This window comes from Mirounga angustirostris, unplaced genomic scaffold (assembly GCF_029215605.1).
Source record: "Mirounga angustirostris isolate CCGP_5_RB_7025 unplaced genomic scaffold, mMirAng1.0.hap1 SCAF_2, whole genome shotgun sequence".
NCBI lineage: Eukaryota > Metazoa > Chordata > Mammalia > Carnivora > Phocidae > Mirounga > Mirounga angustirostris.
In genome coordinates this window covers 76,429,459-76,573,637 of record NW_026991710.1, presented here as the reverse complement: position 1 = coordinate 76,573,637, position 144,179 = coordinate 76,429,459, and the positions used below count along the sequence as shown (strand labels likewise).

The 144,179-nt window shown below is 36.5% G+C and overlaps 2 protein-coding genes and 1 non-coding gene across 6 annotated transcripts; 1 reads left to right on the top strand and 2 right to left on the bottom strand.

Moving 5' to 3' along the window:
• The first annotated feature begins 30,493 nt into the window (after positions 1-30,493).
• On the top strand, positions 30,494-59,336 carry HPGDS (hematopoietic prostaglandin D synthase). The gene is made up of 6 exons (XM_045880747.3): positions 30,494-30,828; positions 38,330-38,471; positions 46,047-46,139; positions 46,684-46,793; positions 52,531-52,629; positions 56,145-59,336. Exons 2-6 carry the CDS (start codon positions 38,339-38,341, stop codon positions 56,307-56,309), a joined length of 600 nt encoding a protein of 199 aa, XP_045736703.2. The 5' UTR covers positions 30,494-30,828; positions 38,330-38,338; the 3' UTR covers positions 56,310-59,336.
• Positions 59,337-60,725: 1,389 nt separating this feature from the next.
• Positions 60,726-138,239, bottom strand: SMARCAD1 (SWI/SNF-related, matrix-associated actin-dependent regulator of chromatin, subfamily a, containing DEAD/H box 1). Of its 4 annotated transcripts, none has more exons than XM_045880743.3 (24): positions 138,104-138,239; positions 137,251-137,489; positions 123,146-123,323; positions 115,685-115,856; positions 112,843-112,909; positions 107,111-107,211; positions 98,542-98,643; positions 97,397-97,478; positions 95,554-95,945; positions 85,836-86,035; positions 79,806-79,896; positions 76,892-76,991; positions 76,149-76,208; positions 75,975-76,050; positions 74,535-74,670; positions 73,908-74,045; positions 71,905-72,000; positions 71,695-71,812; positions 71,354-71,475; positions 69,704-69,892; positions 69,093-69,211; positions 68,018-68,200; positions 66,898-67,007; positions 60,726-62,090 (listed from the first exon to the last, which is right to left on the bottom strand). In XM_045880743.3, exons 2-24 carry the CDS (start codon positions 137,438-137,440, stop codon positions 62,029-62,031), a joined length of 3,084 nt encoding a protein of 1,027 aa, XP_045736699.1. In that variant the 5' UTR covers positions 137,441-137,489; positions 138,104-138,239; the 3' UTR covers positions 60,726-62,028. The 4 variants fall into 4 exon arrangements, with proteins under 4 accessions (XP_045736699.1, XP_045736701.1, XP_045736698.1 ...); XM_045880745.3 differs by having other exon boundaries at positions 137,251-137,459; positions 138,104-138,237; XM_045880742.3 differs by lacking the exon at positions 138,104-138,239 and adding an exon at positions 137,769-137,927.
• On the bottom strand, positions 108,280-108,416 carry LOC123849175 (small nucleolar RNA SNORA36 family). The gene has a single exon (XR_006792001.1). It is a non-coding gene; the product is annotated as a small nucleolar RNA SNORA36 family (small nucleolar RNA).
• Positions 138,240-144,179: the final 5,940 nt, after the last annotated feature.

Below are 144,179 nucleotides of genomic sequence, written 5' to 3'. Positions count from 1 at the left end.
CTACAATAGCCAAATTATAGAAACAGCCCAAATGTCCATTGATGAATGGATAAAGATGTGATCTCTATCTGTATATCTATATATGTCTATATATCTGTATCTTTATTTATAATGAAATATTACTCAGCCATCAAAAAGAATGAAATCTTGCCATTTTCAATGACATGGATGGAGTCAGAGAGTATCATGCTAAGTGATAAGTCAGAGAAAAACAAATACCATATGATTTCACTCATATGTAGAATTTAAGAAATAAAACACATGAGCAAAGGGGAAAAAAAAAAGAGAGGCAAACCAAGAAACAGACTCTTAACTATAGAGAATAAACTAAATGGTCACCAGCAGGGAGGCAGGCGGTGGGGGGAAGGGGGGCGGGATGGGTTAAATAGGTGATGGGATGAAGGAATGTGCTTGTGATGAGCACCAGATGATGTATGGAAGTGTTGAATCACTATATTGTACACCTGTAACTAATGTTACACTGTATGTGAACTAACTGGAATTTAAACGAAAACTTTAAAAAAAGGGGGAAAGGAAACAAAAATACAAACTGTAAGAGCACAAGCTAAGATTTGGGCCCAGGTTCCTGTTATTACTACTTATTCTGGTTACACCTTAATAGTTACCACCTGAAAGCTGTTTACTATCCAGAGAAGAGGATACACTTGAAGGAACAAATAAGTAAAACCCTAAAATATATCAACAGTTTTTCAAGATTTCACAAGAGTTCCGACTTATAACAAGAAGTGGTTTTTTTTTTATTTTGTATTTTAGTTTATTTATTTATTAATCTAGCCAAACAGATAAGAGGGTAGGACATTAAAATGAACTATTGTTTTACATTAATTTTCTGGGGGTAGGGCAGAAAGACTTTGACTATCACTCATATGCCCAACAAATATATACATTATAAAATATTAATAAAGCAAACATCTGTGCACACCACGTATCCAAATAAATAGAACATTATCTAGCACTTGATAGCTGTGTAAATAAATTTCCCTTTTTCCCCACAGGTAACACTGTTCTGATTTTCATGTTTATAATTTTTGTCATTTCCTTTCTTGTCACTATAGTTTTGCTACATATATATTACCCCTAAATATTAGTTTTAGTGTAAATTATACCATACTATGTCATTCTTTTGTCACTTTATCATCAACATTTATAATTGTGAGGTTCATCCATTTTGAGATATGTATTCCATTGTAGAATATACCACAATGTATTATTGAGTTGTCACATTTGATTAATAAAGAACTTAGACCAACTGAGTGCAATCGAGGGAAAGAAGAATATAAAATGGATATTGGAAAAAGAAGTTACAAGTTTGGGCCTTTGATCAGTTGCAGAGATGGGGAGTGTAGGATTCATATTTCATCTCACCTTACCGCCTATGTGTTATGTGTATATATAACCAAGTACATTTTTTCTTCCTTTCTTCCTTCCCTCTGTTGTTTTATATGGCACGATTGGTAGTGGTTAATTTTACAAATTTGGCACAGGCTATCAATATGTGATTGTGAATGAAACTAGTGGAGGAGAAATGTCCCAAACTGCAAAGGGTACGAGATTTACCCTACTTGCAAGTTAACCTCACGGAGATTCATGGATGCTCTCAACACTCCTGGGTCAGAGTGGACAGTTTACTGTCACATCAATAGCAGTAGCTAGGAAATCAGCATTTGGTGTATGTGCTTGCTCTCTGAGCCTCAATTTCTACAGGGAAATCCAAAGAGGACCAGATGACATCTGTACATGCAATGCATTGTATTACAGGAAAGGAATCTGAATCTTTTATAATGGGCAGAAAGCATGGCTTCCCTTTGCTCCAGAAGAGACATTATATCTATCTTCAAAGGCTGTTCACTGTTATAAACATTCTTGGAAAGAATGGACATTAGAGATTAGAGACATTGTGCTAAATTCTGACCCCCACTGGTGGCATGTGACATAGGCATTTAGATACCACTGAGGAAGTATTATTAAGGTCTATGTGGATATCTATATTCACCGAGAGACTCTTGCCCCCTTAAGACATCAAAACACTTTAATTTAATAATGTCATTGTTAATTAAAAATGTAGCCCAGATCACACGTTGCTTTGGTTGTTGTGTCTCTTTAGTCTCTTTTAATCAGGAACTACTCTCAACATTTCCTTGACGTTCATGACTTTGACACTTTTGAATATTATGTCCAGTTATTTTTTAGGATATTCCCTATACAAAATGTTTCCTCGTGATTAAAGTCAGTTATCTCTGGCAGGATTATGACAGAAGTGATGCAGCGGTCTGACTGGAAGAGAAGGGAAGGACAAGGGAAGGGAAAGAGGCAAGCATTCATTTTGTAAAATTTAATGGGTAGAGCATGTATTCCCTGAGACAAAGAATTCTAGGTAAACTTCCACCCTCAGAGTTTCTGAGATCTAGTTCTGACTTCTCTAGATACTAACTACGTGATCTTGGGCAAAGTATTAGATTTACATGGGATATGCTTTGTAAAATAGCAACTTCTGAAGTTCTCAAAGCCGTTACAAAGGTAACAGGTATGGAAAGTTCTTACAGCCAGTATTGAATATAACATTTTACAGGCAAAAAAGTCCCCCATTAATGTCATAAATTACATAAGAACTCATTTCTAAAACCAGTAACAACTATAGCCAATATATATTGCCTCCTTAGAAAATTTAGAATTGGACATTCAGTGTTTATTAATTTTTCCTGCATATACATGCATGAACTATAAGCTTCATACTTACCTTGTTGGTTTACTCAGAGAAGAAGAGCAGACATACATAGCTAAATTCCTATGCCCAGGAACATAAAATAGGTGTTACCTTCTCTTCTTTCAAAAGAAAAATAAGGGACTAAATACATGCAAAGTACAAGTAAAACACAATGGTTCTTACAATGCTGTAAGTCAGTCTCAAGCCATTGTTTTATTGGCAATTGGAATATTTTAACCATATGCGAACAGACCAAGCTAGGGTCTCTCCCAGAAATAGGGCTTTCTCTATTACAGTGATAAAAATACTAACGTAAAAATGGTCAGCTCTCATAACATCTACTCTTGAGTAACGAATAAGGCAGTATTTAATTGTCTAGAAGTTCTACAAGGCTGAACTACTTTTAGAAACCAGTAGAAATGAGCAACATGTATTTTTTAATGAGGTAAAGAAGAATGTTTTTACCTTCCATAGAAAAATATACTGATGTGAGTAAAATTTTCAATCACTAAGACATCAGTTCTCAGAAACAAACAACCCAAAACAACCCCACGCTCACCCCCAAAATACATGGAAATCTACTTGGGTGGAAATATCAAATCTGATGATATTGACTCATAAAGACAGAAATTTGAGTTATCACCTATTCTCTGCAACTCTCCATGCACTCATTGCTGGCAGATGGTAAAGTACTTTATGTTCTTAGGAGATATCCAGGAAAGGAGACTCTATAATGCCTCTCAGGAATTTGTTCAGTTCTTTACAACCTTAGCTGTCAGGAAACTATTCTTCATATTTAACCTAAATCCCACAAGCCAAAGTTTAGACCCATTTCCTTCGGTTCAGTCCTCAGTAGAGACGGAGAACAGCTGGTCACCATCTGCATATTTCTTTATAAATGAGAAGGCTGAGGTCATCCCACAGGCTCCTCTTCTACTGGATAATGATCCCATTCATTTAACCTGTCCTCATATCACCTATTTGCAAACTCTTAATCATTTAAATTCATGCCTTTGAATTCTAAGTTTTCACGTCATTCATAAATTGTGTACAAAACACTGTAATATTTGTACCAGAGTTGAGAATAATTTCTTTTTTCCCTCTACATCTATGTCCATAAAATCTTGGTGTCATATCCACTTTTAAACAATATTATGTGTTTCAAAATATGTCATTATCTGTGTTCTCTGCGATTACCATCTTTTTAGCTAAACCATACATTCTTGAATTCAATTATTGTACTTTTTATTCTGTATTTGGATCTCTTTAGCAACATAAATCTTTAAGACAAACTCCATCTTTTCTGACTTAGAGAAATTATCTTACTGTAGTGGCAAATTTCTTATTATTCTAATTTGAAATTACCTGATTTTAATTTATATGCTCTACATTCCATTAATGTGATCATCAAATAAAACATGAAAAAAAAAACCTACACTCAACATAAATTCTATAAAACATTTGACTTCCAGGTCAATGTTGCCTTTGAGGACTTTTTTTTTTTTTTCCTAGAAAAATATTTCCAGTGACAATAACATTAAGACAGTTTTTGGGTAAAACACACATACATACTTTGTTTGAGGTGTTGATCAGCATTGCTGCTGCACTGAGTTTGTTCCTCAAGCATTATTTTTTCTGCCTTCTGCAGACGGACCAGAAACTGCTCACTGTAAATTTGTGCCATTTGGCTTTAGTGTATGCTGGCTTCTTCTGCAGCCTTGTTTCGTTGAAGTGTATCTCACTACTATTGTATGCCATCCAACTGCGGCCACAACCTCTATCCAATAAGACTTTTACCATAATCACAAAATGTAGTATGTGCAGAAAGCTCACATAGAGTCCAACTAGAAATTCTCTTAGTTTTGGCGTCATGAGTTCAAACCTCACCTTGGATGTAGAGATTACTTAAAAAAAAAAAAAAAAATGAAATTTTAAAAAATCAAGAAGAAATTGACTGAAAGAAGGGGCTGACTCTCATGCCAGACTGTTTTCCTGGGGTCATGATTTCCATTTCTACAGTGATCCTATTCAAGTCAAGATAAATTATACTGATTCTAACCAGTTCTGTCACTCTGGTCTGCAAAAAAGTTAGATTGGTCCCACGGGATATTTTTCACAAAGCCATGCTCTTTATTATTTTGTTGCTCCTTAAGTGTTTGCCAGTAGATTTTCTAATGATTAAATATAGCTATTTGGAGGGAGGGGTTGTTGAACTTTTTAAGTCAACAATTTCTAAGGTGCATTTGGAAGGTGGAGGCATTAAACTCTTACCTTTTTAATTTCTAAAGAGTCCCTTTTGTTTTTAAAAAGATAGGTGCTTCATTGGTTCTTACTGACAGAATTTACAGTTAACAAACAAATACTAAAGGTTGAAATTAAAAAAACTAAGGTAGGGACACCTGGGTGCCTCAGTTGGTTAGGCATCCAACTCTTGATTTTGGCTCAGGTCATGATCTCAGGGTCGTGGGATCGAGCCCCATGTCAGGCTCCACGCTCAGCAGGGAGTCTGCTCAAGATTCTCTCTCTCCCTCTCCTTTGGCCCACCCCCCCCTACACACACACACTCTCTCTCTCTCAAATAAATAAATCTTAAAAGAAAATAAGGCATTAAGTCAATCCTTAATTTTTATCTTTAAAAAATATATATAACCACACAGTATGAAACTTTCCAGGGTAGTTCTCCATTCTTTTCCCAAGGCAGACTTATAAATAATGTACTATTTTAAGTTGGCCATGAATTAGGTAATAGTTCCTCATTGCTCTGAGTTGCAAAATAGTCAGTATCTTTTAGTGTTCATTCAGAATTACACTTCACAAAATAACTTAAAAGTTTCCAAATTTAGGGGCATCTGGGTGGCTCAGTTGGTAAGGCGTCTGACTCTTGATCAGGGCTTTGGTCTTGATCTCAGGGTTGTGAATTCAAACCCCACATTGGGCTCCATACTAGGTATGGAGGCTACTTAAAAAAAAAAAAAAAGTTTCCAAATTTAATACTGTTGAATTTTTAAGAATTGAAACCATAATTTTTTTTTAAGATTTTATTTATTTATTTGACAGAAAGAGAGCACAAGCAGGGAGAATGGCAGGGAGAGGGAGAGGGAGAAGCAGGCTCCCTGCAGAACAAAGGAAGCCCGATGTGAGACTCGATCCCAGGACTCCAGGATCATGACCTGAGCCAAAGGCAGTCGCTTAACCAACTGAGCCCTCCAGGTGCCCTGAAACCATAATTTGAAGTTAAAATGTTTTCACTTAGATATGTCTCATTTGAATTATAGTTCCCTTATGAAACCGGAAATCATTCATATCAATGGTTTTTAAAACTATTTGCTTGTATGTATAATCTCTAGAGGATTTTTCATTCATTTATTCAGCAAAGATTTTTGAACATTTTCTATAGACAGGTGCTATTCCATGTTCTTGGGATATATCAGTAAACAAAATAAACCAAGTTCTTGCCTTTGGGAGCTTACAGTCTTAAAACAGATAATAGGCATAATAACTACACTAAATGGTATGCTAGAAGGTGATATGTGCCATGGAAAAATGAAAAAGTAGAAGAGGAAAAGGGAGGGGCACCTGGGTGGCTTTGTCGACTAAGCAACTGACTCTTGATTTGGGCTCAGGTCATGATCTCAGGGGTGTGGGATCAAGCCCCAGGTTGGGCTCCATGCTTAGTGGGGAGTCTTCTTGGGATCCTCTCTCTCTCCCTCTCCCTCTGCCCTTCCCCCTGCTCTCACTCTCTCTCTCTCAAAATAAATAAATAAATCTTTAAAAAAAAGGAAAGAAAAAGTAGAAGAGGAAAAGGGAGGTCAGGAACGAAAAGGTAGGAGGAAAATAGTGGGAAGTTTGTAGCATTAATAAGATTTGAGCCATGCCTTAACAGAGGGGAGAAGTTGCCCAAGTTGGGGAAGAGCATTCCAAAGGGAACAGCCCATGCAAGGCCCTATTAGGGAGGCTTGCCAGGCATGTTCAAGGGTGCCAATGTTTCTGGAGGATGGTAAGGGATGGGTGTGTTGCATAGTAGAAGAGGAATTCAGAGAGGCAATGGGAGGTCAGCCCCTGAGGGGACCTGGCAGCCATTGTAAAGACTTTGGTTTTAACTCTGAGTTAAAGGAGAGAGGCACTGGATGGTTTTAAGCTGAGGAATAAGATGATCTGAAATACATTTTTTTTAGGATCATTCTGGGTTGCTTTGTTGAGAATAGACCATCCATAAGGTAGAAGTAGGGAGACTTCTAAGGAGACTATTGAATACTTCAAGTAAGAAATGATGGTGTCTTGGAACAGGCTAGTGAGAAATGGTCTATTATGGATTTTTTTGAAGGTGAGTCAAAACCTAAAGATTTCTAGATGCTCTAGATGTGCAACATGAGAGAAAGAAAGGAGTAAAAGATAACTCAGGGTTTTTGATGTAAATAAATATTTATATACATATATGTATATATATATATACATATAAAATGTAATATCTATAGATAAGCCTGAAGTTCAGGACAATGGACTGTGATGAAAATATACTTTTGAGAGGCAATATGGACAATGTTATTTAAGAGGTGGAATGAGATCACAAAGAGAATGAATGTTGAGAACGGTGGAGGATCAAGGACTGAGTCATGTGGTAGACCAACATTTTGAGGTTGGGTAAAGAGGAAGAAAGAGAGACCTGTGAGAGAAGAGGAGCACCAAGAATGGAAATTTTTAGGTTACTAGAGGGGAAGGGTGTGGGGGATGGGCAAAGTGGGTGAAAGGGAGTGGGAGACACAGGCTTCCAGTTATGGAATGAATAAGTCACAGGAATAAAAATCACAGCATAGGAAATACAGCCAATGATACTGTAATAGCGTTGTATGGTTGTGAATGGTAGCTACACTCGTGGTGAGCGCAGCCCAAGGTATGGAGAAGTTGAATCACTGTGTGGTAGAGCTGAAACTAATGTAACAGTGTGTGTCAACTATACTCAAATAAAATTTGTTTTTTTAAAAAAAGACTACAGCAGAAAAGAAAAAAAATTAAAGTTTGGAAGAAAAGTTACATTTTTGGAAAAAAAAGGAATGAAAAATTTTACATAAAAATTTTCATCAAGGAATAAAGATTAATCAATTATATTAAATCCTGCTGATAGATCAAGTAAGATGAAGTGGGATTGATCATTGGATTTGGTAACTGTGAAAGTCATTAATGAATCTTATAAAAAACTTGGTGTAATGATAGGTGAAAGCCTAATTTTGTAGCAATTAATGGACTAAGAAGAGAATGGGAGAAGAGGAATCAGGGAAAGCACATATAGACAATTATTTTGAGAAGTTTCTTTAGGAATGAGAGGAAAAAAAGAATGGTAGTTTTCAGAGTAAGTGTGGTTAAAAGAGGGTATTTTATTTTATTATTTATATCTTGTAAGTAGGCTCCAAGCTGGGCTTAAACTCACGACCTTGAGATCAAGACCTGAGTTGAAATCAAGAGTTGGACACTTCAACGACTGAGTCACCCAGGTGTCCCAAGAGGATATTTTAAGATAGGAAAAATAATAGCATATTTGGATACTGATAGGAAATATTTGGTAGAGAGTGAGAAATTGAAGACATAGGAAGGGGTAGAACTGTTCTTGAGTCGGGAAAGTTAGGATGGAATCTATGTCCAAGTGGAGAGGAATTGGCTTTCTACCTAAGCATGATAGTTACTGATGCTGACAGGTGGGAAAGCAAAGTATATGGTTACATTTTTGGTGGGTGGACACCTGTGGGGATGGGAGACTCTTGGAGTCACCACAGTTATTAGAAATGACAAGGTGTATCCCATGACCCTAGAAGTTAATGGTGGAGCGGGGGTGAAGTACAAGGTCACTGGAGAAGAGTTAAACAACTGAATTTGCTGACTGGATGAAATAAGGTGCTGTCACCATTTAGTATGCATTATTGATGTAGTCTGCTTTGCTCTCATTGCACTCTTCCTCAGATGAAAAGTATTTTTGTTGCCTATAATTAGGGAGAGAAAAGAAATGACTATTAAACTTAAATAGTCATCACTGTTGCTCTGCCAACGCTACAGGTATCCAGCATGGGCCAAAGCTCTTCATTCTTAACACCATGCACAGAAGTGTGTATAATACAGGGAAAGATAGAAAGTTCTACTGTGGATTTATGATGCCTTGTTTAAATGAGGCTTCAGTGACAGCAAATATTTTGAGTTTTTCCTAGATTTGGCACTCTCAGAGATTTTCACACCCTGGCACAATGTACATAGGTAAAACTTGGTTGGCTGGACCATTCACTTCACTTTTATACAGTGAAAGGGAAGGTGGGAGAGGAAAATTGGCATGATTCTTGAGGCAGATCAGTTTTAAGGAAAAATGCTTATGAAAGTTGAGATTAAGGAATTGATTCCTTTAAAACTTTCCATGTTGACATCCCTCATGGAAAGTCTTTGTGTGTCCTAGTTTGCAGACTCCTGATAGAAACAGTTGGAAATTAAAACAATCTGGTTCATTAACAGTCTGAAAAAGAATTCATCACAGCTCAACATATTTAAGATGAATACTTAGTTCAATTAAAGCAGAAGGAAAAGAAAACAAAAACAATCCAGAGCTCTCCAGAAAGGAAGGGGCATTCTTTTTCTAAAGGAAAAACTGTATTGTCCTTTAGAGAACATTTCCGTCTGGTGCCCATTCTTGAACTTTTATAACATTGCATAGCACTTGACTGGCTGGGACAGTTGATCCAGGGATGGCAATAGACCCATCCACCAGAGCAGGACAGACCCAAGGAAGCCCATCCTAACGACAGTGGTTGACAACACAGATTTAGTCTTGCAGGAAAGGGTATATCCAGGGATTTCAACAGTCTTCAAATCCAGTTCAAACAAACACCAACAATGGCATTGGTACAGAACACCTGGATACCCTAATAGGTGGATGGAGCCTATGACAGAGATTGAAGCAAGGTTAGTTAGAATCTGAGTCATATACATAACTGCCATTAGGGAAGAAGCTTATCCAGGGGTACCTGAGCCTCTAGTCAACAAAACCAACAATTTGTAACTTGACTGAGCACTTACTTCTGTAGCTATTATCAAGATATGTTGTTCTATAAAAGAAAAGAATGACAGCTCTCACTGATAAATGGGGATCCTCTAGTGGAGACTGTTGGCTTCAATTAAAACAGAAATTTCTGGACATCCCAGGACCTCTCTGCTCTCAGCCAGACCTACTCCTCTGGTTACGTTCTGGTAATGGGCCTAATGTACATTGCACTTGAAAGTAACTGATGGGGAACAGAGAGTGCAAGAGTCACCATGAGTTTAACAACTCTTTGACATTTTGCTACTTTTAAGAGCATCTGCATAAATCTGGAAATTATTAATATGCATATTTACAAGACATTTTATTTATTCTGAATAAAGTTAGTGTTTAATGTGCATAGAGACTCCTCACCTTGTTTCAAAACTAACTCCTATGGTCACGTGCTAGAAATCAAAAGTCATTGTTCTAATCCAGTTCCTTCCCATCTTCTTATATTGTCTTGCTTCAAGGAAGCCACATTCCCCAAAGGTCTATCTTGAAACATATCATCTGCAGTCAGGATTCTAAAACTGGGGTTCTTGGGAGAATTACAAGGAAACTATCTCTACGTGTCCTGAAATGTGGTCGTGAGGCAAGACCTCCTTATAGACTTGATCTGAACTTTCCATTTCAGAAGAAAAGACAATATGAAATTTATGAAAACATAATTCAGTGAAATGTTTAAGGATCTGTGCATTAAAAAGTTTTGTCAAGGGTTCCAAAGAAAATTATGAAGATTACTCTGACACTGAGAGCGTGCTCAAAAATCAGAAGATAAATTCTTTTGAATCGCATGATATATAAAAATAGATATTTCTTCAATTAAAGCTATAGTCTCATAAAGATGTTTTCCTTTATGGAAAAGAGTAAAGGTTATAAATAAAACACGTTGGAGAAAAATGATTACCAGCATTTTCTCGTCTTAAATCAAAGCCCCACCAGAGAGCTGTAAGGTTTTTGTGTGTGATTTCCCAATCATTGGTAAGAATGTTTGTGATTAAAAAATTCATTTCCAAATACTATAATGTATTTGTTTTGCCATATGTTTGAAACTAGGTTTCTAACGATCTCCCTGGATACACCAGTGTGCTTACAACAGTGCTTATTTCCAAAGAAATACTGGAGAAATATTAGGAAAATAATAGTAAATGAAACAAATACATGTGTGGTTTTCAAATGTAGGCAGATTTCATACAAATTGAAGTGTTTGGTTTATTCTCCCTTTCCTAAAACCTTCAGAATAATTTTAATTGTAAAATTAAATGAAGGACATCGGTTCATGTGTATTAGCATTAAGATATGGGCGGCAGTCCACAAAGTACTTAAGCTTAATTTACAAATAGTGCGTACACAGGAAAATCTGCCTAAAGTGCTGAAGCCAGAGAGTTTCATTTCCTTCCAGCTGCAGATCCTGAAACCTCTCTTACTCCTCCCCCTACATCCCTGCTCCTGTGCTTCTACTAGCCCAGATTCCTTTTTTTTTAAAGCTTTATTTATTTATTTGAGAGAGTGTGTGTCGGGGGTGGTCTCAAGCAGACTACCCACCGAGCACAGAGCCCCACGTCTAACCAACTGAGCCACCCAGGGACCCCTAGCCCAGATTCTTTTTTTTTTTTTTCAGCTTTAAAATGTGTTTAATAGCTTTTTTTTTTTATTCTTATGTTAATCCCCATACATTACATCATTAGTTTTAGATGTAGTGTTCCATGATTCATTGTTCATGCACAACACCCAGTGCTCCATGCAGAACGTGCCCTCCTCAATACCCACCACCAGGCTAACCCATCCTCCCACTCCCCTCCCCTCTAGAACCCTGTTTATTTTTCAGAGTCCATCGTCTCTCATGGTTCTAGCCCAGATTCTTGATCGCTATCCTCCCAGTACCACTCTAGTGCAGTCTATGGCAAGAGATAGGTGAGGGCCCAGCAAGAAAAGGAACTCTTCCTGTCTCCCTCCTTATTCCTCTAGTGGGCTTGTCTCAGGTGCAGGCTGTCCAGGACTAATCTAAGATTTCCTGCCTCGTCCAAAGTCTCGGTCCTATCCTTCCACGTAACTTCCACACTAACTTTAAGGGTGAAATGCTTACACAGCGTTCCTTTCTGGAAAAAAAAAATGTTTGAGGAACATTTTGAATTTGAATTTGCCTTTGAAATAGCGATGCTCATACTTAGATTCATTATGAACAGCACTTAAAAGGTCCACATTATCACTAAAGTGGTCTTGTCTTTCCTCACAGAGTGAAAGTAAATAAAAGAAAAGAAATAAGAGGCAGAGAAGGAAGTCTTCTTTATGGAACAAAACAAAACAAAACAAAAACGGGGGGTGCTGTAATTATTAAGATTAAGGAGTTGTAGATGGGTTAGAATAATCACTTCCGATAAAATAAGGAATGGTTAAGTTCATTTAGAGATTATTTCTTCCCTCTCTCCCTTCCTTTCCTTAACAAATATTTATACAGATATACTATATACCAGGCACCGTGCTCTGTTTTAGGTTTACAATGTTAAAAGAGAAACAATTGTCCTATACTGGTCAAGACAAAAATTTCAATAGCTCAACACAATAATGATTTATTTTTTGCTTGTATCAAAATCTGACTAGGTGCTTTAAATGTGCTGATTCAGAGCTTCTGGTCTCCCTGGAATCCACCCCTGGATACTCCGTGTTTAACAGGCTCATAGGCAAGGAGAGCAAGGGAGAAAAGGATGGCCCAGGATGCTTTATGCCTAGGTCCGGAAGAGGTCACTTTCCACTAGTCAGAATCCAGTTGTGTACCCCTATAGCAATTGCAAGGGAGGCTGAGAAACATGATCTTCCCACATGAGGGGTGTCTGGGTGGCTCAGATGGTTAAGTGTCTGCCTTCGGCTCAGGTCATGATCCCAGGGTCCTGGGATTGAGCCCCGCATCAGGCTCCCTACTTGGTGGGGAGCCTGCCTCTCCCTCTCCCTTTACTGTTCCCCCTGCTTGTGCTCTCTCGCTCTCTCTGTCAAATAAATAAATAAAATACTAAAAAAAAAAAAAAAAAAAAAAAAGACAATGCAAAGAATAGTTTCTGGCACCTAGTACTGCTTACTGTAACTATTTGTTCAATGAAAAAGTGAATGCAGAGAGGAACCAGAGGATAGGGTGTGAGGATAGGTGAGATGAAAATAGTGGGAATAGTGTAAAAAGCTGGATAGGTTTTCAGTGTTTTTCAAGGGGACTTTCTTAGAAACTTGTGTCCAACAATTCTTCATTGTCTTAACTCCTTTGCATCATAGCATTAGCTCCAGGGTGCTATAATAGTTACACTTACATTGCACTTACTATGTGCCAAGCATTGTTAATGAAGGCTTTCTATGCATGTAACTCATGTAATCTTCACAACCATCTTATGAGATAAACAGTACATTTGCTGTAATAATGAGAAAACTGAGGCAGAGAAGTTAAGTAACTTGGCAGTCACCCTTCAGTCATTATGGCAATGAAAACACTCCCCTACATTTCCAAATGCTGAATATGGCTAGAGTACTAACTTGGTTGACAACTAAATATAATTCCACTACCATCTGGCTTCCATTACTGCAGCCGAGTACTCAGTTGATCTGTATTTTAAGCTGATCTGGCTACTATTTAAGATCTTGCCTGTGGTATTTTGAAATTTTCCCTACAGTGTGATGAAAGAGTGTATTTCTTTTTATATATTCTTCATTGGACTCATTAGTCTTCTGAATCCTGAGGATTAATATCTTGTATCATTTCTTACAATTTTCAGCCAATCTCTCTTTAAATTCCCTCCCCTATTCTCTGTATTTTCTCTATGTGGACCTTCCATTAAAGGTGTATAGAGATTTCTCCCTCTATCTTCTGTGTTCCTCATTTTTTTCTTTCATATCCTTGTGTCTCTGGTTTACATTTCTTTAAAAGATCTTATTTTTAAGTAATCTCTATACCCAACAGGGGGCTCGAACTTACAACCCTGAGATTAAGAGTCCCATGCTCTTCCGACTGAGCCCACCAGGCACCCCTCAGGTTTACATTTTTGTAATTTCTTTATTGCTGCTATCTTCCAGTTTACTAATGATCTTTTCAGTCATTTCCAGTCTGCTATGGAGCCAATGTATTGAGTTTCTAATGTCAATATTATATTTTTCATTTTTCGAAATTCATCTTGGTACTTTTTATAAATTTGCTTATTCAACTTTGATAATCATTTTTTCTTTCATCATACTTTCAATTAATTCTTTTATATCTTTAAACGTAATTATTTCAAATTCTCCTTTGTTATCAATTCTAATAACTGTTCTTTTTTTTTTAAGGTTTTATTTATTTATTTGACAGAGAGAGACAGCCAAAGAAGGAACACAAGCAGGGGGAGAGGGAGAGGGAGAAGCAGGCTTCCCACTGAGCAGGGAGCCCGATGTGGGACTCGATCCCAGGACCCTGGGATCATGACCTGAGCTGAAGGCAGTCGCTTAACGACTGAGCCACCCAGGCGCCCAATAACTGCCATTCTTAAAGTGTGACTACAGTAGTTTGATTTCTGTTGACTCTCACAATACCTTGTCTTCATGCATATTTACTAATTTTTTATTGTGAGCTGATTTTCCTTGGAATTTTATCTGTGAGATTTCTTTGACAACTGATTTTATAGCTAGAGAGCACACAACCTGGAATTGCTTCAAAGTGAATTTTTGATCTGTGTTTTGGAAGAGGGCGTACAAAGTTAGTGTGAATCCAGACTTAAGATTAAGAATTATTAAACTTTCTTTCTTTCTTTCTTTCTTTCTTTCTTTCTTTCTTTCTTTCTTTCTTTCTCTCTCTCTCTCTCTCTCTCTCTCCCTTTCTTTCTTTCTTTCTTTCTTTCTTTCTTTCTTTCTTTCTCTTTCTTTCTTTCTTTCTTTCTTTCTTTCTTTCTTTCTTTCTTTCTTTCTTTCTTTCTTTCTTTCTTTCTTTCTTTCTTTTCTTTCTTTTTTCAATCTTCCCAGAATGCAGCAGGTATCTCTCTATGTGAGGATGGTTAATTTTTTCCTATTTCACTTAATAAGGATACTGTTCTTTAAGTGTCCAGACTTTACGGCCAAGGTCTCAGGTCTACACATCTGCACTAGTCAGGGCCCCAGCTTTGTGGGTGGTCCATTAAAACCCAGTGCCTTCTTGGGGCACCTGAGTGGCTCAGTCGTTAAGTCTTTAAAAAACAAAAACAAAAACCAATGCCTTCTTGTTGTTTGTGGCTTCTGAAGATTCCTTAATTCCTCCACCAGCATCAATCAACAATCCTTTTTGAAAAATGTTTTGTACAGTACTGTCCTATGAGGAAGGATTTCTCTGAATGATAGACTGCGATATTTCCAGAAACAAAAGTTGAGACTGGATATCTTATCAGGGACCAGATCTTAAAGTCTTTACATACTGTACATTGTCTGACTGTTTATGTGTACATTATTTGCTTACATGAACTGATGGATTATATATGTAAGACAGTCATAAATGGAAAATCCATGAAAGGATCCAAGCAAAAGAAGAGTAAATAGAAAATATTAAAATGCAGGCATGGGCAGACAAAAGGAAATTACAAAACTGACTTTTCTCTTGCCCTTCTTTGGCAACTATGTTTGGAGGTAAAAAGTAAATGATAATCTAACTGGATACAAGATGAGGAGGTAGTCTAATAAAATTAGTCAATCAATAAGGCCTTTTGAGACATTAATTTATTTTTTTTAAGATTTTATTTATTTATTTGACAGAGAGAGACACAGCGAGAGAGGGAACACAAGCAGGGGCAGAGGGAGAGGGAGAAGCAGGCTTCCCGCAGAGCAGGGAGCCCGATGCGGGGCTCCATCCCAGAACCCTGGGATCGTGACCTGAGCCAAAGGCAGTTGTTTAACTAGCTGAGCCACCCAGTCATCCTGAGACATGAATTTAAACCATGATAATTAGCAATAAGCTCCATGCTGAGATATAATTATATTTTAAGATATTAGATAATTATAATAATACACTTATATAATTTCATGTGGACGAAATACATATTTGCATGCTTAATTTTTTTTTAATTTATTTACTGTTTAGGCATAGGTAGTTGTAAAAAAAAAAACCTTGTAATCAACTGCCTTTTTGTAGACAATAAAGAGCTGCTGAAGTTTTTGAGCCAAAGAGTAAGAAGATTATACTACTATTTAGAAAAATGAATCTAACCAGGATGAATCTGCCGGAGCAAGACTGGAGGCAGAAGGACTGGTTTCTAATGATCTAACTCAGTGTTCATGATAGCTTCCTCTTTCTGAGTCCCCAAATAGAGCTTGGCGACAATTTCTATCAAATCTGAAAGGTCTGATTGACAGTTAAGTTGGAATTAGCTTCTGTTATGGTATGCCAGGGAGGTGGCTTCCTTAACTGTGCTTTTAAAAGCAAGACCCCACATAATTTATATAAAAATACATTTCTTGTGCTTCATGATCATGACCAAAACCAGTTGATCAACTCTTCAAAGAGATCAGCCTGACGAACTGAATATTAATTGTACTTGCAGATTACAATTGCTGTAGCCAGTGTCCTGTGGTCCAGACTAAGAAAATGAAAGCAGAAAATGTAGTAAATTTTTGTTTGTTTCTGTATGTATGTTTCATATTCATTTGTAACACTTCCTATTCCTATTCCTTTCTTTTGAGAAGATTCAAGCAGAGATGAGGACAAGTTTACCATGTTTGTCCTTACAGCACTGCAGTGAGGTAAATGAATACCTGGGTAACACCTCAGTGTTAGACCTTCTTGCACATGATGCCCTGTGCCCAGAGCAGCCCGCGAGAGATGTAGGTTGCCCTGTTTTTATAGCCACAGTGTTCAGAGACTGAGTGTGTTGCTAAAGATCCCTGTCTTTTCTCTGGAACAAAAACTATAATTGACAGAAGTGTTAGAGTTGTAGCAATAAGAGAAAAGAAAGATACTAAAAGGAAATGTCTCTAGAATTGATTTTTTTTTTTTTAAAGATAAAAGAATCAGTGAAAGAGGGCTTGTCTTGACTAAGCTGTTCAAAGGGGTCACAACTGGGGTGGTCACATTCTTGGTTAGTCATTAAGTATGTTGGAAGCCTAAAAATGAGCGAAAGCAAACACAACCAAGGAAATCAAAAGGATAATCTACTTTCCTGCATGGGAGCCCACACATACACACACACACACACGTCAATGATTCTCAATCAGTTAAATACACCCAAACATGTAGATCCAAGGCATAAAGGTTACATGTCTGTTTTATAAAAGAGTAAAGTTATAAAGTAAAACTTTTTGGATTACCCAGAAAATTAATGGTACAAACAAAAGGAAACTTCCAAGAGTCTAATAATGGCCCTTACTTTAGAAACCAAACTGAGTACTGTATCTTAATGTATTAGCTAAGCATAGTAATGCAAGTATATGATTTTTCTCCTAATTTCGCCCATTAATCGTTATGCCCTCTGAATGTTCCGTGGGTGGGTTTTCTCTATAGGGAACCAGAATTGAATGTTTTAATCCTTATTTCCTTCTAACATGTGGGCAGAAACCATATCTTATTTATATTTTTATCTCTAGAGTCTAGCACAGTGCCTGACACACAATGATTTTTCCTTTAATGAATTGTAACTTACTCCATACAAATATTTCTCTCAACCAAAATAATTATTCAATAGATATATTTTACTAACCAGTTCTTTATAAAATTTAAATATCTTTTTCAAGGGTCTTTCTTGTTAAAGAGATCCTTTAAGTTCTGTGTGTACACCTGTGGAGAATAGAACCTAGCTAAATTCTGGCAGTTCATATGGAGGTCTGGGGTGCTTATTCAGCCAAAACAATAACAATCTTCTGAAAAAAAAAAAACCCATAGGAATATTTGAAAAAAGGAAAATAACAAAAGTCAACATTAATATACACTGGTGATGGGAAAGCATTTTATTATCTTTCCTATTGCCACTAATTCTTACTTTTCCTATAAGGAAACATAGTATCTGGAGTTAATCTGCATGCCTGAATTCTAGATGAACCATTTTCTAATTGGTGATGTTGGGTAAGTTACTTATTCTTTCTGTGCTTTCATTCTCTCATATGTAAAATGAAGACTATAATAATAATACCAACTTCCTGGGGTCATTAGGAGGATTAAATGAGAAAATACATTTGAAATATTACGAAGATTGGCTGAAGAAGATTGTCAATAAATGTTAGCTGCTTTACTATTCCTGAGACATGGGGTTTAGATAAACTTCCCAATGAGTATGTTGTTCATTAGGATCAAATGTCAAGGAAAATCCTGAGCAAGTTAGCACTTTATCATTAATGCAAATTATTTTTTCAAGGATGCTGAGAATATAACTTCAGAGCAATGCATAAAATTACCTTTTCCCTGCAAGAGAACTGCCTGCCCTACCATACTCTGAAAACAACTGCATAGTAGAACCTATGTTTCTTTCCTTCCTTTAGCTCTTCCATGTTCCTTGCCTCCTCTTTATTTTTTTTTAAATTTTTTTATTGTCATGTTAATCCCCATACATTACATCATTAGTTTTAGATGTAGTGTTCCATGATTCATTGTTTGTGCGTAACACCCAGTGCTCCATGCAGAACGTGCCCTCCTCAATACCCATCACCAGGCTAACCCAACCTCCCACCCCCCTCCCCTCTAGAACCCTCAGTTTTTTTTTCAGAGTCCATCGTCTCTCATGGTTCATCTCCCCCTCCGATTTCCCCCCCTTCATTCTTCCCCTCCTGCTACCTGCTTTTTTTTTTTTTTCTTAACATATATTGCATTATTTGTTTCAGAGGTACAGATCTGGGATTCAACAGTCTTGCACAATTCACAGCGCTTACCAGAGCACATACCCTCCCCAATGTCTATCGCCCAGCCACCCCATCCCTCCCACCCCCCCACCACTCCAGCAACCCTCAGTTTGTTTCCTGAGATTAAGAATTCCTCATATCAGTGAGGTCATATGATACATGTCTTTCTCTGTTTGACTTATTTCGCTCAGCATAATACCCTCCAGTTCCATCCACGTCGTTGCCTCCTCTTTAAACTCTGCACACCTGGGAGACAAGAATGGGCTCTGATTTGATTCATCTCTGAATTCCAGAGCCTGTCTCTATTCCTGGCACTTTGGAAATGCTCACTGGATGTTTACTGAATGGATGATTGACCATCATCACTTCTCTCTCTGGACTGTTCTCCTGAGCACCAGAGGCACAGAACCATATTATCAACAGGATGTTTGCACTTAGATGTCCGCTGATCACCTCAAGGGGAACCTCCTAGGATGCTCCTCCTCCCACATTTCTGATGTGGTGTCATGCAACAGACCAATACAGCATGTGTTTCCATCATATCACTGTTTCATTACTGTCTCTGGAATTTGCTTTTTTTCTCTCCATTGCACGTGTCCTCTAGTGCATTTGCACCCTGCTGGTAATCTTCACAGCCCTCCCTCCCCACTCCCGACCCTATACATTCTCCTGCCACAGCACTCTTTCTAAAATGCAAATCTAATCACAACACTTCCTTGTATAAAATCCCCCAATGTCATCCCAAAAAGTTTGCCTAAAATTTTAATTCTTTAGTATGACGTAGCAGGAGCTTACTCTTTTCTCCCATCTCTCCAGCCTCCTCTGTCACCAACTCCAGCTCACGCAGACATCTGGGTGAGCTGCAATCTCTGCACAGGTTCTACTCTCCCAGATCTGTGATTTTTAAATATGCTGCTCTCCCTGCTTGCGGCATTCGTCCCTTCCCTTTACCTCATCAACTCTTAAGTCATGTGTCATTTCCTTTGAGAAACATTTCTCCCCTCTCCATTTGGATTCCATTCTCCATTTTGTGTCCACTTCCACATGTTCCCAGTTTTCAGCTGTCTTTTTTCTTCCCTGCATCCACTGTTAGACTATGAATTCTTTTTTTTTTTTTAAGATTTTATTTATTCATTTGACAGAGAGAGAGAACACTAGCAGGGGGAGCAGGAGGCACAGAGGGAAAGGAAGAAGCAGGCTCCCTGCTGCATAGGGAGCCTGATGCCAGGCTCGATCCCAGGACCCCGGAGATCATGACCTGGGCTGAAGGCGGATGCTTAACTGACTGAGCCACCCAGTCTATGAATTCGTGAGGGCAGAGTGAGTAGCAGAGCACTAAACGGGGAGTCGGAGGAGAGGGCCTCTATTCTCAGCCTTGCTTTCAGGTCTCAGTCTCACCATACACACATTATGAATGATGCTGGACCTGTTTTTCTTTTCTTTCTTTTCTTTATTACAGTGCTCACCTAGATTACCTTTACATGGAAGCTTAACAATTCCATAGGGAATACTTTAAAAATATACTTGTCATATCTTTTATTCTGTTGTTTTTCTGCAAAAGCTGATTTCCATGTGAGTCACTTTAGCAATCCTATTGACTGCTAGTCACAACTGACAAGGAGACCAAGACCCAGCCACTTGGAGCAAAGCAACAGAATCAGGAACATTGTTCTGCCCTCTGGCATATACTTTTTACTGACTAAAACAAGTATTGTAAAGGCCAAAAACAAAACAAAACAAAAACAGTCGAAAGTCTTATACAAGCATAAGGTTCAAAAACACTGTGCAAAGCCAAGAGAGGAAATCTCTCAGGATGTGCCTGTATTATAGTTTAGAGATAAAGAACACCACTTTTAAAGACAGGCTGCCTGGGTTCAAATCCTAACCCTTTCAATTCTTAGCTGTGTGAATGTGAGCAACTTCTGAGCCTCATTTTCCTTACTTATCAAATAGGGGTAATAATAATAATACCCCATAATGGTGGCATGAGGATTAAATAAGTTAATTTATATGATGTGCTTATAAAATGTCTGATGCCAGTAAGTTATGTAAACTATGAGTATTATTAAGAGGAAATACAAAACAATGACTTAATCAGATCATAACTGTATCCACCGTATTTCAAAACAAAAAGCCAAACATGATGTTCTGAAGAATTAAACTGTTCTGAAGAATTAATCTATCTAATCAGAGATCCTTATTTGGTAACTGACTGAAAGATTAACATCATCATCAATGGTGGTATTCTGCAGAGGGTGCCACTAATTATCTCTGTGTCATAAGCTACACTGGAGAAGATTATGAGATTTTTTAAAAAGAAAAGCAAAAACCCTTAAGATAAGCATCACTGACCAAGAATTGAAACATTACTTTTGCAACGAGCCCTTTGCACTTAAACCGATTAGGCCACCCAGGTGCCCCAAGCCTTTGAACTTAGTAGGATAAGAATCGCTTCATATATGATCAGAACTAAACACACATTTAAGTTAATAAAAAATACCTACAACAAACTGGAATTACAATGAATATTTTAAAACAGAAAATTGTTCAAATAAAAACAAAATTAACCAAAATTCTTAGTAATATATGCCTAGACTTACTGCAGAATAGCTCCTCTACCATGAAAAGATCTTGGAAAACAATGTCCTGAGTCTATGACAAATATAAACCTGGGCCAGTTTTACATTAAAAACACACAGCCAACATCAAAAACTAATGATGTAATGTATGGTGATTAACATAACATAATAAAATAAAAAACAAACAAACAAAAACACACAGCCAAAAAAAAAAAAAAAATCACACAGCCATTTGGCTTAAGGATCCTACTTGAGATACCTGACAATAATCTCCCAGGTCATAGGACCATCAACTCTGTATGGTGCATTGATCCCAATGGACTCGAACTAAACATTCCTTGAGCTATGTACATACCTTGGCCTGAAGACGGACATTGAACCATTAACCAGTTTTCCATAGAAATAAGTTTTGCAAGATTTGGACATCAGATAAAACAGTCCAACATATTTCAGTTAAAAGCAGTCATATGGTATCTCTGGAGGAATGACTGTTTGGCAAACAGAAATACAAGTATTGAACACATATGCTAGAAAAGCAATAGGCATTTTCTTGGAGCTAAGGATATGACTTTTGATTCAAAACTGAGCTCAATTTGGACAGTGTGTTTGTCTGTCTGTTTGTTTCCTTGTTTAAATGAATCAGTAAGGACATGAGCTATATTTTGTGTATCCAATATAAATGTTATCCTTCAAAACCAAGCCAAATACACCCAGAAAGATTTTGGCAGGAACTTAAGAACCACTGGTATGGTAGTCACTCAAGGCTTTAAACCAAATAACATATGATGAAAGTTCAAGCTCAATCTGAAAAATATTTTCAAGTTTGGTTTTATTCAGGCCAAACTGTTTTTTAAAAAATATTTTTGAGGGGTGGTTCAGTCAGTTAAGCCGCTGGCTCTTGATTTTGGCTCAGGTCATGATCTCAGGGTCCTGGGATCCAGCCCCACCTTGGGCTCCATGCTGGGGGACAGGGAGTCTGCTGGAGGATCCTTTCTCTTTCTCCCTCTGCCCCTCCTCCCACTCACATGCTTGCTCTCTCTCTCTCAAATAAATAAATAAATAAATCTTTAAAAAAATATTTTTTGGGACACCTGGGTGGCTCAGTTGGTTAAGCATCTGCCTTCTGCTTGGGTCATGATCCCAGGGTCCTGGGATCGAGCCCCGCATTGGGCTCCTTGCTCAGCAGGGAGCCTGCTTCTCCCTCTCCCACTCCCCCTGCTTGTGCTCTCTCTCTTTCTCTCTCTCTGTCAAACAAATAAATAAAATCTTAAAAAAAAATTTTTTTTGTTGTTGTGGTAAAATATATGTAACTTAAAATGCACCATTTTAGCCATTTTTTAAAAGATTTTTTTTTTAATTTATTTGAGAGAGAGAGAGAGGGAAGGAGAACAGGAGCAGGGAGGAGGGTCATTGGGAGAGGCAGAAGCAGACTCCCCACTGAGCAGGGATCCTGCCTTGGGGCTGGATCCCAGGTCCCCTGAGATCATGACCTGAAGCTGAAGGCAGCCACCTAACCAAGTGAGCCACCCAGGCACCTCCCATTTTCACTTTTAAGTATATAGCTCAGTGGTGTAAGTCCATTCCCATTGTTGTACAGCCATCATCACCATTTCCAGAAATTTTTCATCCTCCCAACAGATGCATAGTTTGAGAATATATGCAGGTTTGGCTTTTTAAAATGTTGATTCCCTAAAAATGTCTTTTGAAGAAACTTGATTACTTCTTAGTTCCTTAAAAGAATGTGAATTTGAGTTTATCACACGAGTTCAATTTGTTCAAATGCATGCTTTGCTCTTTCTGTGTTTTAATTCTCCACTTGGGAGCACTAGAAAATAACCCTACTGGGCAAAAAATTACCCTGGATTATATTTTCATCCCAGGTAAGGTAGTGTGAAAATTCAATCATAGTGATGGCATTTACACACATGAATGATCAGTATTCCACTTTAGGAAATAATTTTTGGATCTGCTATCATGGTGGTTCTATTTTTTAAAGGTACATCTGAAGTAATTGAAAAAAAGAAAACACCAAGAGTTTGATGCCAAAAATTCAGTCTCCATTTCTCTAACCAAGTTGGAAAACCATATCTTTCATTTCAAGATGACTGCTGGTCTCCAACTATTATGGATAGGATAGAATTAATAGAGCTAATAATTTATAATTTCTTGTACTTGAGGAATGCTTTGTGCCTTGAGTTTAGCTGGGGCAGGCATTATAATCTCACTAATTGGGCTGTAGGGTTAATTCTGAATCTAATTTAGGTGCAGATTCACAGAGATTGAGAATCCTTAGATGATATGAATTGTAACAGCTACAGAGCTCAAGAACATCAAGAAAATGACATTCCAGGTCATTGCTACTTCCCAGAAACTCAGCTGTGTAACTCTTGAGGGGAAGGATCTTGTCAATCATGTTCACCCTTATACCACCAATTTCTGAAATAGTGCCAGGCATAGAGAAGACACTCAAAAAATATTTCTAGAATTGAAGAATAACCCCTATCCCTCTATACAACACATACACACGTATCCTTTTTTCTACCAACGTGAAGGTACAAATGAGATCACGTTAACTTTAGTTGCTCAAATTTAACAGGCTCAAGGCCTTAGCTGCCTGACTAATGGTTATCAGCCTTCCTCTCTCCAAATCTCCTGCAGTTTTTTTTGTAGACATCCCCCAAGTGTGTCTCGGTGGTGTGTCTGCTCCTGTTCTGCTGACCTAGCCTCCTTGTGCTGCTGCCTGTGGCCCGCAGCAACTTGAGGGAGCGCGCCTCCTCATTCTCACTGCTGTGGCTAAGCAGTGGGAGGAGGTGAGCATGATGCTGCCCTAAACAGGAGTGCTGGTCCGGATGCTCCTGTGGCTGGAAAATCCTCAGTATAGCAAATGACATAGTGTATATGTGTATATGTATGTATGTATATTTCAGTGTTCTGGGCATTGGAGCCATGCTGCATCCCACAAAGAAATAGGGAGAGGGGTCCCTGGGTGGCTCAGTTGGTTAAGCTTCTGCCTTCGGCTCAGGTCATGATCTCGAGACCATATCAGGCTCTCCCTCTCCCTCCGCCTACCGCTCCCCCTGCTTGTGCTCAATCTCTCTGTCAAATAAATAAATAAAATCTTAAAAAAAAAAAAAGAAATAGGGAGAATGCTTCCTTCATCCCAACTCAGTATTAAGCTTTGGACATAGGAAGTCACATGGCCAAGTCCAAAGTCAAATGGTAGAAAAGAACACCATGTCTACTGTGAATCCACAGTAAGTATGGGAAAAAATAATTCTATAGCATGTCTATAACACATATAAAGAGAACCCTGGAAATCAACAAGAAGAAAAGATGAAAAACCCAATAGAAAAAAAAAATGCAGGAAATTTACGAAGAATAAATATAAATGACAAAGAAACAAAGGATGCTCACCTTATGTTCAACCTTATCTGTAATCAAAGACATGCTAATTTAAAGCCCCGTGACATACTTTTTACCCATGAGATTGGAAAAGAATAAAATAATAACATTAACTCATATTAGCTAAAGAATAGATTTGTGCAAACTTTCTGGATGTCAGTCTGGTAATGGGTATTATCATTTAAAAGGCACAAAACCAATTATTCAGCAATTCTCCTTCCAGGAATTTATCCTAAACAAAACAAAACAAAGATTGTGCCAAGATCCATGTACAAAATATTTACTATGGGTAAAAAAGAAAAAATGGCAAATGAATTGAAGAAAGCTCTTTGTTCTCTTGCTTTGCCTGAACATTATCATTAGGTACATGGCAGGGCTAAATTAATCAATTCCTCAGAAAAATATAATCACAATTTTTGCACAGTGACATAGTAGACTAAATTTACTGGAAAAGTAACACATTTGTCACCACCAATACGATGAATTTCTTTTTTGCACTAAAAAATGTGCTTTTACTGTGAAACATTAAAAAATATCTCTACAGGAAGCAAAAATGCGATAGGAAAAGAAAGATAAAGCAGAAAAAAATTGAAAAGAGAACGGTTATCAGGCAATTCCTTATAACATGTTTTCTGGGTTTCAGTGGTGGGTCTACAAAAAGATGGACTTTTCAGCATCTTACATATAGATTGTGAACCTTAGCAGCCAATACACTTCGTCAGGAATCTGTTTAGCAGATATAAAATGAATGGAAGGGAAAGATGTGCAGCATAATTGATAGAGAGGATTTTGAAGCAGTTTCTAGTAAAGTGGCCTGGGGTGGTCAGCCCAGGCTCATTATTCTGAAGGTCTTCCCAGTGGGGGGGTGGGGGGAAGCATGGGCGGGCATGGTGGAGGAACGGCTTCTCAGTTGCTGCTAACAGTCTGTCAAGGCTAGAACCCATTCAGGGACTTCACCTCCCTCCTTAACATCACCTGAGTTACACAGAGTGGCACTGCCCCTATTCTATTTGCATATTATCTTCACAAAGCCTTTTGATGTGAAGATTTTTTCCCCCTCTTTACTGTTACTTTTGCTATACTTTTCATTTTATTTAACCAGCTAAAAATTGCTGCACATGGCAAGTAGACAAAAGACAAAATGTAAGATCTTCCCTCCAGATCTTTCCACAAACCCATGTTCCCACCCTTCCTACCCAATTCTCCACCCCACATCTCAGCTCAACTCTCCTGAGGGATGGCTCTGCCCACCTGTTCACATAGAGGAAACAGGAATCTCAAATCACTAGGTGAACATGCAAACTGCTATTTGGACGATCCGACAAAGAACAAAAAGTTGGTAAAAAAATTAAAAAATATATTAAGCTAATATGTAAATGGATAGACATCATATTAAGTACTTTGGTCCCAACCATTAGCCAGAACACAGCTTTGATTAGGGGACAACGAGTCCAGGACACATTAGGCACAGAGATAGTCTCAGAGGAAATGCCTAACGGAAAAAAAGATTAAGAAGCACTTGGTAAGATTGACTCATATTGTTCAGTTTAACGTGTATTTCTAAATTTAATTTTGTGTATTTTCAGCTTTAGGAACAAAATAATATTTGAAAGGATTTATACTGGCCTTTGGATTTCAAGCTGATTAGTCTGGTTAAACAATGAAGTAATTAGAGAAGTTCTAAGATTGTAGGGAACATTCCATGACACTTCTTTCCTTATTCTGAAGGCTCTTCCCTCTGTGCCAAGTGGTTATAAACCAAAACTTTGTGAAGCATTTTGGAGTAGTTGTAAAAGTATAGGCTTGTAATCAACAGAACTGAGTTTGAGCACTAGCATTGAAACCTAATAGCTGTATGACCTTGGGTAAACTTGCTGAATCAGTCTACACCATAATTTTCTCATCTGTACAGCAGGTCTAACTATATCTGCATTATAGACATGCCGTGTGCATTAAACAGCTCCACAACTATCATTATCATGAAATAAGCATACCAAATATTTGAACTGAATGCAATTTTCTCACTTCACTTAAATTTTTATGGAAATTATTTTCCAAAACTACATATCTGTAAGAAAATTATTCAATAAATAAAATACTCGATTTTATATCCCACACCCTACATGGTCTCTGTTTCCCCAAGATTCTCCCTGCTCCTTTTCTTTTTAAGACTGAGGGGTAAGGGATGCCTGGGTGGCTCAGTCAGTTAAGCGTCTGCTTTCGGCTCAGGTCATGATCCCAGGGTCCTGGGATCAAGTCCCACATCGGGCTCCCTGCTCAGCTGGGAGCATGCTTCTCCCTCTGCCTGCCGCTCCCCCTGCTTGTGCGTGCTCTCTCAAATAAATAAATAAAATCTTTAAAAAAAAAAATAAGACTGAGGGCCGGGGGTTGAGAAGAGGTAGGGCCACCAGGAGTCTAACGCTTTCTCTGCTAACTTTTAGATAATCCCCTGGTTTTCAGTCCTGAATCTCAAGTCCACTTTTATAGGTCTTGGAGCTCTGGTCTTCTGGGTTCCTCAGGGTTATCGAGATAGCGTCTCCTTAGTGTATGTCCTCCTCTCCACCATTAGAGAAACTTGGGTCATAATTTTGACTCCATGGGTTTGATCAAGTGTCACTCCTCCATTTGCTTCCTGTCTGCCAAAATGTTCTTTGCAATGCGTCTTACACTCTTTACTTCTCTCCTTTCTCTTTGTCCTTTCTGATTATACCTTTTATGTACTTTTCCTCTCCTTTCCGTGTGTTGACACACGCTTAACCAGCTGCTTTGGAAACAACAAGTTGGGAAATTTAAACAATAGGATTTAAAACTAAGATGTGAATAATAAAAAAGAGAAAGTAATTTTTAAAACTCAGGTAAAGGACGTATAAGAATTGCAACTTTTCAGTTTCTGGAGATCAAGCCATACATTTAATTTGAGGCACTTCCATCATCTAACTCTGAAGATAATACAGGAAGAAGATTGAATACTTTTTTTTTAAAACACATTTTTTTCAGGAATTTTGCTATCCTTACTCTTTGAATTTGTAAACAAGGTTTAATAAACAGGATCCAAAGAATGAGAACTAAAACTAAACACTCAACTGGCTTAAGTTCAAACTTCACTTTTGGAAATTCAAAGTGTGTTAGAAGATGTCTTTGACATTGATAAAAGATGCCTTTGATTTTTTTGAAAAGAATATTTTGCATTTGCTAAAACTGAAAATGTGAGCCACGAACAGCAACTTAATCTGGGTGGTTAATATTTGTCAGAACAGCTTTTTGCTTGAGCTATGTAGCTGAAGAGACTTTGCTGTATTCCAGAACATACTTATCTCTCCTCAGCTGTCTTAAAACAGGAAACAAGTAGAAATTCACAGTTGATATATAACTACCACTACATCCAAAGAAATAAAATAAAAGGCAAAGATTCGATTTTTTTTTAAGAACTTATTTATTTATTTGGGAGAGAGAGAGAGGGAGCATGGGAGGGGGCAGAGTGAGAGGGAGAAGCAGACTCCCCGCTGAACACGGAGCCCAATATAGGGCTGGATCCCAGGACCCTGAGATCAGACCTGAGCCAAAGGCAAACACTTAACTGACTGAGCCAGCCAGGCGCCCCCCAAGATTTGTTTTTCAATATTTACAAAAACATAGTAGCATTTTAACATGAAGTTTAAGTCAATATAACATACAATTTCATATGAATTTCTATTTACTTGCAGAAAAGAAAGCCTGTCTTTCCAAACTGGGCCTAACAAAATGTCTGCCGTGAGTAAGTCTCTGTTAACATCTGCTCCTTAGTCTGGCTTATTTTGGAAATTTAATTAGGTTACTCAATATTTCATGAATCAAAAAAATACAAAATATAAATTTATTAGAATATGCATTTGGCAAACAAGAAATACATTTGCCAAACATTAGCAAATCTTCTTTCGGGTGTTGAATCAAATTATACAGAACTGGATCATTTTAACAAAAAGCATAATCAATAAAGGGATAGATCTGCTTGGAAAAGGGAATACCTGTGCCTGTCTATCGAAGCATCTTTAATCTTCGATAGTGGTGGAAACCTGAAAAATGTCTTACTTGGTTTTTTCTTTTCAAGTATTCTCACTAGACACCAAAAAGCACACATTGTAAGAACACATCTCTATAGGAGACGTCTTAGAGTGCTGGGACCAGTGTTCATTCCATGTCGGGTAAATGAGTGTGAATTGAGTGATAATGTCATGTTAATTACTCCTTTACGTGTATATTTTTCACTTCTTGATTTAACAGAAGTATTTAATTGAGGCAGGTTGCTCTCTTTGAAAGAACATAGCACTTTGAGAGGAAATCACAAGGATTTTGAGGAAGGAAGGGAACAGCCAAATGGCCAAAACACCCTAGCCAGCAATTATACAAAGATGCTGTGATCACAGCACCAAAGCATCTTACATTTGTTACATAAGCCACAGGGACTGTGTTAATATTTAGGAGGCAATTCCTTTCAGAATCACATTTACACATCTTCTTTCAGTTGGTGTCCACAGACGACAAGTTAACAATTTATATAAATTCCTCCAAACCCCAGACTGACACTGATAATTCTGGATCTTTTCCCCAGCCTAAGGTGGTTCATTCGGAATTGAGGCCCGGAGCTTCCCATGAGCTATTGAAACTGCTACCTCAACAAAATGTCCACAGTGCCAGAAAACGTACCATTCCCAGCCTTCATGGATTAGGTTCCAGCATTTTGGAAACGGCTGCTATTTTCTCTCCATATAGCTCAGGTTCATGAAGAACCAAAGTTCTCCTATAGCAAAATTGTATCTTGGAGGCCAGAAAAACACTCATCACCTCCGTGTAAGCGTGGAGGTGATGCACACGTCTTTTTCAGCACACATTTACGTACCCATTTAATGCTCTCAAAACCTCCTAAGGTTGTTGTTACTAATATTGTTAAGAACGCTCCATGAGGCGGGGCGCCTGGGTGGCTCAGTGGTTGGGCTTCTGCCTTGGGCTAGGATCATGATCTCGGGGTGCTGGCATGGGGCCAGCGTGGGGCTCCCTGTTCAGTGCGGAGCCTGCTTCCTCCCTCTCCTCCCCACCTGTGCTCTCTCTCGCTATTTCTGTCTCTGTCTCTATCTCAAATAAATAAATAAAATCTTAAAAAAAAAAAAAAAGAATGCTCCATGAGGGCAAGGATTTTTTTTTTCTTGTTTTTGTTTACTGCTTTACCTCTATTATCCAGAATAGTACCCGGCAAAGATTAGGTACTCACTAAATATTTAAACAATATGGCTCTTCGGAGAAAAGGAGTGTAAAGGAAATATGCTAGCAGCAATGAGAACTTAAGGAGTCCTCATAAAAATGTGATTTGTGGGACAATATAATATTTGGAATCATTCATTCAGCAAAGATATACTAGTGGCTGTGATGTGCCAGGCATTCCTTCCCATAACAAGGGCATCACAGTTTCTCTTTCTTTCTTTCTTTCTTTCTTTCTTTCTTTCTTTCTTTCTTTCTTTCTTTCTTTCTTTCTTTCTTTCTTTCTTTCTTTCTTTCTTTCTTTCCCTCCCTCCCTCCCTCCCTCCCTCCCTCCTTTCTTTCTTTCTTTCTTTCTTTCTTTCTTTCTTTCTTTCCTGTTTCTTTCTTTCTTTTCTTTTCTTTTCTTTTCTTTTCTTTTCTTTTCTTTTCTTTTCTTTTCTTTTCTTTTCTGAAAGGCCTGCTCTTACGAAGCTCACATTCTGCTGGGGGAGGGTGAAAACAAACCAAGAAAATACACTATGTTGTTAGACATGGTAACGAAGAAACACACAGCAGGTGAGGGATGAGACTGTTGGAGGAGGGTCCCGGTGAAGACGTGGTCAGCCAAGCGTTCCCTAAGGAGACCTAGTGAATTGCAGAAGCCAGCCCCGTGCATATCTGAAAAGAAGGCTTACTTGTGCTCACTTTCTCTCATTCTCCGGGAGCCTATGGTGTAAGGTTTTTAAACATAGATGAGCATGTAGCAATAGGCACACATCAGCATCTATAACTTTGATTTTATCAACGGAATGCAAATATGTTAGGTTATTATTTACACACAGAGATCCTATAAAATGCCAAGAAGAACCAGAAGTCTTTGCAGGATTGGACTGTTTGGCAGGCATATCTCATCTAAGAAATGAAGGAAGAGACTTAGGGGGAAGTAAGTTGCTCCGTCTCTCATTGGCTTGTGATTGTCCCTTACTCATCATATAAACCCAAGATGCAGTCACTGATGAGAGCATAGAAGATACTAGAGACTCCACAGAGACATAGCACAAGTAAGTGATACGACTGAACTCTACAAAGATAAGAAATGAGATAGTGTTCTTTCTTCATCTTAGTGTTTTTTATTACTGTGATATTCTGTGTGACTGAGCAACTGATACCTATTTTCACCATGCCACTCATTCAGCTCTCATTCAGAGCCTCTCTGTTAGTGGCCAGGTAGAAATCAAACAGTAGTTTTCTTTCTCTTTCTTTCTTTCTTTCTTTCTTTCTTTCTTTCTTTCTTTCTTTCTTTCTTTCTTTCCTTTCTTTCTTTCTTTCTTTTCTCTTTCTTTCTTCTTTCTTTCTTTCTTTCTTTCTTTCTTTCTTTCTTTCTTTCTTTCTTTCTTTCTTTCTTTCTTTCTTTCTTTCTTTCTTTCTTTCTTTCTTTCTTTCTTTCTTTCTTTCTTTCTTTCTTTCTTCTTTTCTTGAGGGTAGGTGAAGGGGCAGAGGGAGAGGGAGACAGAGAATCTTAAGCAGGCTCCATCCTGGGCCCGGTGTAGGGCTCAATCCCATGACCTTGAGATCATGACCTGAGCCTAAATCAAGAGTTGGATGCTTAACTGAGCCACCCAGGCTCCCCAAAATCAAACACTAGTTTCTAAGAGAAATATAGGTACTGGAGATTTTGAAGGATTTTAAGATTTTAAAAGATCCTTTAAGTAGATATTAGTAGATATAAAAGTAGATTAAGTAGATATTAGTAGATATAAAAAATGCAGTCAGTACTGGAGGAAAAATTCTTCCAGAATTTTCCCCACTAATATTTTCAATGTGTGAAGCAGTGGAGAAGTTCTTCTCTTTTTCTTTCTTTCTTTCTTTCTTTCTTTCTTTCTTTCTTTCTTTCTTTCTTTCTTTCTTTCTTTCTTTCTGTTTAGGGATTTTCTTTGTAATATTTTCTATCATTTTAAGGCTATTTTGTTGAAGCATCTCCATGTTTTGCCAAGAATTGCATTCTGTCATCATTTGGTTTCAGAGGTAATTTAAGGCATTTACCCCAGACTAAGAATTTGAGCCTCTCAGCTCCCAAAGGATATTTCAATTATTCCTCTTGCTTTGGCTTTAACGTGAGGCAACAATTTAAAATATTTAGTTGGTCTTTGGTGGGAAAAGAGAGATCCTGGCTTGCCAATGCAAAATTAAACATTCAGGATTCGACTGAAATCAGTATTTTACTCAGTTAACAAAAATGCTTATATTTCTCTATTGTCCTACAATTTAACTTCAACCTGGCAACTTTTCCAGAACCGAACTAGACACGCTCAGGGACCCTGTGAAGGAGGGAAATCAACATTCTTTACCACCAACTGTTAGCGGGTAATGCAGTGCTGTTATTTAATGCCATAGTGTGCAAGAAGTTCTTATGTAGACAATAACAACTCCTGTGATTGCTCTCTAAATCCACTTTTTACAATTCAAAACACTACAGTCTATATGATGGGATCACAAACATTATACTCTATGCCGGTACATTTTGTGTAGGTTAAATACTGGCCAAGTTGGGATCTAGCAAAGAACTGTCGGCAAATTCACAAATAATCTTTGTTCTTATACTTCAGACTTGTAGGTTATTGCATTACGACTAGGCACATATAACACTCTATCTGGAATTCTTGAGTATGTTTGACATTCCTTTTATTTAAGAGTAAGAGCTCATGTAGATCAACACTTTTATGAGCAAAATAAATAGCGTTTAGGTTTTGAAGTGAATTGTAAATAGTTAATACTTAATTCCTTATTTGTAAGTTTTTCTATCCATCAAAATTACTCCAAAAATTCAATTCCTTTTTTCAGTTACCTGCTGAAATCCTCAAGGTATGTAACATAGTAAATGAATATTAGCCTCCTTGGCCAGAGTTGAATTTGGATGGTTATCTCCTTTCTGGCAGACATTAGCATTTCTGATACTATGTTTTACTGTGTGCTTATAGCAACATACAGATTAGAACATCAGCTCAGTTAAAATGAAATGGTTTTATTATAGCTTGTACTTGATCAATGACCGCATTAAAATTGTCTCTGGGATTGAATAGTCCTGTGCTTTGTGGTTGTTAATCAGTTGAAATGTGCCAGTGTTACCATAAGGAAAAAGAGCTACAAACGAGGAGAAAGAAAGAAGCTCCCCAAGACAGAACTTTTCAAAAACACTATTATTTTCCATGTAAATATTAATTGATTAATTATTGATTAAATAATTTAATTATTTATCTCTTATAATTAAATATTTAAGTAATTAAAATAATCAAATATTTAATTAACATTAAATATTATATATTAAAAGCTAAATCTTCTTTTGCATTTAATGGCTCCATCTGTCTGAGTTCACAGGTGAAAGTGTCTATGCAGGGGTTTTATGAATCATCATTCATATGTTCTTTGAGGAACTGTGTATCTTATTTTTCAAACACATTCTAAGTGGGTTTTTTATTTATCTGATGAATCAGGAACTTAATTTTTTTTAAAGGCTTTTATTTTATTTATTTGAGAGAGAGAGAGCATGAGCAGGGGGAATGGCAGAGGGAGAGGAAGAAGCAGACTCCCTGCTGAGCAGGGAGACCGATCCATCCCAGGGCCCCGAGATCAAGATCTGAGCCGAAGGCAGACGCTTAACCGAGTAAGCCACCCAGGTGCCCCTTGAATCAGGAACTTTAAATGACTTCTTCAGAGTGGAAGGAAGCCAGTGGTTAGTTTTAGTTGTAAAGGAAAGCATTAAGCACAATCAGCTTACCTTTTTACTTCTTGTCCTGTATCATTTCAGGAAACATTTTGCAGCGTGCCCTACATGGGATTCTTAACACGGAGTGACAGTGTTCAGGGCTCAGAAATGAAGCTCTCAGGGAACAGCATGATACTGGGATTTGCCTAGGCCAGGCAAAGCATACTTAGTCTATCATGCAGCTGGGTGTTATTTCTATATATTATGGGAAGCTGGGATCTAATTTTTTATAGTTTTCTTCTTTGTCTCAGTCTGGTCCCATTAGATCCCCACTGAAATGGCATGTCTGTCATATATCTGAGGTTCTGTTTCCAGACTCTACACACCTCTAGACGTCTGGTCCTGAACAAAGATCACATTATCCTCATTACAAGGTTTTTTTAAAGTCTTGCAATCTGGTAGGTCAAGTCCTCTCCTTCTGTTCTCTTAATTTTTCTTGGTTACTTTGGTCCTTAGCATTTCCATTTGAAATTTAGGCTCAGGTTTATTCACAGACACTCTTGAATTTTAAATACAAACAGTAACTCTGATTGCAAATAAGGACAGTTTTGTCTCTTCTTTTCCATTCCTTACATATGTTGTTTATTGTTGTCTTATCTTACTGAGTTAGCTGGGCCATCCATGACTATGTTGAACAGTAAGGGTAATACTGGGGTTCTCATTATTCCTGACATTAAAGAAAATGCTTCTATTGGCTCCCCATTATGTATGATGTCTGCTCTAAGTTTTTTTTGTAGAGACTCTATTTTCTTTTGGGCCTGGTGTCTTTCATGAATGTAACTAACTACCAATTCAGTTTCTTTACTGGTTAGTGTTAAATGCAAGCTTTCAGGTGTTTTTTGTTTTTTGTTTTAATTTGTGTCAGTTCACATATTTCTAAAAATTTTTCCATTTAAGCGTTCAGATTCAGGGACATAAAGTTATTTGCCATGTTAGCTTATGATTTTGAATGATCTATTTCATCTGCTCTTATGACCCCTTCTTGTGTATAATATTAGTTTTTATGACTTTTCATACATTTTCTTTATCAGTTTTACTGGAGGTTTACAATTTGACCTTTTAAAAGTTGTATATAAAAGCTTGCCAGGCCCTAGTTTCCAGCAGTGCGTCTCTATACAGTCTCCCATTTGAGGGGGAACTTGATTCTCCTTTTTTCTGAAGGAGCTACCCTCGTGGATGACACTGCCTCTCTCCGAACTCAGGGACCTGCTTTACCATTTTACAGGTGAGGAAACTAAAGCTGGGGACAGGTGACTTGCCCAAGGCCATTCATATAGTAAGTGGCAGGGGTGACCCCAAAATCACACATTCCCTTTGCCACTGATCTGTTCCGCCCTTGAGCCTGTTCCTCACTGCATCTCTCGGTGGGAGCGCGATATGTCTTACTTTCATCATTTTAACCCGTCATCCTCATGAAGTAAAGGCTTTAACAAAGTGAGATTATTGTAACAAATATACTGCTAATTGCAGTGAGGGGAAAAAATTTTTTTAGGCACTGTCCTCTTTGGTGATCATTAGCTTATATTATAAATTTCCTTATAAATTTTCACCATACAAATATTTACCTGGAATTTCTTCTGTTAGGTTTTGTTTTTTTTTTTTTAAGATTTTATTCACTTATTTGAGGGAGACAGTGCTAGTGAGAGAGCACAAGCTGGGGAAGAGGTACTCCCCACTGAGCAGGGGAGCCCAATATGGGGCTTGATCCCAGGACCCCAGGATCATGACCTGCGCCAAAGCAGATGTTTAACTGACTGAGCCACCCATGCGCCCCTCTTCTGTTAGTTTTTATGCAAAAGCTTTATAAAATATAGAAAGGATTTGAAGAATCCATAAATGTTTCCAATTGCATTTACATTTACTTATTTTTCATGTTCTAAAAGTGTGCACATTTACCCTAAAAAACAAAAGTCTTCAGGTTTGGAAGTTTGTAGCTGTAAAAATCAAGAAACCAGACTTGTGCTCAGTAGAAAATATAATTATGCAAGTAACTACAGGAATGTGTTGTGCAAGTACAGCTTCATTAATGAGTCATGACTGTTGAAAGGATGTTCTAGAAGGAAAGATAAGCATTTGTCAGATGGTCACGGACCTGTGCCAAATCTTAGATTTAAAGATATATTTGCAGAGAACTATAGATAGCTGCCAACTTATGCTAATGATTTCTTAATGTCTTCTTTACTTGAGTGAAACACAATATAAAATAGCACGTTTTTGCAAATGAACCACAACAACAAACAATCCCTGTGTTTTCATGCAGAATTAGGAGGTAGACACTGACATTTACATGGCATTTGACCAAATGAGAAAAAGTTGTATGTTTAATTTTTAATATTGATCATAATGGATGTATATAAATCTACTCATATAATGTTTGTAAGGAAAATGCATATCATGTCTCTGTTGCTGAGGAAAAATTGACCTATGACAGCAAAAATCAATAAAGGAAAGTTGTGTAAAATGTTCACCAAATAACTGCAACCAAGAATGACACTTTTTCCACTCTGAAGGCTTTTTTTGTTCTTTTGAGATTTAAAACAGATAGATCAAGGAATTGTAACCACTACGCTTTTTATTTCCTAGATAAGAATGTTCCCTTTATTGTGATTACATAAGTATTTCCTTTTTTCAGAAGGAAGCTTACTACTTTACATTTTTTATTGGCTATTTTTGTACTCTCCTATTTTTCCCACTATTTATTTCTAAGCTCCACATTAAGCTTCATTTAGTCCTAACCCCAAATTTGAACTCCTTCTATGCATATTTCTCCCCCAAAGTACTGGGGCTGTAAATCTTAGAATTTCATTAGTTCACTCCAGTGAATTCTTCCCTCTAGAGAGAGCACTCCCTCACATAGCGATGTGTGTGGCAGGTGCCACATGTCGCTTGGGTGCAAACTGGACTGGGTAACAGGAGTGGGCTGGGCATGGGATGTTCAGAGTGACTCTGTTTCCAGCAAGGAGCACCAGCCCCACCCACAACACCTGGACAGGGAAAACCAAGGCCCAGAGAAGTGGATTCACCAGAAATCACCATCATCATCATTTCTTGGATCTTGAGGGGGTCTAGATAGGCAACCAGACAGTTCTTTGCAGTCATCCTCACCATAGATAGACACCATGAATGCACGAACTTGGCAATCTGGATTTTTATGGTTTGTGTTTGACCTTTTATGTGATGTGCTTTCAAATATATATTTTTTAAGATTTTATTTATTTGAGAGAGAGAGAGAGAGCGCGCACGCGCACAAGAGAGAGCGCATGAGCCAAGGAAGCGGCAAAGAAGCAGACTCCCCGCTGAGCAGGGAGCACGATGCGGGACTCAATCCAATCGGATCCGAGGACACTGGGATCATGACCTGAGCAGAAGGCAGACGCTTAACTGACAGAGCCACCCAGGACCCTGTGATGTGCTTTCAGATAGAATTTTGTTTTGAGAGTTCAGCCCAACTTTTCTATCTCACATTCCATTAATATCCTTGAAAGACTTCCTTAGCAGAAAATGAACTATTTATACTTAAACCACTTAAAATTAATGATATTTATGACTTCTATTCATGGAATTACTATGATTATTATTTATTTTTAGTGTACTGTATTCACAGTGTTTATTCTTGACCATAGAATGAATTCAAAGTTATTATTGTTGATAGCTAATAATTAAGTGTTTAGCATTGTGTTAAATGCTTTACATGTATTACCTCATTAAATCTCCAAATCCGTATTAGTACCTCTATTTACAGAAGTGGACTTTGAAATTCAGAGAGATTTTATTGATTAGCCCAAAGATACATAGCAACTAAGATGAAGAGCTGAATTTCAAATGAAAATGTTTCTTTCTCAGTTGCCGGATCATCATAAAATTACCATACGTGCTACTACTATTGCTTAAAATCATTGTTTATAAACAATGACAATGGGAGGATACAAATCACAGAAAATCAAAAAATTGTAACGACCTACAGCTTACCCAATGCCGCCAGTATTAGCCAACTCTCCGAAATTTAAGAGAAGTTGCAACCCAGCGGCATGGATGCAGTAAAAAAAAAAGAGAGCAATGTTTCCCTAAGTCATTGATTCCTAGAGGGGAATTCCACGGGGGTGGGAAGAGAGTGGATGGACGGCCAGCTCAGGTTGGCAATGCTTGGCTCCCATCCTCTTGCATGTACCCTGTTCTTGAAATCCTCATCCAGCTGTCCTCACAAACTCAGCTGAGTCACCAAAGCAAACAATAAACCAAATGTCAAATTACAAGTGAGTAAAGGCAGGACAAAAACAGCTTAAAATGGAAAGTTTTGGACTCTGTCCTCTGACAGTTGGTGATAGATAGCCTCTCACTCTGAATTTTTTTGTAAGTAAAATTTGAGTCTGGTTATTTCACTGGAATGTTCTAGCTAGTTCTTTTTTTTTTTTTTTAAGATTTTAATCATTTATTTGAGAAAGAGAAAGCAGGAGCTGTGGGGGGGAGGGCCAGAGAGAAAGGGAGAAGCAGACTCCCTGCTGAGCAGGGAACCTCACATGGGACTTGATCCCAGGACTCTAAGATCATGACCTGAGCTGAAGGCAGACACCAATTGAGCCACTCAGGTGCCCCATCCAGTTAGTTCTTAAAGAGAGGGTCATGATCTTAATTCTGTCAAATTTTCCCCATGTTATTAGGATTCGGGCTTTGAAATATTCTCTTAATATCTCCAGTTATCTCAAAATATGCCATAAAGTTTTGGAAAAAGTCCCCAAAGGAAAATGTTGAAACATCTCTAGAGGGCTGTTAAAATAATCTTTCAATTTTTCTTTCTCCAGAATCTTACCATGCCAAACTACAAACTCATTTATTTTAATATGAGGGGGAGAGCGGAAATTATTCGTTACATATTTGCTTATTTGGACATAAAATATGAAGACCACAGGATAGAACAAGCTGATTGGCCTGAAGTCAAATCAAGTAAGTGGCACAAGTAACAGTTTATGAAAATGTAGGGAAAATATGTCTCCAAAACCTTCTGTCTTTCCTCAGGGAAATGAAAAAATAGAGGTTTTTAAATCTCATGTAGCTTTACATTGAGAAGCAGCAGTTCAGGAAAGTTAAATCAATGCTATGTGGCCCAAATTTTCCTATTCAAGATGAAAACACAAACCTCACAGAAAGAATATATCAAGATAAACAATAAGAAGTTTTGTCATAAGAGCTGAAAGAGGGAATCCTGAAGCGAGTATTCTTGACAACTCGAATTGGATGGGCTTACTACAGATATCTACAATCTTCTGACAAGGGATCAGATATGCCGCTCTAACAGAAAACCAAACTCAAGGTGGCTTAAATAAGAAGGAAATTGTATCACATAACTGAAAATCCAGAAATAGGACAGGTTTCAGGAGATGACTTTATTCATTTTTCCTCCTCTGTGTGTTGCCGGCATCATGAGGCTAGTAGCAATAAGTTTGCAGCAATTTCAGCCCCACAGCCTTGAACAGTAACATCAAGAGGTATATGAGAGAGAAAGAGCACTGCTTCCTTAAGTGTTCCCAGAAGAATGAACAAAAACTCCCAGAAGACCTCAGCAAATTTGTCATGTCTCAACTGGCTCAGATTGGGTCACATGTCCATTTCTGAACCAGTCACTGACCAAGCAGATGGGAAGAACCTTGAACCATCTAGTCTACCTCAGAAGTTGGGGTTAGAATCAATGTTCAAGAGGTATGTGACTATTCAAAAGAAGGGTGAATATGTGAACAAAACTGGAATGTTTGATCAGAGGGAAGAGCAAATTGACAAACTGGGCAGGTAATCCAATGAAAACATGCTAGTTAGCACTCAGGACAAAGGGGAAGAATTAGAAATATTATTACATTAAAAAGTGTGTGGCTCTCAGTAAGCTGTAAGTCATCCTCTAGGTGCTATTTTCTTTTCTTTTTTAGAATGAAGAAAGGATAGATGAGCTAATTCTTTGCCCATCATGTCTGCCTAGAAATACTAACTAAATATTAATTATTTGTCCAAAATTCACATTTTTGTGTTGGTATTATTACAAATTTGCTTAAAGATGAAGTTGAAAACAACTATTGAGTATTTGAAGACTTTTGGGCACCTGGTGGATTTCATTTAATTTCTCCAGCATGCCTTCATGGGATGTATTATTGTATCTATTTTATAGCTGGGATAACTTCAGCACACAGAATTTATGTAATTTTTCCAGGTTCACAGTCCTAGCAAGGTAAAACTGTTTTTCAAACACAGGTCAATTTCATTGAGTGGCCCAAGTTATTTACACTAGATAATGCCAATAACACCATGATAACTGGCATATTAACAATACATATCGCCACATGCCTTCTGGAAACATGATTTCCTTTAAAATCATTAGCCCTGTAGCCACTCTTTTCCTTGTTAGAGAACTCTTCCCTGGTGGGCTAGAATATCTTATTTCCTGTTCTCATGAAACTTTCTCATTAATATCCAAACTTTCCTCCTGCTATCAGAATTTGTACATGGGATTTTTAATTCTGTTGTTATAAAATGGGTGAAATTTAATTTTATCCATTAATTAAGATGGATAACAAGCTGAAAAGATGTTACATATAACAAATTCTGCCTTTTAGTTTTTAGATATAAATTCTTTGAGTGCCTCATACCCTATTCTATCTTGACTTTTCACCATGTTATTGAAAATGGAATTGCCAAATTTTCTTAATATTTTCATAGATTCTTTTTTTTTAAAGATTCTATCCATTTATTCATGAGAGGCAGAGAGAGAGAGAGGCAGAGAGAGAGAGAGGCAGAGGGAGAAGCAGGCTCCCCAAGGAGCAGGGAGCACGATGCGGAACTCTATCCCAGGACTCCAGGATCATGACCTGAGCCGAAGGCAGATGCTTAACCATCTGAGCCACCCAGGCACCTAATATTTTCATAGATTCTCAGAGTGGGAAGGTATCTTAAAGTTCATGATGGTTAGGAGATTATATATATATATATATAGTTTCCAATGCTTTAACAGACACCCAGCACAAGTGGAATTTAAGAAACAAAATGGACATTTGGGAGGGGAAAAAAAGAGAGAGAAAGAGAGGGAAACAAATCATGAGAGACTCTTAACAACAGAGAAGAAACTGAGGGTTAATGGAGGGATGTGGGTGGGGGATGGGCTAAATGGGAGATGGGGATTAACATAACGCTTGTTATGATGAGCACTGGGTGCTGCATGTGAATGATGAACCATTGAACACTACTCCTGAACCAATATTGAACTGTATGTCAACTAACTAGAATTTAAATTAAAACAAAACAAAACAAAACAAAACAAAAAACAAAAACAGACACCCAACACAAAAATGGACTAAAGAGGATAGCAATTTATTTCTTTTGCATAAAAGCCCAAGCTGATATGGCAGTTCTCCTCCACAGAGCTGTCAAAGATTACGTTCCTTTTTTCTGTTGATCTGCCACCCCTAGTTGGTTGTCTTATTTACATAGTGTAAGAGAGTCCTGTCTCCTTCCGCATTCCAGCTCACAGGAAGTATGAGAGGGAAGGAGGCACATCTCTTTCTTTCAACCGCATGACCAGAGAGTTTTACACCTCACTTCTGCTTATAGCCCCTTGGCAAGAACTTCTTCTTTTTTTTTTTTTTTTTAATTTTTTTATTTATTTTTGAGAGAGAGAGAATGACAGAGAGAGAGAGAAGGACAAGGGTGAAGGTCAGAGGGAGAAGCAGACTCCCCGCCGAGCAGGTAGCCTGATGCAGGACTCGATCCTGGGACTCCAGGATCATGACCTGAGCCCAAGGCAGTCGCTTAACCAACTGAGCCACCCAGGCGCCCAAGAACTTCTTCACATGGTTACACATTACTGCAAGGGAAGCCGGGAAATCCTGACTTTATTGCTTTGAGAAAAAAGGAAAAAATAAATGTTAAAAACAGTTTATTAAAATTTTAGCTGGCCTCATCTCCCATCTGATTCAGGAGTGCTCTCTGGTGTTGGAAACCCTCTATGATCTCCCCTCTGTGATAACCTAGAGTATCATTGGATATTTCTATTAAAAAGTTCTAGGTTGGGGCACCTGGGTGGCTCAGTCTGTTAAATATCTGCCTACGGCTCAGGTCTCACAGTCCTGGGATCAAGCCTCTCAGCCCCTCATGGGGCTCCCTGATCAGCGGGGTGCCTGCTCCTCCCTGTCCCTCGGCCCCTCCCCCTGCTTGTGCACACACATGCTCCCGCGCTCTCTCTCTTTCTCTCTCAAATAAATAAATAAATAAAATCTTAAAAAAAAAAAAAGTTCTTCCAGGTCAAACCTGGTGGACTGTGCACAGGTATTGACATTTTTTTCTTTTCAAATAACATTAAAATACTTCTTTAAAAAAAAAAAAGGCAAAGCCCTACAAGAACAAAGACATCAAGCTTGAATAAGAGAGCACAAAATTCTTAAAGCTGGAAAACAGGTCCAAGAATGGTAAGGTGACTAAGTAGGCCAGTGATGCCCAAATATAAGCCTGGTAGAGGCGAAGGCAAGCCGAATCACTGCAGGGAGCCCCCAAGAGGCTCAGGAATTGGTAGCAACAGAGAACTCTAAAAGCTGAACCGACAGAGGGTGGACTGGAAGCACGTGAAGCAACAGCATGACCGCCCTGGAAGCAGTATGGACGACGGACCAGAGCTTTGTGGGACAACAGGCATTTCTGAGGACACAATACTACAAGCGGGACTCAGTGGAAGTCTAAAACTAAATCGTGAGACTCAGAGCCCTTATCCCCTGCTCCCCAATCAGAATGCTACACCCAGACGAGTATCCCTTTGACAGAAAGAGTTCTCTCGGGAGGAAGCCGATCAGCCCCAGAGAAATGTCTAACAGACACTGGACAGGTGGGAGTCTCAAGGCCATGGCCCAGCCCGATCCCATATACACTGAGATTCCAATTAGCTTCTATTCCTCTCGCTTATTTAAAACAGGAATGGCAAACCATAAATTAAGAGATATTTGTGAGAAGACCTCTAATGTGAAATAGACATAAACAAAGAAGCAGAGGGAGAAAAAATCAGCTGAGGGCATCAGGGTGATGTAGCAAGAAAAAAACTTCAAAAAATATAAGACCCTCAGAGATGGGGCGCCTGGGTGGCTCAGTCATTAAGCGTCTGCCTTCGGCTCAGGTCATGATCCCAAGGTCCTGGGATCGAGCCCAGCATCGGGCTCCCTGCTCTGCCGGAAGCCTGCTTCTCCCTCCCTCACTCCCCATGCTTGTGTTCCCTCTCTCGCTGTGTCTCTATCAAATAAATAAATAAAATCTTTAAAAAAAAAAGACCCTCAGAGAGAAAAATTCTATATATTCTGAACAAGCATGCTATAAAAAGGAATGTTCAGAGACAAAAAGGTTTTGAAAATTAAAAATTTGATACAGACAAAACAAATGAAATCAATGAAATGATGAAAAATAAGGAACTCCTCCAGAAAGTACAATAGGAAAAAGAAATAAAAAATAAGAGAAAAAAGATTAGAAAAATTGAGACTCAGTAGGTTTAGGATGTCCAATGTCTCCATGAAATTCTGGGAAGAAAGAAGGAAAAAAATTTTTTTTTCTTTTTTAAGATTTTATTTATTTGACCGAGAGACACAGCGAGAGAGGGAACACAAGCAGGGGGAGCGGGAGAGGGAGAAGCAGGCTTCCTGCGGAGCAGGGAGCCCCACGCGGGACTCGATCCCAGGACCCCGGGATCATGACCTGAGCTGAAGGCAGACACTTAATGACTGAGCCACCCAGGCGCCCCAAAGAAGGAAAATTTTAAAAGACTCTTCCTTATATAAAATTAAAATCTATCTCCTCAGTGGCTTTCATACATCGGTCTTGGACATATCATCTTAAATCGTGGAAAGCTGATTATTCCTTCTTTCACATCCAATTATTTGAAGCAATCTAGTATCTTTAAGACAGCATAGAGAAAAAGCCACTGCTGTGTAGACAGTTCAATGATAATACTCTGAGTGAAGATAAAGGTCACTGGCTGAATACAGAACTGAGTCCCAGTTAACTCATGCATCCATCCCTCTAGTCACCAACTTTTAGAACTTGCTTGATTGTTTCTCTGATCATCATTGTGACTGTCAGCCCAAACTTCCCAGCCCAGGCTCTACTTCTTGATTTAGATACTGTTTCCCATGGACTATATCAGATCCGCAAGGTAGGTCCAAGGGACAACTCTCTTCTGTTCCTTGAGTGATCCATTTATATCCCTCGATTTGGATTTCCTCACCACCCAAGAAGGACAAGCTCCTGTTAGACTTAATGTGTGGTGCCTGGGAAATCACAGTATTCCAGGCATAGGACCAGCGCAGAGCACAGCATGACCACCACGCTTAGCACGGGTCCAGATACTATCCAAAGACATTTTACCAAGATTAGAGTGGTTATTTTGACAGCCATATCTCACAGCCTTATATTCAGCATCACTAAATTCCTTAAAGTTGTTCGACAGGTGCTCCTGTTGGATTACATCTCCAATAACCCCAAAGTTATTAATTTTTTTCTGGAACCAAATGAAGGACTTGGCATTTGTATTCTTAAATTTCTTCTTGTTAGATGCAGCCCGATATTCCAAGTGTTGGCAATCATCCCAATCTTGGCTCAAATGCTGCTAGTAGCTGAAAGCTTACCATCCCACAGGTCATCCATGGTGCCAATGCTAAAAAATTATTCTTCATCTTGAGTTAATATCTGTGCCTTTTAAAGTACCTTTTAATTGTAGCTCTGCATTTTAGAGGTAGTCGGAAAATGTCCCATTTTTCATCCGTTTGACAGCTGTACCATATTTGAAGATGGCTATTAGGTTTCTTTTGTCTTCGTTTGTTTTATCTCCCCCAGTAAAGAGTGCCAAGTTCTCCAGCCAAGCCTTATAAAATGTGGTTTTCAGACCCTTCTCTAACTTGGATACTATCCTCTGGGTTTGCTCTGATTTTTAATGTATTCTCAAAACATGGCTCTTAGAACTATCAACACAGCTGAGCAAAAGTTCCAGCTGAACTCAGTCTGAATCTCACCTCTACCAGGTATGTGACCTGGACTAATTATATAACCTCTCTTCACCTCACTTCCTCATTTGTAAAACGGGATAATAGTTAATGCCTACATCATAGGGTTGTTGTGAGAACTAGAAAACCTAATGGGTACGTTAAATATGTAGTACACTGCCTAGCATAAAGGGGGCCTCCCTAAAAATGTTAGGCATGTCAATTCCTAATCACATACTTCACTGCAGATGAGGCATCACGAAGACTAGTACTCGGCACACTCATTAGGTATGTACTCAAAGACGGTTTGATTCCTGACATGAAGCACAGTTCATCTTTTACTTATGTGTACGAAAGACACTTGACGGTTGATTCTAGTAGTTGCTCTAGGGTCAAGGGATTGTGAGCGGCACTTTGTTCTTTTCTCTCTTCCCAAAATAATTATATTTCCCAAAGTAAGGCACTGGTTGGAAAAATTGTGATCAATACATATGATAAAATATAATGTAGCCATTAAAAAGGTGATGTTTCACTGATTTGGAAAGATTTCAAAAAGATGTTGTCAAATAAAAAAAGTGGTTTACAAATACATACTTTAGGATGCTGTTTTTAAATATAAATGAGAAAGCAATTAAAATATTCAAATGGTTATAATTATGTGGTAGAATTTATTTATCTTCAAGTTAGAATTTTTCTATAAAAACATATATTACCCTCTGACAAAAATATAATAAGTTTAGATAAGAAAACAAAGTAGGATCTACAGATAAAATGTTAATGCATCTGCTCTGAGGCTGCCCTGTATTTGTACAAATTGCTTGCTGCCTTACTATATACTTCACATAGTCCCTCATCAAAATAAGAATGTGGCTAAATTCCTTACCATAACTCAATATATAAATCAAACTCTCCATTTCCTCATCTTTTAAAAATTTCTTTTATTTCTTTTTAAAATTTTTTTATTATTAAGATTATTTATTTGAGAGAGAGAGCACACGAGCAGGGGGGAGGAGCAGAGGGAGAGGGAGAAGTAGGCTTCCCGCTGAGCAGGGAGCCTGATGTGGGGCTCGATCCCAGGACCCTAGGATCATGACCTGAGCCGAAAGCAGATGCTTAGTCGACTGAGCCACCCAGGTGCCCCAGACTATGGTTTTAAAGAATAATTAATGGTATCGCTGATCGAGGCCACAAAAATTAATGAAGCTTTAAAAGAAAGGTTTATTTAAAAGGTTAGTAGTAGGTATATGTAAGCCTATGAGGTAATACACAGTTTAATATGTGGTATCACTATAAACCTGGGTTTTAGACCTGGTGCTGCCATGAGCTCTGCAGCAGGTCTTCTAACAACTCTTCTTCTAAAAGACTTATAAAGATTCCACTAGAGGGGGCCTATTGTCCCTTTTAGAACAAATATCCAGGAATTCCAGAACTTTAAAATCATGATTTGTTTCCATAATTATCAGTAAAAATGGAAGTAGTATTACTTGATTTTGTTATGGAAGTTGATTTTTTGCTTATTTTTTTTAAGCTCTTCCATTTGGTAAAATCCCCATTTTGGAAGTTGATGGACTTAACCTTCACCAGAGCCTGGCAATAGCAAGATACTTGGCCAAAAACACAGGTAATATGTTTATTGTGTTGAAGAGTTTTGATAACTGAAAAAAATACATGACATATATTCACTATTTATTTATTAAATAACTTTATTATTGAACAGTATAGTGTAAAGAATGAAACAGAAGATATGAAAGAAACAAACCTAATCAGCTGAGCGTAATTAAATGGATTGTGGCACTTCTACTTACAGGAATCCCATGTAGCTGAAAAAAGAGCAGGGATGCCCTTAACAAACTCGTAAAGGAAAGATCTGTAGGATATACGGGGATGTGTATATTGAGTGGGATATATAGTTTTATTTTCATAAAGAAATAATGGAAGAATACCAAAAAACCCCCTAATAGAAGGGTTACCAATATGGTAGGTAGGTAAAGGAGCACAATGAGATGGATGGGGCACGGATAGAAGTTAGTCTTCATTGGATACAGTTTTATATTGTTTTGAATTTTTGAACCATAAGAATATATTGTCTATTAAAAAGCTAACGTTTGAATATAGTAAATTAAATCCAGCGTATGTCTGGGCCTTAAATGGTCTCTATTTTATAGATTTGGCTGGAAAAACAGAATTGGAACAATGTCAAGTTGATGCGATTGTGGACACATTGGACGATTTCATGTCACGTTTTCCTTGGGCAGAGAAAAAACAAGATATAAAAGTAATGTGATCAGTTTGTTATTACTACTATTAATCATATCTACTTGTAGGGTGCTTTAAAAAGTTTCTTTTTATCAGGCGCCTGGGTGGCTCAGTTGGTTAAGCGTCAGCCTTCAGCTCAGGGATCGAGCCCCGCAATGGGCTCCCTGCTCACGGGGGAGTCTACTTCGCCCTCTCCCTCTGCCCCTCCTCCCACTCGTGCTTGCTCTCTCTCTCAAATAAAAAAATCTTAAAAAAAAAAAAGTTTCTTTTTATCAAAGTAAGACATACCTATAGTTTTAAAATATCAAATTATATTAAAATATTTAGAACAAAATACAGTGATTCCCTGCTCTACCGTCTCTTCACATTAACACCTCCTCAGACATAACCCACTTTTTAACACTTTTAACTATTTCTTTAGGACACGTAAATCCGGCTTTCTTTGATTCACTAATTTTAGTTTCTCTGGATTTCTTATTATAGTAATAAGAATTTATCTCTTATGTAATCATTGTCTCTGCTCCCCTTCTCCTGAACTCCCAATATAATGATATTAAAATGTTTTGGCCAAATCAATAGTCACTTGTTATGTTAGTATGCCTACGCAAATATCGTACAGAACTGTCAGTTGTAGTATACTTTGATTTTATTTCATTGCTCGCTTTACCTCCTCAAAATTAGTAATTGCCTGTCCTTCGTTTGCCTAATTATTTTTACGTTTATTGCTGAACCTTCCCACACCATCCAGTAGGCCGCCAATACAATTTTCCACAAGGTCAGTGATATCAGATTATCCACTATATTCTTGGGGAGATTTGGCCGAGATCCCCCTCTTTTTTTGCAGAGCTGTCTGGGTTTTCTGTGCATCTGCACATCTGTCCCCACTGGACTTGCCTCCACTGCCATCCCAGGGATGTCCTTCTCTTGAGTTGGAGTCCTATTTCCCGGACGCCATCCTCTGTCTTTGCTTACTTCTTTGTCCTCCAGGATTCCCAAAATTAAAATGAAGGCTCGATGACAAGAGGTGTAATGATGACGGACAGCATGGATATGTCTGTCTTGTGTGTCACACTGCTTCAGTCTGGTTTGGTCACCCTAAAACACCTGGTGCACCGTTGTCATTCTGTAATCTTTATTATCATATTTTTCCTCTGTTTTGGTCTGTCTTTCCCCAGGAGTCAGACCATCCTTTAGAATCCATGATAAAGAATAGGAAAATTAAAAAGTTTACCCAAAGCTCTCGGCATGTGGACAGGGTGTGTTGATTTTGAGCATCACTAGGCCATTTGTGGAGTATTTCCCAATATTACTATCTTTAGGGTCTAGAAAGAGTCCCTAGAGAAGACTTCCGATTTTTGCCCGGAAAGAAAGGTGTGACTGCCAGTGTTCTGGGAAACAATCAGCGAAGAGAGGGCTACGAGTCTCAGAACTTAGTGTTCAGTATGCATATATTCACTCAATCCCCTGTTTTGAAGACATTATGAATGTCAGCTCCCAACACACAGACCATCGATTTCCCCTCTCCAGCCTTCTGATAAACACGGGGAAGTGGCATGTGTCAAGCAGTGTAAAATGAAAAAGGAAATCTTATGCTAAAACTACCTCTTTCACAGCTTTCAGCCACTCCTCCCATTACCCTCTCCCTTACCTCCTTACTCACAATCCTGGATGTAGCCTGCCTTTTTCCGAACCATTTGAGGGTTTTATGGGGTAGACAGTATTGGTTTTCAGCTTTCCCTTTGCAGATACCAGTCATCCATGAGTCTTATAGCTTTGAATTTTGTTTTCTCTTGTCTCCTCTCCTGTTTTCCACCTCTTTGTGGGTGCTGTCTTTTCAAAAATATGTATTTACTGTGCTTTGGGGGTGAAAAAAATCATACATGTGTGTCAAATCCATCATCTTTGTCCAGAATTCTAAATAGACCTTGTAGGTTATGCTCCATTACCGCCCCCTAGTGGCTTCCTGGGGGGCACGCATCACAGACTCTATTTTAAACTCTTACTGACTCGTCTCTTCCGGTAGAACGTGTGGTGAGGGTAGTAATTATGTCTGTACTACCACTCATGTCCCCACGCCGACCGTGTGCCTTTCACGCAGCAGGGACTACATCCTTGCCGAACGACAGAGAGCAAGAGCTGATTTCTCCAACAGCATATGCAGATGCTGCTCCGGCCCCTGCATGCGTGTGGCCTCAGCCAGCCCTCCCAATCCTTCCATGGGATACGTGCTTTCTATCATCATGCTCACTTTGCAGATGAAGAAACTGAGACTCAGAGTGGTTATGGAGTTGCCCAGAGCCATGGCCTCATCACCTATGCATACTTCCTTTTAAATGAGTGACTAATACCCAGAGCATCCCTTAGGGAGAAACTGTTATCTTCATTTTCCCGGATGGAGAAATTGAGGTTCATGTAGTAGAAGTAACTTGTATAAGGTTATTTAGCTAGAAAGTGGTACACAAGGAATTCAAATCCCAGCCGCTCGGACTCAGACCTCTTAACCACGGGTTGTTAAGGCCGCAGCGCCGGCAGCTGGTCGGTGCGTACCTATGCGGTGGGGCTTAAGGTCTATATCCAAAAGGTACCGCACAGAGCGAATGACAGTTTAACAATTTACTTAAACATATTTATGCTAAATACCACTTAATTAGGAACTTCTGATTTCAGTAGAGATATTTGGAACATAAAAGTATTCACATTTACTGATTCCTTGATATAAATGTAAGGTGTGTCACACACACACACACACATGACTAACCAGAGCAAAGTCTAAAATAAAAGCTCAGCTTTGATATAGCAATATATTCAGGCTCTGGAGTCACACTGCCAGGCTTGAATTCTGATGCCCTTCTAGTTGTCACATACCTACCTATCAATAGTTCAAATTCTTTGTCTGTAAAGTAGGGGTACTATAGAATCTACTTTGAAGTATGTTGGGAGGATTAAATGTTAGCATGAGTACCTATGACTAGGTCGAAAGTGTTCAACAAATTTTAGATATTATAACTGTATTATCTAGTATATTAATAACTATTAATATATATAATTAATAGTGTTATATAGTTCACTGCTCATTGCTTTTCTTTTTGTCGGACATGGCATCTCTATTTTACACATCCTTATAAATGCAGAAACAAGTAGATACATAATGTATCTAAAGCTTTTCGTTTCACATGCCAAAACCCCACTGACTGGCAGTCTATCAACTTATGGGTTTGCCCTTAGCTATTTTTTACCCTTCTGTGGCTGAGGCTCCATAATAGAAGCTACCTCCCAGAGGAAACTATTCTTTGAATGCTTATGATATGAGTAACGCTCTACCTTTGTATTAGAATAACAATGCTCTTACATACCTCCTATCTCAAAAAAAAAAAAAAAATTCACAGGACAAAATCCAAATTTATAAATAAATCATATGAAGGGAGGATGCATTGCAGAAATGTTGCAGTTGCCTACATACTATCTGATTAATAAGGAGGACCTGGCTAGTATACGGCAAAAAACCTGCCTGGTTTTAGTTCATTTCTTCACCTAGTCTCCCTGAAGTGGGTCGCGTTGCTGCCACCTTGTGGTCAGGTAATTTTTCAAAAGAGAATATTGGTAACAGTGAAGATGGATGGATAGTAAACATAGTCCTCTTATTATATGTGCCCTAAGAATCTATCAAATACACATAATTATAAATATTTCAGTATCTGTTGCTAAAAATTCCACTTCCAGTTTTTAAAAAATTAAAATTAATTTAGAAGGCAAAATACGTTTGTGGACATTGGTCACCCTGATAATCCTTGAATTTACCACTAGTGTTTCTCTGGTTATTCAACGTGTCTGTTTCAGTTTCCTCATCTAAAGGATGTGGAGGGGAGGACGAAGGATGAACAGGATCAAAGAAATGCCAGTGGCGCATTTCCAATACTAAACGATTTTGGTAGTATGGATTTAAAAATGGTGCTTTGGAGAAACATCATTCCTCTAAAAGTCCTTTGATAGAATACTGTAGCAATGACTTCTCAGGTTGAGAAACCTCCTGACTTATAAGTCTCCAGAGGAAGAGGAAGGAAATTTCTGAGTCTACCAAGTGTAAGAGCGGCTATCTAAGATTTATCAAGAAATGCATTTTAAAAAGTACACATCTGGAAAAAAGGATGTATAATCAAATTTCATCTTCTTTATGTTATTTTGGTGAGTATTCCTTACAATGACTCTTAAATACCAATAATAATTTGGGGTTAGTAATTTACATATCGTTGGATGAGATGAGTCACTGGGATGATTCACCAAACTTACAGAGAACCTGGGCTACGGGAGAAGTCAATACAGAGAAAAGATTTTTATTTGCCACTGTGTGCACACAGGCATCTGTGTACATGTACCTCGAGTGGTGGAAATGCACATTCGAAGAAGTAACAAAATGACACAGGTGAGCACACAAAAGTTTTGGAAAGCTGTCCAGCAGCTACATCCTATTCCATTCAACTCCGTTCCATTTCTAGCTTTCTTAGGAGAGCCAAATTGGCCATCACCTTCCCACCTGATGCTGAGCTGAGCTGGGCTGGGCTGTGGGAAGTGCCACATGGATCTGGGCCCACTGTCTCTCAGCTCACAAATCATGTGTAAGAAGAACTCACACTGTTTTATTTTAAACTATGACATATTAACCATAGAGAAAGAACCTTATGAATGTAGGTGGTATAGAACAGTGGAAAGGATATAAAGTCAAAATAATGACAAGCTTCCCAAGTTTCAGTTTGTAAGATCAGGCAAATGTATGTAAATATGTAATGATGCTTTTGTAAACTGTACCCTACAAACAAGGCATTATGTGGCAGTAATCTCTATTACCTTGCTAAGTTATAGTAATAACAGAAAGTAAATCAGCAAGCTGGTGAGGGAGCTATCCACTACCCAACTTGCCTTAGTAAGGCTGGAATTTATCATTATTAATAAATAATATACATACACATATTTTATGGTATTTTTGAGTTTGGCTTACATTTTATATCCAAGATACACACCGGCCAGAATTTTCATATATAAGCAAACATTTCTTACAAAGAAAGAGGCCATGAATAAATTATTTGGTCTTGCAGAGTTTCAAGGAAAAAGACAATTTTTAAAAATGGATATATCTTAATTTTTCTCTTCTAAGGATATTTGATTTATAATGTTACCTTACATAATATATCAAAAGGGGGCACTAGTTGATGGTTTTGTAGATAATAGTCAAGGCAGACAAACCTCATACTAAGGCACAATGTCAAGCCAACAAGATCCATAAAGCCTAAGAGCATAAGGATTCATTATAGATCACTTCCATTAAGTGTGATGGTGAAATAAAAGACTGCCAAGCTGAAGGAGCCTAGCCATACAAAATAAAACTAATTTCTTTACCCTCAGTTATGTTATTTCACTTCAAAGAGAATGAGGACAATTTTATAAATTATCTTAATAAAAATTAAGATAAAAATCATGAAAAGATTTTGTAGGTGAAATATTTGGTCATTACATACAAAGAAACTGTAAGAAGTGGACACAAAAGTAATCCATGAGTAACAAAGGGATGACTAAGTATAAGGAATCAGACCTCAATCTCGATAATGTCATATATTTGAAACAAACAAACAAGAACACATAGCTACTTCTCTTTCTTTCTGAACTCATGTGGGAGAATAAAGATGGAAAAATCTACTTCCTCTTCAAATCATGTTATTTTTCTTCCTATTATCCTTAAAGTGATCTTCTTCATCCTCTCCTAGAATCAGATGTTTAATGAGCTACTTACATGTGATGGACCTCATCTGCTGCAAGATTTGGACACATACTTAGGGGAAAAGGAGTGGCTTACTGGTAACTCTGTGAGTATGTTTTTACATCTTTAAAAAATACAAGTATACACATATACATATACATATAACCAAAAACTTACAAAGACTCAGTGAGAAAAAAAAGTTACCCATAAGGAAGGAACAGATAGCAGGGATAAAAGCTAAACTACTTTGAATAAACCTGTTTTGGTGGACTTAACTTTGGAACTATGAACTAAAATATTTTATATAATTATATAAAAACAATGAAAATATCTTAAAAAGCTAATACTGCAAAGCAAAAGCAAAGTGAAGCAAATGAACCTATGTTAAATTGATGCATGAAGTGTGTAGAGAAGTACCTATTTGAGGAGAACCATTTTAAGAAATATCATCATTTGTAAAACACAGTAACCTGAATACGCATTTTATTATAAATATTCTCTCAGAACCAAAAAATAGAAATCTTATACCATTTTTAGTAGAGGCATACATCAGAGAGATATTATGGGTTTGGTTTCAGACCACAGCAATATAGTATCACATATCAAATGGATTTTTTGGTTTCTCAGTATATATAAAAGTTATGTTTACACTATACTGTAATCTGTTAAGTGTGCAATGGCATTATGTCTAAAAAAACAATGTACATATCTTAATTAAAAAATACTTTATTGCTAAAAAATGTTAACCATCATCTGAGCTTTCAGAGTTGTAATCACTGATCACAGATTACCCTAATAATGAAAAAGTTTTTGAAATATTGCAAGAATTACAAAAATGTGACACAGAGACACAAAGTGAGCAAATGCTGTTGGAAAAATAGTGCCAATCGATTTGCTCAACACAGGGTTGCCACAAGCATTTGTCAAAAACGTGCTAGCTGCGACATGCAATAAAGCAAAGCGCAGTAAAACGGGCGTTCCTGTAATTATATTCTTAGTGGTACTGGGTACAGTCATATTGTTTTATTAGGATTTCTGATATAACTATATTTTGGGGTAAACCAGTAAGAAAATATGTGGATATCACTGAGAACCAGGATTTTCAGTGTGGGAGAAAGAAGACAGAGATGTAAGGTCAGCGAAGCTAAGTAAACACCCTATTCCTGAATGTGAAATATATATATGAATATATATAAAAATATTATACGTGAATATATAAATTTATATATATATAAGGTCATGATGCACTGACTGTATCTTAGGCTAAATAAAGGAAAAACCATGTTGTATTTCTTTTTCTTGAAACAATGACCAACCCTGTTGTCCTGGGCACCTTCAGGACCCAGATTCTGGTCTCTAAATATTAAAAGGAACCAGGGCTTCTTAGAGAAATGGCTCGTTCTCAGTTTGGGACAGGAAATGTAAGAGATGAGCTGGAAATACCTTGTCATATCAGAAGCAAATAAATTATCAAAGACAACTGAACTGGGGACTCAAAAGTCAACTTGAAGCAAACGCTTACACTGGCTAAATATGGGACAATTCAAGCTTCGCTAAGAATATTAACAGCAGTGGATTGAAACAAATGAAAATGAATGAATCCATGAATTTATGATGACCACACCTACCACCACAACCAAACATAAACACATACATGCAAACCCCCAAACCAAAGAGAACTTCATTGGTTACTTTTGGAAGATGATATGGAGACAAATTATTACTCTGAAAACTCTTTTTTAAAAAGTTGGGAGGTTTGAATGAAGAATTTATCTTGCCTTTCTGATTGTGCCAATTGTACCTCAAGATAACACAAACCGAAGGGCAAAGTTTGTCTTCATGTAAGTATTCCAGTTAGTAAGTAAAAGGGGAGATTAAAATCAACTATCACCATTTTCCAACCCCTGATGGTTGGAACAGACCAAGGCATTGACTAATAATTAGTAAGATCACAAAAAGCGAGACCATCAGCTATTACAGCCCTACTACTGAGAGAGAGGAGCACGTTACTGACAAAAACTCAAGTCTAAACATGACTCATGCTGCGGTAGGTCGGAATCTGTGCCTTCAAGGAGGCTGCATTCTAGAAGACACAGACTGCTTTGGGCAGCACTCTTGGGACTTACTCTGTTTATGGTCTGTTGAGTCCTTCTGGGTGACACGGACGCATACTTTCCACATCTTTATTCTCAACTTCCAACCTATCACATGCCTCTTCATTTCCTCCCACGTTCTCCAAGAGACTTTCCTAAAATGGTCCTCTCCCTGCCCTACTGAAGGACTTAAAATCCGCCCCCCCTCGTTTTCTATTAAGATTCTTCTGTACACTACCTCCTGACCCCATCTCTCAGCACTCTTCCTCAGTGTTCCACACACACTGGCATTTTGTGTGCTCCTCCAACACACAACTCACTCCCACCTAAGAGCCTTTATACTTGCTGTTCCCTCTGCCTACAAGGCTTTATCTGCAGACCGCTGCCTGTCTGGATCCTGTTCTCATTTAAGCCTGGGCTTAAATGTCACACATGTAAGGGTCTTCCCTCCATGACCACCTGAGGGTCCTTCCCATCACTTCACTTTTTCTTCATCATCCCTACTGGTTGACAAATGTTTGTCTTCCTGCTTCTAAAACAAAAGGTGCACCTGGGAAAGGGCCTGTATCACATCTTGCTCTCCAGTCCAGCCCAGCCTAGCACATAGACCTGCACGTCACACACAGTAAGTACGCCATAAGTATGTGTTGACTGAACTCTTGAATCCTCTAACCCAAAACTCTCCTGGTTGACAGGTGTTTAGTATGCAGGTTCATGAAACACTAGCAATTAGTATTAGATTCCATACAAAAATAAAACTACGGATAGCGCACATTTAAACTTCACTCTTTGATGGGTATTCATCATCTGGAGTCAAAGTAATGTTCAGCCAGATTAGTTTCTAGTCACAAAGGGAAAAAAAAAAAAAAAGTGTATGAAGAAAAAGTATACAAGGGTAGGACCAGGCTGTCATCACACCTGGGGATCCACTAATGCTCAGACACCTTATGTCTTCGGAGGTGATGCAATCTAATGTGTTAGCCAAAAATATTTCACTTGCAACTACAAACTCTCTAGGGATAACCTGCACCCTATCCCTTTATACTCTGCAAAAGAAAGGAACAAGGTAAGTAAGATGAAATAACCACACAAATCCTGAAGACATGATGTTCTTCAGGACTAGTGTGAAATCTCCAGTAAAAGGGAGTTAAAGGGCATAACCAGACGAAATGCATGTCTTGGAATGGATTCTGATTTGTCCTATAAAGGACATTTTTGGAACAGATGAAAAAGTATTGACTGGGTATTAGACAATGTATTGTCGCAGAGAGGTGGAGATTTAATCAAGTTATAAGAGTATGTATTCTAAAATCTCATTTAGAACACACACACACGTGATACCATTATACAAAGAGGTGTTAATGGTAGCAACCTCTGGGTGTTGGGAGTATGGTGTTATCTGTAATTTTCTATCATATACTCATTCCACTTTCGTAGTAACAGATAATTTTGAATTAAAAAACTATTCTTGATTTAGTAAGTTATGCCTTCTATGTTCAAATGGCAATTTTTGTTTGCTTTAAACTAGGTAACTTGGGCAGATTTCTACTGGGAAATTTGCAGTACCACACTTTTGGTCTTTAAACCTGACTTGTTGGACATCCATCCCAGGCTGGTAACATTACGGAAGAAAGTTCAAGCCATTCCTGCTATCGCTGACTGGATACAACGAAGGCCCCAAACCAAACTCTAGGTAATGTGTGCTGCCTCTAAGCTTTGTTATTCACAGCATCACTTCCATCAGATAAGAAGCTACGTCAGCCTGCCATGGAATCTACACACTCCCCTCCGCAGCTCCACCAACTCTTTCACTTTTGCCATATTCTGTTTTAAAAAAAAAAAAAAGAAAGAAAAAAGAGGGGGGAACGAGATCACTTAGTTTCGAGCATCCCTTTTGTTTTTTTTCCCTTTCCCTTAGAATAATTTCACATCATTTACAATTGAGAAAAAAGTTTATGATACAGGCAGGGCTCACATTTCATGGGTTTCGACATGCATGGATTTCAGTCACAATGGTTAAGGAACATACACGTTTCCCCCCAAAATGGTTTGGACTTAAGCTGTAATTGCATAAAGTGTTAACTTTGCTGCTAGCTCTGTGGTCCACAAATCACTATGTAAATAACAGATGCACAGCATGACCAGTGCCCAATCCCATCACTTCTTTCCAAGGCTGTTAATGAGTGGCCACTGCACAGCTGTTACTCATGCACAGGTAGCAGGGTGGGTAGCTGCCTTGCCGGCTGTTTCTCAGTGATAAACCCACTCAGAAATTTTTAAAAAGTGGTCATTGAAAAAGGGAACTCAGCAACAAAGATGAAAGTACAATAAAGAAATGAAAAGTGACCATGCTGGAGCCAAATTCAAATTACACATAAATGGAAAGAGCGGACTATGAGAACATTTACACGGCTGCAATTCAAGGGGCTCCAGAGATGTAGCTGGAAGAACTTGGCACACCTACTGACAGAAATGAGGAAAATGGCCGTGACAAAGATGATGTTCCAGAGGAAGGGAGACTGCCAAAGAGCTTCACGTTAAAAGAACAGAGATCAAAAGAATGAGAAGACAAGCCACAGACCGGGAGAAAATATTTGCAAAAGACGTATCTTTACATGGTATGTAAATAATGGATACATAATATGGAATTCTTTACTTTCTGCTCAATTTTGCTATGAACCTAAAACTCCTCTTAAAAATAAGTCTATTAAAAAAGAAAAAAGCAGGGATATTTCATGACACTGGAAATGCAATAAAATGTTGAAAGGTGATCCAAACTTAAAATTATGATAATTTGGGTATATAGGACTATACCCAAAATAGACAACCCTTAAAATCCAACAAAATGAACCCAATTACAAAATGGACCGAAGATCTGGACAGACACCTCATCGAAGATATACACATGGCAAATGAGCATATGAAAAGATGCTCAACATCATATGTCACCAGTGAAGTGCAAATAAAAACGAGTTACCATTATGTACCTGTTAGAATAGCAAAATTTCAAAACACTGACACCACCAAATGCTGGTAAGGATGTGAAACAAAATTAACTTTTATTTACTGCTGATAGGAATGGGAGATGATAAAGACTTGGGAGAGAGTGTCGCAGTTTCTTACAAAACTAAACCCACTCTTACCATATGATCCAGCCATTATGCTCTTTGGTACTTACCCAAAGGAGTTGAGAACTTAGATCCACACAAAAACCTGCACATGGATGTTTGTGGCAACTTTACTGGTAATTGCCAAAACTTGGAAGCAACCAAGATGCCCTTCTACAGTGAGTGGTTAAGCAAACCATAGTACATCCAAACAAGGGAATATTAGCACTAAAAAGAAATGAGCTATCAAGCCATGAAAAGACAGGGAGGAAACTCTAGTGCAGATTACTAAGTGAAAGAAGCCAATCTGAAAAGGCTATAAACTGTATGATTTCAGCTATAGAACATTCTGGAAAAGGCAAAACTATGGAGACAGTAAGAAGACCAGTGGTTGTGAGAGGCGAAGGGGGAGGGAGGGTTGAACAGGTTGAGTATAGAGAATTTTTAGGCAGTAAAACTATTCTGTATACTATAATGGATTTGTTAAACCCACAGAATGTACAAGACAAAGAGCAAACCCTAATGCAAACTATAGACTGGGTGATTATGATGTGTCAATGCAGATTCACTGATTGTAACAAATGTACCACTCTGGAATGGGGGTGTTGATAGTGGGGGAGGGTGTACTTGTGTGGTGGCAGGGGTATATGGGAATTCTTTACTTTCTGCTCAATTTTGCTGTGAACCTAAAACTCCTCTTAAAAATAAAGTCTCTTAAAAATAAAGTCTATTAAAAAAGAAAAAAGCAGGGATATTTCATGACACTGGAAATGCAATAAAATGTGGGAAGGTGATCCAAACTTAAAATTATGATAATTTGCCAAGGTATAAAAAGAATGGCTCACTTGCAATTATATATGAAGGTATTATTAAAACTATTCTTAATACATTTTTTACCAAAGTAATACACTTTTCCAGTTTTTTACTACTAAAATTAGTTTTACTACTTTATTTACATACACATTTATAACCAACGTTTTTAATGTGTTGAGAAAAAAATTTAGAAGTCATAGAACATTTTCTTCATTGACTAAGATTATTTTGCACAATTTCAACCTGCAGTCATTTTTATGGTCCCACACTACTGTGGAAAGCAAGAACTGCCCATATAAACAAATGATTTAAATAGAAATCTTCCAAGTAACTATAGGTTATCCCTCAACACATTTTAAACCATAACTATAGCACTGGAATATATTTTAGTTCAATTTGCATGTTAATATTAATATTGGATTGTCTATTCTTAGCATGTCATGTTATATACAGAAAGAGACTAATCAAACAGATGGCATATACTTGAAATGCAGGACAGAGGAAAGAGAACATGGCTGAGAAGCCAGAAATGGGGAGAGGATGTAAGGGAAGAAAGAAAAAGAAAAGGAAAGCTGGGCTAAGTATGATTTTGTTTAAGGTGCTTCTTTCATCCCAACAGTGTTCTACAAAATAGGAGAAAAGATGTTAAATACTTGATACATCATTAAGGATTATACATAAAAACAAAGTATATTTCCCAAATGACTTGCTTCTTTGGATCACAATTTCTTATCGCTAGTCGCTGTTAATAAATGATAACAGGTTATATAAGTGAATCTCATTGCAAAGTATTGTATCATGTTATTAAGGCAATTTAAGAAATTACCTTTCACAACAGAAATTCAAATAATACTAGACAATGAAAGTAGTAACTTTTTTCCCTCTTATGTATGTTCATTTTCTGCCATAAAATTAAATTCTGACAAGCTTTAATGAAAATAGAATTTAGTAAAAGTGAGAACAATGCTTATCTAACATTATGAAAATTCACAGTAACATCAGTCCCACTTGTTTACACAAATCGTAATTCAAATATAAAATGCAACCACAGCAGGTTTCATAAAGAAATTATTTCATTTCAATCATAGCATCATCATCAATCTTTAGGTCTTTTCTCACTGAAGGGACAACACATTCCGTTATCCCACCCTGTACCCAAAATAAATGGCTCCTTGCTGAGTGAGCAAGTATGAGAGAATATGAATGAATCAGAATTGCAGATTGTAACCAGAAAACACACATTCTGGGAAGAAAAGAGTTAAAAGAATCAGTTCCTTAATTTTATGGACATTTTAAGTGTCTTGCTTAGGGTCACCCAAATCTCCTAATACTCCTGTCCAACCTCTATACAGTAACACCAAAGTTAGAAACAACAGTAGTTAATGTTGCAATATAAGTATCTGTTGGTATAAAGTTACAAGTCTATGGGGTCAGGAATACAGTTATGAAACACATACGGCATATGTCTTCTACCTTGTAAGTTGCATTAAAAAATAAAAGTTGCTTCAATTGGTCAAGATGATATTCCAACTATGGCTTCACATGCTCTTTACTATTGGTAATAGATTACGATGTTCCTATGAACATCAGTCCAATGAAAGGACTAACGGGGGGAATATATCCTAAGTAATAAATTCCAGTTTACTGAGAAATAGATAATATTTAAGCACAAATGATCTCATTTTAAAGGTAAAGGGAGAGTTAGAAACTATTAAAAAGGGTGTGAAAATACAACTTATGATCACAAATATTTTTATTAAGCCTAAGACATAATAGAGCATGACAGGGAGAACTCAACTACATCTTATTAAATATGGACTTAATAACAACAAAAGAAACAGCCTATCACTGAAGACACATTACCACAGAAAAGTTATTAAGAAATCCATTATGAGATTTTGAAAGGTAGTATTTCCAACAATCTAAGTGATTTGGGTCCTGCGATGTAGGAAGAGGTAGTAATAGTATTTGTAGATTCCTTCTAGCCCCATTATACTAAAATATATCGATTATATTTAATATACCTTCAAGATTGGGTAAATCTACTGAATCATGAGTTTTCAGAGTCTGTAATATCTGAAGATTGCTTTGAGAGCTTCATTACTCTTCTAACTCCAGAGGATTATATGACCTAAGCATCTTAGCAAGTCAGGATGCCTTGAAAGTACAATCTCCAAAATTAACAAGTCTGTGATTTATAAATAAGTTTATTTATAATGATATTTACATAATAAAAACAAAACACATGAAACTCACAAGTTATACAAAGAAACTGATGTATAATAAAAACAGCAAGATAGACTGACAGGCAAAAATTTAAAGAAAGATTTAATAAAGAGTTAAATATCAAATAGACAACTTTACTTCTTCTAAATTTCACTTTGTCACCCACACTGAATTGGAATTGAACAATGGCTCTCTCTTCAGGAGGTCCTGTACTGGAAATTCTGGAAACTGATAAATTATATCTTGAGAAGTGTTTAAAGTTAATGACCTATTTCCATGCAGTACCTAACGCTGCCTTAATATGAAGTCACATTCAGTCTGCTTTGAAGTGAAATAGCCTGTTAATCTGTTCTGCCAGGTTAGACAAATGTTACCCACATTTTGCTGATACGTGGAGACGTGGCAGGAATAAACTACTATTTAGAGAGTAAACAGAACTGGAGCAGAAGTGACTGGGCAACAGTTTCAAGAGAAGCAAAAGCCAGGAGAGGGAAATCAATGAAAACATGCACAAGAATAGGCAGAGTAATAAGCACAATTAGTGCAGTGGGGAAATGAACAGAAGGAATTAATCCATGGAGGAAGAGAAGGGCTTCTTCGTTACTATTCACTGGAAAACAACTTAGTGCCTAGCCAAACAAATTTGTTTTAACAGAAGTACTTGGAAGGACCTGGGGGTGTTAGTAAATGGAATGCCACCTTTAAATTCAGGTTGAGTTCTTGTTGACAGTGGTGAACATCTGCTTCAAATAGCAATAAAATGAAAGCTATATAATCTATACAGCTGCATCCTTTAAACTAACAAAAAAAGAACTTCAAATGAGACAAGGAAAAACAAGACGTAAGCATTGTCAAATAAGGCACATGTAAAAATCTACACACATTATCCAGTGAAAGACAATATATATATATTTGGAGGTAGAAATAATTACAAAAATACTGACATTTCTAAAGCATTAGCATATTTGTTACAAACAATCACCAACTAATCCCCATTCAGAAAACTGTTTTGTAAAATGATTATTCAACATCTTCAGGACTACATTATTTGTGGGTTTTTTTGTTTTTTTTTTTTTTAAATTTCACATGTGAGCATCTGGAGAATTCAGTTAGTGGCAAAAAAGTTGTCCATACTATGAGAAATGTAATATGGAAATTATAAAAAGTTATAAATGTTCATAAACCCCATGGTCATCATAATGTAAATGTCCTTGAGTGCACCAAGTTGATATTTCCTCATCAATTAGGAATTCACAATTCTTAATTTCACAGGCCCATTGACGTTTTTAGTAACGTGGCTATATCTGCTGGCATACTCCCTTCGTCACCTGCAGGTCAGAAAGGGGCATTAAAAGTTTAATAAAAATATTTTATGAAATATATTTTCTCTCACTTTTGTGAATTCCTAATTATCTTTCAAGGTCCAGTTTGCTTCAGTGTCACTCCTTGTTAAAAACCCTCGTGAGGGGTGCCCGAGTGGCACAGTCGGTTAAGTGCCTGACTCTGAGTTCTGGCTTCAGGTCCAGATCTCAGGGTCGTGAGACTGAGCCCTGCGAGGGGCTCCGCACTCAGCGTGGAATCTGCTTCAGTTTCTCTTTCCCTCTCCCTCTGCCCCTGCCCCTGCCAACCGTGCACGCTCTCTAAAGTAAGTAAATAAATCTAAAACAAAACAAAACGACCTTTGCAAATCCCTACATCCATTTAAGGCTATTTCCTCTGTGCTTATGTTCATATTACCAGCACAGTAATCTAGACGCTAGGTTGCTCAGTTGACATAAATAAAAAAGATAGGCAAGTATTAATTTGGATCATATTCTATTCATATAGCGCACAGTATTTACTACTCAGGTATACTCGATAAAAACATTTGTGCAACAAAACTGAGTAATGCAAATAAAGACAACCAATCAAATCATTCATCTAAACCCATATTTTCAATCCAAAGATATAATCACTAACATAGACTTAACTGGCATATCTAAACAAAATTGTGAATATGGCATACCAGTTGAAGATTAAAGTACTCACTGTAAATAACCTTTTCCCAATGTCTGCCCATATTTCAATTAAATGAGACTCCAGTATCTAGACACTTACGCAGGAAGCATTCAGGATTTTTTTTTTTTAAAGATTTATCTGAGAGATGGGGCGCCTGGGTGGCTCAGTCGTTAAGCGTCTGCCTTCGGCTCAGGTCATGATCCCAGGGTCCTGGGATCGAGCCCCACATCGGGCTCCCTGCTCAGGGGGAAGCCTGCTTCTCCTTCTCCCACTCCCCCTGCTTGTGTTCCCTCTCTCACTGTGTCTCTCTCTGTCAAATAAATAAATAAAATCTTAAAAAAAAAAAAAAAAAGATTTATCTGAGAGAGAGAGCAAACTCCTGAGTGGGGGGAGGGGGAGAGAGAGAATCTCAAGTAGACCCCCCACTGAGCGTGGAGCCCGACACGGGGCTCGATCCCACGACCCATGAGATCCTAACCTGAGCTGAAACCAAGAGCCAGACAGACGCTCAACTGACTGGGCCACCCAGGTGCCCCCAGGATTTTCTAAAGCAGGAAAACACCTTGTGCCAATTAATCACTCAGACTGTTTAGAGATGAACTGATTTATTAGTTTATAGTGACAATGGTATAGTTGACAATTCATAAATATTTGTACGTTCATAGCAATGAGTAATTTTATAAATTAGATATGGCTAAAATGCAGCCAAACTAATCACTTCTCTGTCACACATACACACTCCAGTTATAATCCAAAATTGTGAGTACTTTTAGCTACTCTTCTTTCAGTAAAACACATATGCAAAGAAACACAGACTATTTCCATAAACTCTCAAGGAGTTCGCGGACTCCTTGCGCCTTGAGGCTCTTCCACAGATTTAACAGCCTATGAAATCTAACTTGAAACATGTTAAATTAACTGACCCAACTAAATAATCAGACAGCTCCAGAAGACAGTAAGACAACAAGAATTCAAAAGTACAAGACAAGACTGTACAAGATTCAGTATTCTGGGAATGGAGGGAGGGGTGAAAAGAAGGAAAAGGGGTGAGGAGACTCCGGTAAGTCTGAAGATATAATGCAATAAAATGCAATGGTTTGTGAACTCTGGATTTTTTTTTTTTTAAGCTATAAAAGACGAGGGGATAATTGGGAAAACATGATAATATTTGGAAATTACTGTTAATTTTCTTGGATGTAATTGGCAACTCAGAGGGAATGCTAAAATATTCAGAATGATGTATCATGTCTACAACTGACTGAAATGGTTCATGAGGAAAAAAGGTAGTATGAAGCAAAATGTTTACAACTGCTAAATTCATTTATACTATGCTTTTAACATCTCTGCATGAAAATTTCCATTTTAAAAGGTAGAAAATCTATTAATCACATTAAGAGATTTAGCATGTATCAGAACACCAACCAGATTACTGAGTTCCATTCCCAATTTCTGACTGAGTAGGGATGGAGTTGGGCTTGGGAATTTGCATTTCAAGACAATTTCCCAGGTGATGTTGTTGCTGTTGGTCCAGGGACTACACTTTGAGAACCACTAAGGCAAGCTCTAGAAATACAAAAATCTGACAAGCATTTCTGAGAGGAATCATGGTACTTATCTTTCACAGTTTCATGGAAAGGGGGCATACAGATTGTTAACATGAAGCACAGACACACTCAATTACAAATATGCTTTTTGTTTACAGTGGAAAAGAACCTCACTGCGAGAGATGAAAAGGGTACATGTACTCTCGTTAGGTCAGTGTCCAATTATTTAAATGAATAAGCAGAAGCAGAAGCAAAGATGATAAGATCATTACAGTTAAGAGAATAAAAGACATTATTGTATCCTTACCCTACCAAATAAAACACATACCGGAAAAAACTGATACAAATAGCTTTAACAAGACAGAGTAAAATTTCCTACAGAAAGAAAGAGTGATAAATGGGGGAATGATTCTTTGTAATAAATGCTTTACAGGTAACAGTCTAAAAGCATAGCTGAAATAAGTTGCTATTCTAATAGATACTTGATGTGAAAATTACAGGTAAAACTTTAGACTAAACAAATTTATATAAATACAAATAATTTATGTGAATTATGACTAGACATGACTGGAATACACTGGTCTCATCTCAAATGCCATTAAAATGCCATAAAAAAAGAAATCAGGGGCATTATACAAAAGAGAAAAGAACAGAAGAAAAAAACAACAGTGAGGAGAGAGCTGTCAACAAATTTTGGAAGATGAAAAGCAAATGGAAGAATGGAAGTTGACTTTAGCAGAACAGACAAAGCAAAAACTTAAGTGAGCACATAGAAAATGCAAGAACATTACTTCATACTCAGACTCTAACCACACCCCTCCCTCCTGACTCCGCCCCCACTGCCCCAACTCAAGACAGAGGTAATGCATGGCTCCCAAAGATGGGGAATATACAGAGCTAAAACAGACTGAAGAGTAGAACATCTAAAGCCTGCCCAACAGAGCCAGCCATTTACCCCAGATACACAAATGAAGTTTATTCTTTGGAAAGTCTGAATCAGAGGAATGCCAAATATGGGCAGAGAAGACAGTGAAGCTATACTGGAACAGGAAAATTAGCTATATAAATAGGACAACAGCCCTTCCTCCCCCCCGGCTTCTCCTTAGCTCTAATAATGCAGTCAGTAGGTTTATACTCTATGTCCCACCATCCTCATTTCACAAAAGATTGGTGAATATGTTCCTGGGGAAATGAACTAGCCCATAAGAAGCAACCTATATAGTTAAAGACAGTGGGGACTCCAACCATCAAACTGCTGAAACCCCAACTAACTAACTATGATGATTCTATTTAAAGACTTACTGTTAGAATAAAAACTATGTATCTGGGAAGGTGGCAGCAGTGCTAAAGGAGAACAGGTATTTAATTGCTTTACTAAATTTGAAAAGATGCCCTAACAAAACATTCAGGAAAAAATGTGCTACGGAATCTGCCTTCTATTGCTTCTGCTAGATAATCTGATATTGGCAAGCTGACCCCTCCACACAAAGCTTAGCAACTGTTTAAGTTATAATCATCACAGTTGCTTCTACTCAAACTTTCTTTAATGCCTGCCTCCCCAACCTGAAACACCCTGAAATAAATGCTATACAGGAAGGACACCTACTAATTTCACCATATACACCTCCCTCCCTCTCTCTCTCTTCTCAAAGACAGATTAAAATACCCTGAACTCTACAGCACAAAGTGCCCAGCAAAATACTGGGACCTAGTAAATATTCAATGGAAGTCTGCTGAATTGAAACAAACAATGATCAACATTAGGAAGATCCTTACTTATTAGAATAATGATTAAACAGCTTCTATCCAGTTAAATTTAACATTAAGTAAGAAAAGTAAGATGTAAAAGACTGCATGCTAAGTTGTGTAAAAGGGAAAAAGAATACACATACTTATTTATTTCTATCTGCATAAAATGAGCGGTCACATGCTAATAAAAGTCAATGTGTCATTGTTAGGGGGAAAATGGAGGATAGGGTGAGAAGGAGGCCTTTGTTTGCTTTTTATATCTTTTGATCTTGAACTATGTGAATGTATTATCTTTTCAAAAATAGAAAACTTAATTTAAAAACTATTCTTTTCAAAAAGGTGGAATGAAGAGGGTTCTCTTAGAGGGTTCTTTCTAGTACCCAACCAACTTCAATCTGAAATTACTAAATTTTGAGGAAAAAAATGCATTTTATTGCACTTTAGTACAGTTAAGTATTTACTGGTCAAAATGAAATTAATGTAAATGTTACCATTCTTAAGAAATTAATATTACACCATGTATTTTAATTCTTGGGGATTCATATGTGTTACTTATGTAGTAAATAAATTATAAAATTGTGGATAAAATTATAGAACTAATTTTATTGCGGGGATGTTTTGGCATCAAGAGATAAGGGATGGAAGAGACAGAATTATCCAAAATCAAGTGTTTGCATCAATTCTGGCAAAATAATCTTAGTTACTGTAGTACGTTTGAAATGAGCATGCTTTTTCTATACTGTATGCCAGTGAAGGATTTGGGCCATTTTTGTTAATCCCTTGCTACTAATTTGATGCCTTTCATATAAATAAATATTGATGTTTCTGTTTACAAACAACTTACCTTCATCGACTGTGGTCATATCTTGTTCTAGTTTCAATTTCTGTTGGTTAATTTTTAGCATGGATTCTTCAATTGTCCCTTGGCTTATTAATTTTATAACTAGTACTTCTCTAAAGAAAACAGAAGATATGTCCGTTGGTTACTTAATATAAAATTATTTGGCTACATATAAGCTATATAAAACATCTTAGAGTTCAATAAGAATGATCTTTAGATTGTATAACAAATATATCCATAACTTTAAATTCCCTTTTATTCAAACTTGGGATTGATGTTTTCTGAGCATGTAACTTTTAAACAACGTTTCTTATTAATCCAAGATATCTGTACTCCAAAAATTACTGGTAAAACTTACTACAACAAACAGTCTGGGATCAGATAGGTATTCATTTTAAAAAGGAACATGTTAAACAAAAACAAAAACAAAAATTTAAAAAAATAAAAAAAATAAAAAGGAACATGCTTTGCTTGTCGGGTTCCACTAAATAATTCAGTATAAAAAAGTAATAAAGCATAGTGAAGTACAAAGATTACACAAGAAGTTTTAGTCCCATAACAGGTACAGATAAATATCTGATTCATAAATGAATTTATCAGTATCTTTTGGAAATACAGTAACACACTCCACACAGAAAACATTGATTATTCACTACTTACATGTGAAAACAGAGTTGAGTTAGGGGTACTGGCACCTCTTTATGGTCCAATGTCAAAATGAACCTTCACCTAAAATATCTACAACTCAAATAATGTATTTCCTAAAGGATAACAGGGTAGCAATAGTATACATTTTACTGTCTATCTGGCTCTTAAGGGATCTAACAAGACTTTTTAACTACTAATATTTTTCAAAGGGGCTGAACCATTGGTAATATTTTGTTTTCATCAGCTGCGGAACTAATTGGGGTGAGGTGGGAGGTTATTTTGCTTTAACTACTCGAAAATGAACAGGTTATATAGTGAAGTTCATATTCAACACTGCTGGTATGAAACATATCACCAGCCATGCTTTGCTGAAAATAAAAACACTGAAGCAGGACACTGACAGACTATATTCTACTATTATATACAAATTAAATTGGCCTTTAGTTAAAAATAAATTTCAACTCAAAACACTTACTTAGTCTGGCCTACTCTATGGCATCTATCTTCTGCTTGTTTGTCATTGTACGGGTTACAGTCAATATCATGAAGTATAACAACATTCGCTGAAGTGAGGTTTATTCCTAGGCCACCAGCTTTTGTTGACAGCAGAAACACAAAGATATCCATATCGGTATTAAACTCGTCAATTAGGTGAATCCTATAAGATAAATATATTAGGCTAAATTTCACTAAAATGTATACAACTAAAACTGAAAACAATCACACTACATGGAAAAAAAACCCTGAAGATGTAAATATATGCTCTTGGCAATATAGTTACCTTTCCTGCAGTTATTTTCCTGAAAGACCTTCCCAATTCACCAACTTCTTTTCTATTCCATTTCTCTTTCTATTAAGTCTCACTTTAATTCAACTATTTGGGTTTGAGTGATGCTAAAGGGTTATTTTCTCCTTTGTTTAATGACTTCTGGCTTATCTAAATTTTGCATACGGCTTTTCAATCTTTAGCCTTCTCAGAAGTCTGTTAGTGGCTGCTCTTGATACCAGATGAACTAAAGATCTCAAGATCAAACTAGAGCAGTGTATTCCCTTTTAGCATGACTTCTATCTTTCTTGCAGGGAAAAAAAATCATTCTGGCTGATAAAAAATAAACCTAAAGATGTAATGCAGTTTAAACACACTAGAAAAAGTATTCCTTTTCTTTTTTTAAGACAATCTTTTAATCTTTGGGAATTAAAAAAATAAACCGAATTTATTCAATTACTCTTAAAATACGAAAAGCCCAAGATTTTAAAACCATCTTGGTTTTTGTTTTTTAAACAATCTTGGTTTAAAGGTAAGGTGCTTCAAGGGTCTGAATGAGTCTTAAAGGGGAAAACATTCTAATTAGGTATCGAAATAGATTTCTATGCAATTCAGATCAAAAACTTAGAAAATTTTCCTTAAGACAATGGTTTGAAATAACCACACAAAAGACTCAAAGCAATACAATTCATTCAAATGCTTTATATACATTTAAAATTCCAACGCTTATTCTTATTTAAAGGTGAGGTGGAGATTTTCTGAAACTGAAGTGAAACATACCAACCTTTCAGAAATCTGAGTCTTCCCATCTAATCTGAGGTACCTATGCTGATGATGTTTTAAGAGAACCTCTAAAATATCCAGCATCATGGTAAATTGGCTAAATAATACAACTCTATCACCCTGTGAAAATACATATATGGATTAGAAACATGGAAAAATAAAATTCTAAGAATCTAATGATCAACTGCTTCTTTAACAAAAATCAGGTGATCACAGCAAATGTCTATTATATAATGATCCCAGGGTCCGGGGATCGAGCCCTGCATCGGGCTCCATGATCAGCGGGAAGCCTGCTTCTCCCTCTCCCACTCCCCATGCTTGTGTTCCCTCTTTCCCTGTGTCTCTGTCAAATGAGTAAATAAAATCTTTAAAAAAAAAAAAATCAATACAGATGTATTCTACTAACTTCTATTTTTCTTTCTCAGACTCAATAGAGGAAAAGTAATCAGGAAAACATATCCCCAAATAATATCCTCTAAATGTTCAAAGCATTAATTTCTAGAAACATATATAATAGACATAGGCTAAAACTTCAAGGAAGTCAAATCATGCCAGAATTATCTTAAAGAAGTTTAACTGGAAAAATACAAGAGAAGTAGCATTCTTTATTACCTTCTGTTTCAATTCAGACAAGATGCATCCTAAAACTCGGAATTTTCCAGAATCTAAAATCAAGTCCATGTCTAACTGAAAGTTATTAATATGTCGATACTGTTTACAAAGTACATGTAATTCAAAGTCTGTCATAACTTCCATATCTTCAAAGATCAAGTCAGGGTTAGCCTCACAATGTGTAGGTTCCTTAAAACAAACAGAACAATTCACACTTCAAAATGAAGATAATTTGTAATACGACCAGAACACTCGAATAAAATTGTTTACATCTGATAAAATATTAAGTAGCTAAACAGCACATGTTACATGGTACAATTTAACAAAGGAAAATAATATTCATTATTTTAGGTACAATAAAGGGGGAAACGTCCTTATTGTTTTAGAGACAATGTCCTGAAATATTCAGAGATGAAGTAATGTCTAGGATTTGGTTCACAATAATCCTGGGGAGGGATCTAGATGAAACAAGAGTAGCATCATTCTAGAAAATAACTGTAAAAAAAATGGGTGATGACATGGGCAGAGGATTTCATTATACAATTCTACTTACACGTTTGAAAATTTCCATAATAAATTTAAAATAATATAAAAACATTTTAAAAAGCAAATAGTTGCTTTTAACACAAAGATCTATAAAGGAGAACTATAGGTGGGTGCTAAGGGAGAATGAGGCAAAAATAAAGATTAATAAACCTATAGACAAAATATAATAAAGAAAAAAATGAAGAAAACAAATGGAGAAAAACAACTCACTGCCCTGGACATAAAATCTGAGGGATCCTTTTGGTAAAATAAAGAAGTGCATTATGGCAGTCTCAATCAGGAGTTGGCACACTTTCTGTTAAAGGGCCAGACAATGAACGTCTCAGGAGGCTCTGGGGGCACAATGACCTGTTCTGCAACTCGTCAACTCTGCCCTTGTACAGGCATACCTTGCTTCATTTTTGTGTATGGGTTTCACAGATAATGTGAAGGTTCGTGGCAACCCTGTGTCGACCGAGCCAACTGGTGCCATTTTCCAACAATATTGCTCATTTTGTGTCTCTGGTAAATCTTAAAATATTTCAAACTTTTTCATTACTATTGTATTTGTTATGTTGATCAGTGATTATAACTTGCTGGAAGCTCAGATGACAATAGCATTTTTTTTTAGCAACAAAGTATTTTGTAATTTAAGTATATACTTTTTTTAGACATAATGCTACTGCACACTTCATCTGACTATAGTACCTGTAAGCTTAACTTTTATATGCACAGGGAAACAAAAAAATTCATTTGACTCCCTTGCAGTGGTCTGGAGCCAAACCTGCAATATTTCTGAGGTATGTTTGTATTGAGAAAGCAGTCACAAAAAAAAGCAACAGAAAGACAGGGCTGTGTTAAAATAAAACTTTATAAAAACAGCCACGGTCATATTTGGCCCTAAGGCCATAGTTTGCTGACTCCTAATACAGACTGTCAGTCCTCTTGGCTCTTATGTTCCCCTAAATTATCTGGAACTTTGTCTTAAAAATGCTTTTCTTAAATATGGGGTTAATGGATCAATATGCTCATTAGGCTCGACTGATCTTGAGCTAGCCTAACAATTTAACCTTATGTTTAACAGTGTTAATAAAGGTTAGTGTTAACATAATATGAAATCCTTACCTTTAGCATAAGCTGAGACATTTCCTTGAGCTTTTCAGCTGTGTAATATTGGCGATGTAATAAAGGATGATTGGCCATTTTTCTCAATTGCATCATGACATTGCACATTTCTGTGTTTTTTTCTGTGATCCAAAGAGCACACATTAAAAACAAAAAAACAAAACCCAAGTTGACAGCTGTGTGCTGAAATACATCTCAATGCAAACAAAAAGTTTAAAATTATTTCTTCAAATTCTAAGTAATTTTTAAAAATGAGCAAATCCCACTATAACATGACTAAAGAAAATGTAGCCCCAGTACAGGATTATTTTTCACATGAAATTGTGAAAATCAGATTATACCCATGTTATTGATAGATTTTTTCAATCTGTTGAAAAGACCCAAATAGAGTTGCTCCTGTTTCTCTGACATTGCACACAATTCAATTCGATCTTTCTTGGGGGGTAGCTGCTTGAGAACCTGAGAAAGGCAAACAGTTTAAACAGATCATTCAAATAAAGAAAACAGATTTTTAAAAAACAATCATCATAATAAATATGCAGATAAGTTACCTCTTCTTTTACCCTTCTGAGAATAAATGGTTTTATAATTTGTTTTGCATGTGCTATTCTCTCCTTTTCATATATACTTTGCTCATCTGCTGATTTCTAAGTAAAAAAAAGAACACATCCTTTTAGAAATTACTCATTTAAATGATCACAGTTAACAATATTACAGAACACGAAAATCAACCTCACTACAATCTCTGAGTTATTATCCACAGAAACTCACTTCATTCTAGATGGAATTTCACATTTCAACTCTGGGCTATTAACCTACCTCTTCAAGCTCCATATGTATTTTGAGGTTTCAGGTACTCTGCTGAGCTAATAAAACGGAACTGCCCTAGGATGGTGTCCAGAAGTTTAAGTCATAACTAATGAGTTATTAACTAATTACCAGATAGCTCTCATGAAAGTGTGTGTGTGTGTTTAACAGGGTGGGGAGAAGAGGAGAAGGGGAAGCGATAGACAGAAAACTTTATTTATTTCTAGAAAAATGACCCCAAAAGAAAGCTAGTGCAGGTGATGTACACCATGTGTTCTAAAAGACAGGGATGGTTCCTAGTCAAGGCCTGTTAATCTTGGAGAATTAAAGAAGTGGAATTTTATTCTAAGATGTGAAGAAGTCCTCCATATTCTATAATCTACTAGGCCATCAAGTGGGAGTGAATACATTAGTGAAAGTTTAAAAGGCAGTTAATGTGCAGTGGAAGAATATCACAGAGAATTCCTGTAAAACATATGTGACTTGGGAGACAGTCAAGAATCTATATAAACATTGCTGTACTGGAGAATTTAGTAGGAGTTCCTGAAGACTATACTGTACTTTTTCTTTCTTTTTTTTTTTTTTTTAATTTTATTTATTTATTTGACAGAGAGAGACACAGTGAGAGAGGGAACACAAGCAGGGGAGTGGGAGAGAGAGAAGCAGGCATCCCGCCGAGCAGGGAGCCCGATGCGGGGCTCGATCCCAGGACCCTGGGATCATGACCTGAGCCAAAGGCAGACGCTTAACGACTGAGCCACCCAGGTGCCCCTGCACTTTATCTTTCTTAAAAGATTTTTCCTTCCCTCCCTCCTTCCTTCCTTCTTCCTCTCTTCATTTATTGAGACAGACAGAGAAAGAGAGAGAATGCAGCGGGGAGGGGCAGAAGAGGGAGAGAGAGAATCTCGAGACCCCACGCTGAGTGTGGAGCCTGAAGTGGGGCTCAATCTTACGACCCCGAGATCACGACCTGGGCTGAAATCAAGAGTAAGACATTTAACCAACTGAGCCACCCAGGCTCCCCTATACTGTAACTTTTTCTAAGCAACACAGAGAAAATTAACCAGATTTTCTTCTATACAGAATTTCTTTAAGCGTAACTGTAAGAAATTGTTACTTTGGGGTGCCTGGATGGCACAGTAGGTTGAGCGTCTGACTCTAGGTTCTGACTCAGGTTGTGGCCTCCAGGTCGTGGCCTTCCGGGTCATGGGCTCAGCCAGGAATCTGCTTGAGATTCTCCCTCTCCCTCTGCATGCCTCACCCCTCCACCTGTCCCCTCATGCTCTCTAAAATAAATGAATTAAAAAAATATATTGTTACTTTTGAATTTATGGACTTTTATTTCAAAACACATTTCCCAGTACAGGAGTTTTCTGGATATTCCACCTTTGTCCAGTTCTACAGTTTACCTATAAAGAAATGCTACTAATCTACCAAATTTTAATAAGGTAAATGCAATGACAAAACCTTCCCCACATATTATATATCTGAACACTCCACTAATTTAAAATTGTCATTTCAGAAAATTAGGATATTAAAACCAAATCTTTTGGCTATCAGTTACAGAAGTCACCAATTTATTTCCCATGGTATTTTGGCAGACTTCCCAAGTCATCCAAGTACAGGGATATCAACTACTTAAACTTAACTGATATCATGTATACACTATGAAAACAAAAAAAAAGAAGAGTGGCCTATATAAAACAAAAAGTAACATATTTGGGAGAAAATACAAACATATGCTTACTGTTTTAGAAGAAAACATTCTTCGTATTTCACTGGTGCTACTACTAAACATGTGTGGCATAACAAAGTTCAACAGGGACATGAGTTCTAGCAGATTATTCTGTACAGGTGTGCCTGTGAGCAGCAAACGGTTATTTGCCTGTGAAAGTAAAATTTAGATTAGCTTTCTTTTTTTTTAAAGAGCTAAGTCCTTCCTGTCTATACTATTCAGTAGGGGGAAAAAATTAAAATCATTATTAATAATGTAACATTCTGTGATGAAAGACTAGTAATTTAGAAAAATTATCATCTTGTAAATTATCATCTAAGGTAGAATGGGAAAACTCATGGTTTCATTCTATAAGTAGGTAACTTGATTGTATTTGATATTCATAAAGTTTATCATACAGAACAGGGGTTGGTAAATTGAGGCTCATGAGCTAATAAAAATGGTTTTTAAACTTCTAAAGGGTTATAAAACAAAACAAAAACAAAAGCAAAGAACAAGTCGCAGAGGAAGACCCATAAGACATGAAATATTTATTACTGGACCTTTAAAGAAAAAGTCCACTGACCCTGATATAAATTACTAAATATATTAAAACACATAACTTCATTATAATTGGAAAAATTCACAAAATACTCTTACATTAATTGTCATAAGGTGCTGGTAGCGGATGGAGCCCATATTCTTCAGCATATGGCCCTCATCAAAAATCGCATAATTAAGTTTCAGCCGTCGAAACAGACTACGATCATCAGAACTGCTGATTGCACAATTATACCTGTCACCAAAAAAAAAAAAAGGTTAAAGGTTATACCTTCAAGAGCCTGGACCATAGTGAGACTTAATGTTTTTGTTTTTTTTTTTTTAAAGATTTTATTTATTTATTTGAGAGAGAGAGAATGAGAGAGAGCACAGGAGAGAGGGGAGGGTCAGAGGGAGAAGCAGACTCCCCGCCGAGCAGGAAGCCCGACGCGGGACTCGATCCAGGAACTCCAGGATCATGACCTGAGCCGAAGGCAGTCGCCTAACCAACTGAGCCACCCAGCCGCCCGAGACTTAATGTTTTCTAAAATTATTTTTATTTATACATTTCTAGTACCCAGTACCTGAAAGATACCACTAGACATAGTTGGTGTTCAAATAAATACTGATACACTTGTATACAATAATTATTTATGTACACATAATCAAGTTATAAAAGCTGCAATGCGTAGGTAAAGGAAAATTTTAATGTTATAATTAGACAACTTCTACACAACTAAGAAGAAGCCAATTTGGGTATAATTTATATGTTCTCTGCAACTGTTACACACTTTGCTTCATGAACTGTTATATTTTCAGAACAAAAGTGAGAAAAAAAAGGACATGAAATGAAGACATTTGTTAAGAACATAATACGACTGTATTAAACTAGTAGAGCACATCCAAGGAAAAACAGTTAATAGTAGCTAGCAGTACTAGACTATATATAAAATGAAGTCCATTTTAAGTAGAAAAGATGAATTTTGGATTCATCTTTTAATCATGGCCTCCTACAGAAGTCAGTAAATGGAAATAATAACTAAATACTGACAGTTAATATGAACTTGAAATAACCTATATTTAAAAATGCAACATGACAGCATTAAGTTCTCTGCTAGATATTTATCCTAAACGGTTACTACCAAGTAATAGTGACTTATTCAAAGTTTTATTTTCCATCCTTTTAATTCAATTTTTTCATTTAGAGATTCCACTGTATTTAATACTTAATTATTAATATTAATAATTAACATTTATAAGTTACAAATATTACAAATCATTTTGGTGGGATATCTTCAATTTTACTTGAAGTTTAACAGAAAGAGTCCTATAAAACTATGCTTTCGATCAAGTGGACAAAACCTTTTTATAGCCACTATCACACCTGTTGTACTAGTAAAAAACTGAAAAATGCCTGAATATTCAACATAAGTCATTCCATTACTTTTGTTCAGGAAGCCTGAACTTTCCTTCATATTACTACTAACATATTTTAAATATTTTTTTAAATATAGGGGTTACACAGTATCTCCCCCCAATATTTTTTTTCTCTATACTTACGTGGTCACAATTACATTATATTCTTCATATTTACTATGGATGTTATATCGAATCTGTTTACGTTCTTCTTGAGAGCCTACAATTTAAAAACAACACACACATATGATTATATTTAATGTACTTTATGTTAGGATTTTAAAGAAATTTCCAATTAAGGCAAAATGATATTCTTACCATAGTAACAGAGCACCTTTAAAGTGGGGCACCATAAATTAACTTCTCTTAACCAGTTATCTAGGAAACAGGAGAGGTTATTACTTGCATCTGCTAAATAGATTAGGTGTATGCAGTGAAATGAGTTCTAAACAGAATTTTTTCTTTTGCAAAATAATACAAGATTTTTTTAAAAATCACAGACCCTTCACAATTTAATCCTGATGTTTAAAGTAATTTTGAGGAGGCATAAAACTAAAGGCAAAGGAGCAACCATTGTATTTATAGGATGATTATATTCCAATTTAAAGAGTTTTTTTGGATTATGTTCATACATACATTCACTTACTCTAGTCTACATCCAATCAATTATATAATTTCAGTGGGATGAACTGTTTACTTTCTGATTCAATAAATGTTAATTAAAATTTAAAAGCACTTGTTTCTCCTAAATTACTCATTAAAACTATTTTTTTCATTAAAACAAAAAGAATTACAAAAACAAATGATCTTATCAATGGTCCTTGAGGCATAATAATTTAAAAGCTGAATAACTGACTTTTATTTGAGTTGTTTTCTTTTAAAAGACGTCTAGTACAATCAAACACACGTACATACACACACACAAAGGGGGGGGAAAGTGTAAGGAGACCACAGAATTATATTCACCTCCACAAACTAAGAAATCACACATAAGCAGTTTTTTCTTTTCCCTGTATAAAACACTATACAGTCAAGTATGGTTGTTCACAGTTATTACAAACCTATAGTTGACGCTGGAACAACGATCAAATGAGGACCTTTATTACCCTCCTGATAGAGGTATGCCAGGAATGCAATGGCTTGAATAGTTTTTCCTAGGCCCTAAAATTAAATGTTCAAAAGACAATATATGAAATTTAAAAACAAACAAAAAATACTGGAAAACACAAAAGGAAAAATAGTATTTCTAGTTTTATTTTTGATTCCCCAAAATGCAACCCAGGAGAATTCTACCATGTTCTTAGTTCTCAGTGACAGATAAAACAGATCATAATCTCCAAATGATACTATAACTTAGCTTAATGAGCAGGATGTATCCTAACTGCTAGTTAAAATGGGACACACATGAATATAGAAGAGCTCTGCAATGCATATAAAGGAAATAATGTTGGTAACTGTTTTATATAAAACAAGTTTCTCATTTAATACATACTGGATAGATTAAGAACAATGTTCCAATGACTAACTGGATTTTAACATATGCCTACCTTGTTACCCACCAATTTCACTTCTAAGAGTATATTCAAGAGATATGAGAACTTATGTCCACAAAGAGACTTGAGTAAGAATGTTGACAGTAGTTTTATCATGATAGCCAAACACTGGAAATAACTTAAATGTCCTTCAACAGGAGAATGGATAAACAAGTTGTAGCATATTTATACTAGGGACTACTGCATGCCAATAAACCAAACTACTGATACATATAAGAACATGGATGAAACTCAGTATCATGCACCAAACAAACCAGAAACAAATGGTATATACTATATAGCTCTATTTATATAAAGTTCAAAATGTGAAAAAAATAATCTATGGTTCTAGGTGTCCAAATAGTGGTGGTGGTAATGATTGAAAAGGAGCATGAGGGAACTTTCTGGGATGATGGAAATGTTGATCTGGGGAGGGGTGGTCACACAGGGGCACATATATGTAAAAAATCACCAAGCTGGGCATTTGTGCATTTTACTACAAGTAAATTATACATCAATGAAGGTTTTTTTTCTGTTTTTTGTTTGTTTTTAAAGGCTACTGGGGAGGAGCTAAACATTACCAACTGTTAACTGAACTGCCCTCACTGCCCCATTCATGTTTTGAAGCTCTATACTGCAATGTGACTGTATTTGGAGACAGGGCCTTTAAGAAGGTAATTAAGGTTAAATGAGATCACAAGGATGGACTCAATCCCCATCTTAAGAGAAAGAAATGCCAGGGATGTGTGCGCACAGAGAAAAAGACATGTGAGGACATGGTGAGAAGGTGGCCACCACCTGCAAATGAAGGAGACAGGCCTCGGGAGAAACCAAACCGGCCAACACCTTGGTCTTTTTTTTTTAATATTTTTTTTAATTTTTTATTTATTTATTTGAGACAGAGAGAATGAGAGAGACAGAGAGCACACGAGAGGGGGGAGGGTCAGAGGGAGAAGCAGGCTCCCTGCCGAGTCTCGATCCCGGGACTCCAGGATCATGACCTGAGCCGAAGGCAGTCGCTTAACCAACTGAGCCACCCAGGCGCCCCGGCCAACACCTTGGTCTTAGACTCAGCCTCCACAACTGTGACAAATAAATTTCTGTTGTTTAAGCCACCCAGTCTTTGGTCTTTTATTATGGGAGTCCTAGCAGACCAAGCAAGACACTAACTTATAAATACAGTGCTTTACAGGTCACAAAAAGTTTTACATCTTATACCTCATTTGGTAAGGATTAGCCTATGAGAGGCAAAGCTGGGGCCCCAAACCCAGATCTGATCCTCAAGTCCAGCTTTCCACAACTGTAATATTCTGTATCTAATTCCATAACTATTTTGAAATCCTGCATATATTTAGTTTTCTATCAGATAAACAGCACTTGTTATGATGACAGTATGATATATGTGTGGGAGTAGTCCTTTTTTTTTTTTTACTTAAAGATTTTTATTTGACAGAAAGAGACACAACGAGAGAGGGAACACAAACAGGGAGAGTGGGAGAGGGAGAAGAAGGCTTCCCGCTGAGCAAGGAGCCCGATGTAGGGCTCTATCCCAGGACCCCGGGATCATGACCTGAGCTGAAGGCATATGCTTAATTGACTGCGCCACCTAGCGCCCTTGTGTGGGAGTAGTCGTAAAGTACAAAAGATTACTAGAAGCTAACTACAGAAAAAAGATCACTAAGTTAATTTTTATTTTAATAATGTAATACACAATGTAATATGTGTATTTAATAAACATTTACTCCACTAAACATGACTAATTTTTTTAAAAGAGGAAGGACATTAGGTTAGAGTAAAGGTCAAGTTTCTATGTGACAATACCTAAACTAGGCTGTAATGAACTTCCTAAGCTTAGTTTCAAGCAAATGTGATTTGGGAAAAAACAAACTCAGAGACATCTAACAAAAGTAAAATGGCTGAAATGATGTTGCTGATAAATGTGTGATTTATAGATATCTATAAAATTTGATGATAAATGTGCAGATTTATTTATAGGTTATCTATAAATTTTAAAGGTAGCTATAGAAAAGCACATATAACAAAATCTTTTAGTATTTTATACATATGTGTATGTGTATGTGCACATACACGCACACCTGCAGAAGAAAATAATCTGAAAAGATACACATCAAAACAATACTTATTTCAAAGTGGTAGGAATATGAGTGATCTTGATCTTTTTTGTATTTTTATATAGTCTAATTTTTAAAACATATATATTTATTAATTTGATAATTAGAAAGGAAGTAAGCCCATTTTCATTTTGGGGGGCAATGAGGAGGCTAGAGCTAAGAGAAGCAATAGAAAATTAGAAGGGGTGATTGGTGTATTAAAATACTAAAATGAGAGCAGTAAACTACAGGAGTCAATGGAAATTTTTATTTTTTAAATGACAGCAAGAATGCCTTTTAATGACAAATCGTAAAAATAGAGTAGTACTTACCATTTCATCTGCCAAAATGCCATTAAGTCCATGTTTATGTACCAATGCCAGCCAATTCAAACCAACTTTCTGATATGGCTTGAGTGACAAACTGGTAAAGAGAGTTACCAAATATTATGGATTTGTACTTCTATTAGTTTTCTCTACTAGTTTTCTGACATGACGGTTTACAGTGCACACAAGAACTGAAATAACTATGTCTAGTCTTACCTTTTACCTTATGTTATACAAGCTATTTACACTTAGTTAAGAAAATTAGCCCAAAGCACAATACATTTTTTTCAATTTTCTCAAATTTTATTTTGTATTTATTTTTTCTGGCTGTAAGAATTATAAAAAACCATTTCCATATTCAATCATAATGTAATGGCACCAAATGAATTCCATAAATGATCAGAATATTAATTATGATAACATATTACTAACCTAATATTTATACTAGAAAATGGTATTGTATGGATTTGAATTTTACCACATTAATGAACTTCAAGTATTAGGACAACAACACAGGCTTAATTTGCCTTTGCTGGGATGACTCAATAAATGTCAATCACCTCTAATATCAGTGGAATGTGTAATTCTGGAAGGTGTATATTTGTGTTTGAACTATGTATGAATGGAAATTTGCTAGTCATCAGTTAGCATCAGTGAGTAGAAAGTAGCAAGCCAGTGTCAAAATCTCATTTAATTTGTAAACACATAATTTGGAAATAACTTGTTTGGAAGGTAATATGGAAGGTTACAATGGATGAATACAGTTATTTTTTTTCCCTAAAAGTTCAAGTGGTTAAAAACTAATAGTAGTTATTAATAAACATAATTATATACAGACACACAAATATCATTTTCAAGTACCACCTAATTTAATCTTTTAACATCCTATAAAGATGGCCTTTTTTTTAATATTTTTTATTTTTTATTTTTATTTATTTAATTTAATTTAATTTAATTAATTTATTTATTTGACAGAGAGAGACACAGCGAGAGAGGAAACACAAGCAGGGGGAGTGGGAGAGGGAGAAGCAGGCTCCCCGCCGAGCAGGGAGCCCAATGCGGGACTCGATCCCAGGACCCTGGGATCATGACCTGAGCTGAAGGCAGTCGCTTAACCAACTGAGCCACCTAGGCGCCCCTAAAGATAGCCTTTTATCATCATTTTAAACAGATGAAAAGCCTGAGGCTAAGTAATTTGCCTCAGGCTGCATAGCTACAAAGTGTTTTATGGAAGGCTAAGATTTTAACTAAGGAAGTTCTATCTCATTCGTAAGTTTATTCTCATACTCACTAGGTAAGCATATAGCCCATATTAAGATGGAAAGCTAGGATAAGGCCATGCGCCTCTCGTTCTCCAGCTTTTATCCTGTCCCTTTAATTTCCTATTACACACATTCTATCTGCACATAAGGAAGAGGTCTGGACTTAACTATGGTATAATAAAGGGCCAAATTCTAAAATCAATATACTTTAGAACATGGGTAAAAGAGCTGGGGTAAAAAGATTTCCATCTTAAATCAGAATCTATGCTTCAACTGTGAGGTATGCAATCTACACATTTCTCGTTAAAAAAAAATTAAAAGTACTGGTAGGAAAAAAATCAGCAGTATTGCTGAAGTCTTTGTAGTGATTTTTAAAAATGCCCTTTACTTCTGGGCCAATATAATTTCTACTGCCACTACGAAAGTAATAATAAATAAAAACATTATCATAGATATTTTAATTTCCAAATCCAAATGAATTCTTTCTACTACAATAATGGTGAAAGTAAATGCTAATATTGGAATATTTATTCTATTCCAGACACAATGCTATGGGCTTGATATGCATTATTTCTTCATTTAATCTACATTATCAAGCAAGTAAAATTATTATCCCCATTTTACAGATGAGACCATCTCTGGGACTCAGAGAGGTAAGTAACTTGTCCAAGGTCACATTGCTATCCAAATCCATGTCTGCAGTGGCACAGACAGTATCCAATCCAGGTCTGATCCAGAGCTCATCCCTTAAACAGAAAACACGAAAAAGTTCTTTCTCTCTGACCCACCCACTCTATGGTCAGAACTGAGTGAGTATTTTTGAGTCCTTCCCGAGGCCTTAGTCATCCCAGACATATAAGTTCCCATTTCATGAAAATGATGAAACTTAATAAGGTAGGCATAGCACACCATTTATTAATGTATCAAAGGGCCAGTATGCTATTCCAATGTCAATCTATCACAAGTGGCCAAGAAATATTGAGAAACTAGTATTACTGTTAAAATATTCTTCACTACGCATAAAACTTTAAAAAGTGATGAAGGAATTTTGATAAGCATCTACTATACAGAATTTTTCGATCAAATAAAACTGTTTCATCCGGGGCGCCTGGGTGGCTCAGTTGGTTGAGTGGCTGCCTTCGGCTCGGGTCATGATCCTGGAGTCCCGGGATCGAGTCCCGCATCGGGCTCCCTGCTCAGCGGGGAGTCTGCTTCTCCCTCTGACCCTCCTCCCTCTCATGCTCTCTGTCTCTCATTCTCTCTGTCTCAAATAAATATCATCCTTTAAAAAAAAAAAAAAAAAAAACTGTTTCATCCATCACAAAGCCGCTCTGGTAGCTGTTTTTGATCAGGACATTAAATAGCTCTGTCATATTGTAATATTAAAAAAAAAATACAAGTATTTGTCTGTGTGTTTATGTGTATATACATACACATATTTGTGCGTGGATGCGCTCTCTACTGGATTTACCTAAGCTATAAATAACTTTCTGTTGCTTAGTATCCCAACAGTGCTGTCCAGCAACAGATCCTTTCTTCAGAATGCAAAAGATCAATGAAAATGCAATTTTGACAAAGACGTTTGAAATCCAATTCACTTGTTACGACAAACTTTTAAAACAGGGAAGATGTATTCTTTCTCTAGCAGGATCTAATATTTAGATGTTGTACAATTGTACCTTCCATTTATTCAATTTATTTTGACATTCTATAGTTTTCTAAGAATTTTCATGACTGCGTATGAACCCCAACACCAGTTTACAGATAAGAATGTAATCTGTCCAGCATTACCCAAATGGCAAAACTAAGGCCCAGGCCTTCTGAATTAGTTAAGGGCTCTCTTCTCATTAGCAGACTATAAATATCTTTAAACTGAAGGGTTTTTTTTACCTCCTATTAAGAAAAAAAAATGATTTTATGATTTTAGTTTTTCTGAGATCATGAGAGAAAACAAAGCAGCACATTATTCTGAAGTTACTTGTTTTGTTAGGAGAAAAAAAAAAATCATTCCAGACAGTTACGATTTCTTTTCAGAGTGAAAATTAAATTAGGTTTAAATCTCCTGCCAGATAAACTAGTATCAAAATTATTTTGAAAAGGTGAGAAAAGCCTGAAATGGCAACAATAGGAGCCCATACAATATGCTAACTTTGAGTTTAAAATGCAGAAACAGTCTAGGGAGACTTGTTTCAAGTAGTTCATATGAAACAAGTTTAGGGATACTAGCTGACCAAAAGTTTATGTCCCGTAAGTGTAACATAGTTGCTGAAAATACTACTACAACATTAGTTTGTACTAATAGTAGTATCCAAACTACTAAAATATTTCCATCATGGTACTTTGAGTTAGTCAAATCACATCTGTAGTATTGATCTGCATTCACATCACTGTCAAATGGCTTCATAGCAACTGTTTAGAACAGGACAGAAAACCATCTCAAGTTGAGGGACAAACAAAATCAGAAAAACCTCGGGTAGATTTAGCCCAGAAAAGACAGGACACATATAATTAAATATATTTTATATTGAACATCTGAGAAATCTTTTCAGTTAAAACAATTTAAACCCAACATATTTTAGATAAAAAGCTAAATTTTGAGAGATGGCTACATTAACGGTAGGAATAAAAAGGGAGAAGTACCTGATTTTTTTTTTTTCCTTTTCCCTCACACTGTATTATATTTTAACTTTAGGCACCTTTAGTTTTGGCATTTTAAAATAAAAATTATGAATGTAATGGTTTTGAGATATATGAGAGACATTTTATTTTCCTTTGCAAAGATTTTATTTTTATTAAGGATGTTGGTATGTCTGTATGTCCTTAATCTCTAAAAGGCATTTTTTTCTGTTATAATTCATATAAATTTGTAGTAAGAAAATAAAGTTAACATAATTTTGCTAAAAAGTATTGGTTCTGTTAAGAAAAGCAGGACAGCTGAGTCATCAGGATAATTCAACATTTTCCTCCATGCTAGTAAATCCTTTCCCAAGGCAAGGCAACTACTTTGCATGTCTCTATGCTAAGCAGCAATGATGCCTGGCCAGTATACCAAGTAAAACTGCTTGTGTAACTTTTACCTTGGCTAAAAATAAAAACCAAGACAACAAATTTCACCCCCTAAAAGTGCATTTAAATAAACTCTGAAGAAACTACCACACAGGTGTTTAGAAGATATATTTTGGGCTAGAGCACTTTTAAAAAAGAGCAATTTTTCTCATCTATGATATATTTCATCAAAAAATTCCTCAGCCTAATGGAAAGGATACTTTATTACCTGATCATACTATTTACAAGTAACAGGACTTTGTAGATGTGGGTTTAAGAGAGAAATTTTTTAAGTGATGCAATAAAGCACTTGATTTTTTAAAATCCAAATTATGATAAAGTAGACTCAACTGGGTAAGTCTTGTAGAGTGAAGAACTCCCCATATCCAATGCTGTAGAACAAGAAGGAGCAGCTCCAACTACACTTTTAGGAGATGAATTTGCTGACATGGCCATAGTTCTTTCTATGCAACAGAGAAAAGAGCTTCTTTGTGGGAACTGCATCACGTTTCCCTACACCATCCCATAGCACCCTAGAAGGGCACAGAAAAGATTGTAGCTTACTATTAAAGGCCAGTAACCATACCTTGACTTTTAATTAACCAATGATCAGCAAATATGCTTTGATCATGAACTAGAAAAATGCTAAAAGAAGTAAATAAAATCACCAACTAAGGTAATTAATTTTAATGAGGCCCTAGTGCTAATCTTATTAAATACCTATCAGAAATATTCTGAACAGATGTAACTTATTTTTAATGTTGCATAACACTACATAGCTTGGATATACCATAATCCATTCTAACTATTCATACCACAATTCATTCTAACTATTCTGATTTTAGGAAATTGGACTGTTTTCATGTTTTTTGTCACTATAAATATTACCACAGTAAACAATTTTATACATTTCTTAAGAAGGAAGTATTCTAATAGTTCTGAGTCCCCAAACCACTTAAAAATAAACTTCTAAAGGAAGTTCAAAACAATCTCCACATCCCAATATCCCAACACCATGCAAAATGGGGGTGTTCACAATTATAAAATGACATTTTAATATGCACTGGTTGTTGTATGAGTTTTTTATTGAAAATAATTTAGTGTCTATTTTTTGTAAGAATTCTGACAAGGCATTTTACTGACAGTAGCAGTTTTGGGAAATACACTTTTTATAATCTTTCCTTATATAATCTATTTAGTAAGTGTCCTTTTCATTTCTGATGTGTTTCTACTCCAAAAAGAGATTTAAAAATATGGGCTTTTTAAAACATTAAATCACAGATACAGGATATTTTAATCATTTCATTTTATTTATGACTAAAAAGAAACTGAGCTAAGAGAAATTTTTTTCACTGATGCAATTAAGCAGCTGACTTTTTGAAGCACCATACTGTGTAAAGGGGTGGCTAAAATTACTTTTCAGTTTTTGTGATTATATATGAAATGATCTGTCATCAGACAAGGAAAATACAGGTTACGTAAGATCATAACATTTACTCCCTCTAATTTATAATGACATAATGGAGTAAATACCCTTGGCAGGGTGGGGGGGCATTGATAAAAAAACAATTCCTATATCACTTATGTATCATTACAGGAAACCCTGGGCTTCCCTTCTAACATTAGTTTTCATAAAACATCCACATTTAAGTTCCCTAGGCACAATACAGAAATTCAGAATTTTTATATGGCTGAAATAAAGTAAATAGGTAAGTACAACAAATATTACCTCTGGTTTAGAATAGAAGGTTGTTCTATGTTCCATCCACCTCCATTTCCAGTGAGCATGGTAACTTGCTTTGTCAATTTATTTGAAATGTCTTCACATTTGTTCATAAGCCTTATAACTACATCCCTTTCTTGGATCAGTGTTTTACAATGCCATATCAAATCTTCTGATAAGCCATTAGTTTTGGACATCTTTGTGAACTATGGCATAAGAAGAAAAATAATTTAATACTTCAGATCTAGTAAATAAAAATCCAGTATCAATTTCTTTCTTTTTAAGGGAATAAATTTTGTTAATTAAATTTTTACTAATGACCTTAAATCAAGTGCTAAGAGATAAGAAAACCTGTTTTTTCATGTTTACATTTGAATTTCCATGTTTCTCTTTGTATATTTCTCCCCAAAATGCACAATCTCAATCTCAAGCTAGTTACTTTGCCCCTAGTAGCTGCTCTCTTATAGGAGAAACTCTCAAGTAATCGTTAATGTCTTCTATGAAGTTTTGTTTTCAAAATCTCAGATTCATCTTTATCACCAAAGGAATGGCACCAAATATAATAATTGTATACCTGAAATCTTGCCTCCATTTTCGTCACTTCCCATGACTATGACATATTATCGTATGATTAATCTTCCTAAACATACTTTTCCCTATTATCAAAGCACCACCCCTTGAGCTTTCAAACCCTCAATTATTATTTGCCACTTAAATTTTTGCTCCTAAACTGAGACCATTATTTGGAAAGACACTGCATGAATCAAAAATTAACTACAACCAATTAAATAACTTGATAAAAGTTTTTTAAAAAGTCAATTTCAATACACTTGTATAAATGGCTCTTTTGTGAAAGCTCAAATAATTTTTTTTTCAAAAATGTATGTGTACTTATTTTTCTAAAGGAGACACTGAGGGGCACCTGGGTGGCTCAGCTGGTTGAGTGTCCAACTCTTGGTTTCGGCTTGGGGCATGATCATGGGGTCCTGGGATCGAGCCCCGTGGTCAGTTCCACACTCAGTGGCAGGGCTGCTTGATTCTCTCTCTCCCTCTGCCTCTGTCCCTCCCCCCATTCTTGCGTGTTCTCTAAAATAAATAATCTTAAAAAAGAAAGACACTGAATACTTGATCATGTAAAAGCTATAAAAGAATTAGAATTTTTCCATACAGACAGCTGGAAAAAAAATATCCTGAAGAACCTTATAAAAAAAAAAAACTTTTAGTGAAGAGGAACAGAAAGGCTCACAGCTGTCTAAAAACTAAAAACCTTGTTGGGCAAAAAGAGAGATCCCACAATCCAGAAATGAATAAAAGAAACTAGAGTAAATGGGTGCCTGGGTGGCTCAGGGTTAAGCATCTGCCTTCAGCTCGGTCATGATTCCAGGGTCTTGGGATCGAGCCCCACATCGGGCTCCTGGCTCAGCAGGGAGCCTGCTTCTCCTTCTCCCTCTGCTGCTCTCCCTGCTCATGCTCTCTCTCTCTCTGTCTCCAATGAATAAAATCTTTTCTTTAAAAGAAGAAAAAAACTAGAGTAAAATCACCTGTTAAGATAAAACTACATGATTTTGATTCATATCATCTTATTTAGCATATTCTTTCAAGTTACAACAAGAATCACATTAACAACTCTAAATAATCTTTGTGATCACAGTGTATCTAAATTCACAGAGAAGCTCAAATAATACAAATTCAACACTTACAGGATATACAAAGATAATTTCATCAAAAATGCATTTATAATAATATACTTTTTCATATCTAACTTAGAAAAAGTTGGAAAGAAATAAAATTTCCACTCTATTCCAAAGCCATGTTGTTATTATACTGCAGGATTAAAAAACAAAACAAAAACTTATTAGCTTTTCACAAAATGGCACTGTGAAATACAAAGTTATTTGCACACGACTTTACATCTTCACAAGGGCAACATTAACAATCACAATGTGACCTCCCATTTTGTGCTTTCCAGGGAAAAGATTTATACATAAACACCAGGATATATAAGAATCAGTGCCTTGAAGATTTTCAGAAGGTTCTGTTAGAACTTTTTTTTCAAAGATTTATTTTGAGAGAGAGAACACAAGCGAGGGGGACAAGCAGAGGGAGAGGGAGAAGGAGACTCACCACTGAACAGGGAGTCTGATGCCGGGCTGATACCAGGGCTCCATCCTAGGACCCTGGAATCATGACCCGAGCCAAAGGCAGACGCTTAACCCACTGAGCCACCCAGGCGCCCCTCTATTAGAACTTCTAATTAAAATATTTTCAGGAGCTCCCAGGTGGCTCAGTTGGTTAAGTGGCCTGCTCTTGATTTTGGTTCAGGTCATGGTCTCAGGGTCCCTGGACCAAAGCCCCAGGCGGGCCCAAGCATCAGGGCTCTGCGCTCAGTGGAGAGTCTGCCTAAGGATTCTCTTTCCCTTTCCCTCTGCCTCTCCCTGCCACTCGTGCTCTCTCAATAAATAAGTAAATCATTTTAAAAAATAAATAAATTTTTAAATGGAACCCTAATACAGACCAGAAACCCAATCTCAAGCCTGTTGTGGGTAAATGTGTATGTTTCTGATGTGTACGTGTGTGAGTGAACAAGTAAGAATAACCAGGAAATAAAGAAGAAACAAATACTGTGTACCATGTATGTGCTAGAAACTACTAGATGTCTCTTTTATTTACTAACTCATTAAATCTTCACAATAACTAAAGATCAATTCACCAATTCTGGATGAATAAACCAAGGTTCAATTTCCAAGGTCATAAAGTAGGGTAAGATTCCAAAGTCCATACTGTTTTTTCACTACAATTAGTACCTCCCTAAGTTAAAAAAAAAAAAAAAAACCTTAAAAGTTTAAAAAAACAAAACTTTTTTTTCTGTAAACAACTATCATTTACTATATTTTAATTTTTTAGCAGATAGTACCCTGGCTGGTGAAGACATCTGATGTGTAGACACAGTCCCTGTCCTCATGTGGTTTATAGTTGTTGGGAAAGACATGCAATGAATAATTTTAAGTGTAATGACTTGTATTACAAGGGAAAGAACAAAATTTCACGGGCACTTCCCAAAGAGACTAATATAATCTAAGATCTAGAAAGTTCTTTCAGAGTAATAAGGCCAGAAATAAGAAAGAACTATTTTGACCCAAAGAAGATCAATTCAATTATGTCAGAATCTAGAAGAGATAAACAGTACAAAAAAGAAACAACTAGACCTAACTCTCCTGATGAAAGAACACATCAACAACCATGTAACAGTAGTGGTGGGAGCATTTAACCTTCTAATTGTAATTTTACAGAAAATACTGATCCAGAGGAATGTGTTAAACTATACTAGGGAGGTATAAGCAGAAAAATCTAGACAGGGAAGCTGTAGAACAAATGATCCAGTTCCTTCACTAAAGATATCAGAGGAAGAGAGAGAGAGAGAGAGAGATGGACTGGGGAACCTATAGGTTAAAATAGAATTAAAAGACTGATAACAATTTCAGTATGTGGACCTTATTTAATGGATTCTAACTCAAACTTACTTAGAAAAAAAAATTTATGGCATTTATGAGAAACAATCTGAACACTGAATGGATATGTTCTAATATTAAGGAATTATTGATGATTTTTATTAGGTGTGACAATGTAGTTTTGTTTAGGGAAAAAATCTTTTTTGATATCTATTTAAATTTTTATGGATAAAATGAACTCCGAGATTTGCTTCAAAATAATACGAGAAGGAAGGAAGTGGATGAGGGTAAAGATGAAACAAAGTCAGACATCAGCTAGGAACTGAAGCTGCTGATGAAGACATGGGGGTTCACTACACTATTCTAATTTTTATGTTTGAAATTCTTGTAGGGGAAATGAAGGAGAGTACAAAAGGTAACTCTTATTTCAGGATACTGCATCAGTTTGAGTTGGTTACTAAGATTTTTAAATGAACTTGACATTTTGGTTATTTTTGAAGTCAAAATTTATCTCCCTGGGGCTTCCTATTGTCCCTACCCTTCCTCCCATATAAGCAAACCGACATTAGAGATGATCCAAATTATTGTTGCTAGTTTAGAATTTAAATCTATCTAGCAGTAATACACTATCCATGAATGTAAAATACCAGATTTTCAAAGAAAAAGTTTCACTAAAAGATGAAGTTGTTAGGATTAGGTTCAGTTATGAGTAACAAACAGTAAACCCAAATCAGGGGTTTAAATAAAATGTAAGTTTATTTCTCTCCAATGTAAATGAAGACCTGCAGAAGCACTTCAGATTTGGCATGATGGTTCCCAAGTCAAGGATTTTTCTACTTTGGTCCTTCATATCCTCAGTATGTGGGGTTCCTGCCACCATAATGACATCTCAATCAACAGGAAAAAGGGATCCTATTAAAGACACTTTCCAAAAGTCCTAATATACTTCTGCTTATATACCATTGGACAGAACTTTGTCAAAATACCACAAGGAAGGCTGAAAAATGTCTTAATATACTGTGGGTAATGTAACTAGCCATAAATCTGTTTAAAGCCCAGAAGGAGTTTTAAAATAAAGAAAAACTGATCCAAAAAAGTTCCAATCAATATAGCTATAACTGCAAGGGGGATAAGCAGGAAACAACAGTTTCTTAGCATTTCACTAGTAACATATACAACACTTCCAATGCAAAATATTGTGGATATTTGCAGCTAACATTTGCTAAGAACTGGGCAACTAAATGGACGTTTACTTTATTTAACCCTTAGAAGTCCCACCAGTCAGTACCATAAATACACCCTACTTAAAGATGAAGAAATGGAGAATAAGAACTTGCTGAAGGTCAGATAAACTGCTGGAAATGTCAGAATTGGGATTCAAAGCCAGGTCATCTAGCTCCACTATATAATTCACCCACCTCCACCTCTTAGCTTAGTATGTACTCATAAAACCAAGGGAATAAAGAGGCATGCGTGAAGTTCAGGAAGAAGAGATCCTACACAAGAGAGACAAGTTTTCCCAAGGATGTCAGGGAAATGAGAGCCCAAAGCCACAGATGAATAGCAGGCCCATAATCCAACCAGTGTAAACCAGAGCAGGTCATTAAGATCCCAAAGAGACTTTCTCAGGAAGATGAAACTGATGGAATACCTAAAGTGTCTAAAAACTGAGGGGAAATTTAGACAACTGAGGAAAATTTTAGAATTGAAATAATAAATATATAGAAGATTAAGCAAACAGAAAAACCAAGACAACTAATACCTAGAGAAAACAAAATGCTAAGCAATATCATGTAATATTCTACATGGCTAAGCTAAGAAAAGCATTTATATAGTGACAACAATGTAGATAACTAAAAAATGATCTTCAAAATTATCCTATTATTAACTTCTATTAGTAGGACCAGGGAATAGGAAATAGGCATGAGAGGGGAGATTGACAATGAGAGTTAATCTCACCATAGTGTTATAATGTCATGTCAACAGATAAGACCTAAAACAAAAATTAAAAATAGCCTTATGCTTATATTACCTAGAGATATGGAAGTGATAAGAATCAGACAAAAGAAGTGACAGCAGTTATTTGCAGTGTGGGAAACAGGCTGGAGAAAGGGGTGAATACGGATTTTTGGAGGAAACAAGCATGCAGAATTATTTAACTTGTTAATCCAAATACATGAATAATAAAAATCAAAACTTATCTTCATTAGTGGTGTGTATGTTTCTGTTTTTGTGAAAGAGGCCAGCACTTAAGGAAATATGTAAGAATACTGTACTGTTGTTACTGTTTTCTGAAGACAAAATGCATGTAAGAATTCTATAAATTATTTAGCCTCACCAAAAAAGGATTTAAGAAATGAAAATACTCTGTAAATGCAGGATCTACTAGTAAGTCTAAAGTTACTGATGAACATAGAAAATATGGTCCTATTTATATAGTATGAAATATATAAATGGATGCCCAAATAGATGCTCAATACAGTCTTAGGTGGTGGGTATCTTTGGTAGAATTATCACTAACTTTCTTCTTTGTTATTGAAGGTACTATTTTAGACAAAGAAAAAGCATTCCTCAAAAAAAGAGATAAAGCTATTTTTTTTTTCGGGTGGAAGGAATAAAAAGAAAGCAATTCCTACTTCCTGGATAATTGCATGGAAAGAAAAAAAAGAATATCAATATGGCCCTGATTACGATCACTTTGATTAAAAACTCAAGTATCACTCTAAAGACTTTTTTCTTTTAAAAATAGTCACAAATTGAAGTACCTCTCTCCCACCACAGTGTGTCACTCTTACAAGTATTTTTGAATTGATGGGGGGGGGATTGTTTAAAACCAGATTTGACCCCACACCTAACAAGTAACATTTATAAGGACAGAGTCCTAATCTTATTCACAGATACAAATACCTGGCAGCAGCTGACGAAGTGTTCAGAATGCATTTATAATTTTTTTATAAATGTTTATCAAACTTATACAGATTAAAATAAAGCTGAATTTACTGAAAATCATCCTATCAGGAAGGAAGTAACAGGCATTACAATGCTTTATGTGACAAACTTAAGAAGACATTTTACAATAACAACTGAGAAAGCAAAAAAGGAAACCTGGGGTCTGAGTTACTAGTAAACTGGAATTGCACAATGAGGAACATAAAGTATTTTTTAACATGAACGAAAACCTGGGTTGCATTGTTAAGGATCAAGGAAAACTGCATCTACACCGACCTAAATGTTAAGGAAGTAGATGCATATATGAAAAGTTTTTAGGTTGAGTTATCCATGAATGAGTTACTCATGAATCTTGCTTTGGTCAGCATACATTACATCCTGATTAAAGTATAAAGATGCAACATCATAAGATAATCACAGATGTAATAGCGTCCCAAGGCACAAGGCTAGACAAAAACTCAGTGAGTTGTTAGTGAAAGGTTAGTGAACTGATGCAATCAAATGAGTGAAATTTGGCAATTAAAATCCCAATTTTACCACATTAATTGTACATGTTAAACTGACATTATTGGTTTGCTGTATTTCCAAAGTCTACAGGATTTGATGTTGTGGTTTCCTACAATAAACACATACTTTACCACTATTAAGCAGAAAAATGAGATGGAAAAATTATGAAAAAAATTTGACAAACAGTATTTAAATTCTGATTCAAAGAAAACAATAGGTGTAAAGCTGCAAACATAAACACTCGTACACAATGCACTTATTTTGTTAAACAAACACATTTTACTCATGTAAAATAAGGGTGACAAGCATATCTTACAGCATTTAATGTTTAAAAAGTGTATTTCTCTGAAAAGGAAAGTCATAACTGAGGTACTTTTCAAATTTTGTTTTAAAAGGCACTGTAAACATAATTTTCACATTTGAACTATTTTTATAAGACAATGAAATACTAATGATTACATTAACCTACCAATGTCACAGACTTCATTTTTAACAAAAATCATAATTAAAACGTGTACTTGATTTGTTAGCTCAGTATGCATTTTTAAATGAAATATAAATGACTTTTAAAATTCTGATAAATTCCTCAATCCTTAAGACAAAATAAGCTTCAACAATGTTAAGACTACTATCATTTACATGCTGATCTTAATATATAATGCCATGTAATTGTCATTATAGTATGACTGAGTGTCATAATTAAAATTTCAACTAATTCTCATAGGAATTTCTAAAAACAGTAGCTATGAAAACAAAATTCGTTTTTTCTTTTATTTCTTTCTGAAGTTGTTTATAGGTACATTATTAAACCTTTCTGAATAACAGGAAAGGAGTATATCATATATATATACAGCTTTTTACTAAAATGTACAGAATATTAACTTTACCTTTGATGATTTTAAGATGAAATTGCTCTCTAAATCAGTCACACTGAAAATTCTAAAGTGACTGAAAGTAGAAGCTTAAAGTTTTACACAAATTAAAATTCAAAGCTTATATACACAGATGTGCTAATGTTACTGTTCATTTCCAAAAACTCTTCATTTACCTACATTTTTCAGAACAGCAAAACCTTGTTTTTTGCTGATGTAGCAAGTTTACTTTTTAACTGTTACATAAAATAACCAACATTTAAATAAATAGCTAGCAAAAAAATCTTTGTGTTCAATTTTTAAAGAGGGATCAGATACAATAGGAGATTTACCTAGGTAACGCATAATCCACAAAAATTTCATGTTGAGGCTAATTTAAACTATGCCAATTAATTAGCAGGGGAACTATGCTTTCTACGCGTTAAGTTGAATATTTTTAAAAGCATCTGGCACATATAAGTCTGGTATAACTTACTTTTACTATAAGATATTTGGGCAAGTAGTTACAGTTACTAAACACAGTGGTGTAGATAATTGCATTCCTTATTAAATAAATTAGAATCCCAACAAGCCTGAGCAACCGACTCTGCAATAACATAGGAGACCATTGAAGATTAAAATAAAGAAGAAAAGCAAGAAAAGAAGAACAAGAAAGCCCTTCAGCAAATACTTTAACAAATAAATCACTCAGGCAAAGCCGAACAAGTTTTGAAAAGGACCTGCTTTGACAGATGTTCTCTGGAAAAGCAAAGGCTTTAGGCAAAACAAATGGCTTTATTTATTTTATTTTTTTAAGCTATGAAATACCAGTAATGTTGTTTCTTTATTTTTCAAATATCTTAATTTTTTTAAAAATGCTTTTCAGAACCACTGTTCAGGTACCCTCCCATACTACCACTGTAAAGATACTTATTAAGGGAACTTAGGCTCTTACAGATTTGTCACAAGTATAGAATTAACCACAAAACAACTTTACTCCTTAAGATAGGGAATAAAACTTCCTTAAAATTTCTAAAGCTTCAAGAGGCACTTCATCTTCGAAAGCTGTAAAAAATCATCCATATTGCTCTCACAGCAGGGCCTGTATATAATTCATGCTATAAAAGCCTACATTCCCACAAAAGTCAAGGCAAAACTGAAAAGACAGAGTTCTTATATTTCTCTGTATGAATAAAATTTGCTCACTGAGACTTGCAAAACTCAAAATACAAGTATTTGGGTAACACCTGCTTATAGGAAACTGAATTCCATAAAAGGATCATGCAAAGTGTACTTACCAGTTGCTTATGCCTTCCCTTCACCTAACGCTTGAATTCTAGGCTTCACACACTTTTCTATCTTTTCCAGTTAAAAACGCTGCAGCCTGCTACACTCCATAAAATGGCCGTGTTGTTTAACCAAGAAAAACATGTTAGAGACTGAGCTGTCATTTTTAAAAGAAAAAGAAAATAAACACTTGCTTCTTTTGTGGTGAAGCATAAAACACTTAGGCTGGCATCTTGAATCATGGAGCTCCCCTCGATGTTGCTATTGCTCTTCAAGTAGGTGTAGTAAAATTTCTGCGATTCTTGCTTTCTGCATGGTATCTCAGCAGTAACAGATCAGAACAGGCTAGCAAGCAACTCCTTCCTAAATGTAAGCTCTAATTTCTTCTTCTGCAGTGAAATGAACCAAGTTTCTATGCAAAAGAATGAGTGACAGTATGCCCAGCCAATCAGCTTGGGTTTTTTCAGGAAAATCACCCCTTAATTCATTCAAAATTAGGTCATATGACACTATTTGAAATACTATTGGCTTACAATGAAAGTAATGTTTGCCTCTACACAGGATAAGGCCACCCATTTATGCCTCCCTGGGCTGAAGACACCTTGACTATAAACGATACTGTGAATTAAACACACACACACATACACACACACACACACAGGGAAAAAAATGTAGCCTTACCAGAGCTTCCCAACTATTAAAGGGCCGGAGTTCTGTTATCTTCTGAGCCTTTTTCTGAGAACACTGAGGAATCAAAGTAAGTTCACCAATTGAAGCATCTTGAAGAAAGTGAAGAATTTTACCCTTATAGCCATCCTCCATCACTTCTTCACCACTACTGTAGTCTTCATCTAGTGAACTACCCACATCAGAGCCCGAATCGTATTCAGAGTCTTCAATAACTCTCTTAGGATTAAATACATTTTTTTTACGTTTCTTGTTAAAACCATTTTGTGGTTTCATGGAACATTTCTGTTTCAATTTTGTTTTAGCTGCATTTTTAGGGTAATTCTGACTTCTTGAGGAAGCTTCTTTTCCATTTGGAAATTCACTTTGTGAAGCATACTGCATATCTGTGTAGAAAGATAAAAATAACTAAGTTAGGAAGATATAAATTAAATATAAATATAAAGATACAAGCCCTCAAATAAGAAAAAATTACCTAAACGTGTTATTTTCCTTTTGAATACAGAATTCAACTATAACTTGTTAAATTCTGATATGCTTTAAAGAGAAATACTGAAGTGGAATTTGAAGTTATACAATGAGTTGAAATAGTTAGCTTCAAAAACAGGCGATTACTAAAAAATAAAAATGAATAAAAACCCCCATTTTCTAACAAAGGTCCTGAGAATATAAATGGCAGCTGCATTTCTGTAAGATATCCCAGATGCTACTTAGCAGCCCCATCTCCATGCCAACACTGACAGGTATAGCAAAAACATGTTCACCCTAAATTAAAACCATTCCTATTATATTAATTTTCCATCACCATGTCCATCTATTGAAATATACTATTATTAAAAACATTGCCACACTGGTTAACCTATCATACTCCATTGATTTCTAAGATGCCTGTGATTGAAGATAACTGTTATTTCTTACCAGTTAATCTATTACATAATACTTTACTGTTTAGAATGTCTGTTTTACTTACACAAAGGGCTTTCAGACTTATACACTGATTATCATACATTCATATGCACATATAAAAGACAGAAAAACTGGGATAAGGCAGTTCTCAAATTCTTCACATTCATAATCTCTTTTGAATCATTTTTCAGACACAGAACTGGTGATATTGGTGGCTTTTTCCCCCCCACACACAATCTCATTCTCTGTGCCATCAAGAGCACTGGTACTAAGGTATTTCTTAAAATAATTTATTAAAAAACAAAACCAAAAAAACCTAAAACCACTGTACTGGGTTTTTAAAGCTGGTTCTGTAATCAAGCAGGAATCAATTAGATCAGCTCTTCATAGGGATGTTACTAAACATGTGTGATTCAACTCTTCTCCACTACTTAACCTCTAACATTTGGTTCTGAAAGTTAAAAGTGCTCCAATACAGGTTTAGGGACTTTCTTCCATGCCAGTGATATTCATCTTTTAGGTTTCTGATACTGGTGCTTCTGATTATTCATGTAAGAGCAGGCTAGGACACCTACATTACAGGGATTATAAACCACCAGCAATCATAAGATCCATCCTGTGTGCTGTTAAAATATAAAAAATGTTCCTTTTATATTCAATAAAACATGGTAATTTAAAAGTAGCCTTAACTATCAAAAAAAAAAAAAATCCAAATGGAAAAGGATATTTACTATTTCATTTTACACTGCCATTATAGAACAAGCCAAAACATTTGGAAACTGCTCATTTAAAAAAATTTTACATCATTATTTCCAAGATCTTTTGCAATCCCATTCTCTGATAATTACCTAATAGGTTTACATTTTCTTATATTCCAAAATACAGAACATCACAGGAATTATGTGTTTTCTAGGACAGAAGAGCTAATTACCTTGGTCTTCTGCAAACACTTTTAAAGATTCTAAAGCTTCTGTGTACATCCATTCATGTTCCTTGAGTACTTCCCTTAGTTCCTAGAAATAAGTCATTGATCTTTTTGTTAAAAATCTAAAATTAGCAACTTGTAAAAAACTTTTATGCTCTTTTAAAAATAAGTAAATCACTTGAAAATTCGTATCTGATTATTTCACATTTGTTTATATGCTGCTTTACAAATTCTTTCTGTATGTATAAAATTTCACCTCTGCGAATTTGTAAGTCTTCAAAGGAAAGGAAGCTAGACTTTTTCTGCATTTCTATTCTCCCTATGAAGGCTCTGAACACATGAGGATCAAAAATGTTTGTTCAATTAAACATACCATGCAGCTAGGCTTTTTCAAACTGCTAACTTCAAAACATATAGTTTCAACACATGTAAAGAACCAACCAACAAGATTTTGCATTTAGCTTATCAGAATTCAGCAGATGTACTACCTGTGCATATATTTGAATAAATCAATGCAAGTGTGAATGTATTCTAAATGTTTAACAAATAATGTGCTTCTACATACAATCAGGTGATGGAAGAGAAGCAAGTTTGGCATGAATCTTTATACAGACTCTGAAAGCATTCTTACTACTTAGCAAGTAGAACAAAGCTTATGGAATACTAAAGTACTGAAATGCAGTATTATACTTTAAGATTATTTTTTTTAAGTTTCTTTTTTTAGTAATCTCTACACCCAATGTGAGGCTCGAACCCACGATCCTGAGATCAAGAGTCATGCTTTTCCGACTCAGTCAACCAGGCACTCCTAACCCTTTAAAATTCTTAATGAAAAATTTAAAGGACAAGAATATGAAAAAAGCTAAAACAGTTGCCTTGGCTTTCTACATATTCACATTTCATATATGAGTTCCAACTGTTATGTTTGTTATGATTATGGTTACTATGCTGATAAAGTTGGCAATTAAGGTAAATAAACAACGTAAAGAATTAACAAGCAGTATAAAAGTATTTTATAATATTGATAAAGGAGTATATTTAATTAGGAAAATGCAAAACACACCCTAAGCTTTTCCACAGTTTTTCTCAAACACTATTTTGTTCCAAATATTTAGTACACACTGATTATATTTCTGTCCACAACCACCTACCTGTTTATCAAAATTGGGAAATTCCTTTTGCAATTTCAATACAATACTTTCTTGCTTTTCCCAATTACTACTAGATTCTGCAGACTCATTTGATTCCTCTCCCTAATGGAAAGAAAAAAAAAAAACCAATTAAGGAGAACATCTATAACGCTAACAGTCTTAAGACAATTACATTTATATTTGACTTGATTTGGAGCTTACCACATTAAGAATTCAGAAATGTTTCTATTTCTTGTGAAAACTGACAAATTAGTATCTTTAAGGATAAAAAATATTGCTGCTTTACGATCACAAAAAGACCTTTACTGCCTATCCAATAACTCACACTTCATTCATACACACTCAAAATGAGATAAATCTGCAAAAAGACTAGAATGTTCCTCAAATTATTCTAAATAATTTGGATATTTTGAAGTATATTTGCTAATGGCAAATAAAAAAAAGATTCAAATATCTCATCTATGCTCACACTTTTATACCTCCCTACAAATTTCAAATACTGAGAGAAAAAAGTTTACTTCTCATTTGGTGCTGATTCACAGAATGGCTTAAGTATTAATTGTTCAGCCATAACATAAAAGTAACATGAATAATAAATTTATGTGAAGCCAAAACATTAATCTGGGAATAATTATAGTTACTCATATAATCTCTTTCTTGTCACTTAACTGGACTTAAAGAAACTGGTTAAAATTCCACATCCAAGGGGCACCTGGGTGGCTCAGTCAGTTAAGTGTCTGACTCTTGGTTTCAGCTCAGGTCATGATCCCAAGGTTGTGGGATCAAGCCTCACAACAGGCTCAGCGGAAGGTCTGCTTGAGATTCTCTCTCCCCCTCTCAAAATAAATGAATAAATCTTAAAAAAAAAAAAAAAAAAAGATTTTGGGGTTCATGCATAAGAAAAATCTTGCATTTCAGTCAATCAAAAAACATTTATCTAACTCTGCTTAGAACTATACCACATGCCATATAATCAAGATATAGAAAAATACAGCCTCATGTTTTCTCTTCTACCTCCTTTCTTATCCAACAACTAAATGTTATTTTTCTTCCCCTACCCAAAATAGAAATACTAAATTGTGAGTGATACCTCTGCTGCACAGAGGTGTAAGATGGAGTTCCACAAGACAGAAGCAAATAAAATACTATGGAAGTTTGGAAGAGGAAGAAGAAAACTCCATGTGTTTTTATATTAGTGAATGGCCCATTTGGGTTGAAGCACAGAGACCATGGATAGGCTACTAGGCTGAAAAATTAAATCAGAGCTAATACTGTATTTGGCCTGCAGTGTTAAATTGAGGTCAGCCTTTATTAAGAAAGCAAAGGATTTTGAGCTGGGTAAAAAAACACTAATACATGGAGAAAGCATTTCAAAACCCTCAGAAATTCATACTGCCATCCTCACTTAACAGCTGAAGACACTGAAACGCCAAGAATAAACCTTTTAGGTCATAGATAGATAACTATCTGAGGCAGGAATAGAAACTTAGGTATCCAACTGTAAACTGCTGTTTTTCTACTATGTAAATGTTTCCTAAACCTTAGTCATTCACATAGCACATTCCTGTCCATCAAAGAATGAATGGATAAACAAACTGTAGTATATACACAAAATGATATTCAGCCTTAAAAAAAAGTACTGATACTTGCTACAATGTGGATGAACCTCCAAAAACATTATGCTAAGTGAAAGCTAGACACAAAAGGTAACATATTGTGTGCTTCTATTTACATGAAATATCCAGAACAGGTAAATCCACAGACAGAAAGCAGACTGGTGGCTGCCCAGGGCTGGGGGGAGGAATGAAAGGAGAGAAACGACTTAAAAGGGATGGCAGGCTAGTATGGGGTGATAGAAAGATTTTGGGACCAGACGGGATGGTAGACTAGCAATGAACTGCTCATTCTAAAATGGTTAATTTTATGCTATGTGAATTTTACCTTAATAAAAAAAAGTCTGACGTTTGGAAAGCAGTATCTTTTGGGAATCAAATATATGATAGTACAAATTAAACATTCAGTAGATGGTATACTTCTCATTTGCTCTCTACTCTCAGATTTAACACTTCTGCCAGCTCTGCTAATCCCTGGTGACTTAAAATACCTATGCAATCCAGTGGTAACACCAGAGCTTTATACAAGACCGGTGATACACAGAGTCTGGGCCTAAATCTGTCTCAGTGGGCTGTAGGGTTATGAATTAATCTTGTGGTTATTTTTCCCATTCCAGAATGCAGAGCTGGAGCAGATATATTTAGGACTGGCAGCAATCTCATATTAGCTCCTTGGCCCACGAAGGGCCATTATTGTAGGAAAAAAACAAATCCAAGTTCCTAAAACCGTGGAGGGGCAGAGGAAGGGGTAGGAAGAGGAAGAAGAGAAGTACAAGCAGCAGCAGCAGCAACAGCATATTCCTGAAGGAACTGAGAGACAGTATCACCATCCCATCCCAATGAAATGGGGTTCCTTGGCCTATACGAGAGCTAGATGATGGGTTTCGGGTTATCATAAACAAAGAGGTGATGACCCTGATTTTAACTACTAAACCAGATGTGGTATTTTTACTGGAGCAAATCAATAAAACTGTGCAGTTATCAATCTGTCAGATGCTTCTTCCCCCACTGTCCCCATCCCAATTAGAAAGGACAAGCCAAAGCAATTGTTTTCATCTGGGCAGGGTCAGTGTTAGATGCACCTTCACTGTCTTTAGGGTTATGGTAACTCTCTTGCTCTTTCCTCATACAGTACTCTAGGACTGATAGTTTTGCACAGTGCACAGAATTCACTTTAATCATCTACACCGAAGACATCACACTGACTGGACCTGGTAGGCAGGAAGCAGTGGGTACCTTAGTAAGATACATGCATGCCAAAGAGTGGGGAATAACCCCCCTCAAATTCTGGGGACCACCACTTTCATGAATTTTATGAGGGATCCAATCTGGGGCATGTTGCAAATGCCATTCAAAAAAAAAAAAAGGAAAGAAAAAACGGTGCATATTGTTTAACTCTACGAGAAAGAAGCACAACACTTGGTCAGCCTCCTTCAATATTGGAGGCAAGGTACACTTCATTATGGTGTGTGCTGCTTAATCTGTTTACAAACTAACTCTTTAACACTGTCACAGTTATGAATTGGGCCCACATGAAGAGAAGACTCTAGCAGTCCAGGATACAGTACAAGGTGCTCTGCCACTTGGGTTTCTTGACCAACAAGCAGATGCCAATGGTCTCAAAGAATCTGGCTAACAAGGATGTTGTATAGTGTCTCTAGAAAGCCCTAATAGGAAAATCACAGCAGAGACCAATAAGCTTTTGAAGCAAGGTCAGGTGTCCTGCTGAAAACTACAGTCTGTTCTGCTACATGACATATGCAATTCCAAAATTACCGCACTGTGCAAAATCATGAAAATAATAAACTACAGTGTCTAAGAAAAATCATGTTAGAGGCACAACATTCAGAAACTTCATCAGTGGGGCGCCTGGGTGGCTCAGTCGTTAAGCGGCTGCCTCTGGCTCAGGTCATGATCTCAGGGTCCTGGGATCAAGCCCCGCATCGGGCTCCCTGCTCGGCGGGGAGCCTACTTCTCCCTCTCCCTCTGCCTGCCTCTCTGTCTACTTGTTCTCTCTATCTCTCTGTCAAATAAATAAATAAAATCTTTAAAAAAAAAAAAAAAAAAAAGAAACTTCATCAGTGACACATTAAAAAAAGAAAGGACTGTGCTTAAAACAGGGTAGCACAATTTCACGGACATTAAATGGTTAAGAAATACATAAATACTGTAATAAATATGAACTGAAGTCTGCCTGGGGGCTTTAGCACTGGAAGGATTGCAGCTTATGAGGTACTGTGAAGTGGTAGAAGGGTTATCTGAAAATAACCAATTTGTTAACACCAGCTATGGAATGCCATGGCTCACTGTGTTATCTCTGCTATACTGGCTAAAAATATAAATAAGAAATTATAAAATAAACAAATATGTATTTCTGCTCCTTTGCGAGCCCCTCCTTTCATACTAATGCTGTCTATATGGTTTTTTTTTTTTCAACTTATTTATTTGAGAGAGAGCACGCACGTGCATTCAAGCCAAGGGACGGGCAGAGGGAGAGGCAGGGAATCTTAAGCAGACTCTGAACCAAGCGCAGAGCCCAATGTGGGGCTTGAACTCACAACCCTGAGATCATGACCTGAGCTGAAATCGAGCTGGATGCTTAACTGACTGAGCCATCCAGGTGCCCCTGTCTGTATGGTTCTAAATTCAACTGGATGCTATGCATGACTCTTACTACATTCAGCATTAAAGCCATTATCTTCAAACCAGTACAACGGTTTTCAGTAACACTTAAAACACCAGCTAACGTGATGTGTTAAAGCTGTCATGGTGTAGCCTTTTAGTCTTCACCATCACTGTCATCATCACCTTCCGCATTCATATGGCCAGCAGCAGCAAATTATTGCAAGAGTTCTGTGGTTAGATCATGAGTGGGACCCTAGCTCTTTATCTTCTCCAGTTTCTACTTCCTCCAATCCAACCTGCTTTCTTAACATAGCTTGTTCTAAGTTTTAAAAACTTCTCTAAAGAATCAAAATCTTTCAAAATCACAAATAAATCAAGGAGAGTTTTCCACCACACATAATGCAAACACTCTTTTATCACTCCAGGCTTTTACAATGGTAGCAATGAACATTCTGATGTTAAATCTATTCCCAAATTCTATAATCACATCTGCATTCTTTCAGTAATAGCAATTAGCATCTTAAATGCTCACTTTAAATAGTAAGCCATAAATGATGTAATCACACTTTTATCACAGGGCTATCTCAGAGCGGTGGTTTTCTGAGGCAAAAAGAAGAAAAAAAATGGGGTTGAGTTCGGTTTTTGTAAATAGGCAGGCTTGATGCATTATAAGAGTTTTTAAGGAAAGTTTTTTTCACTTGCTGTTGTTTTTACAATAATCCTCTTACAACGGACAAGAATTAAGTAAAAGTATCAATGCAGATTTGGGCAATCCATCCATTTTTTCTATACCTATAGTGAACTCTAAGGCTGACTTTATTTCTTTTAAAAGGCTCAGCTCAGTTTGGTAAGTAATAAACTACTATTGGTTTTAGCTCTAAGTCTCTACCTGGCATCTTTCAAAGCCCTAATTCCTCTTTTCTGTCTTTCAGATTTGGGACTTGTAAGGCAGGCATTTGTAACAGATACCTGTTTTGTCAAAATTTAGAGTTTAATTCAATGTACAGTTGCTTCCTTTAGTTTACTTCTGTATCACACCTGGAAAATTCTTTTGCAGCTTTCCCATCTGCACTCATTGCTCTGCGTGACAGCTGATGGCTTAGGAATTTGCAGCACTGTTTGAAACTACTAAAGCAACCACTAGTGGCACCGAAAGAAGCTACTTCTGCAGGATACAGTTATTTCCTTAAAAAGGCTTTGTATATAAAGATCTAGATGGAAAGGGGTGTTCCTGATTTTTTCACTCTTTGATCTTTAATTCAAATGCTCAACCATCTTTACTTTTCTCCTATTTCTTTATGCCTATCCCAGCATTTCATGACAGGCTGGCTGTATTATATTTGTGGCACTGTCTCTGATGCTTCACAATGTGCATTCCTTTATGCCTGTTGCTCAGGATATAGCATATCCTTATTTCTTCCCAAATGTTTGTTTCAAGCTTTTCTTCAACACTTAAAACTTTCCTTTTGTATGTACTGCTGATATTTTTGAACAAGATTGCTTAGATATGTTCGGGATGTTGAACAGGTGCTTTTTTCCCAAAAAGTTCACCATTGTGAAAGAATAGAAACACAGACTCATGGGATAATAAACATGGTAAAATGAGGGAGCCAGTAGATGTTTGGGGTGTGTACATTTTATGTATTCCTATGTGGCCCAGTGCAGCTGGGTACAGTGTTCTGTGTTCATCTAGTACTTCTCATGAACAAAACTGTACATAAATAACACAAAATCTAGGCTACACTAAAACTGCTGTTTAACATATTTACTGCACTGGAACAAATTCACCTTTTAAAAACATAATGGACTTCTCTCTCTTTGTAAAACAATTGTTGGCTTGATAGGGAGTCCTGATAGGAACAGAATGGTTGGCCATGGGACATTAAATGACCATGAGACTTGAGCTGATGTGATCTATCTCATCTACCAAGCCTAAAACTGGGCATGAACAGCAGCAACCCATCATCAAAATGGGAGACTGAAATTCGACTTGAGCAGGTTCAGGAGGCACAAATAAGTTGCATGTGCAGCAGTCCCAGACTCCCATAGTACCTACTTCTGCTTTACTGCTACCCCTCCTTCAACCAGTATCTACGGCACTTTTGGGAATTCTTTATGATCAAATAATGAGGGAAAATCTTGAACTTGGTTTTCAAAGGGTTTACATACTGTTAGAAGCAGCCCAAAGTGAAGTAAACAACTGCTATGACTTAACCTCTTTTAAAAGAGTAGCCCTGTGCACAACTTTGGGCAGTACATCTTACTGTCCCTTTTGCATAGAAAGAGATGGCCAGATGTATAGCGCTATGATATTGTATGGACAGAAGCCAAGGAGGAGAGTAAGAGTAAAAGATCGGTAACCAGAAGTCTGGGAAAGAGGTGCACTGTTGAACTTATCAGGAGTTTTTCTGAGAACAGAATGCAAGGGAAACAGTTTTCCTTGAGAATGTTCAGCAAAGGCCATCTACTACAGAGGAAATTTTTAGTAATCAGATAGACAAGATGATCTATTTTGTGAATACCAATACCACCACAGCCATCTGAATGCTTGCTCAATGGGTCTACATACAAATGGCCATGGTAACAGGAATTGAGGCTGTGCATACAAATCAACAAGACAGTCCCACACCAAGATTTATCTGACCATTGCTACCAACAAATACTTGACTTGCCAAGAGAAGAGGCCAACAATGAGTTTCCACAATACTATCATTCCTTGGGAGATTCAGTCAACTGTCTGGTGGAAAGCTGATTACATTGGACCCCTTTCATCATGGAAGGGACAGTAATAGAAAACTACCGGAAGCTGCCTTGCCTTTCTACTTGCTTCTGGCAATATCAGTTATGGGTTGAATTCTGTCTCTCCAAAATTCATGTGATGAATAACACCCAGTAGCTCAGAATGTGACTTTATTTGGAGACAGAGTCTTTACTGAGATAATCAAATTAAAATTAGGGCAAGCCCTAATCTGATGACTGGTGTCCTTACAAAAAGGAGAAATTTGGAGAGAGACATGCACACAAAGAGCACACAATGTGATGACGAAGGCAAGGATCTACAAGCCAAGAAACACCAAAGTTGCCATCAAACCACCAGGAACAAAGAGAATAACGGAAAGCCTTCAGAAGAAACTAACCCTTCTGATGCACTAGCTTCAGAACTGTAAGACAATACATTTCTGTTGTTTAAGCCACCCAGCTTGTGCTACTTTGTTATGGCAGCCCTAGGAAACTAACATATCATATACAGATATAGAGAAAACCTAATTCACACAGTACACTGTGACACCATAATGCTTCTGGCTAGGGAGCTAAGAAAAGTGCATCAGTGAATTCATGCCCAAGTTCAGTGATTTCACCATGGGCCTCAATACTCAGAAGCAGCAGGCTTATAGAACAGTGGTACCACTTAGTGAAAATTCAGCACATGAACTTATGGAGAACACCCAAGACTGATGTGTTATTCAACAGGATGTACAAAGAAAGTAAATGCTTTGAATCAGCAATCAATATGATGCTATTTTCCCCACAGCCATTATATATAGATCTGTAAAATAAAATGTGGGCCTAGTCTCTTATACTACAGCTGTTCCTCATAGCTAAAAACCCAATCACAGAATTTTTACTTCCCATCAGTATTAAGTTCTTAAGAAAAAAATGCTTCCATGTAGGGACATAACATTGTCTCATTAAATTAGGGTAGAGATTGCCACCTGGCTACTCTGGGCTTCTTATACCATTAAATCACACATTAAAAAAAAAAAAAAAAAAAGGTTATTATACTAGTTGGGGTAACTGATTTTGATTTTGATTACCAAGAAGAAATTGTGTTGTCTTGAATGCAGGCAGGGAGGACTATGTCTGGTTTCACTGGGAGGCCTCTCAGTAGTTCTATTCATAAAGTGAAAAGTTAATGGAAAACTACAGAGTAACCCAATAAAAGCATAACCATAATTACTTTTAGATAAGCAATTAAATATCAAAGATGTCATCTAGAAGAATTATAAACAGCTGCCACTGAGGAGGAGGAAATGGTGCTGGTGGTGATAACAGCCATTTTTCTTAAGTGTTCAATTATATATTCAAAGTATATTTTCCCAAAGTTACTTTATCATGCCACTAGAATGTTTTTAATAATTTATTTTATAACTCAGAGATAAGCACTTAATACCAGATAAATTAAAAAGAAAGCAAAAAGTCATAAATGAAATGTAAACACATTCTGATTTGGTTGTGAAAAAGGAGTGATTCATTTAGGTCTAATATCCACAGATTCAAGATATTCTATGCCTAACAGCTGATTCTGATACTGCAGTTCAAATGTAACTTACATGATCCAGTCTTTTCTTTTTTATAGACTGATCATCATTAAATTCATCTTCCTCATATGGCTCTGAAGAAGATGATAATTTTCTTTTCCTGGGTCCACCACCTTTTAAAACAGAGAAGAACAATCAAAATCTGCACAGTTATTGTAAGAAACATTAATGCAAAATAAAGGCAAAAATGTTATTATAATGAATACATGTGTAGACAGTTCTCTTGACATCAGGCCCAATGTTATTTCTTCTACTTATCTTGTATACTCAGTAAATGTCAACTGAATTAAAGGAAGAATAGAGACTTTTATCAGTCTTTCAAAAGTAGAAATCACTGTAATAATGTTATTTGTAAACCATGTTACTTAACAATAACATACATCACTAAACTGACGGGTAATTCTACAGAGCAATATTGAAAGGATAGGGTTCCCCTGGTGACTGAGTGTTCAGCAGTGAAAAAAAGCTGAGCCCTATCAGTGTAGCTTATTTGAATAATTGTTTACTATGTACCAGGCTTTGCAAAGGGCTTTTATTAACTGTTGTTACAAACTTCCACAATAAAATTACAAAGTAGGTAACAGTCTCTCTCATTTAACAAATGAGGAGGAAATGAGATATAGACAGCTCAAGTAATTAATGCTCTTAACCTAAAACCAAGGGAGTGTAACAGAGGCTATAACAGTGATAGAAAATTTACATACTGTCATAACTGAAAGAGAAACTCAAACTATATGATCTTAATAAGCTATACTATAGGGGTGCATGGCTGGCTCAGTAGGTAGAGCAGTGACTCAATCTTGGGGTTGTAAATTCAAGCCCCACACTGGGTGTAGAGATTACTTAAAAATAAAATCTTAAAAGAAACAAAAAAAGGAAGCTATATTACATATTTGTACTTTGAATACATTTATCTATTTCTTATATACTTTTACTTTCAGAGAGCAAATTCCTCAGACATACTGCTGTGCTAATATGAAACCATCTGCTAAAGCTTACAAAAGTGCAGTATTAATTAAATCAGTACCCTATGCTTTTAGAAATAAAACTTGTAGAAGTACAGTATTCAAAATAAATATAAACATGACAGCTTTTAAGTTGAAAGCCTGAAAATTTTATAATATAGTTGTAACAAAGTAAATGTTATTAAAGTTTTTTTTTTTCTTTTTTCTTTTTTTCTTTTTTGTAGGCTGGGAGGTAGTAAATGAATAGAGTAATGCTTTCTATCCAATCATCTCCCACAGCCCAGGTTTCAATGTTCCAAAGTTTAATTAACAGAACAGGGAAGCTACCCTGAACTGAACTCAACACTTTGGAATTATTAAAGTTTTAAAGTATAATTTCATGTAAGTGTGGATGGTTAAATTTTTATTTTCCAATTTATTTCATAAAGTAAATGTGCATTCTGCAGATACCAACTACTTCCCATTATCCACTTTAATAAGGGATTATAACCCATATATTTAATGGGGTAGGGTGAGCACTGTTAGTAACAGTCTAAGTCTGAAAAAAACTTCGAAATAGGTGATTTATGTCATGTCACCTAGACATGTTTCTTTCCCCAAAGAACAAGAACTTTGTTTTGTCAATAAAGGATTCTTCAACCTTAATTATCTGTTTAAACAACTTTCCTTTTTGTTAATATTATGACACCAAATATTTACATGTATTTAAAGTGGCTACAGGCAAAAAATTTGCAAAATGTGGGGGACAAAATACAAATCTAAAATTTTAGTATGAAAAGGTTACATAACAGCACACAATGCTGCCTACATCTAAATCTACTCTATTTATAATTAATTAAAAATTTTGTATGTAACTATGTTATGCTGTGCTCATCTTAAGTGTAGCTAACGATGCTATTAAGTATTCCTGACTATATTTCCCTGTGCTGTGAGACGTGCTCACCGTGTGGTAAGTGCCACATAAGGCATAGCTGTTGAATAACTGTTGTACACCTGAAACTCATGTTAACACTGTGTGTTAGCTATACTTCAATAAAAAAAGTTTTTGCATATATCCAAAGAAAACAAATTAATATTTTACATTAAATAGCACTTCCAACTTGTGTTTCATAAATTCCCATCTTTTATTGGGAGCACCCATCATCAATTTCAGGAAAACAAGTTGAAATTGTACCTCATACCCAGATGAAAATAAATTTCATCTAAGTCCAGTTTTTAACAATAAAAAATAAAACATGAAACTGTATAAAGAAAATAAACAAAGAACACATATAGGCAGTTCAACAGGGAAAAAAATGAGAAGATGTTCAACTTCATTAATAATTAAAAACAGCTGAGCACCTGGGTGGCTCAGTTGGTTAAGCGACTGCCTTCAGCTCAGGTCATGATCCTGGAGTCCCAGGATCGAGTCCCGCATCGGGCTCCCTGCTCGGCAGGGAGTCTGCTTCTCCCTCTGACCCTCCCCCCTCTCATGCTCTATCTCATTCTCTCTCTCAAATAAATAAATAAAATCTTTTTTAAAAAAAAATTAAAAACAGTTAAAATTAAAAAAATAAAATACCATTATTTTTCATCCATTAAAAAAGAGTCCTAGCAGACCACAGGCAAAAAGGCACTTTTAAACATTACACAGTTATACCCTTTCTGGAAGGCAATGTAAATAATACATCTCAGAATTTCAGATATCTTTTAGTCCAACAATTCCTTCTCCAGGAATTTATTTGACAGAACTGATGGAAATGTGTGCTTAAGTATACATACAAGAATTCTGCCTAAATGCCTAAGATATTAAACAAGTTAGAACATACACATAAATCCCACTGTTATAAATTAGGTAGACTTTTAAAAATAAACAGGGAAAGATGTCTCTAATCAATGAAAAGGTCACAAAGCAGAAATATAAAAGGATCACAATCACCTAAAAATGTTTTACGATTTTTATACAAACACAGAGAAGTGGAAGAAATAGCTAGAGACTCCTGACAACATCAATAAATTCGTATTATTACCTTTTAAAACAGGGTAAAAACTTCGGATATATATATATGTAATTTTTTGTAACCTAGTATTCTTAAATGAAAACTTTCAGAAAGCAATGCATAAAAGGTACCTCTATTGTTTAATATGTGAAATATTATCTGTAAGAGATTATAATTTGTGCTAAAACCAATATCCAACATCATGATGTATAGAACTGTCCAAAATATCTTAACAGATATTTAAAAAGACCTTTTTTGGGAAAACTGTTCTAATATATCGAAAATAGTTTCCTGTCTTAATGATACTCTATATTAAAGGTTATCTTACGTCAGTGAGGAAAAGCTGTCATTCTATACATCACCTCAGAAGTATAATGTACTAAAGATGAAGATGACTAATAGGACGGTCTAGTCTATTCCAAGATGAAGCATGAAGTCTACTTTAAAAACAAGAAAACCCTGATTTCTTCTTTCCTTATAACTTTGCACTCGAAAATATTTATTACTATTATTATTAAGTATGCTCCATGCCCAGTATGGATTATTATTATTATTGCTGTTATTCTTAAGTAGGCTCCATGCCCAGTACGGAGCCTAATGCGGGGCTTGAACTTACGACCCTGAGATCAAGACCTGAGCTGAGATCAAGAGTCGGACACTTAACCGAATGAGCTATCCAGGTGCTCCGAAAATACTTTTTTTAGTAAGAAATAGTATCAATGTACAGTGCAAGAATAAGAACAAGAAAAAAACTCAGATGAAATTCAAATTTAACGAGGATTGTGAACTCCATGAAAGCAAAGGTTTTGTCTATTTTGTTTCCTTATGTATCCTCAATGCCTAAAACAGCATCTGGCACCTAGTAGTAGATACACAATAAATATTTGTTAAATTAATGAATAAGTTGAATGATATAAGTTGCTCGAGAAAAAAGATTATACACTATTATGGAATAAAGTTTTTTCTACAAATCTGGAAAGATTATGGAATATTGCGATATTAAAAGAACAAGAAAGTATATGTAAAATTTCCCAAACCATTCTGCAACTCAACAAATGTTCAATGAGTCTACCATTTTTCAGGAACTTTTACAGTAAGTGCTAGGGCTATGGTATTGAGGGAGATACAGTCAACCTTCTCCTATACCATTTTCTATCATCAGATGGCCCATAAGAACAAATGACTGCTAACATTTATGACGTCAGCACAGTTATTTATTATGTGCCACACAGTACAGTAAGAAATTTACATTAACTTTATCACTTCTTCACAACAACCTATGAGTTCAGTACTATTATTACGCTGTTTTGCTGCTAAGGAAACAGAGACACGGAAGAGTTAGGCAACGCTGCCCAAGGTCACACAGCTAGTACGTAGAAGAAAAGGAAGAACCTTAACATATTGTGTAGGTAGCACCCACACAACACAATACTACTCCCTTGCTCAAACTGAAGAAAATTAAAGACTTAAAATATTTCATATGGATGAAACAATTTCATCTTTGGAATGCACTCTAAATAGAATCTACTTGGTTGGAGGTAAAAGTGAGGTAGATATTTGTTGAAGAGGGATGATAGGCCCATAGGAACACACTATGCTATCTTCTATTTTTGCATATATATTTTAGAGTTTCAAAAAATTTTAGGAAGCTAAAAAAATTCACTTAGGGAAATGGGCATTTATTCACACAATGTTGATGAAAAAACAAATCAGCACAACCTTTAAAAAAGTAACATGGAAGTACATATTAAACTTCATTCAGCATCCCAGTTTGAAATTTAGCCTACAGAAATAACAACATAAAGATTTCCTTATAAGGCTATTTACTTTAGTACTATAATAACAAAATAATGGAGATATAAAGGCTATTTAACAGAGAAATAGTTAATAAACCAATCATATGGGTAGTTACAGAGGAATGTTATGGGGGCGTATTTCAAAATTGGATAAATCTGATTGTTCTGACGAGTTATCCATGATAATTCATCAAGTGATTTTTTTAAAAAATGCAAACCAATACTATTATTGCATTTCCTAGTTAAATGTGTGTGCATGTGTTGTGTCATAGTAGGTACAAGCATAAGAAAAGTTGAAAATGATACAAAGCAAATTTAAGAGTGGTTAATGGAGTGTGGGTTTGCTTTCATTCCTTAAATGCTTTTTTGGTAGTGGGATTTAGGTTATTTTTACTTGTTTGGTATATACAAGTTAGGAAAAAAAAAACCAAGACAGTATTTGCTGGAAAAAAAAAAAATGGAGGTGTTTTTATATTGCAAGCTCCTTCAAATGCATTTATTTTTGTATCCCAAGCCTGGAACATAGCATAAATATTTACTAAATGAAGGAATGCTGATTACCAGCTAGGACTTTCCACAAGACATTATGTTCCTACTGACTCAGATTTGTAGACCTGTAAATAAAACCACAATGCAATTAGAAAGGACACTTAAGAAAGAAAATACACCTTCCAAAACTTCACTGTTACGAGATTTGATCTGTAGAAAACAAGCAAAATTACCAATGAAAACCTGCCCCCTCCCTAGGGGAAAAAAAAAAAAAAAAAAAATCAACCTAGAAAATTTGGTTCCCAAATAGCTGTATGACCTCAGGTAAGTTACTTAACCTTCTTAAGCTTCAGTTTCTTCATTTAAAAAAAAACTGAAGCTATTAACAACTCATAACGTTCCTGTAAGAATTCATGAAGGTGCTTGGTAAATTGGAGAGCAACTATCAAAAATGTGAAGGTATTTATTATTATAAAACTAATAAATTGACATGGCTAGAACTAAGTCAGGCCTACCTGCATCACCAAACATCAGCAAGGCGGCAGCAATTGCTCCATCCATAGTGCTTGTTGATTCAATCAACTAACAGAATGAGAAAAGATTTTTTTAAAAATAACACTTTAACAATTATTTCAAAAGAAACTAAACATCCCATATTTTTTCCTTGCTGTAGTAAGAGTGCTCTCTTCTATTAGTTTTCCTAATCTTGGATCCTTTATTATCCTGTAAGCCCCTCTTCATTTTCAAAATAGTCAAAGCATATTCTTATCAAGTCTAGGACTAAATTTATATTTTACAACTTCTTGAATTCTTTTATAAGAGCCTTTGTTAAGAGCCTTTGCACAGTACTTTATAAATGTCACCTTTAAATCTCTTGAAATGATAGGGATCAGTTGAAATGCAGAGTACTTCAAGAGTACTCTGCTTTGGAGTGAGTGATACACTGAATTCCCTAAATTTCAAATACTAATTAATGAAACATGCATACAAATTCTGTTTATCAATCCTATTTTCCCACTGTAATTATAAAATTAGAGCTAAATATTCTTACAGAAGAAAAACACCCTTCAACTACGTGAACAATTAGCAATCAGGCTAAAGTATTTTTAAACTGAGATTTGTTCCTTTGAATATTTAATACTCCATCATGTTTATTCTGTTGGGAGCTATTTCCAACACTGTAAGCAGCCCCTGTAGCTACTAGTCGCTACATTTATTGTCTTCTTGGTCTAGGAAAAATATCACACCCAGAGGAAAATAACACTGCTAGCAGGGTGCAGACTCAAGATACCACTGAAGTTTCATTTAGCTAACAGTAAGAATGTATCCAAATGATTTGGGGTGAAAAAAAGATTCACGTTAAAAATAACAGAGAATAAAAATAATTTATTCTACGGAGTTTAAACTAGCACGCCCAGGACGACCTTCAGTTCAGACATGTTGTTTGGCCTGAAAAGTACTTCTTTCTTTAAATTAGTTACCATAGGGGCACCTGGGTGGCTCAGTCAGTTAAGTGTCTGCCTTCCGCTCAGGTCATGATCTCAGGGTCCTAAACTGAGCCCTTCTGTCCAGCTCCCTCCTCAGTGGGGTGTCTGCTTCTCCCTCCGCCCCTCTCCCCGCTTGTGTTCTCTCAAATAAATAAAATCTTAAAAAAAATTAGTTACCATAAAAAGTTAACAAAGTACTGATACAACATGGATGAACCTGACACCCTTTTGCCAAGTGAACGAAGCCAGTTCACAAGCCAGATCATCAAAGATCACATATTATTTAATGCCATTTATATAAAATGTGAAGAATAGACAAATCTATAAAGACAGAGCTTAGTGGTTGCCTAGAGCAAGAGGAAGGAAATGCAGAAGGACTGTCAATGAATACAAAGTTTCCTTCTGGGGATGCCTGGGCAGCTCAGTCAGTTAAGTGTCTGCCTTTGGCTCAGGTCATGATCCCAGAGTTCTGGGATCCAGTCCCACACCCAGCTCCTTGCTCAGCAGGGAGCCTGCTTCTCCCTCTGCCTGCCACTTCCCCTGCTAGTGTGCGCACTCTCTCTCTGCCAATAAATAAAATCTTTAAAAAAAAAAGTTTCTTTTGGAATGATTAAAATGTTCTAAAATTAGATTATGGTGATAATTGCACAACTTTGTAAATATATTAAAAACCACTAAATTATACACTTCAAGTAGTTAAAGGAAGCTATTAAATAGGTCAATAGTAAATAACAGCCTTTTCACTTTATTTGGAAACTCTGAAACCTAATAAAAATGGGCTACCATTGGGGCACCTGGGTGGCTCAGTCGTTAGGCGTCTGCCTTCAGCTCAGGTCATGATCCCAGAGTCCTGGGATCGAGCCCCGCATCGGGCTCCCTGCTCCGCGGGAAGCCTGCTTCTCCCTCTCCCACTCCCCCTGCTTGTGTTCCCTCTCTTGCTGTGTCTCTCTCTGTCAAATAAATAAATAAAATCTTAAAAAAAAAAAAATGGGCTACCATTGATACCACATGGCCATCTCCTGTGGGCACTAGAGAGCAGCTGCCCATTTCATAAAGAGCATATACTCTATGATACGCCAGTGTCCAGCACTTCCAAGTTACCTGCCTACCCCATACAGATACAGTACCTCCTAAGGTTCCGACTGGAAATGGTGGTAGTCACCACAGACAAAAAGGTGAAAAACATAAACGTGCAATTAAATGATCCTCCCAAGGTCATTCAACTAATAAGTGATAGAGCTAGAAATAACCTATTTACTAGTAATCTTCAGAGATTTATTCTCTACCTGAAATTTAATTCATCAATTTTTATGTGCTCTTATAAAGATACCTATTACAGTCCAAATACAGCCACTTATTTTGTTTCTATATAACTCAATCAGTGTTTCTCAGCAAGAGTGCTATTGACAGGATAATTCTTTTGTTATGCAGGACCATCCTCAGTACTGCAGGGCATTTAGTGTCCCTGGGCCTTTGGCATTAAATATCAATAGCAACCCTTTGTCATTATGAAGACCAAAAAAAAAAAAAAAAGCCTCCTGACATTTGAGTTTCTAGTGTGAGACCAGTTAAGTCTCTATTTTAGAACTATTTAAGCATACAAAAAAAATTTTCACAAGCTATGTGAGCTACTGAGGGAAATACTATATTTTATTATTTATAGGTGAATAGCCTTACCTATTTAAAAAGTTAAGACTCCCAACAAGTAAATCTCTGGCATTTACTTTTATTATTACGTAAAAGTTAATTACCTCAAAACAAAAGGTATCTTTAGAAAAATGACTATCCACTAAATACAGTACTAGATACAAGGGAAATTTTAAACATCATTATAGCTACAATAACCAATTACTATAAAAGGGTATATAACCTTAAGTAAATCACTGTCACTTCTTTGTGGGAAAAGTTCCTTCAAGGTCTGAAGTTTAGCATCTTTAAGGTCTTCCAATTCCGAAAGGTCTTCCAATTCCGAAATATCATCAGTATTTCTACCCGCCACGGTAGGAAGGCCCTGGGACTCTTCATCTTCAGATGGCTCAGAACTAAAAATATTTTCAGAGGAAAAAAACAATATTTTGATGTACTACTGTTATTTTATTAGAATCATATATACATGTAATACAGCAGTTCTTTCCAAAAAGAATGCAATCTCTGTCAAAGATTAAAACAACTTCTTTCATTTCAGTATGGTTATATATATAAATCTACATTCCCAGAATCAGCATACTTTGAAAATATCTCATATTATCTGGGCTGGGATGGAGAAGAACAATAAAATACCTGGCAATTATTTTAAGATACACACACGTACTGCATGCCCACTTTCTCCTTCCTATTCCCTTTTCACCTATACTCTATATATCAGATGAGCATTGTCAGGTTGCTCTTGAGAAATTATAAAGCCTACACTAATACAAAGATAAAAGGATTTTCATGGCCTACCTAGGTGATCAGAATCTAAGTGTTAAAATAAGAATGGTCCCATTGAGTACCAGAATCTTGGGTACCAGACAAGGAGCATTTATTTATTCCATGTGAGGTTTTATTCTACAACTAACTTTAATATTACTCATTCCATCTCAATTTATATGTTAATCCTATATAAAAGACAGTTGAGGCCAAATTTTAATCATCTATCTCCCAAACAAAAATCTCATTTTGAAATTTTGGTTTCCTACCATGATAGCCATTCTGGAGATCAGAAAATAGAAGTATAACGATTGATAGAAGTTATAAAGATCAGAGAAAGAAAAGTGGGAATTTAAGTTCGTTCTTAGTGTCAGAGAATGCAGATTATTTCTATACAGCTAATTCTATTTTGGGAAACATATCCAGAATCTGTATTTTAGTAACTTCACTGTATCTATTCATGTTAGTTCAGTTGCACGGTCAGGGTACTAGTTTTACCTGAGAATCCCGCAAAATACTTAAAAGCAGACAGATCCCCAAGGACCAGGAATATATATATTTTAACAGACTTCTAGATTGACTTCTTGAACCCTGCTTTAAGAAAATGCTCTAGGGGCGCCTGGGTGGCTCAGATGGTTAGGCGTCTGCCTTCGGCTCAGGTCATGATCCCAGGGTCCTGGGATCGAGTCCCACATCGGGCTCCCTGCTCCTTGGGAGCCTGCTTCTCCCTCTGCCTCTCTCTCTCTCTGTCTCTCATGAATGAATAAATAAAATCTTTAAAAAAAAAAAAAAAAAAGAAAAGAAAATGCTCTAGAGTAATGAGGTAAAATAAATCGCTTCCTTTGTAGAAGGAATATCCTTCAATATTTGAAGGCAATTACATGCATCTCCCTTTCCATTACACCCAGGCCTCTCATTCTTCATATCCTCTACTCTGAATTCTCATTCTGCCTCACTCTGGATACATTTCCAATTTTGCGACCTAGTTCATTGAGTAAATGAAAGCATTCAGGTTGGAATCTTCTCACAACTTCTGCCCTAGAAAACCATTTTCAAAAGTTCTTACTCTGCTAGCTATCACCTTAACCTAATGATCAGATTCACGACCATGTGCCTCTTGCTATAGTAATTATACTGACTACCAATCTTACCATGCCTTGTATTAACTGTCAGTTCGCAGGAAATACAAGTGAGAGAGGAATAAATTCAATACCATCATAAGGAGACAATCATAAAAAACTATGTTCTCGAAGAAAAGATTTCACTTCTTCAGTAGTTAAAATCCTTAAAAAAGAGGAGGGGAGAGGACTCCTTAAGATCAAAAGAAAGTCAGGAGTTTCAACATGTGAATGAAGTGGATGCTTCTTGTTTGGATCCTGGTTTGAAAAAGCAGCTATAAAACACATGAATGTAGGGGCACGTGTCAGTGGCTTAGTGGGCTACACGTCAAATTCTTGTTTCAGCTCAGGTCATGATCTCAGGGTTGTGGGTCAAGCCCCATGTCAGGCTCCACACTCAGGGCCAAGTCTGCTTGTCCCTCTCCCTCTGCTCCTCCCCTCACTTGTGTTCATTCTCTCTCAAATAAATATTTATTAAAAAAAAAAAAACATGAATTAGATGATATTAGAGAACTGTTCATTGACTGGTATTGGGCTTTGGGGAGGAGAAAGACCTATCACAAAGTATCACCAAGAAATGTTGGAATGTCCATAATTTACTTTAAAATACTCGAGGCCAATAATAATAATAGATGAAACAATGAAACAAACAAGGAGAAATATTAACAAATGTTAAGTCTAGGTGGTAGGTACATGGATGTTCATTGTCTATTACTTTATTTTCTTGTATGCCTAAGATTTAAAAATAAAAGAAAAAATCTACAAAAACAAGAGTTGACTACTTTGTGTTCTTTTATCTGGTGTCAGATAGAGTTCTTCCCTTCTACTACTGAATGTAAAGTCCCTTCTCAGTGCTAAGGGATTCCAGCCCTTTCTACTTCCTACAGGACCCTGCTTCAACTATTTACTATCTTCTCTCCCCAGTCTCCTCTCCCTCCCTGAGCTCTTCCTCCCAAGCCTACAATGAGCTCAAGACATCATTAACCAACTAATTCAATGTGCCAGGAACTCTAGGAACTGTGGACACAAGCACTGAAATAAGCAAATTCTCCTCTCCTTCACAAATTTTATAAAACCGATTATCCACTTGCTCATTTCCTGTAGTTTTCCTCTCAATGTTTTATTACCTTTTGCCCCACCCATTTCAGTGAAGTTGTTCTTACCAAGGCAATAATATCCTCTAAAATGTCAAATGTAATAAAAACCTTTCACTGGTTATCTACTCCTCTGTAGTCTCATACACTGTTGACGTATCTCTGAAAATCTGGCCCCACACCCACCCTCAGCCCATGGGTTTTGCAACATTAGTACTTGATTTTCCTTTACCTCTCCACCTGTCCTTAATCTCTAAAGAAGGCTTTTCTTCCTTTGTTCACATTTGTGAATTGTTGGTGTTTCCTAGGATTCTATCCTCAGCTTCTTCTCGTCTATTAATAATTCCTAGGAGATTTCATCAACTGCCAGTTTCTATTACTGACACCAGTGCTTATCAAAAGGGGGATGATTTTGCCCCAAGAGAACACTTGGCAATAGCTGGAGACAATTTTGCTTGTTTGACTAGGGAGGTGCAACTAGCATCTAGTGAGTAGAGATCAGAGATTCTGCAAAACATCCTGCAACGCACAGGAAAGAAGCCCCTCAAAGAATTATGTGGCCCAAACTGTCAACATCAAGGTTAAGAAATGATGATAACCAAAATGGCCCACTCATGGGTATTGATTATAATCATGGAATAGTCACATAATGCAGTACTATGGAATATGAAAAAAAATACAGCTTTCTATAAACTAATATGATTTCTAGGATATATACCTAAGTGAATAAAACAAAGCTCAACTGAGTATGTATATATGTATACATTTATGTAGTGTGCTATCTTTTGTGTAAGAAACAAGAAAAAAGAGGGTCACCTGGGTGGCTTAGTCGGTTAAGTGTCCAACTCTCCAACTCTTGATTTCGGCTCAGGTCATGATCTCAGGATCATGAGATCGAGCCCCGAGCCAGGCTCTGCACTGAGCATGGAGCCTGCTAAGACTCTCTTTCTCTGTCTACCTCTGTCCCTCCTCTGCCCCACATGGATGTCCACTCTTCCTCTCTCTCTCTCTTAAAAAAAAATAGGAAGGAAGGAAGGAAGGAGAAAAAAGATACATGGAAGAAAAAGTATGATGAAAAACTAAACTGGTTAGTTCTGAGGTGGATGACAGTGCGTATTACAAGAAAAAGGAAGAGAGATAATACTTTTCTGAGCACATTCTATGCAGAGTTTTGATTTCTAAAGCCTTAATATTTTAAATATTCAAAAGTAAAATTTAAAAGAGGGATAAGGAAAAAACCTTAAAAGGAATACAAACAGAAATTAATGAACTGAACTATATTTCAAATCAATAACAGAAAATGTTAAGTAATCTCAATACTTTGACCACATACCTTCAATCTAAAGACAAAATAAACCTATAAACAAAATTTAACTCTACTTAGTAGGCTTAATGGTCAAATGGTATGATTACAGCAATTCTGAAACTATTTTACGTATACTGGATGACTGAGCAAGTTAAGAAATAAATTGATATTGCAAAAAGCCAGAGTTCTCAATGTCAGAAAAGGAAATATAGAAGGAGAGCCAAGGAAAAGCCTTGTAGTGGTAGATTAGAATTAAAGGTTATCATTAAAAACTCATAATTTAAACACACACACACAAAAACAAGACACACACATTCCCCTCATATTTCCTAGTTCGTATAGCTGAAAAGGGCAATGACATAACCCCTGCCTCACCTGATAGCAAAGAAAGAACACTCCTAGTCCCCAGATTTCCAAATACCATTCTCTATTAAAAGGAACCAGTGCAAAAAAAAAAAAAAAGAAAAGAAAAGAAAGAAATATAAAAGGAACCAGTGTTTCTTGGAGAAATGGCGAATTCTAAATTCAGGCCTAGGGTAGGGATAGTGTTAGTCTGTACCATCTTTTGCCGGAAGGGAAAGGCTCATAAAATAACAGGAACCTCTCAAAACCAGAGCCTGCCTAGAAGGGCCCTCAACCGCCAAAATTTAGCAATTTGAGCACCGAAATGAATAATGACAGTAAGTGAATTACAACCCACTGAACAAATAAATATCTATGATTCCATTTTGATACTTACTCATACTATATAAATACTATATAAATAAATGAATGGGGAAAAACAGAAAACCCTTCTTTATATTAGAATACCAAATAATTAAAATATAAGATCTGAAATGCTAGTTAAAATACCACCAATTCACAACCCACATTTAAGTAATGATTCAGGTAAGAATCATCAACAGGTACTAAAACTACTGAGTAAAAGTCTGCTAAGGAATAAGGTCAAAGTATCTGCCAATAGATTAATCACTACAAAGGGGAATATAGTAACTCTTTAGGAGAAAGCTGGCAGGTTTCTGAGTAATCCAAGTTCACTTCACCAATAAAGAGACAAATTGCTATCAGTGTGCCTTGTAACATGACACACTGAGGACACAAAATCATTTACGTAGCATTCCTACCACTTAACCTAAATTTAATCATGAAGAAAATCAGCTAAGTACAAATTGAGAAGCCTCCTTAAAAAATGGCCTCTTCACCTTCAAAGGCCAATGACATGAGAAACAAAAAAAAAGCTGAGAAACTGTTTCAGAGAAAATGAGACTAAAGACACAGGATACTGTTTAAAAAAAAATCCAACATGATACTGAGGAAAAAATAACTATAAAGTACTTACTTAAAATACGGTCCAAGGACTGACTGCTAGTTCTTAAGCTCACACTGTTATCCATCGATAACAAGATAAGGAATTTACACCAGAAGGTAAAACAACTACATTACTAAGCATATAACTTAGTCGAGCCGATTTTTCCTTATAATACTTTCCTGGCGAAGAAACTGGTACACTGACTTGCATTCTAGAGCACAATCCTTATTTACAAACCAGTACTTTTGAACGTGGGATTAACTGGTAATATTTAAATATGTACTATAGACACCTGTACTGTGCCAATGTTAATTGGTATTTCTGAATTTGACTGCTTCCTTTGTAATGTAAGAGAAAGACCTTGTTCTTAGCAGGTAAATGTGAATCTAACACACTTAACCATGCAGGATCTTCACTATTTTTTATTTCAGAGTGAATTTCAGGAGAAAGGCATGTTCATTATGGCTTATTTACAAAAAGTTCATTTTAAGAGGAAATTATCATCAGCAGACAGTCTCGATCTCTTGGCTCCTTCTTGCAGCATTTTCTTAGCTTAGCTTCTGAGCACACAACCCTTTGACTTTTACCTCAACAACTATTCCTTCTCAGAACCTCCACAGATTTCTCATCTCCCTGTTCCTAAAATCCCAAGTTCCACTGGCCTGAGTCCTTCAACCAGGAGATCTCTTTTCCAGCTATACTAGTATCTCTTAGTGATTTCATCTTATCATATAACTTTAAATATCAAATCTATATTCTGACAATTCCTAAATTTAGATGTTAACCAGACCTCCCCCCAAAAACTCAAATGTCACAAATCCAATTGCCTACTTGACATCTCCCGCCTAGATGTCTAAGAGTCTTCCCAATCACAGCATGTTTAAGACTGAACTGCCAAACTTTCCTTCAAAAGGAAGCCTACCACACCCAAAACAGTCTTCCTTATCTCAGTTAATGGTAATTCCATCCTTCCAGTTGCTCAGGCCAATCTTAGGGTCATCCTTCACTCCCTTCTCTCCCACCCAAAATCCAACAATAAAACCTCCCTCTCTACCTTCAAAGTATATACAGAATCCAACCCCTTCTAATCATCCCCACAAGTAGTAGCCTTGTCTAAGTGTCCATCATTTCTGGCCTGGGTTATTACAATAGTATACATGCTTCTAGTACTGCTCCCCTATAGTCTCAAATACCTTTTAAACATGTGAATGAAATAATTTACCCCTCTGCTCAATACACTCCATTCATTAGCTTTCTATCTCATTCAGAGTAAAAGCCAAACAGCCTAAGGGTTTAAGATAATTAAATCCCTCTTCTAACCTGCTGCTTACCTTGTGACCTTAGGTCTTTCTCTCTGATTCATCTGCCCCCTACTTTCCTTAGAAACATCAGGTATAATACCACTTCAGGGTCATTAAACAAGTTATTTCCAATGACCAGAATACTCCACTCCTGCCCCCCCACCCTCATATCCATATGGTTCACACTTTTTTAACCCCTTCAGATCTCTACCCAAGCATCATCTTCTCAATAAAGCTTTTTTCCAACTGTGCTCTTTAGAAACCATACCTCCTACCCCTGGCCCTGAACTCCATTATTTTCCTTCCGTTTTGGTCATAATATTTATTATTTCGCATACTACATTGTTTGTTTGTTTATTGTCTTTCTACCTGACTACAATACAAGCTCCGTGCTACTCCACAGAATGTACCCAAAAAATGTTAAAACAATTTGACTCTGGGATTCAAGAATAGACCATAAAGAAATTATAGATGATCAAAGGTACATGTTAAAATAATTTCCCTATTTATGGAGGATTAAAAAAACTAAATTATCTGCTCTCACTATAAACTTTTTATTGAAAATCAGTGTTATCCAGAAACATGCACACGCGCGCACGTGCACGCGCACACACACACACACACAATACCTCTCTACAGTTCTAAGTTAGGGAAAAATAACCAAGATGCAATAGAGAAAAGGCAAAAAAGAAAGAAAAAAGAGAAGTCACCAAACTATTTTTCAAATTAAATAATTTTCTTGAAAAACTTCTTACGTAGGCAAATATAATGAATGAATCTATTAAGCTGCTTACACTATAATTACTGTGTCTTTGTTGAATTTTTTCTCTTGAACTGTACTGGAGCAATTTGGGGAAACGATATCTTCACTATCAGAAGACAAATCAATATACTGTATTCCTCTTTGATTCTTGAAATATGAGATACTAGCTTTTCTTTCATTTTCTGCAGTTTCTGGAACACTAGAATCTTCTGCAAAAGAAAAAAAAAGGAGAAAGGCATTTTGAGCAACTTGAAAATAAATGTTTTTTGATAATTATAATCATGTGCTAAAAATCTCTAATTTGTTCACTGTTTCCATCCTAAAACCAAAAATTCCCACCAGTTTTTAAAGAAAATATTAACAGTCAAACCAGGGCTGATGTTAAATGATTTTCCATTTCACAGGTTAATTTACTTGCAAGATCCTAGTGGGAACTGCAAAAGAGGAGTTTGTGTGTTATAGTGTCATCTTCTTCTCTCTGTGCTTTTATTTCCTAGTACCCAGTTCTGGCCTAAATGAACATGGACACTACAGCCCAAAAGACTTGTACTCCAATCCTGTCTCTTAGCCAAGTTATGTAATCACCCCAAACCTCAGTGTCCTCACCTGTAAAATAGAGATGCTAATAATCACAGGGCTCATGTGAACATAAAATCAAAAGATATATATTAGGCATTTAGTTCAGTCATTGGCACATAGCCCGTATTCAATACACATTACCTCTTAAGCAAATGTTGGTGTTATGGGCTGAATTAGGGCCCCTCCAAAATTCTTAAGTTTCAACCCCCAGTAACCTCAGAATGTAACATATTTAGAGGTAGGGTCTTCAAAAAGGAGACTGAGTTAAAATGAGGCTGCTTCGGTGGAGGCCCTCATCCAGTTAAGACTGATGTCATAAGAAGAGAGAGAGAGAGACAAAAGATGTGTGCATGAAGGGAAGGTCATGTGAGGACACAGTGAGAAGGTGGCCATCTGCAAGCCCTGGAGAAAGTCCTCAGAAGAAACAACCTGGGGCGCCTGGGTGGCTCAGTTGGTTAAGCGACTGCCTTCGGCTCAGGTCATGATCCTGGAGTCCCTGGATCGAGTCCTACATCGGGCTCCCTGCTCAGCAGGGAGTCTGCTTCTCCCTCTGACCCTCCTCCCTCTCATGCTCTCTCTATCTCATTCTCTCTCTCAAATAAATAAATAAAATCTTTAAAAAAAAAAAAAAAAAAAGAAGAAGAAACAACCTGGATCCTGGGTTTTGGGCCTCCAGCCATGTAACAAAATAAAGGTATGTTGTTTAAGCTACCTGGTATTATATTTTGTTATGGCAGTCCTCATAAGCTAAAAATTTTGGCTCATTCAAAACAGGTGAGTAAAATATTTTACCAAGGTCTCTTCTCTTGAATAGCGGAGTTCCAAAATTATTCTCCCTTCCCCAGAAAACCACCATTCTCCCTTACATATTTGAGAAGGAAAAGATCACATTTAAGAAATTCATATTAAAGTAGTCAATGCCTTGATCTAGTGAATGTATTTTAAAAAGCAACGACCAGATGAATCTTTAGTTCAAAGGAGTCAATGTAAAAAACGATCAACTGACAACTACTTTCTAAGTCAGAATCAAGTCCTCAAGTGATGCACAAACATTTTTAATCCTCACAATAATCCTAAGGGTACACATTATATCAACATTTTATAGATAAACTAGATTTAGAGAAAGCAACTTGTCCAAAGTCATATAGGAGAAGTAACAAATCTGAAATCCATGCGTAAAGGTCTAAATCCTTATACTCTAAAACTCAGGCCGTCTCCAATACCTGTCACAAAATGATAGCAATAATTATAATGAAGCTCATGAGCTATATTTGTAAATAATATTAACCATGGCCTACATGACTACTATTCACCTGGAGGGCACTAAAACGATATATCTTTACTTCCTACAATGAAGTCCTATCAACACAACTAAAAAGCAAATCACATTTTTTCCAAAAGAACAATTTTATAAATGTTGAGTGAAGAACCTGGATGAAGAACTCTGCATTGGAACAAATTACAGCTATATTAACTGCCATAAACATGGCAACACTTACAAATTCTGATAGTTATGTGAATAACAACATTACAGCCCAATTCCTATAAAATAAGTATAATGGTAATATGGATTCTGCTTTTACCAAGTGTACCTGATATATCACAAATCATATATAAAATTAAAAACTAGATGTTCACTGTATCAAAAATCTGACCTAAAGCTAATGCATATCAGCTAAACATGTTAACCAGTGTCCTGTTTTCTTATATTTTCGAAGGGCTAAGGCAAGATGATTTCAATTGTCTGTTTTCTTCAAAATCTCTTTATTCAAAATGAATAATAATCTTTTTAAAGCTAGCTACTTAAAAGCCTAAATGCCTGGAGGAGGGGAGTCCTAAAAAATCTGTTAATGAGTATTAGGAGAACTAGAGTTTCTTGAACTTGATTACATATTCATCTTTGATTTTCTCTCATTTTTTTCCTCTTCTAGATAATACAAAAATATACAGTGAAGACATGATTTTTAAAACTCATGCTTAATGTGCTTGGTTAACGAGACAAAAAAAATAAAGAAGTTTGGCTTACTCTCCATCATGTACTCAATTACTCAGAGCTTTTACTGGTAATGTAATATGTACCACAAAATATATACATTATATATATATACTGTATGCATACAATGCATTATTTTGTATTATATTATGTATTTTGTATTATATATATTATAATATATACTATACATATACCTACATATCTCTACCTAAAAATATACCTTAAACTTGTACACAGCTCTGAACCAAGTGACATCCCCATAGCCCAACTGGTAAGTGACTAACAGAGGAAATAGTTTGATAATATGGAGGATAAGGGAAGGTTACAATACAATAGCATTTCTCAAACTAGAACCCTTTGCACTCTTAAAAATTGAGGACCCTACAGTTTTTGCTTATGTGGCTTACGTTGGTTGTATCTATATTACCATATTAGAAAGTAGAAACTGAAAAACTTTATTAAACTGCTTACATAAAAACAAATATTTTTATGAAAACTATATCCCCTCATCCCATCCCTCTCCCCCCAATCTAGTGAGAAGAGTGGCACTCTTTTATATTTGTAAGAATCTTTGGTTCTAGCTGCTTCTGTAATTCATCTATTGTAATATAGTTTTTGTTTAGGTTTACAAAGAAAATCACGCTTCACACAGATATACAGTTAGGAAAGGAAGAGTTTTTTCATAACATTTTTACAATACTATGGATATTCTTCTTCGATACTAAACCCAAATTTGACAGGTGGTAGGTTTTTTTTAAAGGTCAGTTGCAATGTGGAATCTGAAACCATATGAGTAAACTTTTGTGTTCTATTACATTTAAACCCACTGGTCTATCTTGCACTTTAATGGACCTTTAAACCATGCATTATTTTGTAACATTGTGCGCACTGGTCATTTGGAAAATACTGGTTCACTTGCTGATTAATGCAGATCTTCCAAATGTTGACACATTTCATGATATTTTATCAAAAAATTAGATTTATTAATATCACCATTGATCCTGAAATATCAGAAGATTGTCAAACTCACAGTCCAAAATCCAAACTCTCCTTTGAAAACTGGAATTTTATCACTAGCAATAAATGCTGCTGGTTATTTCCTTGCTTTCACTGTCCTTTTTTGAGAAAATGTCTGCTAAATACGTAAGTCTGCTTAACTACAGTTTGTCAGTCATTCTTTTAAGTAAAAATGGTGTTTGGTGAAAAAAATGACAAGTTCAAATCAGAACTGAAAGGAACTGTTCAAATGCTTTCCCTTGAGACACTGTACACACTTCAGTATACAGCAAAGGCTGGTTCACATTTTGTTTCACAAAAGTATTAAAAAGACACCTACTGCTTAGTTGAGATTTACCAAAATCAACAATTTTTACTGTTTATCAAAAACATTCTTAAGTGAAACTGACATTTAAAAAATTTTAAGAATACAATGACTACTACAACAGTTTGGAGTCTTGGCCTTGATTTGTGCTAAGGCACCAGCAGTTTTACTTACCACTGCTTTTGTACACATCAACATAGTAAAAAGGCAAGTAGTATCTTAGTATTATTATGAAAGTAGTTTGCCCTTAGGGATCCCTAAAGGTTCGCATACCACACTTTGAAAACTGATGGGCCACAGTAAGAGCTTGTTTATCTAAAAACATCAACTTTCCAACACAGTCAATAATTTAGAATTAGAATAATACTTAATGCTTAGATTTGTCTGTTTGGACTATTTCTAGAAGTAAGCAAAAGAAAAAATAGCTAAGAGGCAATGAATGGCCAAAACAATGAAGTAATGGTTTCTGACCCAAGCCAAACAAGCACTTTTAAGCAGCAGCACGAGAGAGGAAACAGAAAAATACAAATGAAAGAATGGTGAAACCCTGAACCAATTATGAAGGCATCAGCTACTATTAAATTCTGACATTTGCTGACTGCCTTCTGTGCTTAAGGCACTGTACCAGGAGGTAGGGAATATATTAAAGAAAAAAGGTTCAATTTGCCCTAAAGAAACAAATAAGAGCTAAGTAGCCAGGTACACAAGTAACTGTTATGAAATATGATTTGTGCCATGAGAAAGGATTAAACAAAATGCTACAGGAACGTGAGGGAAAACAGCCTATCCTTTCGTACAAAGACCATAAAGAAGCCTATTATATTTTAGAGATAGAAGACGAGTATTTTCTCATTACCAAAAGGTAATGGGAACCTACATCATTAGCATATGCAAGAAGACTCCAAGGTTCCAGGGAGTTTTTCCAAACTAAATTCCCCATTAATGGTATGTACAAGAGAAGACAATCTTATATTCCAAGTTTTTCCAGTATGCTTGTACCCATTCTCATATCTAAGTCTACCACAAGACAAAAGAAGCATTTAAGTCTGACAATGGTTTCACCTTTCCAAAGGGTCCAAGATTAAGGGCCACTTAAAAACAAGCAAAAATCACTACAGGAGATTACGAGTTCACACTAAAGTAGTCCAAATTAATTTGATAACCCATAAATAAAAGTTATCTCCCAAAGAATGAAAATACATAAACCTTTATATCTGTCCTGAAGACTTACAAAACTGTGCCATTTCTGATCGTCTAGTTGTGTTGCTCTACATGGTTCAATTCTTTAACATGGCAACTAATTTTCAAGGCAATTCCTTTGAATACCAACTAAAACACATCACTGATTTATCGTTTTAAAAGGTAACCAAAATAATGGATAGTGAAATCTAAGCAGCCTTAATTTGAATGTCACAGTAGAAAGAGAAATACCATTAGCATCTTCTAAAATCAAACTATTTCTCTGATGAAAGCTCTAAAAAAGACAAAGAATACACTAATAAATACAAGACTGAAGAGTAGTTTCTGACATCACTCTAAGATGAAATGAGAAAGAAGAAACATCTCAGGCATAAGTAAGCCAAAAGAAAAGATAAACGGGAAAAACGTAAAGAAAAACAAAGCCATGCTATTGTTACTGGACAAAGCAAAAGTGTTTGAGAGACACACTTTTTAGTAACAGAAATTAGATCTACAACAAAAATATAACATATATCTTAACTGCATACTAATAATGAAAGACATAAACACTGCAGGATACAGAAAGCAAAAAGTCAAGAGACAAACATGAGGCTTTAACTCTCTTCTCCAAGCTCTTAAACACACAGCACAAAAATAAGACATACAATAGTGCTTTCTAAACATTTTTGATTGGGACCCACTGTAAGAGACACATTTTAGATTATGACCCTAAACATGATTATCAATGGGGTAAACAAATATAAAACTAGAGAAATAGATTAGTGGCCTGTAAGATGCAAATATACATGAGAATTTAGAGTATACTGATGTTTCATAAGAAAAAAGGTTTATCAATAAATGATTCTGGAACAAGTGACTAGTAAATGACAAATAATGAGCAAAGGATAAAACTGTATCATCCTTTCTTTAGTCCTTATTATACATTCCAGATGAGATTTAAGATTAAAATAAAAATCAACACAAAACCTAACTCATATCCATTAGTTTGGTTATCAATGCAAAACCTGACTCAGATCCATTAGTTTGGCTATCAAAACAAAGAAACAAAAAACAAAAAAAGAAAGTAACAAGTGTTAGCAAGGATGTGGAGAAACTGTAACCCTTGTTTACTGCTGGTGGGAAAATAAAATGGTACAGGTATTAATGGAAAACATGTGATGGTTTCTTGTATGATCTATCAATTCCATTTCCGGGTATATACCCTGAAGAAGTGACAGCAGGGTCCCAAGAGATATTTGTACACAAATTTCTTTTTTTTTTTTTTTTTAAAGATTTTATTTATTTGACAGAGAGAGACACAGTGAGAGAGGGAACACAAGCAGGGGGAGTGGGAGAGGAGAAGCAGGATTCCCGCCGAGCAGGGAGCCTGATGCGGGGCTCGATTCCAGAACCCCGGGATCATGACCTGAGCCGAAGGCAGACGCTTAATGACTGAGCCACCCAGGCGCCCCATATTTGTACACAAATTTCATAGCAGTAATAGTCACAATAACCAAAAGGTAGAAGAAACCCAAGTATCCATCCACAGATGAATGGATAAACAAAATGTAGTATACACATACAATGCTTTTCAGCCTTAAAAAGGAAATTCTGATACAGGCTACAACATGAATGAACTTAAAAACTTTATGCAAAGGGAAATAAACCAGTCACAGAAAGACAAATCCTGTAGAATTCCACTTTTATGATGTACCTAAAGTAGTCAAATTCAGAGAAAGAAAAGTACTATGGTGGTTACCACAGGCTGGGGATAGGAGGGAAGTGTTTAATGGGTACAGAGTTTCATTTCTGCAAGATGAAAAAAGAGTTCTGAAGATTAACTGCACAATAATGTGAATGTACCTAACACTCCCGTGATTTGTATACTTAACAGTTAAGATGGTAAATTTTATGTTATGTATATTTTACAAATAAAAATAAAATTAACACAAATGCGCTAGAATAAAATACAGATGAAAATATTTATGATGTGATACTAAGGAATGCCTGTCTGATAAGGACCTAAACCTTAGAAACCATCAAAGAAATGAACAAATTGACCACACAAAAATGTAAAATTTCTCTATGACAAACAATAAGGAATCAAAAGAATAAAAAACTTACAAATTATTTTTCAGAAAAAAAGAAAAAGGAACACAGAAAAAGTCCAGAAGGCTAATACATTTATGAAAACATACTTAACCTTAAAAGTAAAGAATAAAAGTAAAGTAATTTAATTCCCTGGTAAAGATTAAAAAGGTTTGCAATATTCTGACCTAGTACGAAAAAGTATACATCTAAAAACCAAGCTGTAGTCTGGTGCAAAGTGGTAAAACTTCTGTGTATGGTAACTTGGCAATTACTAAAATATTACTAATATTCACTCTAATCTGACAATTCCTTTTCCAAGAATTTTTCTTCAGACTGAATACAAGCTAAAAAATCTGTTAAAAGGATGGTCATTATAGCCTTCTTTTGATAGCAAAAAAAAAAAAAAAAACCCAACTAACCAATGTCCATTAATAGAAAACTACATGAATTATATCTATATAAGACACTGTAATCATTTAAAAAAATTGAGGTATAGCATAAATATTATATATAACATAAATAAAAACAAAAACCTGGAATATATACAGGCAGGAAAAAAATGTGAAAATAAACACCAAAACTAAAGGATTATAGAATATTCTTCATTATACAATATTGCATCTTTTATATATAACATTTTATTTTGAAGAAAACAATAGCTAAGCATGGAGAGTAAGAAGGTAGAGAAAACACAGAAGAAAGTATACACTTAAAATGTACTTAAGATTTTTACTTAAGTATGAGTACTCATTGTACTTTCTTCTGTTAAAATAATTCAGCACTGGGTGCCTGGGTGGCTCAGTTGGTGAAGCACCCACCTTCAGCTCAGGTCATGATCCCAGGGTCCTGGGATCAAGCCCCGTATTGGGCTCTCTGCTCAGCAGGAAGCCTGCTTCTCCCTTCCCACTCCCTCCTGCTTGTGTTCCCTCTCTCGCTGTCTCTCTGTCAAATAAATAAATAAAATTCCCCCCCAAAAAAACAATAATTCAGCACTTAGCCTTCTACCAAGTATTGTTTGTCAACTAACACTTGCAGACATGAAGAAATCAGAATAACTATCCAAAGACAGAGTAAAGATTTGCATTTTGGCCACACACACCTAAAACAAACAAACAAAAAAAACCCCGAAGTATCACCCAATGGTTATAAAATCATGATGCTAAAATGATACTCAGCTCCATTATTCAAAGGACATACCCGTTTTACTGCTTGCAGGGACTTCAGAGAACATCCAGGCAAAGGAAGTGAAGTCCAAAAATGCTGATGTCTTACACAAGATCATACAACCTGTATGATAGAGCAGTGCTCTCTGGAAAGCTTTTATTTTTGGGGGGGGGAGGGAGGATCTTTTTGATTAACTGGAATAATTTTGAAATTTCTCTTATTAACAACTGTTACTTTCAACATGACCACCACACTGAAATGGCAATCATTTTAGGAGACTGAATCTACTTCACTAAGGAAAGAAATTAATCAAGCATTTACTAAAATTTTCCTCCATTCCAACCTCAAAATAATTGATTAACCCATTTATTTTTATCACTTTTTCTCCCCAGGTAAAATGTGTCTCTATTCCTTTGCAACGTTAAACAGTCCAGCTATGCACCTGTTCCTATGCCCTAGATGCCTGTCTTCAGATACCTCCCCTCCCTTCATCCTTCCCCTCTCCACTAGCTTCTTCCCCTAGGCCAACAAATATGCTCAATTTTCAACAATCCTGAAACATCTTCTTTTGACATTGCTGTACTGTCAAGCTGTTTCCCTCTTCTTCTTGAAAGACTAGTCTTCATTTCCTTACCTTTCTACTGAAAACTGTCTACTAAAGGTCAACAATAACATTTAATTTCCAAGGAAAGTGATCTCTGATCAGTCCCCCATCCAATCTGACTTCTCTACAGTATTTGATACTGTTCACTATACACAAAACTGGAAATTGGTCTTTCTTTAGCTTTCAGAGTACTATCATTTTCTATGAATATTCAAGTAATCCTTTATTATCTTCATTGGTTTGCCTTCATTTGTCCACCATTAAATGTTGATATTTTTTACTATATGCCTTGCTTTGGGGGTATTTTTGGTTAACTGCCATAATTATGTCCCCTTGAAAGTTGATTTCTCAGGTTCCAACCATCTTTGAGCTACAAACCTCTACTAGACCTCATTTCTCAAACAGGAGAACTGAACTCAACATGTTTAAGTATATTTCTCCCAAATGCACTGCCTAATTCAGTTGACAGTGCCCATCACCCAGCTGTCTAAGCAAGAAACATCTGAGTTATCTTTAAACCCTCTACATTTAACTATCACCAAATACCGAAATATAAAACTTCCCTAAAATGCCTCCTCTATCCTACTAACATTTTCCTACACTTAGGCTTCAATTAATTCAACAGCTTCATCAATGGTCTTCCCATGCCGAAATGCTCTCTAGTGTGTACCAAAAAAAGTCCATCCTTCCTGGCATAGCATATAAAGTCCCCTCACAACCCAGCAGTTTACATTTCTATCTTCTCAGTTTCATCTATACCTGCCCTAAACCTCCTCTTCCACAGATAACCTCCCTTCCCACAGACGTTTATCACTCTTCTAAGCAATGAATATTTTCATTCTTGTTCACCAAATAAGCACTGATTCACTGATTCAAAGTCATCTCTCTGTGACTTTTCTTGATCCTCTCCAAGAATAATCATTTCTGAATTGGATTGTGATTCTATATTGCTTAATATTTTCCCGAGTTATTACACTGTACTATTTTAACTATATGTATTTATATGTCCCTTCCTCCTGGTGTTCCTTGAGATCAAGCTTTGCTCTTATTTTTACTCTTTATGCATAAAACATAGTAAGCTCTCTCCTCTGTCACTCATCTGCCATTATTTTATTCCCTCGAAACCTGCTGTGCTCTCAAAAAGGTCAAAAGAAAAAAAGAATGTGTCAACAAGCAATAACCATTAACAACTGGACACCATGAGGGCAAAATAAACACAGGAAGGAGAGGTGCCCACAAGTTAAGCGTATGCCCCCATATCCAAAGGCTGGATGAAGGAAGACCATCCTCCATCAAAAACAGTTTCAAGTAACCATGACTGAAGAATGCCTGATGGCTATGGGACTGTTTCAAGATCATTAAGAGGAAGGATACTTTTAAAAATTTGTACAAAGTACTAGTATCGGGGCGCCTGGGTGGCTCAGTTGGTTAAGCGACTGCCTTTGGCTCAGGTCATGATCCTGGAGTCCCGGGATGGAGTCCCGGGATCGAGTCCCACGTCGGGCTCCCTCCTCAGCAGGGAGTCTGCCTCTCTCTCTGACCCTCCCCCCTCTCATGCTCTCTGTATCTCATTCTCTCTGTCTCAAATAAATAAATAAAATCTTAAAAAAAAAAAAAGTACTAGTATCGCCCACTTATCACTCAATACTCCTTCCTTCAACACATATTTACTAAGAGCTTACTATGTGCCAGTCACTGCTCTGAACAATGGTGAACAGGACAAAGTCTCTGCTCACATGGATCTTATATTCTAATAAGGGAGACACAAATATATAGAATCATGTTAGGTAAAAATAAATACTACATAGGAAAACAGATGAGTAAAACTGGGGGCGGGGGGGAAGAGTTGCTATTTCAAAGAGTATGATCAGGGGAAGGGCTTCTATATTTCACTAAGCCCACAGTCATATGCATATATCAGCAGGAAGAGTCTTGGAAGAAGAAAAGAGTAAGAAGGAAAGATGGCACTGTCCTTGGCATATTTAAGAAAAGGTGTGGCTGTGGCACAGTAACTGAAAGAGAGTGGTAGGAAATAAAATCTTAATTCATATTGGTAAAATTAAAAGGGTTAGCTAAAAGAGTCATGACAGGTAATTTTTACAATTTCCATTCTGTTCAAAGAACGACATGTATCATATGACCTCACTGATATGAGGAATTCTTAATCTCAGGAAACAAACTGAGGGTTGCTGGAGTGGGGGGTGGGGTGGGAGGGATGGGGTGACCGGGTGATAGACACTGAGGAGGGTATGTGCTCTGGTAAGCACTGTGAATTGTGCAAGACTGTTGAATCCCAGATCTGTACCTCTGAAACAAATAATGCAATATATGTTAAGAGAAAAAAAAAGAAGGTAGCAGGAGGGGAAGAATGAAGGGGGGGAAATCGGAGGGGTAGACGAACCATGAGAGACGATGGACTCTGAAAAAAAAACTGAGGGTTCTAGAGGGGAGGGGGGTGGGAGGTTGGGTTAGCCTGGTGATGGGTATTGAGGAGGGCACGTTCTGCATGGAGCACTGGGTGTTATGCACAAACAATGAATCATGGAACACTACATCTAAAACTAATGATGTAATGTATGGGGATTAACATAACAATAAAAAATAAAAAAATAAAGAAATAGGTGATTTAGACCGGATTTAGACCCTAACATTCTATTGTAAATAAGCAAACACAGCATTATCATACAATTGCAGAATAAGTAGTTACCATATGATGATAAAGGAAGTAAGGTCAAAATCCATATCCCACCAGTGATTCCCTAATCTCCATCTCTAGTCAGGATCCTAAACCAGCTTCAGTATCTCATCCTGTATACAGGCCCAAGCTTCAACACTCAATTCAGAATTCCCCACCTCTATGTTAAGTTGCCTTAGGTCTCGTCCAACATGCTAAATTAGGGACAAGACATTTAAGTCTTATTTGAATTTTTAAAGGCATGCCCAATGGGTTAGAACGGGTACTTTATACCTATTCTGATGTACGAAACTACCATTTTTTTCAATTACCTAAAATTCTTGAAGACTTTATTTATCTATCTGACAGAGAGAGCACGCGCACGCACGCGTGTGCATGTGCACAAGCAGGGGGAGTGGGAGAGGGAGAAGCAGGCTCCTTGCTAAGCAGGGAGTCCAATGCGGGGCTAGATCCCAGGACACTCTCTCTCATCTCTCTCATATCTCTTTCTTCTCCATTTCTACTGTTCTTTCTACTTCCTAATTGAATGATCTCTCTTCAAAACTTACCCTCTAACAAAGTGCAGTACTCAGGACGGCTAGACTGGTTTAACAAAACAACTTTCTTTCACCATTTTACCCTTCTATCTGTGAAGGCTTTAATGGATCTCTAATAACTACAATGTAAAACCAAAACCTAGCTTTCGTTTTCAATATTCTCCCAAATTCACAGTACCATCTGCAATCATCTTTTCTTAAAGCTCTCTATTCCCAGTAGGATGAATTCTCACCATTCCCACAACAAACTTAATTTTCATATTTCCCAATGTCATTAAGACTAACCATGTGATCCCTAAAGGCAATCTCAGCTTATAAGAGGAATTTACATATGAGAAAAAAAAAAACCAATAAAGATGAATGAAATCTCCTTAAACAGGAAAAAAAAAAAGGTATAGCAGCATCTTCTGATTAGAAGAGACAATTAAGAATTTCACATTACTAATACTGATAAATAAAACATTCCACTGTGTTCCAGTTTACAAAGTACTTTTTATTCTACAGATGAAAAAAATGTTAATCTCAGATTTTAAGTAATTTGTCCAATGTCCCATTTAACTAAAATGAAGCAGTAGAGACTTCTAAGGACTCAAAATCCCATGCCTACATGCTGGCCTTCCCAGCCCTAACTACGTAAGAAACAAATTCATATATTGATTGTTAAAATATTAACGTACTGGGATATCTACACATTAACTACAGCATGTTTTGCAAAGTAAACACCTATTGAAAGAACGAACAAAGAGACAGCACTCCTGAGCTTCAGTGGTTCCCCACAGAATCTGGACGAGTTCAGAACCTTTTATACAAACAAAGCCTTTCAAAATTATGACTCCTCATTCCCATATAATTCAACTACCAAATCATTCCACCATGTTCCAATTACACCCAAAGATTTTTAAATGTCATTCAAGAGATAATGTGTGGGGAGTCTGCCATCACTGGTACAGTTAAATAGAAGACTAGCAAACAAAATAAGATACCAATGATAACGACATATGTATTACCAATCTTGTCAGGGCCACATCAGCATAAAAGCTGCTTGGGAAATACGGAGTTTTGCATTAAAAAAAGGTATCACTAAAATAAACATTAAAATAAAACTTCTAATATTCCTTCCACCCTTCATAAGAAACTGCATAATGTAAACAATTAAAAGTTTATGCTCAGGAACTAGACTGACTGGATCTGAGTTCCAGGTCTATCAAGTTCCTAACAACTTAACCTCCTTGGGTCTCATTTCTGCAAAATGTGCATATCTTGTAGGATTGCTGTGCAAATTAAATGAGAGAATGTGAAGCACTCGGCACAGTGCCTAAAACATAAGAGTTCAAATATATCCTGTTAACTGTTCAAAGAACACAGACTAAAATGGAAATGCTAATTTTTGGCCTCCTCTCAAATCCCATTGTCTGGGACAATCTGCTGAAGAGGTTAAAAATGGTTCTTTCACCTTGAAGAATACCAGTTACTCATTCGCACCCTTGGGGTCTCCAGGAAGTCATATGGTGGCAAAATCTGAATGTGATCTGCTTTTCATTTGTCCAGAGGTTGTCTTCATGCACCTTGAGTAAAGTCTGGTTCATATTAAGTGAGCAGTATTTTTTTGAAAAATACTGAGATGAATGTAAACACCTGGCCAAATAACAAACTCAAAAGTCTACATCATTGGTCTGAATCACCTAGTTTCTCTTCCAGTGGCAACTATTCTGACCTAAGGATGACCTAAATTCAGACATCAATTTCCATCATTGGGCCATATTCCAAGAACTCATACAAAACTGAAGAAGCCATGGATGCTCAGTTGACGGTAGGTACATGGTGCCTATGGCAGCCCCAAAGCGGTATCTTAAAGGGCAAGGTGGAGGACAATATATTAGTATGTACGACATCAAGAATATTAGACTCTCTTCTGCCTTTCATCTTTTAAAAATACCTCCTGATGCTACATCAATTTGCAACAATGTAACTCACCTGTTTTTTCAGTTATATCTGAATCAGGTGTGCCTGCCCTGCTAACTTCCCCTTCAGCATTCTCCTCTTCAGCACTAAGAGAAATTGGTGAAGAAGGGCCAGGCTGGGAGGGTTGAGGGGCTGCTTCGGGCACTTCCTCAATCTTACTCCTTTTCTCAAAGCGAAAACGGTCCAAGTTGAAAAGATTCATATTGGTCGAAACCACCACCCTGTAGAATTAAGAGCTTTAAGTGAACTATCTGCAGGAAGAAAATAAAAAGAGAAAAAGAGGCCATGAAAACAATATAAAATACAAAGCCTTAGCAGTTCATTCCCAAGGCAATTAAGAGCACGCAAACATGCCAGTGGCACAGGATGACTATTATGGCTGCGCCTCATTGTTAGGCCACAATAATCAGAAGGTGGACAGGGATATCTTTCTTAAAATTTCCATTGCTCTTTCTACTCCCATTCGTCTCCCCCCTCCCCGCCCCGCCTTCCTCGAACCACACGCTGACCCTCGTGCAACCTCCTCTTACCCCAGCACGCGCAGGCACGTTCCCCACTCTAACCCCCCTGCGGGCCGCGCGCCCGCCCACAGGGAGAGGCTCCCTGCACTATGGTGCTCCCTGCCTCGAGAAAGGACGTGCCAGGGCCCGCGCCGCGATACTGCGGGGACACAAAGGGGCCAAAGAAGGGGAGCGGCGGAGGCCGTGCTGGCGGGCACCCGCCCGGAAGTTGACGCGGCGCGATCCCAGCTGAGAGGAAGCTGATAGGATCAAGAAAACATAGGGAGGGTTCAGAGGAGGGGAGGGTGCTGCGGCATCTCTTTTAATGCTCACTCGCTCGCCCTCTTTCTTTCTTTAGTACTTACAGTCTTGCAGGCTCGATGCGATGTAACAAAGGTTGAAAGAAAGAATAATTCCTGGAGGGGAGCGACGGTAGCCGGGCCGGGACCGTCCAAAACAGCACGGAGAGCCCAAACGAGCGCGCGGTGATGACGCAACACGCAGCTTAGGCTTTTTTTCTTCCCCAGCGACGCGCGAGCGGAAGATGTCTAGGCGCGCGCTGTTGCCATGGTAACTCGTACCCGCCTCTACGCCTGGGAAGCGCGCTTATGGCCTGTTTCTCCAGGTTAGCAAGAGAGTTGTTAAACAGAACAATAATAAACTGCACAATAGCAATAAATAACATAGTAATAATAAATAATATAGCATTTGATATAATGTATAATATTTTGTATAATGTATGTATAGTGTGATGGTAATACTGTGCGAGGTGTTTTACATGGACAATCTCAACCCTTACAAGAAGCCTTTTTTACATAATAAGGAAACTGAGGCCTGCAGATGTTAAATAGTAAGAAGTAGAAACTCGGGTATTTCGAGCTTCAGAGCATATGAACCGCCTCCCCACCGTTGGCTGGATTATTCTTAGAGTGGAATATGACAATTCCCCTCTCTTGACGGAAATACTACCTTAAGAATATTTACCCTTTTTGTTCTAACATTAGGCTAAACAGGCAGTTTTCTGTTTTAATTTGATCCTCTGGTTGGCATTTCCCTTAAAGAGAAATTACTACAAATCATTATTCTACCAAAAACACTGGTCATTGTAAGCTTAAATTGGCATTCTATTTTATATATCAGTGATTTGAAGTGTATAATTATACCATGAACCCACAGTTTTATCAAATGCGGGCACACTTATAGAATTGAGTGTCTAGACCCATAAAATTCAGGATCAAAGCCTGAATAATTGTGATTTTGTTATACCTATTTTTGATATCCCATGAAATGCACCAGCTTTATGCATCTATGTAAACTGATGGAATCAAAGGATATATCAACTTATACATAGTAAATTATTTTTGGTGAAGAATATTTGCTATAAGATCTACTTGCAGTAACTTTCAAATATGCAATACAGTATTAACTATAGTCACCATTCGGTACATGTAATTTTAGAAAAGAGTATTTGCTTTATATTCAGACAGATCTAACATTGAAAATGGATTCCACTAGCTGAATGACTTTGGGCAAATTATATTTAACTTCTCTAAGCCTTAGTTTCCTCATCTTTTAAATGTGGTTGATGATACCATTGACCTCTTAAGGCAATTTTCTGCAACACAGTATTAACCCCTTGACATTTGTATAGCTGGGGCAAGAGTGAAAATAGAGACCCAAACATCGTATGTCTGAATATTTAAACATAAATACAGTTAACAAAATGTAAAAATAAATTATGTTTTAGTGTCCTTTTTTGAAAATGACCTAGAAAGCCAGGTTGAATTTATAATTCCTCTGTTGGTCAGAATGGATGATTCAGGAGAATCGATTGGCGCCTGTATCCTGGCTTCCCTGTATAATGTCCTCCTGCTCAGTTTGATACTATTAGCGGCCTTGTGCTCATGCATATGGACACCCAGCTCAAATGCCCAACTATGACCCCACCTAGGGTTCCTACATTGTTTAAAGAAAAAAAAGGTTGTTTTGTTTAATTTGGATTTTATATAAACAATACCTTTCTAGTATAAGTATGTACCATGCAATATTCAGAACTTGCTTGTACTAAAAACTTATTTGTTGTCTGTTTGAAATACAAATTTAACAAGGTATACTGTATTTTATTTGCAAGCCTACTTACACTCCACTGCTAAGCCACCTCTTGGGCCTAGGAACTTTTTTACTACCTATTGGGTCTAGGATTTAGATACTGGAAGCACTGTTGGCCCTCAGCACAAAGGACCTGGGGGAAAGTCACTCCTAGCCTTTTTGGAGCTGTGTGATCAGAGATTTCAAAGACCAGCTGCTACTCAAAAGCATTATCTAAAATTGAAGACGTAGGTTCTGAGTGAACCTGTCTTTTTGGCCCCACAGATTCCTTGCTCTTTGGGGTTCGGTATAGCAGGAAAAGGGCCAAATTGTTCTGTAAAGCCATACATGCAGTACAGGAACCACTCTTGCCCAGCTCTAAGGGTGGGATGGTTCTGTAGCATTCACTGACCTGGGAGAATTGGAATTTTCTATGATTGGGATTTTGCTTAATTGTGGATCAAAAGGTTAAGGGAGTGTATAACAAAGTACACAGACTGCCATAACAAAGTACCACAGATTGGATGGCTTACAAAACAGAAATTTAATTTTCTCATAGCTCTGGAAGTCTGATATCAAGATGTTGGTAGGGTTGGCTTCTGAGGACCATGAGGGAAGGATCTGCTTCAAGCGTCTCTCCTTGGCCATCTTCTCCCTGGGTCTTTATGTAATCTTCCCCTGTACTTGTGACTAAATTTCACAACTTAAAATGACCACATTTTAACTTAATTACATCTCTAAAGGCCCTATTTCCAAGGGTAGTGACATTCTGAGATACTGGGGGTTAGGACTTCAACATATGAATTTGGAGGAGCACAATTCAGCACATAACAGGGCAAAAGAGCGGAAGGATTCTCTATATGAACCTAAAATCTTCTGGAATGATAGCAGGAATTGGGGCTAAAAACTAGTCCTCTGACTTTTCTTCCCTCTGACCCTAAATATCATTTTCCAAAATTGAATCCTTAGTGTCCTGCTTATCTCATCCTACTCTTGCCCAGAGTGCACTGATTATAGTGGTAACTAAATATATTTGTCAAATCTTATCCTCAACTATAGACTTAAAAAGGCTTAATCTTACTGTTTATAAGTTATAACTCAATAAACCTAACATTTTTTAAAAAGTGACTATAAACATTTAATTGATAAGGAAGAAAATTTGAAAACCACCTCTCCCCCTAGAATGAAGAGGTAAAACCAATGAGATTTAAAGAAATGATAAATATAGGATTCAGAGGACTGAGAAGCAAACTTTGATGAATTAATATAATCAAAGAACAGAATACACACAAAATGAGCAAAATAAGTAATGAAAATACGTAATAGAAAATGTTCATGAACTCTCATTAGTCTGCAAATGAAAATGCTCATGGGATTCAAGACAAAAGCAATTAAGGTAGACACTAAAAATATTCTAAAGAATTTTTTTTAATTTCAAGAATTTAAAGCATGTTATTATAATTTTTTTTTTCCAGAAAAAATATACAGCCTACAAAGGGACAAAAAAAATCAGTCAAAAACTTGTTCAATAGGGATGCCTGGGTGGCTCAGTTGGTTAAGCGTCTGTCTTCAGCTCAGATCATGATCCCAGGGTCATGGGATCAAGCCCTGCATTGGGCTCCCGACTTGGTGGGGAGCCTCCTTCTCCCTCTCCCTCTGCCACTCAACCTGCTTGTGCTTCTTCTCTCTCTCTGTCAAATAAATAAATAAAATATTTAAGAAAAACACAAAAAAACTTGTTTAATAAACTAAATGGCAGAAGGTAATGATGAAACAACTCAAAGATCTGGAGGGAAAAGATTCTGACTCAGTAATTTTTTAGATTATGTATATGTTATCCATTTATGGATAAAAAAATTGCAAACTTTTAATTCCTTGAAAATATATCTCTGTTAAACCGTTCCTAAAAACATAAATCCAGGTGGCAGGGTCAAGAATGCAGAATTCATGGTATAGAAGTATTCTCTTGAGACTAAATAAAGTTAGGACTTAATAATTATAAGACGGTGTATTCATCAACATTTTGTTGCATCACAGCCACAAAATGTTAGTTACATAAAACAATAATCTTGATTGGCTAGGATGGTTCAACTTTGGGCTACAATGCCTGTCTGCACATAGTACATGCTCAATAAATATGTGCTGAGTGAATGGATGATATTAATAACTATATAAGATGCCTAAGCATACAGATAACCACAAATATATTTTAAAATAAGCTGAATATTACATCATGGAAGAACATAAACCAGAATATTAAAAAAAATTTTTGTTTGTTTTACTTTTTTATGTAAGCTCTACAGCCAACGTAGGGCTTAAAATCATGAGATCAAGAGTCACATGCTCCACCAACTGAGTCATCCAGGCACCCCTTAAATCAAAGTGAAAAAAAAAAAATAAAACTCAGGAAAGAGGTGATACAACTCAAGAAGGAAAGAAAAGTAAAAGAAAAAAATATCTTAGAGGTGAAGATTAAACCAGATGTAACATGTAGTTAAATAAACATAACAGATAATGCCTAAAGAGAAAGGGTGAAAAGGGAAAAATAAAACATAAAAATAGGAAGGTAAATAGATTTCAAGAGAAAATAATAAATATTGAAGATAAGCGAAGAAGATCCAACATAATTATAATAGGAATCATTACAGAAGAAAACCAAAACAAAGCAAAAGTGTGGAAGAAATAACTAAAAACTGTTATTCAAAAAACATTTCCTGAAAATATCAAAGATTTGAAGCCATATATTGGAAGAGCACATCATTTACCTGAGAATATCAACCGAAATGGCTAACACCAAGGCCTATTCTAGTAAAATTTAGACTTAATTTTTTTTTTTTTAATTCCTTGAACATTTAGACAAAAATAAGCAAGTGAGCTATAAGGGAAAGAAAATTATATTATCACAGTTTTAACAGCAAGTCTTTATGCTGAAAGAAAATGGAATACTGTACATAAGAGGCTCAAAGAAATAAAATGTGATCCAAGGATTTTATATTGAGCAAAAGTGCTTTTCAAATGTAAAGGCACAGATGGACTCTTAACATCATGCAAGAATTCTGAGGATATTATTCTCATGAGAACGCCTACAGAATTTATTAGAGAATGAACTTCATAAAACCAAAATGTCTATACTAACAATATGAAAGGACAGATTTTGAGCATTAGCTATATAGTTATTTGTAGAACAAAGACAATAAGAGGTTTAAAAGGAAAAGAGTAGCATATAATGGTTATATGATCTGTCAGTGTGTACCTCTTAAAATTGGAAGTGAATGGTAGAAACATATGAAAAATTTTTTTAATTTTTCAGTAATTGTATTGGAGTAAGTATATTAGTATTGTTATTCTGAGACTTTTGTGTGTACATTTTTGAATAAAGCAAATAAATAACTCCATTTTATCCTGTCTCTTTGGAAGCCAGGATTTTCAAGTAGAAGAAAGGAGATATAGATGTGATAGAAAGAGGTTAGTGTGTGGGGCACCTGGATGGCTCAGTTGGTTAAGCATCTGCCCTCGGCTCAGGTGATGATCTCAGGGTCCTGGGATTGAGTCCTGCTTCGGGCTCCCTGCTCAGTGAGGAGTTTGCTTCTCCCTCTACCTTTTCCCCCTGCTTGTGATCTCTCTCACTCTCTCTCTCAAATAAATAAATAAAATCTTAAAAAAAGAGAGAAAGAGAAAGAAAGAAAGAAAGAAAGAAAGAAAGAAAGAAAGAAAGAAAGAAAGAAAGAAAGAAAGAAAGAAAGAAAAAGAAAAAGAAAGAGGTTAGAGTGCAAGTCATAGAATGCAGAGTGATCTTTTATTTGAATTGGAAATGTCATTAGGAACCTATTTGTTTTGATACACACACACACTTCTTGGAAAAAGACCAGATACCATTCTAGGATAGGAAATGCACAGGATGGGCCTGGAATATCTTCCTATACCAAAAACAAGCAAGTTATCAAAGACCACAAACATCATGTCAAAAAAGATTCAGGAACCAACTTGAAGAGGCTCTTACTACTGGCCAAAGATGGAGCAGTTTAACTTGAATAAGATTAAGAATTCCAGTTATTTGAAAGCCATCAACTATGTTTAAATCCATGAGTTCTTTATGGTATTTTTAAAAACCTGGTTGTTTTTGGAGAATGAAAGGAAAAGATAATTCATTGTTATGAAAACTAATAGATATGGGAAAAGAATCAAGCTTTTATGTTGCCTTTACTCTGAAGGGTTCTTTTTTTTTTTTTTTTAAAGATTTATTTATTTATTTATTTGAGAGAGAGTACATGAGAGGGGGGAGGGTCAGAGGGAGAAGCAGGCTCCTCGCTGAGCAGGGAGCCCGATGCGGGACTCGATCCCGGGACTCCAGGA

Bases quoted from the DNA above. Each gene is read 5' to 3' on its own strand.
- HPGDS (XM_045880747.3), top strand. From the start codon at position 38,339: ATGCCAAACTACAAACTCATTTATTTTAATATGAGGGGGAGAGCGGAA. The intron at 46,140-46,683 runs GTAATATGTTTA...TCTATTTTATAG, and splicing joins ATACTTGGCCAAAAACACAG to ATTTGGCTGGAAAAACAGAA. The intron at 52,630-56,144 runs GTGAGTATGTTT...GCTTTAAACTAG, and splicing joins AGTGGCTTACTGGTAACTCT to GTAACTTGGGCAGATTTCTA.
- SMARCAD1 (XM_045880743.3), bottom strand. From the start codon at position 137,440: ATGAATCTTTTCAACTTGGACCGTTTTCGCTTTGAGAAAAGGAGTAAG. The intron at 69,893-71,353 runs GTAAGGATTTCA...GTTTGTTTTAAG, and splicing joins TGTCTCAGCTTATGCTAAAG to GAACCTACACATTGTGAGGC. The intron at 62,091-66,897 runs GTAAGTTGTTTG...TCTGACCTGCAG, and splicing joins TATGACCACAGTCGATGAAG to GTGACGAAGGGAGTATGCCA.